Source organism: Homarus americanus, unplaced genomic scaffold, assembly GCF_018991925.1.
Source record: "Homarus americanus isolate GMGI-L3 unplaced genomic scaffold, GMGI_Hamer_2.0 scaffold34065, whole genome shotgun sequence".
NCBI lineage: Eukaryota > Metazoa > Arthropoda > Malacostraca > Decapoda > Nephropidae > Homarus > Homarus americanus.
Genome location: NW_024715832.1, coordinates 68,246 through 212,424, shown reverse-complemented (window position 1 = coordinate 212,424; position 144,179 = coordinate 68,246). Strand labels below are relative to the sequence as shown.

At 44.4% G+C, this 144,179-nt stretch overlaps 2 protein-coding genes across 3 annotated transcripts; both read left to right on the top strand.

Annotated features, from left to right (window-relative positions):
• The first annotated feature begins 55,299 nt into the window (after window positions 1-55,299).
• LOC121857958 (myc proto-oncogene protein-like) lies at window positions 55,300-107,520 on the top strand. 2 transcript variants are annotated; one of them, XM_042354197.1, is made up of 3 exons: window positions 55,300-55,549; window positions 78,809-79,754; window positions 104,187-107,520. In XM_042354197.1, the coding sequence occupies exons 1-3, from the start codon at window positions 55,493-55,495 to the stop codon at window positions 104,813-104,815; spliced, it is 1,632 nt and encodes a 543-aa protein (XP_042210131.1). In that variant the 5' UTR covers window positions 55,300-55,492; the 3' UTR covers window positions 104,816-107,520. The 2 variants fall into 2 exon arrangements, with proteins under 2 accessions (XP_042210131.1, XP_042210132.1); XM_042354198.1 differs by lacking the exon at window positions 55,300-55,549 and adding an exon at window positions 73,541-73,687.
• Window positions 107,521-107,939: 419 nt separating this feature from the next.
• On the top strand, window positions 107,940-120,504 carry LOC121857959 (mucin-5AC-like). Its single transcript, XM_042354199.1, has 6 exons — window positions 107,940-107,961; window positions 108,338-108,464; window positions 116,781-117,225; window positions 117,557-118,022; window positions 118,177-119,534; window positions 119,632-120,504. The coding sequence occupies exons 1-6, from the start codon at window positions 107,940-107,942 to the stop codon at window positions 120,502-120,504; spliced, it is 3,291 nt and encodes a 1,096-aa protein (XP_042210133.1).
• The last annotated feature ends 23,675 nt before the right edge of the window (window positions 120,505-144,179 follow it).

Sequence of the window (144,179 nt, the reverse complement as noted above, 5' to 3'; positions counted from 1 at the left end):
ATTACGTAGGCCTACAGTAATTTAGATTAAGTTCAATACGCAATTACGTGATTGTTTGTTAGTCTTCTGCGTGTCAATAATTTCGATAGAATGGAAAAATATTTAGGGTTTTTATTAAGACGCAGATCCGTAACTAGTTCATGTGGGAATTTTAAACGCTTAGCGGGAGGTGTGTGTCCAGTATTCAGATGACTTGAATGTACTTTTTACTCATCAAAAGTGTCGCTGCTTAACACGTCGTGATTTTTAAGTCATTTTACCAACTCAAGTTATAAAAAAGGTTCGTAATAGTTACTTTATTAAACAGTGTACAGTATATGTTTTGTTTTGGGTTGTGTATTTAATGGGTGTAAAATTTGGAGCGCCGTTGTTGACATTCGGTGATCATTATAATTTTTTTTTATTTATGATCATTATGATTAAAGCGAACCCAGGAATCCCCAGACTGTGATCTAACTTAACCTTCTAACACCCTAACTACCTAACCCATCTGAAACTTAACCTAACCAAGCGACTTGACCATAACAGCCTAACGTAAGCCAAAAACAAATGGTTCTAGTGTGTGAAAAAATCAGGTGTTGGTTTTGTGGATTAGTTTTGCTCCGTTTTAAACCCGACTTTATCAACCTTAGCGGATATAAATGATGTTTTGATGGGTGGCGGGTAGCGTTGAGCTCGCTTTGGACAGGAGGCACAAAAGGGGAGAGTGACGACCGGATGCATGTACCTCCTCCTCCTCCTCTGGTGGGTGACTAAAGCTCTCGTAAGTAATCCTGATGCTAAGCTACGGACTGGCTACTGAAGTCACGTTCATGTGGTTTCTGGGCGTGTGCTTGTGTGTACGTGCCTGTGTGTGTGTGTGCGTGTGATCATTTGTCTTTCTTGGGTAGTCTTGCTTATGTTGTGTGTATTGCATGTTCACATATATCATGGGGGGTTATTTTTAAAGGTTGATTTAATTGAAGCTTCGTGAGCGTATATTTTAAACTTTTATTCCTAACTGCAGGTAATAAAGGTGTACAATTTGTTCATAATGTGAAATGTGACTTCTTTTTAGTTTGGGGTTGATTGCTCAGTGTTGCATTTTGGGTGTTTTGATGTACAGTAGATTACCCTCATTTCCAAATGTTCTTGTGTCAGTAGTATTGTTATTTTCATTATTATTATTATTGGACTAGTATCAGATTATTATTAAAGTTTTACTACTGGGTGAACGTACTCTAGTGGTTTGGGTTAAGAGCAGTGTATACAGTTAATTATTTTGTTCTTTCATACACAGTTACGATATATAAGGTAATGACTTTAGTTAGAGAGAGTGGGGGAGGGGGATCGTTTGTGGTGTGGTGATCACTGGCCAGAGAGGGTACGCACACACACACACACACACACACACACACACACACACACGTAGGTTAGGAATTAAACATTGGCGCCTGGCATCGAGTCTTTTATAAGCCCAATAGTTGACGGCCAGACATGCGCCTCCGTGCCTTACACTATACAGAAGTGTTCATTCATTGGAACAAGAAGGAAAGTCTTTTCATCAGTATTGTGGAAATTTTATAAGATTTTGCCTTTGTGCTTGTGTTTGGGATAAGATTTTGATCTTGATTTCTTTTTTTTATTTGTGCCTCAGCATCAGACCCTTAGGTTAGGAAGATTAATCTTACTTGTGGTGTTGTTAAGACTTTGGGTCCGTAAATAAAACTGTAATTCTGTTTTTTTATGTTGTGCTGAAGTTTTTGGCTGAATTGAATTGTTTCCCTTTACGTCCTCTTGCAGCTTTGGCTGGTGTTGACTTATTACTAGCTGAGGACAGTGGAATACATTTTTGTTAGTATATTTTATAGAAGGTAGGATTACAGTATTATTTTTAATCCTTTGATATAACTCTATTTTGTTAAAGAGGAGGAATAATGAAATATATTTAAAATAAATGTTTATCGGTCGAAAACAGTTTGAAGCTTGACACACGTTTAAGGACTGACTACAGTCTTATTGAGTGGTGTCCTATAGCACGTAATAGTGAAGCGACTCTTACTGGTGTATGTCCATGGGTAAACTGACCTTGTGACTTATACGCCTGATAAACGTGGCCGGGCATTTCCTTTGGTGACCACTGATGGCTTGCGCACCAGGACACTTCACTAAATGCCAGATAGAAGGAATTCTGGAGGAGTGTACGAAATGCGGGATCAAGGCTTTCATGGTTAACCTGCTGTAGCGACTCTTAGCCATTAAATGAATTTTTGTATTAACAGATAAATGGATATTCTTACCACTGGCACTGACGTCATTTCAATCAGTTTACTAAAGGGTTAAATTATTACTATTGGGTAAATGAAGGTTTTGGCCTAGGAACACAGTGCATCTTCGCATAGACGGCAGTTGCAGCGGTCAGTTTAAGTTAATACTATTGTCCCAGCCACTGTAATATGACTCGCACGCACACACACACACACACACACACACACACACACACACACACATGACCGTGTCTGTCAGCACATTTACTACAACAGGGGTCGACTTTGATAGCTGAAACCTATGGCGTCAGATTCTTTTTCTTCCAAATGATCAAAGTGAATATTAAATAGCATTATATCTTCACACCAAACTGTTTTTCGTCCAAATTACCTATGTGAATTTTAAACGGTTAAATCTCGTAAACGCAAAACGATATTGGCAAAAAGGTTTTCGATAGCTTGTTTATCGGATCAGTCTCTTGGGCGCCAATATTTACGTAGCCCCTATCTGATGGTCGAGGGTTCAGTGCAGGCTTGTGTCGCAAAACATAGATACATATTTTCTTTGTGTATCTGAGTAAATATTAGATGAGTGGTTTGTGAAAGTTGCATAATAATGTGTAAACTTGACCCACGGATTAAATGGGTTATTTTTTTTTTAGTTCAGTTTTAGGTTATATGGACATGTAAATACACTATACCTCTATATTTATGGAATAAGTCTTCTTTACATTGTGTATATTGATGCATACAGTAAACATCTGAAGGCTATATAATGCTTTTTTTTCTTGTTTTTATTGTTTTTTTCCACAATTTCTAGCAGTGCCTGTGTTTATACCTCGTCGCTTTTGTGTGTGTGTGTTTTATTAAATTTGGCGAGACTTTAAAATAATTATATATAGATTTAGTTCTTCGTGTTGGGTTATGGAATTACCACAACAACATTACATTTTAATTATCCCTTAGACCCAGTTATAGTCCTACGCATCTGTTAGGTTTGATGCTTACACCTGCATTTTTCCTCGGCCATACACACTTGTTTTTATTTCCCTTTGTCATACACATGTGTTTCCTCTTCATCTAACCATACACACTTGTTATCACTTATCTCTTCACCTAGACATATGCACACCTGTTATCTCTTCACCTAGACATACGCACACCTGTTATCTCTTCACCCATACATACGCACACCTGTTATCTCTTCACCTAAACATACACACACCTGTTATCTCTTCAGCTAGACATACACACACCTGTTATCTCTTCACCTAGATATACACACACCTGTTATCTCTTCACCTAAACATACACACACCTGTTATCTCTTCACCTAAACATACACACACCTGTTATCTCTTCACCTAGACATACACACACCTCTTATCTCGTCACCTAGACATACAAACACCTGTTATCTCTTCACTTAAACATACACACACCTGTTATCTCCACCACCACCTACGCACTCCTATCATATCTTCACACACACACACACACACACACACACACACACACACACACACACACACACACACACACACACACACACACACACACTACCTCCTGGACAGCTCACACACGTCTCTAGATCGCGTCCGGAAACTAGGCTTGCGTGTTTACTAAGAAGGGGAGGCCATATAAGTATCTTTACCTTCCCTCTCTCCCTCCCTTCTCTCCGTACCTCCTTCCCTCCTTCTCTCCCTCGGCTGCAGGTAACACGAGATATCCCCTCTCCTCTCCCTCTTTACTCCCTCCTCTCCCTTTTCCTCCTCTACCCTTTCTCCACTCCCCCTTCCTTCTCTTCCCCTTCCTCCCCCTCACCCTTTTTGCCATCTTTACCTTTTTTATGTTTATAGCATTTCTTTCCCCTCCTTCCTCTTCCCCCTCCCCCCTTCCTCTTTCCTCCCCCTGGCCTTTTAAACCTCCTTTGCTTAGGGTATGAGCGACCTCGGCTTAACTGTATTCAAGGGTTTAGTGACCTCGATTACTTTATTTAATGATTTAATGACCATACGGTTAAACTGTAGCGGTACTGTAGTGTGATTTTAATTCCCAGTTGAGTAGTATTATAATTTCTAGCCTCATTATGCTCTCACACCTTGTCACCTGTCCTTGGTATTAATTAAGGTACTGTACTAGCTAGGTTACCCCCCTTCACCCCAACAGGCACTTAAGTCTATGGAGAACGATTAACTAACAGCACCAAGCGTTCGTCACCTTCCTGATGGTGTAAACATTTGGTGAGACGAATTTTCCCGTAGGTGAGCTCAATTTCTGATAATTCCTGTGTTTTGTCAGCTTATTCACCTATATTTCACGGATTCTTCAGTTTTATTTTGTTTTTAAACGTTCTGCCGTCCTCGTATGATGCGTGCGTGTGAGTGTGCGTGTCTGAGTGCGTGCGCCGGGTTGTAAGTATACGCGTGCGTGCATATATACATGTTCCAAATATATATAATTTCACTGTCTTTCTCTCACCAGTGGCTACTATAATTATCTGATTGTCTTGCCGCAGGATCTTTCAACCGTACTAGTAATGTTTTATCTTAATGACCAGATTTAAGTGATGGATATCGTTGAGGTGGTTGTTATAGCGTGTGAAGGGCGTAGTTGTTAGAGGCGCTTTATAAGTTAATCAAAGAATGTGGCTTATTTGCTTGCAGTTAATACACAAAAATAGATGTTCTCTGTCGGGAGGAGTTAGGTTATCGATCTAGTGTTCCAGGAAGAGTATCTACCGCATATGTAGTAGTGATGCAGGCTGTTACATCAACGAAGGTAAGTTGTGTTGAAATGGCTGCGTCTTGTGGGGGAGGGGAGGAGTGATTTATTCTCGTTAAACTTTACACACGAAGAGGCTTAGACTCGCAAAGCTTCTGGTGCAGCTTAAGGTAACTAAAGCTTTAGGAAATATAATACAGTACCTCGTTGAACTAAAAGTATTAATAGCGCTAAAACACAGAACTATTGTTTAGGTTGTTTAACTAATAGTAACTAACGCTCACGAGAAATCTTTAGCTAGTGTTTATAATTTTCCATTTTGTATCTGTATTTTTTTTCCAGCTAAAATAAACTGTTTCAATATCAATAATGGTAACAACCTAACCTAACCTAACCTAGCGTGACAGAGTGAGAACGAAAGTGCCACAATAAAAAGGGGGTCGTTCATCTGGTTCAAGAACCCCTCCTGGCCCCCTTCCCCCTGTTCTTCCCCCTTTCCCCCATGCCCTCTCCCCTCCTCCCCCTGTGTGGTTTGGGCGAATTCACTCATCTCTTGCCAATTTCTCGCGACTTTCTTAGGACCGTTATTCTCGTAGGCCTATAGCTTTTGTTTTGATTCTGACGTCAGAGGGTGTGTAGGCCTACTTCTCTGACCTTGGTGTGTGGGTGGATGGAAGTGGGTGAGGGAGAGTTGACAGGAGTGGTTTTGGTGTAGGCCTAAGGGGGAGGGGTGGTTTTGTGGTGTGTAGGCCTAGGTACGTACCAATGTTTCTTTGCCTTCGTTGCCTTTTTTTTTCTATTTATTTTTCTATTTTTTCAATGTTTTTTTTTATTTTTTATTTATTTTGGTAAGTGGTTTATTATTATTATTATTATTATTATTATTATTATTATTATTATTATTATTATTATTATTATTATTATTATTATTATTATTATTATTATTATTATTGTTGTAAGTCAAGTAGTATATAATGCCATGAAACAGACTTCAGTTTAGCCACTTGGAAGAGCACCTTGTCCCTCGTACCTCTCTTTTCCTATTCTCATTTTCTACCTCATCTTCGTAGGGAACAAACCTCATTATTGTTCTCTTATTAATCCCCCCCACCCCACCCCACCCTGTCCTCTCTCGTCGCCTCCCCTTCTCAGTTCTCCTTCTTTCTTCCTTATCAGTCGGTTCGCTCATTGCCCCAGCCTTCTCACTAATTCCTCTTTCCTCCCCTCTTCTCCTCCCCCTCTTCTTCCTCCCCTCTTAATCCCCCTTTTCCCCCCTCCTTTCTACTCCTAGGGTGGCTTGTTAACATACCAGTCACTACAAAAGCATACCACTAGCCTGGCTGTTTGACTGACCCACCACCAGGGTCCTAGGAGGCGCCTGTTCGACCTCTGGTGTGTGTAGGTGTCTGTTGGTGGGCCCCTTCCCCCCCCACACCCTCCTCTTTAGTGCGTCGTGTCTGTGTTTGTTTATTGTTTGTTTCTGGTACCCTTGTCGTGTGTGTGTGTATGTGTGTGTGTGTGTGTGCGTATGTATGTATGTATGTGTGTGTGTGTACGTACGTATGTATGTATGTATGTATGTATGTATGTATGTATGTATGTCTGTGTGTGTGTGTGTGTGTGTGTGTGTGTGTGTGTGTGTGTGTGTGTGTGTGTGTGTGTGTGGTTTTGTTTTCCACCTTTAATTAGTATTCGACTTAGGACCTCCACATGTTAAGGTTTGTTGTGGTTACTATGTCAAGCGCCTTTACGTATTAGGCGGTAATGACACACACACATACATACATACATACATACATACATACATTCATACATACATACGTACGTACACACACATATATACATACATACATACGCACACACACACACACACACACACACACGAACAGTTGAATACCTTTTGGAGTTGTGTCTCGTGGTCGTTATAAGAGGTGGTCGTTATACTGTAGGCAGGTGAGGAGCAGCTGATACAGTAAACGACAAGTGAATATCTATCCCCTCCTTTCTCCTTCCTTCCCTTCCTTTCTTATTCCCCTTTCCTTCCTTCCTCTCTGTACCCTTCCTCTTCCTTCCTCCTTCCTCTCTCCCTCCACATTCTTTTCTCCCCCTCTCCTTCCTTTTTCTGCCCTCCCTGTCCTCCTTTCCTTCACCTCCACCTCCTCTTTTCCTCCTATATGCGTCCATCTCTCGTGCTCTTGTTACTGAGATAAAATCGTGGATACTAGTGTTAATGGGTCTGGGGGGGGGAGGGGAGATGGTGGTAGTGGTGATGGAGGTAGTGGTGATGGAGAGATGAATGAAGAAGGGGGAAAGCAGGGGGGGGGTGGAGAGATGAATGAAGAAGGGGGGTACAGGGGGGTGGAGAGATGAATGAAGAAGGGGGTACAGGGGGGGGAGGTGTTGTAGGAAGAGTTGGATGGAAAGGGAGGAAGAGAGGGGGATGGTGGGTGATGAAGACGAGGAAGAGTTGATAGATTGGGGGTGCAATAGGGAGTAGAAGGGTGTATTAGGGTGGGGGAGAGAGGGTGTATTAGGAGTGGGGAGAGAGGGGTATTGATCAGTTAAAATGTGATAATCTTCTTTTTGAACCTCACTATAAGTGCCACTTTTAATATTTTTATTTAGTTAACGTCAGACAGTTTTATTCAGCCTAGAGCCTCTGTACAGAAGGGGGCTAATTTAATTTTTCTCAGTCCCGCTTTCTGGCCAGGTGAGGGTGGTATTAAGCCCCCCCTCCCTCCGTGTGTGTGTGTGTGTGTGTCCTAGCTCATGGTGTAGCTTAATAACCCTTCACGTAAATTATAAATGCTCACTAATGACTCCTGACAACACACAACATCTATCCCTACTGTAAACACTTCATAACCTTGAATTAATAACATTCTACAAAAGTTGCATTCGAGTTATATTGTACACCGTTCTTTAATAACTTGTTCACTCATACAGTTGTAAAAGTTCTCTTATGTACTCAGAACACAACACTGTTATTCACATTTTCTAGACATTATCGCTGAATACTCCGTCCCCTCAGATTATATTCTTAATTTGGGGAATAATTTCACGAGTGGACAGCTTGTTGAACGTGTGAAGGTCTTTACTGTGTGTGGGAGGTGTGGAAAGGACCTGTTGTGGAGCGTGCGCCAATACAGGATCTGGGAGCATATAGAATAGGACTTTCTCTACACATTAACAAGATCTGGGAACATATAGGCTGGACTTTCTCTACACATTAACAGGATCTGGGAACATATAGACTAAACTTTCTCTACACGTAATTCACTGTAGCTTCCTCCACTCTCACCCCTTCCCTTTAAAACCTCTCACTTCCCACTCCTCTCACCTCCCACTCCTCTCACCTCCCACTCCTCTCATCTCACACCTCTCCCCTACCATCTCACACCCCTCCCCCATCTTACCCCACACTCCCATTACACCCCCCCCTACAACCTGGGTAAGGCTTCATACCAAGGCTTCATCGTGTAGGTACGCTAAGTGGGAGCAGGGGTTGGGGGGGGTAAAGGATCATGTGATGGTTTAATTTTGCCACTGGGTTTTAAATACAAATTGTTGAGGTGGTGGATGTGTCTGGGAGGGATGATGGTGTTGACGATGATGATGGTGATGATGGTGTTGATGATGAGATATTGGTATGATAATGATGATGGAAGGAGGTTCGTCTGATTGGGCGTATGTTGAGGTGGTAATGGACGTAAGTTGAGGTGGTAATGGGCGTAAGTTGAGGTGGTAATGGACGTAAGTTGAGGTGGTAATGGTCGTAAGTTGAGGTGGTAATGGTCGTAAGTTGAGGTGATAATGGGCGTAAGTTGAGGTGGTAATGGTCGTAAGTTGAGGTGGTAATGGGCGTAAGTTGAGGTGGTAATGGTCGTAAGTAAAGAACAGAGGAGGTAGCTAGCTCACCTCTTACCCTCAACATTGCCTTTTAATATAATCAACAAACAAAACATGGTGAGCTGTCGTCCAGGTGTTTCAGATTATTACAGTAACTATTTTCCTCCATATATTTAACATGTGTGATTATGAGCATTAATATACTACTGTTATGTCTTAGTAGAAACAAATTGATCTTAAATTAATTACAAGGACCACAGATAGTAAGCATGTCTTCTAATGGAGTAACAACATATTTAACTTGAAGATTATTATAGATTTTGTTCACTATAATTAAATGGCGATTCAATATATAATTTTTATCGTAATTTGGATGAGGTTGTTGACTATTCACATATACTCACTGCTAGCTGAGTTACCATATGAATAACTAACTATTATAATATTCACTCCTTTCTCTCAAATATTACCTCCTACCTCTCAAATATTGCCTCCTCCCTCTCAAATATTACCTCCTACCTCTCAAATATTACCTCCTACCTCTCGGATATTACCTGCTCCCTCAAATATTACCTCCTACCTCTCGGATATTCTCTCCTACCTCTCGGATATTACCTCCTACCTCTCAAATATTACCTCCTACCTCTCGGATATTACCTCCTACCTCTCAAATATTACCTCCTACCTCTCAAATATTACCTCCTACCTCTCAAATATTACCTCCTACCTCTCGGATACTCTCTGGGTGAGTGAAAATATCCACGTTTATTTTTTGTTCTCAGGTATGGTAAGTTATGTAACAACCGCACCATAAGAGAGTTAACGTGACCCCTTGACCTAGTTTAACCCCTTGCCAAACATAAGGTGGTTCGCTGTGATGTACTACCGTTATCGATCCTTAAGAGTTAAACATGGATAACGTGTGGATAATCTGTCCTGGATAATCTGTAATGGATAATCTGTACTGGATAATCAAACACTAAACCAGACTAACTATCAAGACTTAAGATAATTTCTCATCTAAGTGACCCTTGATATAATGAACTTTCATCTCTATATAGTTCGTTAGATTGAGGTTTCTCATCTAACGGACCCTTAATATAACGGACTTTCTTCTCTATATAGTCCGTTAAATAGAGGTTTCACTGTACATACACAAGAACCTTTTACCCTTGTTATAGTCTGAGGAGGACCTAAGCACTCAACAGGTTCAACAAAATTTCCCTTCACGGTATGAGAGATGAGTTGGCGGGGCCATGGCCGTGTGTGGTCCTGGACAACAGTGTCCTCCCTCAGTTTATTACATAATGGTCGCTCTTTTGCTGACCTGGGCACACACAGAGGGGCTCCACACATTCATTACTCATACCTTTTCTGGCTGGCAGGCGAGCTGGTTGGATTGTCTGGCTGGTTGGATTGTCTGGCTGGTTGGACTGTCTGGCTGGTTGACTGGGTGACTGGTTGGTTGGTTGGCTATCTGACTGGTTAACAAAAGTCATATTAAATATTACCTGTATTTTTAATTCCATGTATAACAAATATTCTAATGTATTTGCATTAAAATCACATAAATTTGTCTCTAATAGATTTTCTTTACTAAAATCATTACCTTCCAATTATAAAATAAAATCTCAATTCGACCCTAAATACAGTCCAAACTTCCCCAAGAAACTTCTTTATTTACCGATTTCCTCAGATCTCAGGTGTCAGGCAAAAAAAACTGACCGAGGAATGAGGAAATTTTACCCAGTGTGATAGCTCCTTCAGGCCTGGTATGGTACAGTTCTTCAGCATCTAGGTCCTTCTTCTCTTGTCTACGTCTGTCTCACCCATTGGTAACCTGTCTCACCCACTGGTAACCTCTCTTCTCCCTGTCTCACCCACTGGTAACCTCTCGTCTCCCTGTCTCACCCATTGGTAACCTGTCTCACCCACTGGTAACCTCTCTTCTCCCTGTCTCACCCACTGGTAACCTCTCGTCTCCCTGTCTCACCCACTGGTAACCTCTCGTCTCCCTGTCTCACTCATTGGTAACCTCTCGTCTCCCTGTCTCACCCACTGGTAACATGTCTCACCCACGTAACCTGTCTCACCACTGTAACCTCTCGTCTCCTGTCTCACCCACTGGTAACATGTCTCACCCACTGGTAACATGTCTCACCCACTGGTAACATGTCTCACCCACTGGTAACATGTCTCACCCACTGGTAACATGTCTCACCCACTGGTAACCTGTCTCACCCATTGGTAACCTCTCGTCTCCTGTCTCACCCACTGGTAACATGTCTCACCCACTGGTAACCTGTCTCACCCATTGGTAACCTCTCGTCTCCCTCTCACCCATTAGCCTGTCTCACCCACTGGTAACCTCTCGTCTCCCTGTCTCACCCACTGGTAACATGTCTCACCCACTGGTAACATGTCTCACCCACTGGTAACATGTCTCACCCACTGGTAACCTGTCTCACCCATTGGTAACCTCTCGTCTCCTGTCTCACCCACTGGTAACATGTCTCACCCACTGGTAACCTGTCTCACCCATTGGTAACCTCTCGTCTCCCTGTCTCACCCACTGGTAACCTGTCTCACCCACTGGTAACCTCTCGTCTCCTGTCTCACCCACTGGTATCATCCCTCACCCACTGGTAACATGTCTCACCCACTGGTAACATGTCTCACCCACTGGTAACATGTCTCACCCACTGTAACCTGTCTCACCCATTGGTAACCTCTCGTCTCCCTGTCTCACCCACTGGGCCATGTCTCACCCACTGGTAACCTGTCTCACCCATTGGTAACCTCTCGTCTCCCTGTCTCACCCACTGGTAACCTCTCGTCTCCCTGTCTCACCCACTGGTAATCTAACCTCTCATTATTCTACGTTTTACACCGAAGGTTTTTAAGACCAGTAAATCATTTGGTGTATATCAGCGTTTTATTTTGTTTTAGGTGTAATGGGTTTTAAAGAACACTAGTTTACTTATCGAATGGTTTAATTTATTCGTGTGATTTTTTTTACCTGTAATAAACTAAATTATAACTATATAATAAAATCTAAATTGGAATCGAATGAACGAAATATATGTTCTTTAGTGTCTGATGGGGAGGTGTTAAAAATGTCCTCGTTGGTGACTAAAGTGATATTAAAGGTTAAGTTAAGGAGGAAATTAAATTCGATCGATATATTTCTTTACGCCTGAAGACAATTAATTGGCGAATTACATAAAAGTAGTTTGATCGTTTGTGTTATGTTCATCGTTAATGGATATATAGGCGAGCTGTCTGAAGCACTTTGTTATTGTCTCATCTTTTTACACCTTCCCTCCTCATCTCTTCCTTCCTTCCTTCCTTCCTTCCTTCCTTCCTTCCTTCCTTCCTTCCTTCCTTCCTTCACTCCCTCCCCATCTCTTCCTTATTCTATATCTTAAAGGCGTTTTTTCTTCCTTCTAACAAGTGAAACCTCCATATAACGGATTTCTCTATCCATATAATGTGTTAGGTGGGGGGTTTCATATAACGGACCCTCGCTATAACGGACTTTTCTATAAAGTCCGTTAGATGGAGATTTTACATCGAATGGAACCTCGCTATAACGGACTTTTCTCTATAAAATCCGCTAAATAGAGGTTCTACTTTGGGTTATTAATTAATCCCGTTTTCATTATTTTATCAATTATATTTATTTTTAATTTATTTTGTTCCCCGAAATTTAGTCATATTATTTATTAAGTAATTTTACATATATTTCTTCTTGTTTTTTCAAATAAATTCCTTCCCCAAATTTAGACGACACTTACGTAACTTACGGTCAAGGGACACACACACACACACACACACACACACACACACACACACACACACACACACACACACACACACACACACACACACACACACACACACACTATAATAGCCTCTCAGCCCAGCAAGTTAATGTCTGTGTTGACCTGTTTCTAGTAATTTGAAAGGGACAAAAAAAAAAAAAAAAAAAAATACCGTATATTGGGTTAGAATCTCTTTTTTGTTGTGTTTGGGTGGTTCTCTTTTTTTGTTACAGTGGAGTTTTTTAGTGTTATTTAAATACATACCGAGAGTTGTATTAATTTGGGTATTTTATTGTTATTATTAATATAATTTTCCTAGTCTGACATGTACGTATTTGAAGATAGCTGTTTTTTATTGTTGGTCTCTCTCCTCTCTCTCTCTCTCTCTCTCTCTCTCTCTCTCTCTCTCTCTCTCTCTCTCTCTCTCTCTCTCTCTCTCTGTCTCTCTCTCTCTGTCTCTCTCTCTCTCTCTTTCTCTCTCTCTCTCTCTCTCTCTTCTCTTTCTCTCTCTCTCTCTCTCTCTCTCTCTCTCTCTCTCTCTCTCTCTCTCTCTCTCTCCTCTCTCTCTCTCTCATTCGTGTGTGTGTGTGTGTGTGTGTGTGTAGATACAGACACTTAAAACAGTTACACTTTCTGCAAGAGGCCCCTTTGGAGGAGGTAATAACTGGGGTGGGGGGGGGGGACTAGCCCAAGAGACGGGTTTAATGAGCAGTTAACCGAGGTCTTTAAGGGAAACCAGACGCCAGTAAGGTAATTAACTCTTGGAGGGACACAGACTTAACCTAACTACCCTTGTGATGGTTCGGAGTTTTTTTGTGGTTGGCGAGGGGGTGTGTGTGTGTTGGCGATGGTGATTATGGGGTGAAGTAGATGGTTTATGGGGTGAAGTAGATGGTTTATGGGGTGAAGTAGATGGTTTATGGGGTGAAGTAGATGGTTTATGGGGTGAAGAAGATGGTTTATGGGGAATTGAAGTAGATGGTTTTATGGGGTAGTAGATGGTTTATGGGGTGAAGTAGATGGTTTATGGGGTAGTAGATGGTTTATGGGGAATTAGTAGATGGTTTTATGATTGAAGTAGATGGTTTATGGGGTCAAGTAGATGGTTTATGGGGTGAAGTAGATGGTTTATGGGGAATTGATAGATGGTTTATGGGGTAGTAGATGGTTTATGGAATTGAAGCAGATGGTTTATGGGGGTGGTAGATGGTTTACGGGGTGAAGTAGATGCGTAGTTGCTGGTTTACGAGGGTATGTAAATAAAGGTGGTAGACGGTTTATAGGGGAGAGGAAGGTGAAGGCGGAGGGGTAGATATGTAGATGATGGGTCGATAGGTTATGGGTGTCAGATGGTGAGGGTGAGGTGGGGGGAGGTGAGAGAAGAGGAGGTTTTGTAAGGGGTGTTAGGAGTGAGAGAGGGGGAGGATAAGGGGCAGGGGAGGATGAGACGAAGGTGAGGGGATGAGGTAGGAAGAGGAGAGGGGAGGATGAGACAAAGATGAGGGATGAGAGGGGAGAATGGGGGGAGGGGGGGTGACATCCTACCTGTGGAACTCAGTAATTGGTCGGAAGTGTGTCGTGGGAACTCAACCATTTCTCCCACCTGTTGAGATGCCCCAGGTGGTGAAGGAGGTCTTGTGACGTCATCCGGTGAATATAAACTGGTGACGTCATACTGTGGGCCTAAACCAATGACAGCATACGGTGAATATAAACCAGTGACGTAATCCGGTAAATATAAACCGGTGATGTCATACTGTGGGCTTAAACCGGTGACGTCATCCGCTCGGGCCCTGGCCAATGAGGTTAGGCCTAGGCAGGGGACCGTCAGCTGGTGAAAAGTGATAGTAAAGTATAACGGAGAATGAAACAAAGTGAAAGTATATTAGTGAAAGTAAAACCAACAGACGTAGGCCTGAAAATAGTCAGTGAAAGTAAGAAAATTTAAGGATTTAGAGGAGAGCAAGAGTGAAGAGACAAAGAGTGAAAGAGAAATAAGAAATAGGGAATAAAGGTGATACATATGTGGAAGCAAGAGAAGAGGAATAAAAGTGAAAGTAAATGGAGATTAGATAAGCTGTTCAGTCTGTTTGTTTAACTATACATTATAACATACATACATATACCAACACAATGTATATAATAAGGTGTAATATAAATGGTGGTCAGGCCGTATCTTTTGGACAACCAATTTACTGGGGATACAAAGTGGACCATTCAGATAAGACAGACAGACAGACAGACAACTACCCCAACACAACAGACAGACAGACAGATAGACACACAGACGCACAGACGCCTGATCCGACATGTCATAAACATACAGTGATGAAAACTAGTTATTGGTGTGTGTGTAGGCAACAGGGGGCTATTCTCGGATCTCTCACTAAAAATAACAACTTGTATCATCGTACACGTAGAATGTTGGCTAATTTGTTCACTCCTCCTCATCCCTATCCATAATTCCCTTCACTCTCCCTCATCCTCCTCCATCCCACTAAACTACAGACCGATCTCCCTCCTCGAAGTACTTGGAAAAAATCCTAGAAAACAAATTATCTATAACCATCTGAGAAATCACTTGGAAACAACCAACAGAGATCAATTGCAGACAATTTGGATTCAGGAAAGGAAGTCCACCTCAACAGCGATAGCCCTGGCGTGTGAGAACATCGCCAGAGCCGCAGCGAGAGGTAGCCAATGTAATCTAACTCTCCAGGATGTAGAGAAGGCATTTGACAAAGTCTGGCATGACGGCCTAAAATATAAGACCCCTTCAACTCGGACTTCCCACCAACACTGAAAAGCTGCTGCGTCCTCCATCCTCTCTCTAACCCTCTTCACTCTCCCTATCCTCTATCCCTCCACTCTCCATCCTCACACCCCAACACCCATCCTCACACTCCAACACCCATCCTCACACTCCAACACCCATCGTCACACCCCAACACCCATCGTCACACCCCAACACCCATCCTCACACTCCAACACCCATCCTCACACCCCAACACTCATCCTCACACCCCAACACCCATCCTCACACTCCAACACCCATCCTCACACTCCAACACCCATCCTCACACCCCAACACCCATCCTCACACTCCAACACCCATCCTCACACCCCAACACCCATCCTCACACCCCAACACCCATCCTCACACCCAACACCCACCTCAACTCCCATCCTCACACTCCCAACACTCCATCCTCACACTCAACACCCATTCCCAACACCCATCCTCACACCCCACTCCCATCCTCACACACCCCAACACTCCACTCCACACCCCAACACACCCATCCTCACACCCCAACACCCATCCACACTCCAACACCCATCCACACCCCAACACCCATCCTCACACCCCAACACTCCATCTCACACCCCAACACCCATCCTCACACCCCAACACCCATCCTCACACCCCAACACCCATCCTCACACCCCAACACCCATCCTCACACCCCAACACCCATCCTCACACCCCAACACCCATCCTCACACTCCAACACCCATCCTCACACTCCAACACCCATCCTCACACCCCAACACCCATCCTCACACTCCAACACCCATCCTCTCGATATAACGAACTTTTCTCTATATCGTTCATTAGATTGACAGACCCTCGATATAACGGACTCACTTCCCCATATAGTTCGTTAAATAGAAGCTTCACTGTATCACTTCGTTAGTGGTGGACGGTGGATAAACTAGACATTTATGGAGAATATTAGGGAAGGAGGTAGGTAGGTAGGCAGACCCACAAGGGCATTAATTAGTCTTGACCTCATTAGACTTGATGGAGAGTTAATGTTAGTCTAAAGGTCAGTGTATTTACATGTGTTTTTGTTTATTGTAGATTGATTTATTTGTTTGTTTTTGTTTTTTCTCGAGATTTACTTTTCCTTTGGTGCTTTTTTTTGTTTGGATTTATTTTTATTCATTTATTTTTTATACTTTTAATATTTTTTGTCTGTTTTATTTTTTTCTTGTTTGTGTTTTTTTCAGATCTTGTTTTTTTTATTAGATTTATTTGTTTTTGTTAATATTTAGTTTTTTATTTTATTTATAAATTTATGGGTATATTAATTTTAATATTTGAGAGGAATATATTTTATAAACATTTGTAATTGTTTTTGTTTAGTTTTTCCAAGGAATTTGTTTATTATTCTTTATTATTATTTATTATTATTTACATGAGTCTGTTTGTTGTTCTTATTTTTGTTTTATTATTTGTCCTAGGAATTAATATGTTTGAGTTATGTGGAGACGCCGCCGTGTGGGTGACTTTGCCGTGATGAACCTTTGGGCTTAGTTACTAGTTGAGCAAATAATCCGAGGGAGGGAGAGAGAAGGAGGGAGGGAATGGGTGTGGGTAGGAGGGAGGGAATGAGTGAGTGTGGGAGATTAGGAGGGAGGAAATGAGTGAGTGGGGAGGGGGGGGAGTGGGGGGTTGGGAGAGGAAATGAGGAGTGTGGGAGATTGGAGGGAGGAAATGGTGTGGAGTGGGTGGGGTGGGTGGAGGGGAGATTGGGGGGGAGAAATGAGTGATGGGAGATTGGAGGGAGAATGAGGAGTGTGGGAGATTAGGAGGAGGAAATGAGTGAGTGTGGGAGATTGGGAGGGAGGAAATGAGGAGTGTGGGGTTGGAGGGTGGGGGGAGATTAGGAGGGAGGAAATGAGTGATGGGAGTGGAGGAGGAAATGAGTGAGTGTGGGAGATTAGGAGGGAGGAAATGAGTGAGTGTGGGAGATTAGGAGGGAGGAAATGAGTGAGTGTGGGAGATTGGGAGGGAGGAAATGAGTGAGGAAGTGGATGAAGGAGGTAGGAAATGAGTAAGGGAGAGACTGAGGAGAGAGAGAGAGAGAGACAGCAAATATCTCCAAGCCTTGACCCCCCCGCATTAGTGTGTAACCGCAGTAGTTCAGGCAAGACTTAGCAAAAATAATATACAGCTAATTTGGTAATAGTGTATATCAGTCAGTCTGTGCTGTGGGTAATGTACACAGAGTCCCGTGGTGAAAATTATTAGGAGTTAAGTGTTGAATCTGAGAGTAATATTGTCGAATTATGAGTTCAGAAACGTTATGGGTGTTTATTTAACGGACTCTCTCTATAACGGAATTTCTATATAGTTCGTTAGATGGAGGTTTTTAAATTTAACGGACCCCTGATACAAGGGACTTTTTCTCTCCATATAGTCCGTTAAATAAAGGATTTATTGGATGTATTTTAATATCTCACGAATATATAATTATGTTGGGAATAACGAAATTAGTGAGATATTTTTTTTATATAATAGTTTTTTTCCTCTGTAAGCTGCAACTTCTTTCAGGGTTAAATACAAACTCGTTTATTGGATCACCTGAAGATTAGCTACCCCAGCTTATTTCACCTGAAGATTAAACCAAACTTGCCTTTACGTAACATAAACCTATCCTGTACCTTACCCTACCCTACCCTACTCCCTGCCCTGCCCTGCCCTGCACCCTCACCCTACCCCACCCTGTACCCCACCCTACCCTGTACCCCACCCCACCCGGTACCCCACCCTACCCTACCCCACTCCACTACCCTGTACCCCCACCCTACCCTGTACCCCACCCCACCCCATGACCCCACCTACCCCACCCCTACCCCACCCTACTCTACCCCTACCCTACCCTGTACCCCACCCCACCCTACCGGTACCCACCCTACCCTACTCCACTCTACCCTACCCCCCCCTGTACCTCCCTGTACCCTACCCTACCTCTGTCCCTACCTACCCGGCCTCTACCCTACCCTACTCCACCCTACCCTGTACCCTACCCTACCCTACCCTACCCTACCCTCAAGTGATAAGCTGAGTTACCTAATCTTCAGGTGTTTCAATTAATTTCTATTTAAAACTCCTAAAGTAATTCTTGAAGTATTTATCGACACTAAGTGAGGTATTTAGCCCAAAGGAGTGTTTATTTAGCTCCTGTGAGTCTCTTGAGTTTATTTATGTAGACGTAGATTAAAATTATATTCGTTATCAAGTAATATTTTTAGTCCTTGATATCTGAACTAAATCACTGGGGGAGACGGGAGTGTATGATTTCCAACCGTCTATCTATCTGTCTGTCTGTCTGTCTATCTATCTATCTATCTATCTATCTATCTATCTATCTATCTATCTATAATCATCTGTCGGTCGGTCGGTCGGTCGGTCTGTATCTCCATCTATCTGTCTGTCTGTCGGTCTGTATCTGTTCATCTATCTGTCTGTCGGTCTGTCTGTCTGTGTCTGTTTTTCTGTCTATGTGTCTGTCTGTCTGTCTGTCCAGGAGATATAAGGTGAACAGATAGCAGTGTAACCTAAACTAGTTATGTAGATGTATTACAACAGTATCTCAGAGGAATTAATTTTTTTTGTGACTTGACTTAATGGCCACTTTTGTTAGTCACTTTTATTTACTTTTTTGTTGTTGTTGTTGTCAGTCCTGTCCCAGATTGTTGTTGTTATGTTTTGTTGTTGTTGTGTTTGTTGTTGTTGTTTGTGTTTTAAAGACATTACCATAACTAGCTGTCTTATTGTAAAGGGAACAAATATGAACGTTGCTTGTATTTTTATTTTTTCTGAGAGTAAATAAATTAAAAGGAATATATATATATATCAGAACTTGTCATTAAAAAGAACTGTTTACATAAAAAGAATATGCTGTAAGAGAGAGAGAGAGAGTGTGTGTGTGTGTGTGTGTGTGTGTGTGTGTGTGTGTGTGTGTGTGTGTGTGGGGGGGCTCTATTGTATAAACAGGGACACGGGACGCACACACCAACTAGTCATCTTCCTCGGTCTCTGCTTAGATTCATTGATATTAGCTGGACGCGTGAGGTCTGTCCTTGGGGTGTCGCCTCTCTGCAGGAGTCTGGGTGGGTGTGTGTGTGTGTGTGTGTGTGTGTGTGTGTGTGTGTGTGTATTGTGTGCAGTACTTTGTGTGTATAATTTGCAGTGTATGTATTGTTAGTACTGTGTGTATGTATGTGTGTCTGTCTTTGGTATGTATGTGTGTCTGTGTGTATGTGTGTGAGAATTTTTTGCGTGTGGTTATATGTGTGTATATATACTGTAGGAATAAAATTGTCCTCGGTCACAAACACAGGTTACTTGCATCATCATCATCATCATAGAGGAGCCTTTTGGGTTTAACTATTGTTCCTTATTACTTTAATTAGTAGTTGAACACTTTACCACTTAACAATTCTTGATTTATCTCCTTACACACACACACACACACACACACACAGCTGCTAAGAAAGGATTACTGTGGGCTTTGAAGATTCACTTGTGTACTGCGTATGTAACTAGATGTGTAAATAATTCTACCTGTTGTCTTGATACTTCCTTGTCAACTGTCTTGAAAGAGGAAGATGTGAATATTCCTCCTCGTTGTCTTAATGCGCCTCTTGTCACCATCTACACTTGCACCATTCTGGGATAAAACCTCCCTCCACCTCCCATTCTCCCTCCCATTCTCTCCTCCCTTCCCATTTCTCCTCCCTCCTCCCCCTCCCTCCCATTCCCTCCCATTCTCCCCGTGTTCCTCCATCCCTCCCATGGTTATGGATGGGGGTGAAGATAATAGATAAACACTTAGTAAAAATAATGAATAAAAGAGGAAGTGAGGAATAAGAGACACGTTAATAGATACCGTTTATATTAATGTTTTGGGGAGGATAGGAGTATTGGGGAGATAAGAGAGGTGGTGGAGGAGAGTGTTGGGAAGGTGGCGGGGAGGGGAGTGTTGGGGAGATAAGTGAGAGGTGGTGGGGAGGAGAGTGTTGGGAAGGTGGTGGGAGGTGGGAGGGGGAGATAAGTGAGAGGTGGTGGGGAGGAGAGGTTGGGAAGGTGGCGGGAGAGGGAGTATTGGGGAGATAAGAGAGAGGTGGTGGGGAGGAGAGTGTTGGGGAAGGTGGCGGGAGAGGAGGTTGGGGAGATAAGTGAGAGGTGGTGGGAGGAGAGGAAGGTGGATAAGGGAGAGGTGTGTTGGGGAGATAAGGAGAGGTGGGGAGGAGAGGTTGGGAAGGTGGCGGGAGGAGGGAGGTTGGGGGAGATAAGTGGAGGTGGGGGGAGGAGGGAGGTTGGGGAGGTGAGAGGTGGGGTGTTAGGAAGTGGTAGGAAGGTGGCGGGGAGGAGGGAGTGTAGGGAGATAGGTTGGAGGTGTTGGGGAGGCAGATGGGAATGTTGGGAGGCGAGAGGATGAGGAAGAAGGGGTGATAGAAATGTGGAAGACAGGAGGGAGGTGACAGGGGTGTGGGTAGGGAGAGGGAGGTGACAGGGATATGGTAGTGGGAGGAGGGAGGTGACAGGGTGTGTGTGGAGGAGGGAGGTGACAGGGGTGTGGTAGTGGAGGAGGGAGGTGACAGGGATGTGGTAGTGGAGGAGGGAGGGATAGGGATGTGGTAGGAGGAGGGAGGTGGACAGGGGTGTGGTAGTGGAGGAGGGAGGTGATAGGGAGGTAGACAGGAAGGAGGTGACAGGGGTGTGGTAGACAGGAGGGAGGTGATAGGGAAGTGGTAGACAGGAGGGAGGTGACGGGTAGTGGAGGAGGGAGGTGATAGGATGTGGGTAGGAGGAGGGAGGTGATAGGGATGTGGTGTGGTATGTGGTAGTGGAGGAGGGAGGTGATAGGGATGTGGTAGTGGAGGAGGGAGGTGATAGGGGTGTGGTAGGGGAGGAGAGAGGGTGATAGGGATGTGGTAGTGGAGGAGGGAGGTGATAAGGGTGTGGTAGGGGAGGAGAGAGAGAGAGAGAGAGGAGTCAATGTCCAGCTCACTATATAACTGGTCAAGGACGCGCACCGGGAATTGCGTCACTGTTTATATCATCTGCGTAGTAGTGGAGGGACTAAACACCCCCCCTCCCCCACCTCTCTCTCTCTCTCTCTCTCTCTACCCTGGGATATAAATACTCTCTTTCTCTTTCTCTCTCTTTTCTATACTTTTTTCTTTCTAATTTTCTTTCTTTTTTCCTCTTTCTTTCACTATCCATTCACACACATACACACTCTCACTCACACTCTCTCTCACTCACTCACTCACTCACACACACTTCAGTAAGGAGGGAGGGAGGGAAGAGGGGCACGTCATAAGTTTGGACACTGTCGACCTAAGTTTCAGTTCCTGTCGATTTCACATTAAAGTAGTTAATTATGATGCTAATAATAGAGTGTGTGTGTGTGTGTGTGTGTGTGTGTGTGTGTGTGTGCGGGAAAAGTAGTTCAAACACACAAAAAAAATTAACTTGGGGAAAAATTATATAAGAAAAACATCCAATTAAAGCTTGGTTTAGGTTGTGTTTAGGTTTGGTTTAGGTTAGGTTTGGTTTAGGTTTGATTTGGTTTAGGTTTGGTTTGGTTTAGGTTAGGTTTGATTTGGTTTGGTTTAGGTTAGGTTTGATTTGGTTTAGGTTTGGTTTGGTTTAGGTTTGATTTGGTTTGGTTTAGGTTAGGTTTGATTTGGTTTAGGTTTGGTTTGGTTTAGGTCAGGTTTGATTTGGTTTGGTTTAGGTTAGGTTTGATTTGGTTTAGGTTTGGTTTGGTTTCATCTTAAGGCAAGTTTTTAGAGACTTGGTAGTTTTATAGGTTTAGATTCGGTTTAAGTTTCCTTATGTTTGGAGTTAAGGTGAGATGGAATCAGAAGGCTCTAGAAAAGTCTCCAGAACACAAGTAGCAATATCCACACACCTGACCTGACCTGACCTGACCTATGTAGTGAAGAAGAAAACCAAACGGTGACTAGAAAAGCTACCACGGAGGAGCTATAATACCTGAGATGTATACTTACCTGTAATTAGGCCTTTTATTTTACCTGTCCTCGTGTTCTCAAGCGTTTAATCCATACCCAAAGGTAAGGTCAGGTATGGCACAGGGGTGAGTGTGTGGGAGGGAAGGAGAAAGTGAGTGGGGTGGGTGGGAAGGGTGAGTGGGGTGGGTGGGGAGGGTGAGTGGGGTGGGTGGGGAGGGTGGATGTGTGGTAGTGCTAAAACCCGCCACAACAAATTGAAATACAAATTGAAGGTGATATTTAAATTACTATTATTTTTTTTAATCCATAAATAGTTGTCTGGATTTAGGGTAGAAGCGTGAAGTTTTAGAGGAGCTATAGGTAGAGGATTAATTACATAGGTTAATGGTCAGGCTCCAAGTTATAGGCTCCGTTCGACTGGTAGGCTTGTGGGGATAATGGGTGACGACCAGGACGCGTGATATTAGTAAATAAACGAGTTGAGGCTACACTTAATCCCTTTATTATTTTTTAAATTGACTTTTTTTTTTACGTCGGTCGATTTTTTTTTACGGATTTTTACGGTCGATTTTTTTACGTCGGTCGATTTTTTACGTGATCGATTTTTTTTACGTCGGTCGATTTTTTTTTTTACGTCGGTCGATTTTACTGAACAGAGAGGCGGGACCAGAACACAAAGCAGTAGTTTTATTTTCTCTTAAATTCGTTGAATGGCTAATCACTCTAAAGGTTCTTGGAATTGATAATATTTGTGTCAATGTAATAGTATACAAACTTAACAAACATGAAGTTACAGTATTATTATTTTAATCCAATTAGACTCCATGTATAGATTGGGCTAATCACCTAATCACGCCACTGGTTGTGAGGGAAGTTTGTGTCAGGGATACAGTACAGTAAATAATTAAACACATCAGAAAAAAAAAACATTGCTCTTATCTCTTGAGTTCGAATGTGTGTTAATTGGACTAATCACAAGGATCCTTAATTGGTTAGGTTAAGGTAGATTAGGAGTTTATAATTAGATCGTAACCAGATTGGAAGTTGAAAACAAAATAATTATAGGGACTTTTATTTTTTATTTATATATTTATTTGTTTATTTTTTTGAGCAGAGAACAAATACTTGAAACACACGAAATTATTGTTTTATTTGTACGAATCTGCGAACGACATTGATAAGATTTATTTGTCGAGAGATTAAGGACGTGACCGTAATTTGGTATTGGTTGACAAGACTACGTACGTGACCGTAATTTGGTATTGGTTGACAAGACTACGTACGTGACCGTAATTTGGTATACAGTATATATTCGCTAGTAGATGACAGATATAACCAATAATCAGATCAATACTTATAGATTAGAGCAGAACCAGACCTGACCCCGAAACTACCTAGAATTACTTTACATAACTAATCATGGACATAAGGAGGAGGGGGAGGAGAAGAAGAATAAGGAGGAGGGGGAGGAGAAGAAGAATAAGGAGGAGGGGGAGGAGAAGAAGAATAAGGAGGAGGAGGAGGAGGAGAGGGGTTTCGACTTGATACTAACCTGATAATTCTATAATACGCTACAGAGATACATTTACGAAGCCACATTAAGCTACGAACTTTTATATACCGTGTGGGGTAGGGGGGGCAGGGGGGGGGGGTCTAATATCAGGGTGACTTAAGAGTTGTGTATGCAAGTGTAACCTTTGTGGTAGGTAGTGAGTTAATGTTATCTGGTGGTGGTTGATTGGTCGATACTCGTGATTTGTTGCTTTATTAATTGATTTTGATCTTTTGAGTGAGTGAGTGAGAAAGGTGGTGAGTGGCAGAGTAAGTGAGTGATTGACTTAGTGAGAAAGAGTGGGTGAATGAGTGAGTGAGTGAGTGAGTGAGTGACCGATTGGTGTATAAAATTAAGACAACTCTAATCGACAAAGAGCATAATGGAAGTTATATTTTTTCTCTCAAAGTATACATATATATATCTCATACCTGTTTACAAATACAAACAAATTTAAAATTACAGTGATTTATATGTTAACATTACATATACATTGTTATAGAGAGATGTATATTAGTTCATTATTATCTTATACACTAAGTTTTAAAAGCACATTTCTTATCATGCATTTGGTGTCGGGTCAAATTTACATCAACCTGACATGACCCCGATCATTTGACCTCCGTTCTAAATGGTCCCAGTCCCAATTATTATGTTAGGGACCATTGGGACTGAGAGTCATTTAACTTACAGCTATAAAAGTGAACTATTAAGTATATTCAATAGCCCACTAGCAGTTATAGAAGGAACCTTTTTTTAAGAACCCGTATTTCTGTTTGGTGGGATTTCCCGGAATTATTGAATTAAACATACAGCAATTATGATAATCACCGCCACGATTTATACAGGTAGTAAACGAGTGTCCAGAGGCAGGTGACCCTTTAAAGCTCCCGTGAGTGAGATTTGACTCCCGGAATCAGTGGCCGTAACAGAGAGGAGACAGTAATTTACTAATGAAGGATCACATACCGTCTGAAGAGCCTGTAATATGTAGTCATCACTTTAGTTCATGGCATTTACTGAAACTCCTTCCCTCTCTGCAGGTTAGTTCATGGCATTTACTGAAACTCCTTCCCTCTCTGCAGGTTAGTTCATGGCATTTGACTGAAACTCCTTCCCTCTCTGCAGGTTAGTTCATGGCATTAAACTGAAACTCCTTCCCTCTCTGCAGGTTAGTTCATGGCATTAAACTGAAACTCCTTCCCACTCTGTAGTTCCAATCTGGTAGCCTCAGTAGCCTATAGTAGCAAGATTGAAGTACTATGGGTCTCACCTTTGGTACTTGAATAGCCAGGAAATTTATGAAAAGGGGGATTTATGAGGAAATTCGAAAACCCCCCGGAAATTGCTGTTTGGTGCGTGAAAAGGTTGTTGTCTATTTATGTAAGGATCGCGGCCAGTGACGGTAGCTGCAAAATGTAATAGTCGCCAGCGTGAAATGCCAAGCTCAGGAGGTTGTTTATATTTTGTCTATAAAGGTGTATAATTCCTCTCTCTGTTTACCTTGTTTATTTAACCGTGCCTGTGTGTCGGTGTTGGTTTTGAGGATCACATGAAGATTAGCCCACCTCCTAGCTTATTTCATCCTATTAAAACACCCTATTTCTACCTAGGGGGAAGAGGGATTTGGTTAAGTTAGGTTAGGTTAGATAATGTTATGTAACGTAAGGTTGGGTTAACTTTAAGGTTTGCTTAAGTTGGGTTGGGTCAGGTCAGGTTAGCTTTAGGTTAGGTTGTGTTAACTTTAGAGATATTTAATATTAAGTGGAGTAAGCTAGGGGAATTAATTTTTATATAACCCCACATTGATTCTGGCAACATTTCATTTATACCTGAAAAAAATTAAAATTGGGGAGAGTGAGAAAAAAAAAACGATTTGGCGGAGGTGACTACGAAGACTGATTCTATATAGACATGTCAACAAGTATCAGCTAAGGACGGTGTTAAGCGGCTTGGTGAGAATGTTCTAAACAGCCCCCTTACTTTACACAGGGATTTACCACGAGCTTAAAAGTCACAATAATCATTTTGGAGGCTACCGTTCAGGAGCTTATGGCCACACACACACACACACACACACACACACACACACACACACACAACACTAATACACACACACACACACACTCACTCACCACTCACTCACATCCGTCTTATGATTACTGTATAGTGGTTAATGTTGGTTTAAGCTTCCGTATAGTAGATCCAGTTAGCCGTAAACATCCGCTTCTATGGTCTTACTCCCGGAGCAAAAGAGCGCCGCCGCGGTGTTTGTTTTAGTAACCAGTGGAGGTGGATAGTGTGTGTGTGTGTGTGTTTGTGTGTGTGTGTGTATATGTGTGTGTGTGTGTGTGTGTGTGGTGTGTGTGTGTGTGTGTGTGCAAGTAAACAACCCTTCCTCCGTCCATCTCCTCCTCCCAACCCCTTTCCCCTATCCCTTCCTTCCCTCCCCTATCCCCTTCCTTCCCCCCTATACCTTTCCCTTCCCTCCCTATACCTTTCCTTCCCTCCCTATCCCTCTTCCTTCCCTCCCTATCCCCTTTCCTTCCCTCCCTTTTCTATCCCCTTCCTTCCCTCCATATCCCCTTCCTTCCCTCCCTATCCCTTTCCTTTCCTCCCCCTTTCCTTCCCTCCCCCTTCCTTCCCTCTTCCTTCCTTCCCTCCTCCTTCCTTCCCTTCCACCTTCCTTCCCTTCCCTCCCTTCTCCCCTCCCCCAACGTAACCTATCCTAACCTTTGTCTAGTCTAACCTGACCTAACCTAACTTAACCCAATCTATCCCTAATTTAACCTAACCTAATCATAACTTAACCTATTACTATTATTGATGTTGTTTACAGTATTACCATATCAGTAATTCCTCCTCAATGACTTAAAGTTTTTCAAAGGCAATTATCAGAGGTTAATGGAAGACAGGTAACAGGTGATTAGTCTGAGCTCACCTGTCTGAACTCACTTGTCTGGGCTCACCTGTCCGGGTAATTAATTGTTTAGGCCTCTCGGATATGTATGTTATAAAGCTTAATTGACGGTGTGTCCTCTCTTTCTCTCTGTCTCTTCTCTTTTCTCTCTCTCTCTCTCTCTCTCTCTCTCTCTCTCTCTCTCTCTCTCTCTCTCTCTCTCTCTCTCTCTCTCTCTCTCTCTCTCTCTCTCTCTCTCTCTCTCTCTCTCTCTCTCTCTCTCTCTCTCTCTCTCTCTCTCTCTCCTCCCTTTCCCCTACCCTTATGACTAAACACAATAGCCTATTTTCTTTTGTTTGCAAGAGTATAGATGACTGGAGGCATTGTGTGTGTGTGTGTTTTAATGTTAAAGACCACAATTACTCTATCAAAATCTGTCCAACACAAATAAAACAGAATAATGTTTATCGTCATTGCACTTTTCTCCTGTGAGTATTGAATCAGTCAATATGGATGGTGAGTGTTGAGTCAGTCAGTGTGGACGGTAGGCAAGAGTCGAGTCAGTCACTGTGGACGGTAGGTAAGAGTCGAGTCAGTCACTGTGGACGGTAGGTAAGGGTCGAGTCAGTCACTGGACGGTAGGTAAGAGTCAATATTTGTTAGACCTGTATAATTAAGGTGAGGTGTGTATAGGAGAGATACCGAAGTAAATTAACGTTGTGTGTGTAATAATAATAATAATAATAATAATAATAATAATAATAAACGGTTTATTGATAGAGTTGCAGCCGGTGGCTGAAAATATACAGATTTACATTTGATTTAGACATAATGATATAATATGCATTGAATACATTTACAGGGCTGTACAGTACATAAATCAGGAGTTTTTTTATTATTTTAACAATAGATGGGATGGTGCTATTCTTATATCTGTCGGTGCAGGCTCTTATGGGCTGAATTTTGTTGTAGTGGCGGACTGCACGAGGTGGATGGGGGGCTGCCGGTGGCAGGAGGTGGCGATGACGAGGGTGGTCCAATAGTTGGCTGCCAAACCTTTCCAGTGCTTGGTGGTGGAGGTCACTGAGGGATGGCATTTCCAGGGTGGAGAGAGCGTTGGTGTAGCCGGAGTAATCTGCGCCGAGCATTATTCTGCAGGCCCTTTTCTGTACCTTCTCTAGCTGACGTTGTTGGGTGGAGTTGAGAGAAGACGACCAGGCTGGTGACGCATACGTTAGTTTGGGGAGAATAAAGGCGTTGTAGATGGTCCTCAGCTCTGGCGTGGGTGTCCCAAGTGACCAAAGTCATCGTAGCATGTAGAGACGGTACGAGGCTGCCTTGACTGTGTTATTTACATGGGCCTTCCAGTCAAGTTTGTTGTCTATAGTTACACCCAGGAGTTTGGCAGACTGCACCAGCTGGAGAGGATGGGCACCCACTGTGATTGCTGGGGCTTGCACTGGAGTGGTGGCGGTATTGAAGTGCGGTTTTGGTGTGGTTGATGGTGACCTTGTTCTCCGTAGTCCATGCCTGTAGCCTGTCCAGGGTGCCTTGTAGCGATGAGTAGTCTGGTGCGGTGTTGTCCACTGAAACCCCCACAGTGCAGTCATCCACGTACTTCCACCTGTGAGGAGTGTCCGATAGAGCGTCATTGATCAGGATGAGGAAGCACAGTGGTCCCATCTTGGTCCCCTGGGGAACACCGCAGGTGAGGTGTTGGAATGTGGAGACCAAGCCCTGATACCTCACTGCCTGGTGACGTCCACTCAAGAAATCAGTGAGCCATGAGACCAGGTTGGTGGGCAGCCCTAGTACAATAGCCTTGTTGATAACAGTGCAGTGATCAACAAGGTCAGAGGCCTTCCTGAAGTCAACAAGGGCAACGGCCAGTGATGTCTTACGTTTCTGCAAGTTTTTGTGCAGAAAATCCAGAAAGCTCACCAAGCAGTGTGATGTAGAGGAGGTCCTCATATTGCCAAATTGCTGTGGATCAATTGACTGATAGATTCTGGCAAATGCCCACTCAAAAACAAAGTCCTCACAAAGTAGACTGGCCTGAGGTCGATTCTGGCAAATGCCCACTCAAAAACAAAGTCCTCACAAAGTAGACTGGCCTGAGGTCGTTAGGGGACTGTGGGGTGGTGACCTTGGGGATGGGGGTGACAAATGCGGTTTTCCATTCATTAGGGCATTTGCTTTGTCTGAGGGATGCATTAATAATAGAACAGAGGGGGGTGGCAAGTTCGACTGCAAACTCCTTGTATATTTTGATTGAGAGGTCAATTGGGGTCGCGTGTGTGTGTGTGTGTGTGTGTGTGTGTGTGTGTGTGGGGATGCATGCTTCGTCACGCTGTAGTGTTTGTCGTCTGGTAGGTAGCAGTGGCATATTAGGTCAGTGTAGTGGTTGGTTTAAGTGGAGTCATTATATGCCAGGTCAGTGTGGGTAGTGAGTCAGTGCCACCCACACCACCCACCACCCCACCACCACACACACACACACACACACACACACACACACACCATTGCTGCAATAGTTAGTACCTTCTATCCTGTCGGGGTTTTCAATTTATGCTTTGATTTTAAAGTTGATCATCACCGTCTGTATGCTGCGTCACGAGTCCCTATAGAGGAGAGGCGGGATGGGGAGACACGAGGAGGAGGGGGGAGGGGGTGGGAAGGTGTCGTGGGTGGTGGATGGGCGTGAGCGGTCATTGCTTCGTAAAGTGAAGATGCCATTAAGTGTAGTCGGGCGCTGCTCCTTTATAAGCTTAAGATAGGGTAAGGGTACACTGTACTTTGTCTCTTGTGGTCTGGTCTTGGCGGCGTTTGTGTGTTTCTTTTCCTGTTATTCCGTTTGTAGTGGAGATGTTTTAAGTAGTCTCTCTCTCTCTCTCTCTCTCTCTCTCTCTCTCTCTCTCTCTCTCTCTCTCTCTCTCTCTCTCTCTCTCTCTCTCTCTCTCTCTCAGCTCGCTCTCTCTCTCTCTCTCTCTCTCTCTCCTCTCTCTCTCTCTCTCTCTCTCTCTCTCTCTCTCTCTCTCTCTCTCTCTCTCTCAAAACACACAATATAATTTAATTCGTTTAATTTTTACTCCTTACAGCGGCTATTTTATTGTGCATCCCATACTCATCCTGAGAGCTGTACTAGTTGCAAAAGGATTACAGTCAAGGTAACTAGTTTTTATAAGTAACGTTCCTTCCTTCCTTCCTCCCTCCCTCCTTGCCTCAGTTCCAGGTCACGTTATCAAGCTCAATGACATCTGATTCTAAGCTTAACTCCTTTACTGTTGTGAGGTATGGTGGGTCAGTGAGTTAAGCTGCCCATAAATTTATCCTAATTATGAGTTAGGACTTAGCAAATTTCACTGCCGTTTTGTGTAATGACTCGGTATATTACCCTTACCGTTGTTGAGCTGTAGGGAATTTCTTAGTGAATTTATCTCCTGTTGTGAGTTCGTCCTTAACAAATTCCTCTTGTTGTGAGTCAGTCTCCTGTTGTGAGTTCGTCCTTAGCTAATTCCTGTTACGAATCATGGTGCAACAGACTTAATTTTGTAAACTACTATTGTGACTGGTGATTTCTCTTCTGGTATGAGAACAAAATGATAAAAGTGGAAGAAAGGAGAAATGAAAACAAATTGATAAGAGGAAGAAGAAATAAATAATAATAATAATAATTTTTTTTTTATTGTTAGAGAATTTAACATTAAAAGATATACAAATATTTTTCTCCCCAATGCGCTGCTAATGTTAGAGTAGCGACGTATGTTATTCATGGTCGAGTGTAACAGGCATCCGGTAACACTGTGATGATGACATTGGTAATTATCTGCTTAGGGTACAAGGTCTCTTTGATGATAATATGACAGGGTGGTGACAGTATTGACAGGGTTATTGACTGACAGTATGATAGGTTAAATAACGTACAGTAGTGGTTGTGGCGCACGTGTTCTTTATCTTAGCGTTGAGGGATGATTGAGATACCTTCCTCCCTTCCCCTTTCCCTTACCTCCCTTACCTACCACCTCCTCCATCTCCCCCACCGCCCTCACCTCCGTCCCACCCCTCATCCCCATCCTCCACCCTCCCGCCTGCTTCACACCCATCATGTAAACGCCCACATAAGAATCACTTACACGGCGCGCTTATCACCACGTAAACGCTGGCAAGGAGTAATTTTCACCACGATGGAGTGCACTGGAGTCAACGGGATTGGTGGCGCGTGGACGTGTTAGTGGAGACGGCAGTGGTGGTCAGCTGGGATGGTTGGTTACACTTTGTCAGGCGGTGTGGGATATACTTGGAGGGCTGTACTAAATAGCTAAAAACCCGGAAGTTGATTCGAGTTTTTATGCTAAGATCGTGGGTTTTGGGATGGGTGATTCGAGTTATCATGCTAAGATCGTGGGTTTTGGGATGGGTGATTCGAGTTATCATGCTAAGATCGTGGGTTTTGGGATGGGTGATTCGAGTTATCATGCTAAGATCGTGGGTTTTGGGATGGGTGATTCGAGTTATCATGCTAAGATCGTGGGTTTTGGGATGGGTGATTCGAGTTTATGCTAAGATCGTGGGTTTTGGGATGGGTGATTCGAGAGTTATCATGCTAAGATCGTGGGTTTTGGGATGGGTGATTCGAGTTTTTATGCTAAGATCGTGGGTTTTGGGATGGGTGATTCGAGTTATCATGCTTAGATCGTGGGTCTGGGCTTGTGTTGTATAATATAGAGACAAGTTACGGAACCGAACTCATTGCGATATATTCATCGTTTGTCGTATTTCCATAGGTAACTCACGCTCTACATATAAATAACAATTATTTCCCTTTACACTATAAACTTATACATGACTACGAAAACGACGTGAGATTCTTGACACCATAATAATCACATCGAGATTTAGAAATTATGTGAAAATCTGCCGGCGACTTTGGGCCAATTGCAGGCTGCGAAATTGCCGGCTGGGTCGCCAACTGGAAAAGGAAACGGCGCTGTCTACAAGATATTTAGGTTACGTCAGGTTAGTTTAAGTCAGGCCAGGTCATGTTAGGTTAGGTTAGGCGTTGAAGTGATCACCGGGCAGTAAAGGAGTCGTATATGGTCGGGGTTGGCAGTGAGTTAAACTTGGATCCAGACAATAGGACGCTTGGTAGGACTGCAGAGTGGGGTAGGGAGGGAGTCCTTGGTAGCTATTGTGGTAAAGAGTATTTCTTGGGGTAATGAGTGTCGTATCCTTGTATGTGAGAGAGAGGGGTGTGTGAGAGAGTGTGAGAGAGAGGGAGGGGGTGTGGAGGGGGTGTGAGAGAGGGGGGTGTGAGAGAGAGGGGGGTGTGAGAGAGAGGGAGGGTGTGTGTGAGAGAGGGGTCAGGAGTGTTAATATGAATGAATAAGAGTATGAGTCAGTGAGGGTAAGAATGTGTGTGCCTGAAAGAGAAAGGGAGAGAGTGAGAATCTGTTAGTATAAATTTGTGTGTGTGTATGAGGGTGGAGGTATGAGGGTGGGGTGAGAGGGTAGGAGTCTGTTGATATGAATGCAGGTGAGAGAGAATACAGGTGTGAATATATAATGAAGTGACTGAGGGTTTTAGTATTGCCAGGACATCATCGTCAGGAGTCACTCAGGTGGTGGGTGGACGACCTCCCGTACTCAGGTGTGGGAAGACGTCACTTGGTGTTTATTGTTCAACATTGAATTTGAATTTTTTACCCCCGGGCAGCTAGTTTATTGTGCACCCCATACTCGACCTGTGAGCGGTAACGCAAAAAAGGATTACAGAGTAGAGGTCACAAAGGGTGTATATAACAGCCCCTAGTGCAAGTCAGGAGAGAAACCGGATACCAGATGAACAACGATGTTATAGAAAAATCCGACTGCGAGAAAGATTCAGTAATGATAAGTAGGAATCTTAAGCCAAGTAAACAATGTGTATTTGCTCGAAACAAGGCTAATAAAGTACTTGGGTTCAAACAAAGGAGTGTTAGTTACAGACTAGCGAGGTCATCATAAAACTATATCTTGCGCTTGTGAGACCTCACTTGGATTACGCAGTTCAATTCTGGTCACCGTATTACAGAATAGATATAGAATCCCTAGAAAGAATTCAGAGGAGAATGGCAAGACTAATCCCGGGCATTAGGAACCTTGAGTACAGAGACAGGTTAAAGCATCTTGATTTGCACTCCCTCGAGAGACGTAGAGCGAGGGGCGACCTGATAGAGGTGTATAAGTGGAAGTCAGGGTTAAACAAAGGGGACATTACAAAGGTACTCAAACTATCCAACCAGGAGCGAACTCGTAACAGTGGTTTTAAATTAGACAAATTTAGATTTATGCGCGATATAGGTAAACACTGGTTTGGAAATAAAGTAGTGAACGAGTGGAACAAGTTACCAAATATCATCATTAACTCGAATGCGCTGGATAGTTTCAAACATAGGTTGGATATATGAGCAATAGGGATTGGGTGTAAATGGGACTGCCCTGTATGGGCCAATAAGCCAGCTGCAGTTTCCTCCATTCTTATGTTCTTATGTAGGACATGTGGCGTTGAGTGTTACAGAGTGTTCCCAGTACATTGCTTGTTTAGTTCTCTACCTGACAGTTGACTTATTAACACTTACGTGAGGTTCATACTGTCAGTGTGAAGCCGTATGTTTGATCACACACTTTAAATTTAATGTTATTCACATCTGCATGAGAAACATTCAAGTATATTGTGTGTTTAGTTCCGTATGCAGGAACTCGCTTAGCTACTAGGTGTAAAAAATGCAGTCTTAATATATCAGAGATAAAGAGCTGTGCCATTTCACAGTGAGCTTGGCCCTATCACTGAAAGGTTCTGTTTTCCCACAGTGTAGCTAGGACGTAGTGTTGGAGTGTGTGGCCACATGTCTGGCCACACACTACACATCTTAGTTTTGTTCTCATCTGCCTGAGGGGCATACCTTAGTCTAGCTGTTACAACATCTAGTGATCTTGTTACTTGCCTCATATATACTGTATGTTTTATTTGATGCATCTCACCATGGTAAACAGTGCAGTTACTATTGTTTGTTTCCACTTGTCTTCATACTTCAAATTCATCATCAGGTATTTTTTCCTAAATATAGTTAAGGGTTCCCTTTGACAGTCCTAGATTATATTCAACAGTGTCTTTGTTGGATGCGAGTTTAACTAAGGCATCCACTCATGTTCTTTGAGGCCTAGTGAGAGGGGATCCACAACAATTTGACCTTGACACCCCTGTCAACAAGGTACGCATATTTGTGTCTGGCTTCAGCGACACGCGCGTGACAACTTGAGGGTGAGAGTTGAGGGTGTCAAGGGCAAGTAATGAGGATAGAGAATCAGCGATGAAGAGACATTCTGTGGTATTAACTTCAACCAGTTGTATAGCTGTGAGTCTGGCAACTAATTCAGTCTGTAGAGTGGATGCCCAGTTGTTGATTCTAACTCTTTTCTCTGTTGTATTACCGTTAGGTTGAGTCACAACGACAGCCCTCCCACAGGCGGTGTTACGAGATCCATCAGTGTGATGTTATCAGTCTGTAGATTGTTTGTGTGTATGGGCTCTCACTTTAGCGGTGTGTTCAAAATAAGGAGTGTGTGTGTGTGGTCAGTCGTTGGGTTGATACCTGTAGGTACTGTGATACCGAAGATAATTGTCCGCCAGGGTGGTAGGAAAGCGCTATTGTGCCTCAATTTTGTAAAGTTGTGTGTGTGAGAAAGAGACCATCGCCGCCTAGGGCTGGAGACGGTAGTGTGGGGTTGTGTACCCAGGTGTAATAGGGCCATTTAGGGGATGGTGTTCCGTTCACAAGTGGGCAGTGAGCACACAGGCGCTCGCAGCTGGGCCACGTATGCAAATGAGATGGTGGGCGCAAGATGATCACATCAGCCCTTTAACTGCCATCTCCTGTGAGTAACGATTAAGGGTGTAAGGGGTTCTGGAACTACTGTAGGAGGTGTAAGGGGTTCTGGAATTACTGTATGGGGTATAAGGGGATTAAAGGGTTCTGGAACTACTCTCAGGGGTGTAAGGAGGAATTGAAACTAGTATCAGGGGTATGAGTGGAATTCAGAATGTTAGTAACCAGCCGCTGTTACCCTCAGCAAGAACGAAAGTAAAATATGCATTGACACTTATATGCTCCTATGCTCATAAATACAAAGACGACTGTATGCGTGTCATGTCCTATCGATTGGTATGGAAATAAAGGTTCAGTATTGTAATAAGTACAAGTATTGCTCTCAGCGAAATGGTTAGGCGACATCTCATCAGGGACCAAGTTAACCCAAGCCCCCAATATGAAATCAATGGGAAATTACATAGAAGTACTTGAGATTCTTTTGTATTTCACCTAATGTAAACCTAACCTAACCTAATCATAACCTAACCTAACCTAACCAAGTCCTAGTATAATGAAACTACTGTATGTTGATACCTAGTGTAGTATAATATTAACCACTCCTTTAGATCGAAAACCAACCTAACCTAACCAAACCTAACCAGCTCTAATAATGCTGTGGCTCACTGTGTATCTGTATTATTCTTGCTAAATAAACAATTCCAGAGTATTTGGGAAGAAGCCGCCGATGACGTCAAGAGAGGGGGGGGGGGGTTATCGAGGTGAGGATTACAATAGGTGAGAATGGGGACACAGGTGAGGGGAGACTCGTGAAACTTGGCAGGACAGGACAGTGTTTCTTGACCCCCGGCAGACTAGAGTTGAGTAGTCCTGACGCATTGTTTGGTACGACTATTGATATGCACGACACTACGACGAGACACGACCAGGGTAATGCTCCGTGAGTGTGTGTGTGTGTGTGTGTGTTTAGTACTGACGGTGGTGGTGGTGGTAGCGGTGCAACAGTTTGTCTCTGTCACAGCTCACTGCCCGCTGCCCGCCCTCTAGTCCACACACGTGATGAATGGACAGTCATACCCTCCCGTTGTGTCCACCTTCTCGCAGCTGCTGATTTGTATTAATGGTGGTAGTCGAGACGAACTGCTGACTCGACTTAAGAGGAGGAGTGGAACTGCGATGTTACTGGATAGAAGAGTTGCTTGTGTTAATTAATGTTTGAATATAATATCAGTGTGTGTGTGTGTGTGTGTGTGTGTCAAAATAACCATGTGTACTCATTACATCATACTGGCTAGGAGGTTGGCAAGGGGTGAATATTTTTTCTAGGAATACTTGCACAACTCGGCAGTCTCTTCGGCCTCCCTCTTCCCTCCCTCCTCCTTCGGCCTCTTTCCTCCCTTGGCCTCCTTCCTTCCTTGGCCTCCTTCCTTCCTTGGCCTCCTTCCTTCGACCTCCCTCCCCATGGTAGTCCATTGTCCCCTCCTCTCTCGCCCCCCTCCTCCCCCCCCCCACCCCTCCTCCCCCACCCCTCCCCCCCTCCACACCATCATAGTTCATTTACAATAATTAAAGGGATATAAACCAAGATTAGATCAGTTACGATGTTCACCGTGTTTTCGCGTGGCTTTTATTTCACGGACAGTACAAGTATAGTGCATCGCCCTCTGTTTCATACCAGCTGAAACTGAAACACCTTAACTGGTTTCATATTATAAGATCAGTCCCTTGTAGATATGAAAGTGGCTTTGTTTATTTTGTTTCAGAGGTTAAAGGTTGATCAGAGGTTAAAGTTTTTTCAGGGGTCAAATGCTGTTTCGGGGGTCAAAGGCTGTTTCAGAGGTCAACTGCTGTTTCAGAGGTCGGGCATATCTGGGTTATAGTCTGGATTTTGGGTACTATTATCACTTGTGCCGAGAGTTTAAATTGGTCATGTGCTTTATTTTAATCACATGAAGATTAGCCCCTACCAGCCTATTTCACCTTTAGATTAACCTAACCCAACCCACTAGGCCACCAGATAGCGTTAGGGCATATAATCAAGTCAGGTAAAACAGGGGTGCTTGTCTTTAAGTGATCCGATATTATATTTTATTTTTAAGAATATTACTTTCTAAGTTATCAACAGTTCTGTATAATAAAATATTTGGCCTCAGGTGACTAATTAGCTTGGGGTTGCAGGTAATGAACTAAAATATCGTCTTATTGTTCAATGATATTAAAAAAGTAAAGCGGAAAAATGGAAATCCTGTTGAGATTCTATTTTCTTTTTTCTTTTTTTTTAGGAAATTTAAAGTAGCGAATCATATAGGTATTTTTGAAGGCCGTCTAGGTAGGGAGTGTTCAATGTTTGGGTTAGGTTAGGTTAGGTTAAAATATATTTATAATTTTGAGGGTTTGTGTCGTAGCTGCGTTTATAATCGAGGAAAAAAAACTGAATATCCAAATTAATGAATATATCAAATCCTTAAACTGTACTTAGAACAATTGGCTTCTCACACACACACACACACACACACACACATACACACACTATGTATATTCTGGATAACTTGGTATGTATTGTAAAGTGAAACGCATTGAGAGTTACGTTAACCATATAGCAGAACGAGGTAATTATCGTGGTAGTTGAAGGCCCCACACACACACACACACACACACACACACACACACACACACACACACACACACACACACACACACTAAAAAAAAAAAAAAAAAAATAATAATAATAATAATAGTGGCGAACATATGCAAACCAACACACGAATCCCGTAACACATGATTAACACGCCACTTGTTGATTATGCCTGAAAGACTTGTTGATAAAGGCCACACGACTTTTAGTTTTTATTACCAAGGCTTATAATTAGGTTAAGAGGAGACTATTGTCCGAACAACATGTATAATAATGCTTAATGACCGCTTCTGTCCATTGGCTTAACTACCTATCTCTCTCCCACCAGCTGCAACTCGTTCCTTGGGACTAAACAAACGTGTCAGATATCAAGGTCTTTCTAGTCTACTCGATGTAAGGTGCATAATTAGGGAGTACATTTGCGTTAACAAGCGTATATACGGATTTTTGTTTAGTGAATATAAGAGTGGGGTCGGGGCTAATGTCTTGGTGTGTGTACTGCTGTTGAGAAGGATGAGTTTGGTTTATTTTTTATTATTATTATTATTATTATTATTATTATTATTATTATTATTATTGTTGTTGTTGTTGTTGTTATTAGTAGTACAGTAGTAGTAGTAGTACAGTAGTAGTATTGGTGTTCGTAATAGTATTGTTATTGTTACAGTATTGTTCTTATCGATGTTCTTGTTTATGGACATATATTTATTTACGTCGTTTTACAATAGTCTTCCCGGTTATCCTGTCTGGGATATAGTTGACCCCCTTGAGTACGATAGCCCCCCTTGAATACGATACCCCCTTGACTACGATGCCCCCTTTAAGTACGATGCCCCTCTTGAGTACGCTGCCCCCCTTAACTCAGTGATTACAACGTCTTATATTCTTGACCTTAGGGACGCTACCCCTTAAATACGATGATTTAACCCTTAGAATACAATGACCAGTTCCTTGCGTCAGATGACAATATTGTACTCAAGAGGTTTAAGTCATTGTACTCAAGAGGTTTAAGTCATTGTACTCATCAAGTTTAAGTCATTGTACTTAAGAGGTTTAAGTCATTGTACTCATGAAGTTTAAGTCATTGTACTCTAGAGGTTAAATCACCGTACTCAAGAGGATAATTAAGGTTGACTGGGTTTGCTTGTCTAGCCCGTACTCACGATTTTAAAGTCATTGTACTCAATAGGTCAAGTCATCGTACTCAAGAGGTTAAAATCATCGTACTCAAGAAAGTAGGTTAGGTTGACTGGATTTGCTTGTCTCTGGCCCGTACTCACGATTTTAACATCATTGTACTCAATAGGCCAAGTCATCGTACTCAAGAGGTTAAAGTCATCGTACTCAAGAAATTAGGCTAGGATAACTGGATCTGCTTGTTTCTGGCCCGTACTTAAAGGCCAAACACTGAGTTAAGGAATCAGCATTTTAATCACCTGGTCTAGTTCGTACTGGCGATATTGAAAGGTCAGCCCTCCAGATGTTATTAACAGCTGGTAACTCCTCCTATAGGTGAGACCAGCCTCTAGCCCGTATAAGGTGGAGGGGCTTCTATATCAACTAGCGTTTCTATTGCAGAGATTTTTAGAGTTGAGTAATAGCAGAGAAGGAGTTGACTGTATCACTGACCATTAACTTACTATGGAAATTATCCCTCAGTCTCAAGTAGTTTTAAGTACATAATTAGTTAGGGATTTATAAATACTGTATTTTTTAACCATTACTAAAATATATTAGAATTTCAACAATGAAACAGGAGATGGTGGGGAGGAGGAGGGAGAGGAGAAACGAAGGGGGGGGGCAGGAGACAGAAAAGGAGGAAGAGGGCAGGACAGAGGAGGAGGGGGGCAAGTAGATAGGGAAGGAGGAAGAGAAAAATGGGAAAAGCAGAAGGGGGAGAATGAGAAGGAAAAGCAGAGAAGGAGAAAGACAAGAAGCGAAAGAAGGAAGAAGAGAAACAGGAGGTTGATCTTGGCACCAGGTGGACCTACAAGGGGTGGGGGTGGAGGGGGACGGATGTGTGTGTGTGGGGGGGGGGGTGATATTAGCATATACTGTAGGAAAACTCGATACAATAGTGAGACTTGACAACTGGGGAAGAGCCCGTCAAGGTGTTCCTCAAGGCGACACGTGTTGTGCATTGTCAAGTAGCTGGTATTAGGGTGAGAGAAAGACCCTCTCCCCTCCCCTCTCCTCTCCTCTCCTCAGTAGTCCTATATACTTTTGTCCTCGGTATTTTCCTTTCAAATACTTTATCTCCCCCCTCAATTACTTTCCCCTTCCATCTCGGGTACTTTCCTCTTCTCAGATACTTTCCTCTTCAGGTACTCTCCCCTCCTTCGCAAGTACAGTATTTTCCTTTCCCTTTTTAAAGTACTTTTCCTTTCAAGTACTTTCCCTTTCTCCTCTCGTGTACTGTACTTTCTCTTCTCTCAAGTACTTTCCCCCTTCTCAAGTATTTTCCCTCCCTTCTCGACTACTATACTTTCTCTTCCTCTCAATTACTTTCCGTCCCTCTCGGGTACTGTACTTTCCCTCCCTTCTCAAGTACTTTCCCCCCCGCCTTCTCAAGTAGTAGATGCTGTAACTAAGAGTACTGTATGTTAGTAATGGACACCGACCATCTTCAGTCCTTTATACTCACACAGACTAACACTTAGCTGTACATTGACGTGAAGACAACTAATTCCTCCCGCTCTGTAAACTGTACATTGACGTGAAGACACAACTAAACCCCCCCCCCCTTTGTAAACTATACATGACGTGAAGACACAACTAATTCCTCCTTGTCTTTAAAACTTCTCAATTATTTCTTGTTTTGTTATTTACTTAAAATTAACTAACTCTTCTGAATTATTATTTTTTTCGTTAACCCCCAAAAAATAATAATTCCTATATATACAAATTATATTTTTAACTTAATTTGGCAGTAACAAAAAAATATTAAAATTATTCACTCCTCTTGTACAGGTAAATTATACTTTAATTATTCACACACACACACACACACACACACACACACACACACACACACACACACACACACACACACACACACACACACACACACACACACACACACACACACACACACACACACACACACACACACACACACACACACACACACACACACACACACAATTTCCCAGATTTACACATACTAATTTAAACCATACTGTACATTCATACCAGGTTATTTATTCATATGGAAATGAATATATTTTTTAACTATTTAATATACAAGTAAAAAATTGGGTTTATTCATTCTTATACAAGTGAACAATAATGTTTCCTATATAGAACGATGCATTAAGAAAAAAATATAATAGAAATCTTCCAATTTATCAGTATTTTCAAACCTTCTCCCAAATACCTGAAGTTTTTGAAAGAGTTTTACCTCGATATCAAAATTCATGATGGAAATCCACTGTCGTATTCAAATCACCAAAATTTTTTCCCGTTTTCCTGATGGATTTTTACTATTATTTTTTCCCCCTTGGTTATGAAATTTGTGCGATTTTCCTGCCCAGGTTGTGAATGGCCTGAGTATTTATTAATTTTTTTCGGTTTTGGTATTTTTAGTCTCATTTGCATATTTAAATTATTCATAACGGCATTTTGCGGCGGGAGAAGTGTGTGTGTTGGTCCCACCTTTGTTGAGGGTGTCGGCCCAGGGCTCAAGATTACCTTTTGTGTAATGTAAATGAACGGAGGTTTGGGGGGCAACTCTTGGGGGTAGGGGGGGGGGTTGGAAACTAGTGTGTGTGTGTGTGTGTGTGTGTGTAGTGTAGTGTAGTGTAGTGTAGTGTAGTGTAGTGTCTACTCATACATTCACGGCCCTTCCTCACAGGCCACAATTTCCCACTCGCCCTCATTCTCCTCCCACTTACTCCCTCTCGCCCTCACTTTCCTAACACTCACTCCCTCTCACCTCATCCTTTCTCACACGCCCTCCATCCTCCTACTCCCTCCTTCCATCCTGCCATGTCCTCCCTCACCCCCATCATCCACACAACACGTCTCTCCCCACTCCAATTTCTCCTCATTCTCCTCACATTGTGCCATCTCCTCCTTCCCCCATCTCCTCCTCCACTACCTTCTATTTCCTTTCCTATTTTTCCTCCTCCCTGTCCCCTCCCCTTCTCTTTGTTCTCAGATTTCCCCTTCTCTTATTTTTCCGACCTCCCCATCTTCCTCTTCTTCCTCCTCCCTCTTCCTTGTAACAAATAAACTGCTTTTATATGTATCTCTAGATTTTAATGTACCAACTTACTCTTATATTGTCCTTATTATTCTTTATGTTTATTTATGTATTTATTTCTTTTACTTATACTCATGAGTTTTTTTTTTTTTTTAGTTTAACAAATTTATTGGCAGAGCTTGTGATACAGTTTGCCTATTCTGAGTAATTCAGTCAGGTCTTGACACTGAGGGTGGTATCACTTCTCATGAGAGGTGGAGAGAGTGAGGGAGGTAGTGAAGGTAATTGTTTACGTTTGAGGAGGGGCTGTGAGGGGAGGGGCTGTGAGGGAAGGGGGTACAGGACTAACGGTTTGTGGTTAGGCTAGAAAGGCCTACACCAAGGGAGACTCGGGGACTCCGGTTATGGGGACTAAGATATCAATACTTCACAGAGAAACATAGGATATATATATATATATATATATATATATATATATATATATATATATATATATATATATATATATATATATGCAAATAAATCACTGTAGGTGCGTGTGATCAGGTATATGCTGATAACTACAAGGAAAAGAAGAAAACAGTGATTTACTTTGCATATATATATATATATATATATATATATATATATATATATATATATATATATATATATATATATATATATATATGTAACCGGTATTAGTGCATAATACCAAAGACATGCATGACAATGTTTTAGTTCTACACACACACACACACACACACACACACACACACACACACACACACACACACACACACACACACTATACTATTACTTTACTGTCACTCGGAATCGAGTATGACGATCATCCAGCTATGATACAATGATATGAATTATTAACTTTGTCACCTAGGCTGGTGAGTTGTGAGGTGACTAAAGAGGCCGATACGGGTTCCTCAGGGTCGTCCACATTCGTTACACATGTGGAGGGCTGCATCTAGTGCGGGAGGGACGGTGGTAGAAGAGGAAGGGACAGGTGGTAGAGTGGGAGAGACAGGTGGTAGGTTAGGGGTTTTAATCATCGGATGAAATAAACTAAGGTGCCTAATCTTCACCTCATTTAAAATTTCTAAACAAACTTTCGACCTTCAGGAAAAGTAATAATTTATTTGACTCCTTCCAACTCAGCCAAAAACAACGCCATTCTCTTATCATTCATCCCTACTCCTTATCATTCACCCGTCTACTTTGTAATGTGTTTAGCTTGAGTATTGGATCCGTGTGTGTGTGTGTGTGTGTGTGTGTGTCAGGAATGTAATTACTCATAAGGGAGAGCCACTGACCCTGTTTAATTACGCATGACTTGGTCTGCACTGCCCAATTATAATGACGCTTGCCCAGTGCGTCCATCAGGACACTGCGTTATTGGAACGTGATGGCTCCTAGGTTATGCGTAATGCGTCATTTGAACGTGGTTGGCGGCTCTGGTTATGCCTGATGCGTCATCTGAACGTGGTTGGTGGTTTGGATTGTTGGTGGTGGTATTTGGTTGTTGACGTAGTTGTAGTTGGTTGATATTGTTGTAGTAGATTGGTTGTGGTTGATTATTGATGCTGTTATAGGCGGTGGTGATTGGTTGTAGATGTGGTAGGTAGCGGTAGTGATTAGATGTGATTGTAAGTCGTGGTGATTTGACTTGATGTGACTGTAGACGTGGTTGTTGGTTGTGTTTGGGCGTTGATGTGATTTGATGGTGGTTAGTTGTGGCTATAGTAGTGGTTGGTTGTGATGGTTATGAGTTGGTTGTGATTGTAGACCCTGATGGTTGTTTCATGAGAAAACTATTTTACACACACATACACACACACACACACATACACACACACACACACACACACACACACACACATACACACACACACACACACACACACACACACACACACACACACACACACACACACACACACACACACACACACACACATACATACATACACACACACACACACACACACACACACACACACACACACACACACACACACACACACACACACACACACACACACACACACACACATACACACAGGGCCGGCGCTACCCACTAGGCGAATTAGGTGATCGCCTAGGGCGCCAACATCTGAGGGCGCCACAAATTCAGGGCAAACTTGGATAAAATTAAAAATGAAGGGAAAACTGTGGTGGACACTGTGGTGGAGCCGTGGAGGGTCGGAGCAGGATGTTAGAAGTGTGGGGGGTCGGAGGGAGGCGAGGGTAGGTAGACGGTAGCCGACTGTGTTTTCTTTTTTAATATTATTCGTTAACCCCCCGGAGGGACTAACCCGGGTCCTGATCTTTGGTGGCCTGGAGAACTGTCGAGCAGTGACCTGAAGGCTGACATCTGAGGAACCCTTCTCCCAACCCCACCATCCCCTCCCCTCCCTTACTGCCAGGGCGGCTGAGCCGCCCCTTCCATGTCTTTGTCGGGATAAGGCAAGGTTACCTGACCTCTGAAGTTTACGTCAAGAATTTATTGACTTTATGTAATAACAATAATTGGTTATTTGCATGGGTGAAGTAATAAAGCCACAAGATGAAAACAATGTAGTCATGGGTTACTGTACCTACATTAGCTTTTCAAAACTTTCAAGGGGGCGCACATCTAAAGGCTTGCCTAGGGCGCCAAATCATCTTGCACCGGCCCTGCATACACAAGGTTAACAGGTCCCATTGCCACACCTTTCAGCCGTGATAAAGACGATGAGAACTCTAGGAAAAAATGCCAACCAAAATTTAAATAAAAAAAAATCAGTTATCAGTTTTTGTTAAGAATAAACATATATATTCTCATTAGATCTCAAGATTATTAAATAACTCACACTCTTAAGATAACGTAGCAACAAGTAGGAAAAATTTGTGAGGTATTGAAGTTGAGAAATGTGAATGAATTCTTTTGTATACTCGAAGCGCTCGGCAGATAAAATAACATACGTGAGGTTTTTACGGAATTTACACCATAAGAAGTGAGACAATTTCGGAGATATGTATTTATTTATTTATTTTTGTCTCTACATGGATAAATTAATTTCTTATGATTGAAGTTGACACAAATAATATAACTAATCGGGTTTAATCTTACACAATTATAAACTGTGGGAAATTTAATGATATTTCAGGAATTATTTGGATTTAAACCTGACAGCCTTATTGTTATTAGAACTAAGATGAATATTAGACGAGTTTCATAGATTCTAATTAAATTTATCGAACTTAGAAAGAATTTGAGTTAAAAGATTCAGTTTTATTTGTGTTTGTTAAGATAAAACTAGTTAATCCTTGGGGCGCTAACATACGCACGTTACATTATATTTAACAAAACTTCAGGCAATTAACACTTAAGAAAAATCTCACTTTTTTGTTTTTATTTACAGTAATTCTAGTTGATACCCCTAAGACAACCTCCATTCACCCCCCCTCTCCCCTTTCACCCCTCACCTCCCTCATCAAAAAAAAAGGTTATTAAGATTCATTAGATTCTATTAAGAACAATGAAATCGTTTTAAATCTCGTTAATATTTAATAGACCCATCGTAGGAAGAGCTGACGGAATATTGGCCGGGAATTTAAAGCGGTAGGAATCTCAAAATATTCTGTTTTTAATAATAATTCAACAATAATAATAATAATAGTAACAGCAATATTTCCGAGTTTGATTCATATTCACCAAATAATTTTTTTAAAAGGTAAAGTAATTGACACCTTGACATCATGCCCCCCTGACGACACTAGTACTTGACATCACACCCTGACGACACTAGTACTTGACATCACACCCTGACGACACTAGTACTTGACACCACACCCTGACGACACTAGTACTTGACATCAATAATTCGACGACACTAGCATTTCTGATTAATTACACTTCTGACGACACTAGTACTTGGATTAATTCATTAATTCTGGACGACAATAGTACTTGATTACCACAATTCTGACGACACTAGTACTTGACACCACAATTCTGACGACACTAGTACTTGACATCACACCTGACGACACTAGCATTTGACAATTACACCCTGACGATTATTCAGTACTTGACATCACACCCTGACGACATAATTAGTACTTGACACTCACACCCTGACGACACTAGTACTTGACACCACACCCTGACGACACTAGTAAGTACTTCTGGATAATTCACACCCTGACGACACTAGTACTTCGATACACCACACCCTGACGACACTAGTACTTGACACCACACCCCTGACGACAATAGTAATTCTTGACACCACAATTCTGACGACACTAGTAATTTTTGACATCACACCCTGACGACACTAGTACTTGACATCACACCTGACGACACTAGTACTTGACAATTATTGTTCTGACGACACTAGTATTTGACATCACACTCCTGACGACACTAGTACTTGACATCACACCCTGACGACACTAGTACTTGACATCACACTTGACGACACCAGTACTTGACATCACAATTCTGACGACACTAGTACTTGCGATACCCCACAATCTCTGACGACACTAGTAATTTGACACCACACCCCTGACGACACTAGTAATTCTTGACATCACAATCTTGACACTTACTACTTGACACTATTAATTCTGACACACTTGCCTGACACCACACCCTGACACTTATTACTTGGACACCACACCCTGACACTATTACTTGGACAACACACCCTGACACTATTTCTTGGACACCACACCCTGACACTATTACTTGGACACCACACCCTGACACTATTACTTGGACATCACACCCTGACGACACTATTACTTGGACATCACACCCTGACTACTAGTACTTTACAATAACCCAGAATTCCGGTGTGTGTGTGTGTGTGTCAAAAATACGCCTGACCTTGCGTTTTCAGCACTTGGGGTCATATCATGGAGTTTGTTCAATTACCATACCAAGCACTACTTCACATGATGATCAAGGATCTGGGTTCACAATATAAAAATTCGAGTATGTAAATAGTGTTAATAAATGACCATTGAAATAATTATAGATATTTAGAATATTTATAAAAGTCAATTACGCAATGACACCCCCTACCTAGACTCTACTCCACCCCACCCCACCCCACCCCACCCCACCCCACCCCCACTCCCCACTCCCACCCCACCCCACCCCTGCTCCCACCCCCCACTCACCCAACGCCCAGGCTCCACACCACACCACCCCATCTCTCCACTCAAGATTTACTCCCACCCTGACTGCCCCCACTTCAACTTTAACCCCTCCCTCCACCCCACCCCCACAATTATTTCCCCACCACGTATTGTCCTCAATGTCCTGTTTCTTCTTGCGTCACCTGACTGGTTTAAAGAGAGAGAGAGAGAGAGAGAGAGAGAGGGGGGGAGCATAAACAGGTTACTTGTAAACAGGTTACTTGTGGGAATTTAGTGTGGCGTAACACAGTCTGCAAGCCACGTCGAACATTCAGGGAACGTATCAAGATGTCGTCACATTATTTTGGCAAGGGAACAGTGGTGATTGCTTACTCAGAATCGATACAATATATGTTCGGTCTCTTGTCTTAATATATCGTTCAGAGTAAAAAAAATATGAAAAACTGTCTGTCTGTCTGTCTGTCTGTTTGGGTTGGGATTTACTGGATTTAGCTCGTTCGTTTGTCTCTGTCTGTCTGTTACATATGTGACTCGTTTTCTTGCAAGGTTAAGAGTATAAACAGCCGATGTTAATTACCTAACAACCATCACAACTACTGTACGTTCACTCACAACAAATATCTATCGCTTATTACCACCATCCACCCAACAACTATACCATCCCTATCACAACTACTACTCACTATCACCCACAACCTATCAGCACCAACCATCACCATTATGTCTTACAACAGCAACAATCATCCACCTACAACCGCAACCATCATCCACCTACAACCGCAACCATCATCCACCTACAACCGCAACCATCATCCACCTACAACCGCAACCATCACTATCTCTCTCACCACCACTCTGTAGCCAGCAACGCCCACTCACCACCCACTCACCACCACCCAGCGCACCACCCACCACTACCACCCAGCACCGCCCACCACCACTCAGCCAGCACCGCCCACCACCACCCACTACCACCCAGCACCGCCCACCACCACTCCACTACACCCAGCACCACCCACCACTACCACCCAGCACCGCCCACCACCAGCACCGCCCACCACCACCACCCACTCACCACCAGCATCGCCCACCACCACCACCCACTACCACCCAGCACCGCCCACCACCACCACCCACTACCACCCAGCATCGCCCACCACCACCACCACTACCACCCAGCACCGCCCACCACCACTCCACTACCACCCAGCACCGCCCACCACCACCACCACTACCACCCAGCATCGCCCACCACCACCACACCCACCACCACCCAGCACCGCCCACTCACCACCCACTACTACCCAGCACCACCCACCACCACCAGCATAGCAGCGGAGGTTGCCGCACTGCCTTGCTTCCGGGCGGTGGAGTTACTCTCACCTTGTAACCGCAGCGGAGGTATTTCCGGTCGCTTGGTGACTTCTCGAGGACAGAAAATAAGAGCAGCGTACAGAAGCTGCATCAGGGGGGATTTATGAGTTTTTAATGGCCGCAAAATGAGATGAATGATCTATGTTAATCCTCGGTGATTGCGGGTTTAACGTGATTGATATTTGACAAATGTGCTAAACTATCATGTGGATATAATGCGTGTGATGAATGATAAATAACACGAGCGTAAATCCACCGTCGATTTAGTCTCGTGGATATTTGACATTACTTGTTGATCCACCTTGGGGGAGAGAAGGGGATCGGGGAGTTAAACAGAGGGGAGCTTATAACATACGGGAATTGGTTTCATTATAATAGTAATCTTAAGAGATCATTACATCGCTGTTTATTGCCTTCACCCCCGTCGTTTCCATCCATCTATCTACCCATTCATCTATCTACCCATTCATCCATCTATCCCATCCATCCATCCATCCATCCATCTATCCATCCATCTATCCATCCGTCCATCCATCTATCCATCCACCCAGCCATCTATCCATCCATCCATCCATCCATCTATCTATCTACCCATTCATCTATCTACCCATTCATCCATCTATCCCATCCATCCATCCATCCATCCATCCATCTATCCATCCACCCATCCATCTATCCATGCACCCAGCCATCCATCCACCCACCCATCCATCCACCCACCCATCAATCTATCCATCCATTAGAATGTTCAGTAATATTCCCTAATGACTGTAATACATGCAATTGAAGATTTTAAAATGATGTTACGTTTAATATTAAATTTTTATCTTCAGGAAAATTCATTCAGAGTTTCCGGTTCTCGTAACATCTTAACACAGTTGTCATTGGCTTGTTCATAACTCGATCTAGTTTGTACTGCCACTCATGTGCATGTCGGGGTGAGAGAATGGCTGTATAACATAGGTTCACATTTGACACACGGTATGTAAACAACTATAGATTCACATTTGACACACGGTATGTAAACAACTATAGATTCACATTTGACACACGGTATGTAAACAACTATAGATTCACATTTGACACACGGTATGTAAACAACTATAGATTCACATTTGACACACGGTATGTAAACAACTATAGATTCACATTTGACACACGGTATATAAACAACTATAGATTAACATTTGACACACGGTATGTAAACAACTATAGATTCACATTTGACACACGGTATGTAAACAACTATAGATTCACATTTGACACACGGTATGTAAACAACTATAGATTCACATTTGACACACGGTATGTAAACAACTATAGATTCACATTTGACACACGGTATATAAACAACTATAGATTCACATTTGACACCGGTTAAATAAACATCTGTTCATTCATAACTTTGCACTCACCTGTTTTACACCCTCTTGTATAACCTACACGAGGCGAAATACAAAGTGCTTCATTCATAACCTCTCGCTCCTGCGGTCTTATTCAACCTTCATATTTTAACCCGAGGTGAATAAAGCATCGGTTCATTCATAAATTTGCACGAGTCGTACTTCGGAACACATCAACATGGTATAAGGATTAAACATAGCAGCAGCTGGTGGTGGTGGTGGTGGCTGCAAGTTCATTCATAAACAATTGTATGAGACTTGTGTATGGTGTTGGTAAATAGTGTGTGTGTGTTGTAGTTTGAAATGAGTCGGATTGAAATTCTTGTGTTGGGGGTATCTGTGTCGTTTTGTTGTGTTGGGGGTTGTGTCATATTTGAGAGTTGGGGTCGTTTTGTTAGAGTTGGGGTCGTTTTCTTGATGTTGGGGGTGGGGTGGGGGGGTTGTTGTGTTGGGGAGAGAAGATAGTTATGTGGGAGGGGGATCGTTGTGTTGGAGGTGGGGGTCGTTGTGTTGGAGGTGGGGATCGTTGTGTTGGAGGTGGGGGTCGTTGTGTCTTGATCATCATAACCTGTTCAGAAGGAAATTACTCCTAACCACAAATATGTACATGTATTTTTTATTTGATTTAACCAGCTAGCTTACAGTAATATAGGGAGGAGTGTTACGACCCATGATGTATGTAGTGGAGATGTACAGTACCGCGGCTATGTATCGTATACTTGAGAAGGTCTAACCTATCGTCACTGCACTCAAATGGGATTAGAATTACCGTAGAGTTTAATGATTGAGTATCTTTTGAAACGTAAGGACAACATCAGTAGGTATGTTAGCCTTTACTAACCTTAACCTAACCTAATCCTTACGAACCTAACCTAACCTATATTTAAAACTCCCAAATGAATTCGACTTGATGATGATGTTTGGTAACTTCTACACCTCATCCCTAGTTCATTTCCTCACTGATGTTTGCCTAATTCCTCCCTCACACCTACCCACCTTCATTCACACCCACCTACCACCCCTCCCTCCCTCACTCACACCCACCCACCACCCCTCCCTCACTCACACCCACCCACCCCTCCCTCCCCTCCACACCCACCCACCCACACCCACCCACCCACCCACATAATCACAACAGTAATCGCAATAACACCATGCTAACTACACCCCGCCCCCTCCCCTCGAGGTGCAAGCGACGCGGCCCCAGTGAATGCTATTGTACTCACAGGGGATTTGTCTCCTAGGTTCGATACCTTTGTCGGGGGGATTAATACGCATGTGACGGTGGCGGCGATTACTTCTGGGGGAGGGGTTATGTGTGTGAAGGGGTGTACAACATTCTTAAATATAGGGGGTTTGTGGGGCAGATTAGTTAAGGATTAATACTAGGGAATTAATTGTGTTTATGTAGTAGTAGTAGTAGTAGGGGGGGTGGTAGTAGTAGTAGTAGGTGGTGGTGGAAGAGGATTACGGTCTTACTGTCTGGTGAAGGTCGTCCTCAGTGGCAGGTTGAGAGAGCGAGGAAGGAAGGTGTTGGGGGCAGCACCACCAGCTTACTGCACCTTTGTTGACACTTTTCATCCTTCTCTTCCTCTACTTCTTCTTTTTCTTCCTCCTCCACCTCTTCCTCTTCCTCTTCCTCCTCCTCTCCTCACACAGGTAATAATGAGTGCCTGAGGAGTTTTAGGTTGGTCTAAGATAATTCAGAATGTATTAGTTGGTAGTCTAAACGAGAGCTCTCACTTGTGGAATAACTTAGCTCTGTGTTGAAGGTTTTTAATCATCAACTGACATAAGCTTGGGGGGGGCTAATCTTCATGTCTTACCGGGAAAAAAATCAATGATGAAACACACGAGGAGCAGTTAGATTGACAGGTTAGGTTAGGTTAGGTTAGGTTAGGTTAGGTTAAGTTAAGTTAAGTTAAGTTAGGTTAGGTAGAATCAAAGGTAGATTGTCGTCGCATCTAACATCTTATAACTTTGTATTCAAAATCCCAAACCTGAATCACATGAAGTTTAGTCCTGCAGTTTAGTTCACGAGATGATTAAACACCTTAACTCTACCTGGGGAGGGGAGAATGGTTCAGGGATGGGGGTAAGGAATGGGTCAGGGGTGGGAGGGTATGGGGTATGGGAGTAAGGAATGGGTCAGGGGTGGGAGGGTATAGGGTATGGGAGTAAGGAATGGGTCAGGGGTGGGAGGGTATGGGGTATGGGAGTAAGGAATGGGTCAGGGGTGGGAGGGTATAGGGTATGGGAGTAAGGAATGGGTCAGGGATGGGGTGAGGGGTGGTCATCGTGTTGAAGTCCTTACTAATTGAAGGATTATAGCTGGGTAGGTGACCTGTATTATCTCTGGCCATGACCCAGAGTGACCTGGTGTAGGGTTATGTTGTGATAATGAGAGGTCAGGAAGTCAGTACCCTTAACCCCCCTCCCCTCCCCTTCCTGGTCTTCCTCCCCTCCCTCCTAGTCTTCCTCCCCCACCCCCCTCTCCTCCCGTCTTCTAACCAATGTAATCCAATTTTTAATAACTAACCAAATTTTATCAAGAATTTTAACAACCAACCAAGCGAGATGGTTATTATTTCACAACCAAATTGGATCAAATTCTACCTATATTTATCAACACGAAACATTTCATCCTCTCTCTCTCTCTCTCTCTCTCTCTCTCTCTCTCTCACATGACTTTGAGAATCTCTTTAGAGTGATGGTGTCAGGGAAGGAGGATGGCGTCAGCACTTATCAGAGGTCACCAGATAACCAGGCTCAGGTCGAGGGTCATTGCTGTTCAAGGCGATAACGGAGAAGGGGTGGCTGGTGGCGATAAGGCAGGCGGTGGGGGGGAGGTTAGGTTAGGTTAGGTTAGGTTTGGTTTGGTTTGGTTGGTTAGGTTTGGTTGGTTAGGTTAGGTTAGGTTGGTTAGGTTAGGTTGCCGTTCTAAAGTTGTGTGATCATGTATGGAATGTTTGTTATTGGTTGTTATGGCTTGTTGTTGTTGTTGTTGTTGTTGTTGTTGTGTTAATGGTGAGATTGATAGTGATTGTTTATCTGGTTAGAATTTCGTAAACATATTGATATTTTTTACTATTCATAAATAAGATTTCATGAGTACCCAAATGCTGACGTGACCTGACCTGACCTAATCTAACCTGACCTGACCATCCCATTTAACATTAGGGTGGTTAATTTTCATGTGAAATAAGCTGGTGGGGGGGTTGTTCCTAAGCTTAATGTGGTTCCTTTCGTTTTAATATTAATACCTACCGTCATTATAATTTAACGATAATGATGACTTACAATGATTTAACTTGATAATAATGATATAGTTCACCTTTTGTTTTGATCACGATGGTTAAGGTAGAGTGAAGGATATCTCACTTGTTAAACATGAAACGGAACACTTGACTGATAACTTAACACAGACACTTTATCACCAAGCCGTATGTCGCAAATATACTAATCACCACCAGGTCATCTTCACCATTTGTTCTCACGCTGTAGTACAAGTTGTTTGGTTGGGTTCGGTTAGGTTAAGTTTTGTTTTGTTGGGCTAGGTTGTTAGGTTGGTTAGGTTAAGTTAGGTTTGGTTGGGTTAGGTTAAGTTAGGTTTGGTTGGGTTCGGTTAGGTTTGGTTAGGTTAAGTTAGGTTTGGTTGGGTTCGGTTAGGTTAAGTTAGGTTTGGTTGGGTTAGGTTAAGTTAGGTTTGGTTGGGTTAGGTTAAGTTAGGTTTGGTTATGTGAATGATTAATCATAAAGGGGTTTAGCAGTGATAAGTTGTCCGGTAATACTTTAACGTGAAAACGGACACTTCGATGTTAACTGAATGTACTAAGCGAAGATTAACGTGTGTTAGGGAGTTGTGTGAAACTTCTCGCCTCTAAACTATAAAATGACTTGACCTGACCTGACTTAAGCTGACCTGGATACGCCCAGTTTAATTATACTTGACCCCTCCCATTCTCCCTCTTATTTTGAATTGACCTGACGCTAGTGACCCATCTTAGGTCACTTCTAGGTCAGGTTAGATTTACGCTGAGTTGAGTTAGTCTAGATTTACGTTGGGGTAAGTTAGGTTAGCTTTGCGCTGTGTTAGGTTAACTTTGCGCTGTGTTAGGTTAGCTTTGCGCTGTGTTAGGTTAGCTTTGCGCTGTGTTAGGTTAGCTTTGCGCTGTGTTAGGTTAGCTTTGCGCTGTGTTAGGTTAGATTTACGTTAGGGAGGTCAGTCTTCTGGTGCAGTTGGCTGGGGGAGAGAGGGAGGGAACATCTATACCCTAAAGTAACAATATGAATAATAACTAACCGAAGATAACAGAAAGCATCAACCCATAAGTTAACCTAACCCAAAGACTGTTCCCTTAAAAAAAAAAAAGTAACTACCACCAAGATACATAACAAACCAACAAAAACACTGAATCTAACATGAGTAAGAAGTAGTCAAGAAAGTTTGGGTGTTAAGGCGTATTTTGTTTATGCTCTTTACCCCCGTCTACTGCTACATGCGCGTGATCTAAAAATAACTCCGGATTTTCGCGCTAAAAATAACCTTGACATTTTGCATAGTGGTTGGTAGTGGCCGATTTTTGGGAGGACCATTGACTATATTCTGATGTTTGGTTATGTTGGCTAGGGTGAAGGGAGGGGAGGGGGGGGGTGGTGCCATATATTTTAGCTTTTGTGTTTTGAGTAATTTGTATAAGTAAGTTTCTTGGGGGTGTTTTTTTAATAGTTGAAGATATTTTTTTCCTCTCCTTTTTATCATTGATAGATTGTAGTACACTTATATTATTTTCTCGTTGTGGAATTTATATACATATTCCATAAGTTTCATCGTTTAACATTATCTGAACATATGTTAAGCTTGCACGATTTACCCATGAATCCTACATTGTCGGGTTGATAAATGGGTAATATAAAGTCAAATTACAACCTACAATTGTCAGCTGAATGTGTCCGATTGCAGTGGCAGGTTTGCAGGTAAACTCAGGAGGTATTAGAGAGTGGCTGCCGCCTGGGTCGCTGGCCCGACCAACACCCCCACGCGCGCTCTTTTCCGACACTCAATATTGTTAGGTTTATAAGGTTCTATAGGCGCTTATCACCGTCTCAGTGGTCCATTTTGGTTTGGAATAATTTACGTGTATTATTATTTTTTCCCCCTAGAATACTATAAGAATTAATGAAATTTTAGCTTGAGGGGAGAAAGAATTGTTACTGTTATTTGAGAGATATTTGATGATCACCAAGTTGGCAACACGCGTGCCTGACGGGCCGCGCCACCTTACATAACAGTCTACCAGTCGTCGGATTATTTCTTCTTTGCTCTTGTACAAAACACAATAATGTATGAATGTATTCTCAGAGAATGATGCCATTGATTTGCTAGTATTGTATAAAATGTATAAAATGAACAAGAATAGTAATGCGCAAGTTTGTTAATTTATTGACTAGGCATCGAGAGCAGCCGGGTAGTTCCCTCCACACGCACTAGATGGCACTAGTCTGGCCAGCGCCCAAATGTCCGATTCGCTATTGTGGCACTGCCTTCGACACCTGGATTGGAGTGATGTCTGGGTTTATTTTATTTTGTACAGATAAAGGACATCTTAGGTCTTTCATAAAGGTAGATGTAAATGTTATCTGCACTTTGCTAGTTCGATATTTAGTACAAAAAATATATTATTAGATAATATTAAACCACACTATCAACTGTCCGAAGACTTCAGAGACGGGTTTTGGCGCGAATGCGACAATGCTGTAACAGACTGTTTTGGCGGGAAACCAGTGTTGGCGGGCGCGTGAAGCAGACGAAGCCTGTCACATTCCCGCGCTACGATTTGGCGCGAAAAGGCGTGTATAGTGTTTGCCGTAGGTGTCGCGCATAGATGTGAACTGACGGAAGGCGACTCATAGGTTTTGAAGTTGAGGAACATTGGGGTGACCTGTAGAAGGCTACCAACACAACTGGCAGTGTGCATCTACCGAATCAATAATGCCCATCCCACCTACAAGTGACAGACAGACACTTGTCAAGCATTGCAACGCACAGGTAAGTACTAGCTTGTATTAAGAATACTGTGGATGTCATTTTAAGCAAGTTATCGTTTAATTACAGTGGCTACATTTACATTTAGTGGTTATTTATTTATTATTTTTTTACAAACTTCAATTATGACCATTATCGATAAATTACCGTATGTGGATAAATTGATGCGAGGCAGTGTTACCACCCCAAAAAGTACTGTTTGCAGCCATTAAGTCGACTATTATATTTCATATTTATGTGGTAATCATCTATAATACTACAGTGATAATCACGAGAAAATGTCTTATCTAGTGCGATAGAGATAAGTTTTATTATCCAGCATCCAATAACATTAGTAACCTCTGTGATAACTGAAAGTGATAGTTATAGTGTTTGATTGAGAACTACCTTACATGTATCATCATATGTCTAAGTTTGATGTGACAGGATTCACCTAAAAACGGTTCGTGTATAAGAGAGCAACATTTAGGGGGGCGTTTGGCGGGTAGATAAGCGCCCGAGTGGCAGGTACCTCCTCGTAGCTCTGGGGTCTACTCACTTCCACCCAAGTTGCGCAATGTTGGCGACGTGTCTCCCTCAAACTCATATATACGCCGGGCTCGTGTTGCTCGTCAAGTTCGGTCTGTCATGTCGCATTTCTTTATTCAATGGGTAGCCTTCGTCTGAGTTGTATGGGAAACTGAACGGACATCGGAATTTAAATGTCTAGTCAACATTTTTTAGACCAGTTTTGCCCCGCAGCTAAACCTGTTATCCTGCCTGGCTGAGGCGGGCTGTCTGGGACCGACCGCATCACGCCGGTCGTCCGCCCGAGAAAGTAGTTCGGTGACCCGGCATTCGTCACATTTTTCTCTTTTACTGTGATAATACGCATTGATAGTTCATGTTATGGGTATCATAATGTTTAGTTAAGTGGATTCTACCTAATTTCATACCAAATATACTTCAGAAGACCTAATTTTCAGAGAAAACTTGCAAAATATGGCCGTGGCCCATCCCTAATCTGCAGTGCAATGCCGCAGTAAAACTTCCCGAAAGGCCAAATGCGATATATTATTCACTCGTCCGCACTGTTAAACAATGTAGGACAACACATCCGACCTGAAATGTGTTATTCCGCAGATGTTGCTCGACGTGGAAGAAGAGCGAGTACATGTGTAATTTTCACATGGGGCGGTACTCAAGGCCGGGCGCTAAATGGTATCAGGCGTACCAACCGCTACTACAGTCTCTCTCCCTCCTTCCTTCCCTGGCTCTCTCTCACGTGGGGGGAGGGGGACGTCTAGAAGATAAACCGGCTGTTGCATCATAGACATTATGTACTAGCGCTAGGTAACTCTCATGGAGCTATAGAAGGTACATAAAGGCGCGTGTGTAATTTATCTCATATATTTATTTTATTTCTTGAGAGCGGAAGACGCTTCTTGGAGAATTTTAATTAATCGCTAAGTTTAAATGCGGTATTTTGCCATTAGGGACACTGTTATTTTAGGAATATTAAGGTAGGATTTTTTAATTGCTGTGCCAGATTACTTTAGAATAATAAGATACACATTAAAGGACTTATTGAAACATTAAATTGGGTTTGATTAATACTCATTAAGTGTTTATGAGAGCTGCAGTAATTAATATTTAGTGGGAATAACTGTAGTTTTTATATGATAGTTGACTGGATTGTTGTTTCGGTGTCAAGTACAAAATGCTTGGTAATGCCGCCTTGTTTTGCACACCATAATAGTTGAAAATTTTTTTTACCTGTAGTTGTGATAGATTTATTGAATTCGTTGTAATGCATTTATTGAATTAGTTGCGGTGCATTTATTGTTTTTTTATTTCGATATTTATCCATTTAATTTGGAATATGGATGCATTTAGTTAACCCTCTCAGATTTCACGATCGTAGCAAATTCCGGTTATCGTATCCTCAAGCGACAAGTAATTTGGGATCACATTATTCCCAGCATGTATCACCTGATGATTAAATATCCTAACACTACCAGGAGGGGTTAGGTTAGAGTGTTTAATCCTCACGTAAAATAACAGGGCTGATATTCAGGTGAACAGTATTTTGAGATTTTATCCATAATGAAGAATATGCCATGTGTTGGATCGAGAGTAGTGTGTGTGGGGGGGAGGGGGGGGTGATTAATGGAAGTCTTGGGTACATAACATAAGAAAATAAGGAGTCTGCAATAGGCCAGTTGGTCTGTGCATGGCAGCTCCTGTCGAGAGTTACTACCACTCTCTATCATCCATGAATCTATCCAGCCTCCTTTTGAAACTTTCCAGAGTTCCAGCACTTACTACAAAGTTGCTAAGCTTGTTCCACTCGTCCACCACCCTATTTGTGAACCAGTTTCTTCCTATCTCCCTCCTAAACCTAAACTTATCCAACTTAAATCCGTTGCTCAGAGTCCTATCCTGCTCGGATATTATAAGAACGATTCCTTTCACCCACTTAAATACTTCTATCATATCTCCCCGCACTCTTCGTCTTTCTAGGGAATGCAAGTTTAGTTTCTTTAACCAATCCTGATATGAAAGGTTTCTGAGTCTCGGAATCATTTTCGTCATTCTTCGCTGCACCGACTCAAGTGAATTGATATCCATTCTATAATAAGGGCACCAGAACTGAACCGCATAATCGAGGTGCGGCCTGACTAGCGCAAGATATAGTTGCAATAAGACCTCTGCACTCTTATTACTTACACTTCTAGATATAAAACCCAATACTCTGTTTGCCTTATTTCGAACATTAATGCACTGTTTTCTAGGCCGTAGGTCCGGGCTTACAAGTAGCCCTAGGTCTCTTTCACAACTGAGTGACTAAAGGGTTATATGTACAGCATTTAAGTCGTATAATTCGTAATAGGAAGATGGCTTATTGACCTTATTTCGCATTTTAGTTATAGTGAATCATTTGCTCAACGCCAGCCAACTACGAGGGACAGTAAATTGATGCAGACGTGGTGGGTATGGTTGTAGTGTGAGGGTGGGTAGTGATGGGTATAGATGTGAAGCAGGAGCAGTAATGGATAGGTGTAGGTGCGTAAGGATTGGTTTGCATAGGCTAAAGGACTGTTGCAGTTTACTTGGATAACAGTGACGTGAATGAGCCGTGTGTGTGTGATGTGTTTTATCTACACCAGTGATCCTCCCTCAGGCAGGTGATGTGTTTGATATTTAGTGTTGACTGGCTCAAGACTCCACTTGATGGTGTAGTTTGTGTTGCATTGTTGAGTCCCTGTGTCATCTGTTGTGCCAATGTACCGTCTACATATTTTGATGTACCATAAAAGACCGCCTCCACCAGCAGAAGGCAGGAGAAAGGTCGTGTCTTCACTATGTGGACGGGAACGCCAGACGCTGTTAATTGCTCACGTTGGCACTGTTTTTATATGACGGCCGGTGGACCAGCCAACGTATCACAGTCTTTGGAGAGCGCGGTATGAACATTACCTTGTACTTTCAGGAACAGATATCACTTGCCAGAGTCGCTCTCCACTTATACGTAGATATTCCAAGTTCCCATTTATAACTGTGGTATGTACTATCTGCCTTACCATCCTGCGTCAGTAATGATGGCGGCTTGAATGTGCAGTCATCCGCAGAACGGGACGCTGTTGGCGGCAGCTACAGTATCAACTTGACGGAGAACTAGAGAGCTCAAGTTAGATCTCTGATAAAGACATTCCATAAGATTGAACCCAAGGAGTGATCCCTCCTAAAGGTACACACACACCCTGCAGCTGGAGTGTCTGGTGTTGCATGCACGACGGCGGCAGCGGTGCGGAGTGTGTTTCCATGTTTGTGACCAAGCAGAACGGTGTTAGTCAGCTTGGCTTCCATTACCTTGTAGAATTTGGATTTTCCTTGGGCATTTAGGGTCCTAGGGTTTCCTTTTGGGTTCTCGAGGAGCCTTTAGGGTGAAATACCTTGGGGATTTTTACATGTATTCCTTGTCCTTCCATCTTGACGCACGAACGTGATGTGTCGTGGTAGGACCCAAGGTTTATCCTGGTAGCACCTATAAGGAATAGTATATAATTCTCGTTAAGTTCTAAAACAGCTCGACTCTCTTCTGTAGTGCTTTATATTTTCTTTAAGAGTCCTTTAGAGAAGCCGAAAGTCCGTCTAGTCATCCACGGTCGAAGGATCCTGTCATGTTTAGAGTCATCACCTGGATGTTCATTCTCCTGTACAGTGCTTCCTGCCAGGCATGTAGACAGTGGCTGCAGGATATCTGTGACCATCTTGACACCCAGAATACAAACTGGCTGTTGCAAGATTATACCAGTCTTAACTCCGTATTAACTGTTATCTGTAGATGCTACTCTTAAAAAAATTCTGATTATAGGTGAAAGTGTTTTGGGTACAGATAAAAGTATTAAAGGTGCACATAAAAACGTTAACGGTTTGTTATAATGGGTTTGTGTGTGTGTGTGTGTGTGTGTGTTTTATAAATACTCTGGGATACTTTTAGATTTTTTCTCTTTGTGACAGTTCAGCCCCACATCTCGACCCTGTCTTATTCCTTCCACTTTAATTGGTCATTTGCATGTAGTATCTGCGACTATTGATGTCACTACAAATCAGAGAAGAATCCCGGGGAGTACTGATAGATGAGTCGTCAGATTATATACACTTCGGTAGACACTCCATATTTGGTTGTACAGGATGTGTGTTGTAGTCCCGTCAGGAGGGATAAAGATTCCTACGTAAGGACATTCTTGACACCCAAGGAGCAGGAGCAGCAGCAGGGACGGGGCTGAGGAGTTGCAAGACAAGTGGCGGTTTTTTGTCAAGACCAGGATCAAGATTCACCAGGAATCTATACGTTAGTGTTGTCTGGTAACGTGCTTACTAAACTACTGTATCTCGTTAAGGTGGATGGCCTTAGTGTAATTAGGTTCAGTTTCACATTTTTAATCTCGTGGTTTTACTTAATTCAATCTTATATCTTTATCATAAGGACATTTCAACGCACGAAATTTGAACATTCTTGCCATGAGCGCGGGACTGGTGGGGGAGGCGGAGGGGGAGGTTCCAGGAATCGAGGCGTACCATGGGCAGGGCCTGAGGGTGTATATCGCGCCGGGGACCTGGAGTGTAGCTCAAGTCGGTCAGGGTCATAGACACTGGGACGCCGGGTCATTGTGGCGGCGATGGTGGCGTTTTGAGCAGCTGGATGGCACATTCTCGCCACCAGTGCTGCAAAACATGTGGTTATCAGCCTCTCCTCTCCCCCCTTCACCGTAGTTGGCGAGGGTGTAAAATCCCCTTCACTAGTGCGTTTACAGGGGCTCGTCATATAAACATTCCAAAAAGCATTACATTAAGATAATTGTTTTACTTTGATTCCATAGTGTTTACTATTGCGAGTTTCCTTCTGTCGATTGTAAACAAACGCAGGGCTGCCGCACTGCACAAAATCTGACGGATCCCTGTAAACGCACTAGTGAAGGGGAGTGTTCAAGTGGGTTCCCTTAACCATACGTTCGTTTAAGTGTCATTTCTGAGCCATAACTTAAGACTATCAAGTGGATTAATAAAATTTAGTATATATATTAACTTACTAACGATGGTTAAAGCATCTTAATTTGCACTCCCTCGAGAGACGTAGAGTGAGGGGCGACATGATAGAGGTGTATAAGTGGAAGTCAGGGCTAAACAAAGGGGGCATTACAAAGGTACTCAAACTATCCAATCAGGAGCGAACTCGTAACAATGGTTTTAAATAAGACAAATTTAGATTTAGGCGCGAAATATGTAAACATTGGTTTGGAAATAGAGTAGTGGACTACTGGAAAAAGTTTGCAAATATCGTCATTAACTCGAATATGCTGGATAGCTTCAAACTTAGGTTGGATGGATATATGAGCAATAGTGGCTGGGTGTAAAGGGGACTGCCCTGTATGGGCCATTAAGCCCGCTGCAGTTTCCTCTATTCTTATGTTCTTATGTTATTAACACAAGGGAAAAGTCTTATATGCTGTACACAGTTCTCCTAGTGTTCGTTCAGGGTGGGAAGGGGCGTACGGGAGCTGGGTGACGAAGTTCTCTCTCTCTCTCTCACGGCCTTCTTAGTTTCTGAATTATTGTTTTTTCTCAAGTGATAAGAACATAAGAAAATGAGTCTGCAATAGGCCGGTTGGCCTGTGCATGGCAGCTCGTGTCGAGAGTTACTACCACTCTCTATCATCCATGAATTTATCCAGCCTCCTTTTAAAACTTTCCAGCGTTCCAGCACTTACTATAAAGTTGCTAAGCTTGTTCCACTCGTCCATCACCCTATTTGTGAACCAGTTCCTTCCTATCTCCCTCCTAAACCTAAACTTATCCAACTTATAATCCGTTGCTACGAGTCCTATCCTGCTCGGATATTGTAAGAACTTTATATCTACTTTATTGATTCCTTTCACCCACTTAAATACTTCTATCATATCTCCCTGCACTCTTCGTCTGTCTAGGTGCGGGACTACCACACCCTGGCCTGAATGTGGACGTTAGGTTAGGTTAGTGGGGGGGAGGGTTGGCTGTATTTGGTTTAATTGGAGACCTCACAATCATGTATGGTTGAGAGTTGTTCCACCATCAAATTATGACCATGAGTTTGTTCCAGAGTTGGGTAGACGTCGCTGTATGTATGTGTGTATACTGTATGTACGCTCGGGTAACTTATCTCTTAATACTCCATAGGGCTCCACTCGACCACATCTCCTACTCCTCCTCCCCTTTCTTTTCCTCCTCCTCCTCGCTCCTCCAAGACTTCTGGGGTTGGGGTTAAAAAGAAGAAAAAGAACATGGATGGGTGAAGGCGGCACCAGTCACCTAACCTAACCTCCACAACTCTCCCTCTAGACTCCAACACATTACAGAATACCGGCCGAGGGGGGTGAGTGAAGGGTCAGTTGCCGCCCACCTAGACCACCTCCATTCAACAACAATGAGTAATTTGATCAACCCCTCCTCTCCTTCCTTCCTTCTCCTTTTCCACCTCATCCCCTGCCTTCTCTTTTTCCTCTTCATCCCCCTCTTTTGCTATACACACACCTATCTTATTCCTTTCCTTCTATCGTGTGTGTGTGTGTAGGGAGGAATTGTAAAGGAGTGTGGAGAGATAGTGAACATGTGCGATAGAGAAATATAGAGCACTAGGATAGAGGTAGCTAGGGCTTGGTTGGAACCTGTTAGGACGGTGAACGGAAATAGTCACATGACTTGTACACATTGACAACACAATATATATATATGATGGCATTGCACTTAGGTTAGGTTAGGTTTTTTCCGTGACTTTTTTTCCCTGGATTCATCAAGACTGGGGCTCGTTTAGGTAACCATCATAGGAAATAAAGCGAACCTCGGGAGCTAAAAGGACAAACACACACACACACACACACACACACCTCCCAACGGAGAATATAAATGTTCTGACACGTTCCTCAGAGTAGAAGCCAAGCCCTCGAATTCCCCAAGTTTCTCGGGGAAGAAGTGAAGCCAGTTTTAAAGTTCTCCGTTCAATATGGTCGGTAAGGGTAGCCGAGTGTGTGAGAGAGAAAGGTTCGATAAATAATCAATATTTTCCATCTTTCTCCGCCTTAGTGTTGTGGTGAGGACCGTACAGTACTAAACCATCGATTACCTGGTTAATTATAACTTATGTCATAATATAATTTATATCTTGTAGAGAAAACGATATGGATCAGTATTTCACCTGCCCTTTAAACACCTTATCCCTGCTTGGGGGGCGGGGGGGAGGGATTAGATTAGTTTAGGTTACATTATATCAGGTTAACGTTAGGGTGGTTAATGTGAAAGTTGGGGTGTTAATCTTCATGTAGTTCAGTGACGTCATGACCCCTATTGAAGGTAGGTTGGTGGTTATGAGCGGCGGTAAGGAGGGGGCACCGCGTACAGGTGTGAGGCAACGGTCCCGACAGGTGTTGAGGCAGGTGTTGACATAGTCCTGATGAGTCACGGGGACGGTGTGGGTTATGCCTAACGCCTGTCTGGCTCTCCCTGACTCAAGAAAATAAGGAGTCTGCAATAGGCCGATTGGCCTGTGCATGACAGCTCCTGTCGAGTTACTACCACTCTCTATCATCCATGAATCTATCTAGCCTCCTTTTAAACTTTCCAGCACTTACTACAAAGTTGCTAAGTTTGTTCCACTCATCCACCACCCTATTTGTGAACCAGTTTCTTCCTATCTCCTTCCTAAACCTAAACTTATCCAACTAAAATCCGTTGCTACGAGTCCTATCCTGCTCGGATATTATAAGAACTTTATCTATATCCCCTTTATTTCTTCTATCATATCTCCCCGCACTCTTCGTCTTTCTAGGGAATGCAAGTTTAGTTTCTTTAACCTATCTTGATATGGAAGGTTTCTAAGTCCCGGGATCAGTTTCGTCATTCTTCGCTGCACCGAATCCTTCTACCAATCTCCCCCCTATCCTCCTCCCTGGCCCCTTTCCTCCCTGTCTTCCTTACTCCCTACCTGTCCTCCCTACCCTTCATCCTCCCCGACTCACTCCCTTGGCACTGGCGACTATTTCAACATACAACCCCTCCACGTGATGCTGCTTAGTTCTATAGGGAGATGCCTCCTTCTGACACACGTACACACTCATTTAGTTTTACACACATACAGTATATACACACAAAGTTTATTTATAAATACATATACATACAAAATTAACTATACACATAATACATAAGCAATTAATAAAAACACATAGGTTACGCATGTGTGTGAGGTAGTTGAAGTGTAAACAGGACTGCCTAGTATGGGGTAAAAGGGTGGCTGTGGTTCTCCTCATTATTCTTATAAGTGACACAGACTAAACAATAGATCTACGACCACTTAAGATAGCTGACAGTATTGCCCTTTGAATCACTCACTGTTGTCTCCGTGTTTATCTGCCCAAGGACGGCTAGTGGGGGTGAGGGATATCTTGATGCGTACTTTGAGCATTCGAACTTAGATCATTGATTCATGTGTGTGTGTGTGTGTGGTCGTTGTTGCGAAAGATGACCTGACTTCGTTTCTCCCCGCGTGACCTGACCTGGAGTTACGATAGGGTCATGTCACCTACCTGCTATTACCACTCCCACTCTTGACCTGAAGGGGGAGGGGGAAGGGACAGGTGCTAAAGCTCAGTCTCTGGTTACAGGTCACTCTTGGGAGAGGGGGGAGGTATCAGACAGCACCTGGGGTCATAGGGTCATTACTTGGATTGGGGGGGGGGGGTCAGGTTCATTTCTGGATTGAAGGCGTTGCCGGTTATTATATTTTCTCTTATTTAATGTGAAGGAATGTTTTGGATCACCTGAAGATTAACCACCCTAACTCTAACCTAACTTCCCCAATTGTATCGTTAGGGTGGGTCTCATTATATGGAATAAGATGGGGTTGTCTCATCTTCTGGTGATTTAACATTTTACCCAGCTTAAGTAGGACCTAGTGACGTAATAAGCTGTATAGATGTCGCCAGTCGATTAATCTGAATCACCTCCCGGGTAGCGTTGGAGTGTTTAATAAAGTGAGATAAACTGACGTAAACAAAATTTTTTTTGCTCTGTCGGTCAGGATGAATATGGGGTAAACAATAAACTAACTTTGTGTGTAGGGGGGGGGTGTTTGTGATAGGACACACACACACACGCCGTATCAAGATAGGTTAAAGAAACTTAACTTGCATTTCCTTGAAAGGCGAAGAGTGCGGGGAGATATGATAGAAGTATTTAAGTGGGTGAAAAGAATCAATAAAGGAGATATAGATAAAGTTCTTAAAATATCCGAGCAGGATAGGACTCGTAGCAACGGGTTTAAGTTGGATAAGTTTAGGTTTAGGTTTAGGAGGGAGATAGGAACTAACTGGTTCACAAATAGGGTGGTGGACGAGTGGAACAAGCTTAGCAACTTTGTAGTAAGTGCTGGAACTCTGGAAAGTTTTAAAAGGAGGCTGGATAGATTCATGGATGATAGAGAGTGGTAGTAACTCTCGACAGGAGCTGCCATGCACAGGCCTATTGCAGACTCCTTATTTTCTTATGTTTTTATAATCAAGAACTGTTCCCAAGTTTGCTAGTCATTAATCGTCATCAGACAGATAAAACACAATACTGCGTCTATCACTCGGGTTGTAATCTGTTAAGAGATGACCTAGAAGGTATATATAGTCACCGTGTATTTTGCCGGGCTGTAGATAAGATGAATACTGTCTGTCTGTCTACTGAGTGTTAAGTCAGCAGATAAAACACCTAAACCTATGTTCCAGCAGAATACCGAGGGTAGAACTGTGTTTGTCTTAGGCATATACCCCTCTCTCTCCCCACTTATCTTTCCCCTCTCCCTCCCTTAACCTATTGATAACACTCGTCTGAACTTGTGATCTGGCAAGTTCGGAGCGCTGACCTATCGTGGGAAGTGCACACTCATCCAAGCCAAGGCCTATTATCACCCGCCCATCATGAAAACGTTGTGTGTGTGTGTGTGTGTGTGTGTGTAGTCCTTGACCATCGTGCTTCCACTGACCTGGGGGCAACTGACGTCTCGCACTGATATAGTTCTTGAGAGAGTACCGTGGTAATTTCCCTTCTATCAAGGTCAAACGTGTGAGTGAGTGGGGGAGAATGATAGCAGCTGACTTGTCTTTTTATCTTTCCTCTGTGGTTGTTGTTTTGTCATCCTGAGATAGACTCCCGACGACACCTCACAGGCTACACATGACGCCTACTACAGACTTCCCCCACATACCCACGACCTACAAATGCTGGGTATGTTTGGGTTTATAATAACCATAGTAGATAGGTAGGCAGTTTATTCTAACGACCTGACTTGAGTTTGACCTACCTCTGGGGACCTGACTTGGATGGTAAGGTGAAGGAAATTGACTAACCAACACGTGATGTAATGTGATAGGTTGGGAAACATTTAAGCTCCTCCCACTCTCTTGTCACATTGACCAATCATACCCCTCGGTCAGTCTAGATCCTTGAAAGACTCAACTTCGTCTTATCAGTTGTCAGTAAGGTTTGCTCTCCTACACTGTGCTGTTCTTGTGCGAGGATTAATCAACTCTCGTGGTACATATAGTATGGACATCTCCCGACTCGGTTCCAACTCTCGGAAAATTGTGTGGACACTTTATTTTCAGTCACGCCGGGATCTCCTAGTGCTTGGGAGGCCGAGCTCTCCTAGTGCTTGGGAGGCCGAGCTCTCCTAGTGCTTGGGAGGCCGAGCTCTCCTAGTGCTTGGGAGGCCGAGCTCTCCCAGGACCTTGTGTTTTAAGGGCCGAGTTCACCTGTTATATGACTACACAAGATGGTAAGGCCCCCGGCTCACACGCATTATCAAACAACATCTGTGGGTGTAGATTGTCAGACTTATAAATGTTCTTTCTGTCTAAATCTACAGTTTTAATTTAACGGTGTAGTAGAATCACCCAAAGATTATCCCCGAACTTATTTCACGCTAACCTAACCTAACCCGGTAACGTTTTATTTTTTATTTTATTTTTAATCATCAGGTGAAAGGGCGTTATTAACATCATCTTCATTTATGTGTCAAAGTTTATTCTTCGAAACTTATGGGAATTGTGGCTCCTGTTAGCTGTTTTAACCTGATCTGTGTGTGAGTATATCGGCGTTTGTGTTTCTATATTATGTAGGTAGGTAGGTAGGGAGGGAGGGACAGATAGAGGAGCGATATGGGTGTTAACGGGCCCCCCTTGCAGTTATCCTTCGTTCTTATGTTCACATGTAAATACATCGCTGTTGGTACGCGTGATCCATGTATGTATTTACGCGTTCCATTGTGTATGTATGGAGGGAGAGGGGGATAGCTTAGGTGGGGTTTTAAAGTAGGGAGTGTGTGTCCGTGGGTAAGGGGGGGGGGCAGAGGGAGAGGATCAGGAGGGTAAGATGCGGAGGAAGGGAAGGTGAAGCTGCATCAGGGTTGGTAGACAGGCCACGCCGCATCCTCTGCTCACTAACGCGTCGAGACATGTTAAGGTAGAGAAGGTTAAGTCGCATCTCTCTCTCTCTCGGCCTTACGTAATTAAGGTAAGGGACAGGGAGCGTCTCTCATAATAAGATGCTTATTACAGCAGTGAAGTTGTCTTTGGCTTGTTTAAAATTATTCATGTTTAATTTATTTACCCCAAAATAGCAGAATGTTAAAAAATTACACAATTTTATTTTAATTTCTAGTAGTGAGCCACCATAAATTTCTGTTACACACACAGTAGATGAGATAAACAGGAGAGAGCGAGCGAGAACAGCGCGGCATGGCCTAGGTTGGGACAGGCCAAGGTTGGGACAGCAGAAGAGCGTCCTTCTCTTTACGTTATTTGAGCGTCCGCTAAGCGCAGGGCGACAAACACGCACACAGCTGGCCAGCCAACCAAACTGACAGCTAGCTAACCAACCCAATTGTATAGTCAACCACACAGCTGGCTAACTAACTAGCTGACCAATCGACCACATTCCTGACTAGCCTACCAATCTACCGCAGACAGCTGGCTGCCCAACCAACCAGTCAGCCAAGCCTCGGATCTGTAGTAGAAAACCGTCCCCCGAGCGTCTGGCCTGTCTAACCCCCTCATGCTACCCTACCCAGCACTGCCCTTCGCTATTTTTAGACCCACGCGGCCCACAATCTTGCCCAAGTACCTACTCCTCCCCCTCCTCCCTATTTACTACTACTTTTACTCCTCCCCATCTACTACTACTACTACTACTACTCCTCCCTATCTTCTACTTTTTTATAACGTGGCCTCCAGCCTCCCCCAATAGCCACACCTTCGCCACCATTTATTTACCTTAATATTAAATATCCTAATACATAAGAAACTATCCTATCTGTGTTAAATTAGTTGAGCCGCAGATCCATGCGGCATTCAGTGACTGTAGCCTCATAGTCGATATCTGCAGCTATTCCTCCTCCCTATCTTCTACTATTCCTCCTCCCTATCTTCTACTATTCCTCCTCCCTATCTTCTACTATTCCTCCTCCCTATCTTCTACTATTCCTCCTCCCTATCTTCTACTATTCCTCCTCCCTATCTTCTACTACTCCTCCCTATCTTCTAACCTAACCTAACCACCACCAGTACTACCAACTAACTATCCCATACTTTATAACTACCTTTACCCCCCTTACCTTGTTTATACTGTAACTACCTTAGCTAACTCCTAACTACATCACCTTTTTGTATTCTTAATGGTGTGATGTTGTTCATGTTATCATTGTACGTGTGTGTGTGTGTCTGTGTCTGTGTGTCTGTCTGTTTACAAATTCCCCGTCCTCTGTTGTGTGAATGTTGGTGTGAGAGAGGAAAAGTTATCGGCTTACTTTAGTAATAAGATGAGCCTCTTCACACATGATTAGCTCTCGAGGCTCCTGTCACACACACACACACACACACACACACACACTCACTCACTCACATGCTTTCACCCACCCTTCATTCACCCCTATCCAGTGTTTCTTTTATTGTGCAAACTCTTAGCCTGTGAGAGAGAAAGAGAGTCCTCCAGTGACTAGGTTAAGGAAGACCAATGCAGTATACTGGTAGTGGTTAGGCACACACACACACACACACACACACACACACACACACACATCCGCACACACACACACACACCCTGCGGCACCTTCCATTAACACTCCTATGCCGACACCACCTGCCACCCGTCCACACCACACCTTGCCTGACCCTCTCGTAATGGTTCCCACTAGAAGTCCTCAACATTCATACGCTTTCCAGAGCACAGAAGTTTGGACGAGACATCTTATACTCTTTTATTGAGAGCGTTGATGTACTGTAGGTATTAGTATTACAGCATTCTAGTTCTTGATTATGCCTGAATCTGTAGCCAAAATGTTGTGATTTTATTGGATTTTAATAGTAAGCCACTGCTCCGCCTTCAGAATACAGCCACGGTGGAATTTATGTACAGTCTCCGTCACTAGTGAGTTTACAGGGGCTTGTCATATAAACATTCCACAAATCATTACATTGAGATATTTGTTTTCATATTGTTTTACTTTGATTCCATAATATGTTTACTATTGCGAGTTTCCTTCTGTCGAATGTAACCAAACACATGGCTGCCACACTGCACAAAACCTGACGAGCCCCTCTAATCGCCCCTGACTACATCTTAAAGGTGGTATAGTTTAATTAGCCAGAAGTAAGCAAAGTGAACAGCAACACTATTGACATAAGAACCTAGTGAGTGTTAAGGCACCTGATGAATACTGTACAGTTATTTTTTATTGTAATTTAAATCTAAAGTTCATGAAGATTAGTAACCCAAAATTAGTTCGCCTGGGGATGAAACACCCCAATACTAACCTAATCACAGTATTTATAAGGTGCCACTAAAATAATTTTGATGAACATTCAATATCTGCATCCACGAGGAGTGTTTTTGGACTTACTTGACGCAGCCATGTTATTGTTTACATTGTATCTATTGTTCCTGGCTGAATAAACTACTTCAATTATCAATAACATTTCCAGTATCATCAATCTGCTCAGAGTATTCCGTAGAGCCTCAGCGGGTATCGTTAATTGGCTGTTACTGATACATTAATTCGAGAGTGGTATTGGTATTACTGAATGAATACTCAATCTCGTACCCATTGGAGGAGGAGGGTGGGGGTGGGGGGGGGCGTTGTCGTAAGGTTATCCCCCTCCTCTTCCTCCCCCTTAGGCTAGAAGGGTAGTTTTGGTGGGAAGACTAGGACGGGTTAGGTAGCGTGTGAGGCGTATGGGAGGTAAGAAGTAGGGGGAGATGGTTTTGGGGGGGAGGGAGTGGTGGGGAGACATGGAGGACAATAACAAGTGTGTTTATACGACGTGGTACTCGGTAACGGGGACGCCACAGACACATACACACGTAATACCACAATTAAAAGCCCAAAAGCGACAAAATCTCGGCATCTACTTTCCTGGTGGTGTAAACGCTTACGGCCGGCTCGAGGGCGGCAGCTGCATCAACAGGTTACCACCCAACGCTCCCTCCCTCCCTTCCTCCCCCTCCCTCTCTCCAGTGTTACGTCGTCCCCACATCCTCCCTCCCTTTCCCCCACTCGTCTGGGGTGTAGACTGGCGCAGGTGTTATGTGTACCGTACGTATGGTGATGTATATCGACCCCATCCAATCCCCAGCGTAAGACTGTGATTAGGGGGCTCCTGTATCTTGGTCTCGGTTGCTCTTTAAACTCGTTAACGATTATATAGATTAAGTTGTTTCCTTGTTAAAAGTTTGCACACGAGTTAAAGTTAGAATAATTACGTGAACTTTTTTCGTGTAATATTAATAAGAACTTTCAAGAGTATTAATATTGCTGGATGTAGTGGGGGAGGGGGGTTGTAGGTAGTGGTGGGTGTTGTGGTAGTGGTGGGTGTTGTAATAATGACAGTAACCCTCATAGGATGTGGGGTAATGGTGGTGGTGTTAGTCATAGTATCTGTTATGGTGGTAGACGATTTAAGTGGTGGATGGTTATAAGTATTCGGCAGGCGGTGTAGTAGTTGTGGTGGTAGTAGTAGTTGTGGTTGGCGGGTTACAGCGACCCGAGATAAGGAAGACGGGTAATGTTGGTGGCTGCAGCGGTGAGCCCAACTGATCAAGACACCATCATAACAAACCTGCCTCGTCTCGACCCTACCAAGAGGCACCAGGAACCACACCTTTTATGTATCTGTAAACTGTCGCTGGTGCCTAGAAACCCTCCTGTAAATGGGTGTGTTTGGGGCAGCAAGGCCACCCCACCTGCTTCCCTACCCCGTAAATGGGTGTGTTGGGGGCAGCAAGGCCACCCCACCTGCTTCCCTACCCCGTAAATGGGTGTGTTGGGGGCAGCAAGGCCACCCCACCTGCTTCCCTACCCCGTAAATGGGTGTGTTGGGGGCAGCAAGGCCACCCCACCTGCTTCCCTACCCCGTTAAATGGGTGTGTTGGGGGCAGCAAGGCCACCCCACCTGCTTCCCTACCCCGTAAACGGGTGTGTTGGGGGCAGCAAGGCCACCCCACCTGCTTCCCTACCCCGTAAATGGGTGTGTTGGGGGCAGCAAGGCCACCCCACCTGCTTCCCTACCCCGTAAACGGGTGTGTTTGGGGCAGCAAGGCCACCCCACCTGTTTCCCTGTCTCGATGGGAAAGTTAAGGGTGGGGGGAGATGTTGGTGAAGATAAGGCTCCCGTTTGCCCATCTCCCTACAGTACATACATGTGTTTGTTTTATTGGAGATCTTATATGAGATAGGTCATGGGTCTCTCTCTCTCTCTCTCTCTCTCTCTCTCTCTCTCTCTCTCTCTCTCTCTCTCTCTCTCTCTCAAAAGAGCGATATTGAAGGCACGCGTAAGTTAGAGGAACAAATATGGCACAGGGGAACGATTTTGGTGCGCGTATCAGTGTAGTGGGGCAGGTTAAAGGTGCATGGCAGCTTTAAAGAGTAGGTCAGAAGTGCGTGGTGCCATGGGAGACTGGGTTAGAGGTGTCAATAGTAGGTAAAGGTTGGAGGCGTGTGTTGTACTATTGGGAGAGTAGGTTAGAGGCACTTACCTGGCAACAGTAGCAGTAGGTTAAAGGCGCTTATGTGGCAACGGTAGGTTAGAGGCGCTTATATGGCAACAATTAAATTGAATTGAAACAGTTTATTTAGCCAGAAAAACACAAATACAGAGTGAATGATAATAATAATATTAACATGGCTGAACCAGTTGAGAACCTGAGCTCTCTTTAGAGTTAGAGATGAATATATATATATATATATATATATATATATATATATATATATATATATATATATATATATATATATATATATATCTCAGAAGAGAGTTGGAGGTGTAAACAGGATGCGGCAACAGTGTAACTTTAGGTAAATGATAATTCATGGTATGTGGTCACAAAATACATGTCAACGAAGTCACATGTATAGAGTATGTATTGAGAGTAATTTCACACATACAAGTCACATATTTGGTTTAGTACATAACGAGATACAAAAGTACTTAACAAGCACTTAGACGAGAGGCAGGAATGGGAGGATTATAAGAATGTTGCGTGGCAGAACGTGTCTCCAAGATTTTCATTATCCTTGGTAATTCCCAGCCAACCAGTATCTGTGAGAGTCTACCAGCTGTTGGGGGGGGGGGGACTATAAGAACGCTCATTGGCTGGCTGTTTTACACACACACAAACACACACACACACACACACACACAAACACACCAGAGAAAAAGAAAGTTAGGAAATTATAGAAAGTAGCAGTATGGCGGGCTCAGTTTCCTCTCAAGTAGTGGTACCCGAGTTTCCTTTGGTGAGGTTAATGGGTAGTTGAGTATTTATAGCTGTAGTTGTGATAGTTTGACGATGGTGGTGGGTTGTTACAATGATAAAGATAATACTGGTAATAATAGCTGGACCAATAATAATACTCCAGGTAGTAATTGTAAGAGTGGTTTTAATGTGGTGGCGGTGGTAGTAGTAGTAGTTCTTGTACTATCAAAATGACAGGTGCATAGAGTATTGCCACCTGTAACAGTCCATACGTAGCCGGGACATCTCATTTATTCAGCCGTCATGCGGAGTTCACGTGGGCACTATTGGAGTCTTGTGGTAGTATTGTAGTACTACTACTAGTAGTAGTGGTGGTGGTGGTGGTAGTTGTAGTAATACTTGAGGCATTTAAAGCGTGAGATGCCATGTGCATGATTTTTCACACATCTTAAAAATATATCTTAGTTTTAGTCGGCGACCTTTGAGTATGGGTGAGGTGAAGTTGTGTGTGTTGTTATTGCGTGTGTGGGTAATGCGGGTTATTTGAGGGAGTCATGAGGTAAAAAGGGAGGCAAACGTAAAATGATTTCGAGAGTAAAAACTTCGTGTGTGACAGGGATGTTCATTCATCGTGGAGCGGCGTCTGGCGGGGTTGGCAGGCCTGAGCGGAGTAATACTCACTCCAATGGATTCTGCTCATCAGTCTTAGCGTAGACCGGGTGAAGGGAACACGTGTGTCACTGGTGTCTTGCGTACGGCATTCTCATATACGCTCGTTCTCCCTTATTTCGTCTGGAGTTTTTTGAATTTGGACATCTTACATCACCGTCCTTCAAGGTAAGAGCCGTGTGCTAAAATAAATAAGTATTGTTAAACGAAGAATCTTTAAAGGTCTAATTATATTTTTGGGCCTATTTCAAGTTTCTGGGAAGTAATTGGGTATTTTAAGATGATATACAATATTGTTGAGATGCTTCTGGATACCCAAGTGAAGATTGAAGGTTCCTACACATTTTACAAGCTCTTCCTAAGCTTATATCAATTTTACTTGTGTTGTAAGTTGGTGAATCAAGCCAACAGCTGTAAAGAATGTTGAGATTTTATTTCTTGAAAATTACGATTGATGGGACTTTGAAGAGAAAATTAATTAATATGTTTGACAGAGTAATTTCAAACATGAAGAAATGGGTGTTTAACTTTATTGCAGACAAAATAGAAACCCGTTTGGTTTAGAGTTAATTTTATCAACCGTATTCGGCTTGAGAATATTTTATTAATAAATGGAAAAGTTATACTGTAAAATAAGATTTGGTCGTGTGATGAATTAGTTAATAATGATTTTAATGTCAGTGATCAATGCAGATATGGTACTTAATTTTAATATAAAGCCAATCAATCTCTGCATGCTGGCTGGGACACGAGTAAGCAAGTGTTTGTGTACGTAGTTGTGCAGGTGTGTGTGTGCGCGTGCGGGGCAAGGCGTGGGAGGAGGTGGTGGTGGCAAGTGTACGGGACACGTGGGCTGGCAGGTAGGAACCACTTGGCCACACACACACACAGTTAATAGGTTTTGCTGGTAGTCGAGTGTCTCATAAATAGTATTCTGACCCGGCTACCCACTCGACGTCACCAACAACGTGTTAACTTATTGTTACACAATACAGATTTTACTCTTAGTTAATTACTGCCATTTAAAAGTTGAACGTTTTTTCTCCTGCCCCCCAGTGAAGGGGTAGAGAAAGAGATCACGTGAAAATTATCCCCCCTTCCCCCACCCCCTCCCTCCAACCTGTTACACCCGATGATTAAATACCCTAGTTGGTGGGTTAGCGTTACATTGGTTAAATACAGCTAATAGAAGCTGGGTGGCTGATCTCGTGATTCCAAGATGCCCCCCCCCCCACAGGTGGTTCACGCGTAATGAACGACGGAGCGTACCCGGGTGCGTTGACTTATGGTATGTTCGTAGTTCAGAAGACAGCTGGTGTCCCTACTTCAGGAGACAGCTGGTGTCCTTACTTCAGGAGACAGCTGGTATCCCTACTTCAGGAGACAACTGGTGTCCCTACATCAGGAGACAGCTGGTGTCCTTACTTCAGGAGACAGCTGGTGTCCCTACTTCAGGAGACAGCTGGTGTCCTTACTTCAGGAGACAGCTGGTATCCCTACTTCAGGAGACAACTGGTGTCCCTACTTCAGGAGACAGCTGGTGTCCTTACTTCAGGAGACAGCTGGTGTCCCTACTTCAGGAGACAACTGGTGTCCCTACTTCAGGAGACAACTGGTGTCCCTACATCAGGAGACAGCTGGTGTCCCTACTTCAGGAGACAGCTGGTGTCCCTACTTCAGGAGACAGCTGGTGTCCCTACTTCAGGAGACAGCTGGTGTCCCTCGTTTAGAAGACAGCTGGTAGTCTATGCATGATAGACCGGACTTGATGGTATTGACCGCTGGCATGCCAAGCACGAACGACCCTGAAATTTACAAGCATGCCGATTTAGTTTTTGTGCATGCTAGAGCGAGCCAGGAAGCCACAAGCTTTAAGATTGCTAGGAAACTGTCTCGATACAATTATAAGTTTCACCGTGAAGGTACTACTTATCCCCAGTTTTCTTTAAGAAGTGCGCGAATTCTCGGAAAAGTGTCACGTGATAAGGTGAAAGGTTTCTGCTGGTTAGAGCGGCCGATACGGTGTAGGTTCAAGATGCCCGTATTATGGTAAAAGCGAGCCAGGAATACACACATCACCCACACACACATGAACATCGTTGGTGGGAGGTGTTTAGCCTGAGATGAGGAGGCGGCGGCACTGACACATATTTCCCAGAAGGTTCGGCAGCAGTTGTGTTGTGCGCTCAGCTTTGCACTGACTGTCACTCCCTGCAGTTTTGTTGTTGTGATGTCCTAGCGTTGTTGGGGGTGGGTGGTACTCTAAAGTGGCACTGGCTTGTTCCAGGAATAAGAGTTTTTGTACTTTTGATTATGTTGCGTCTACTCATGGGCTGATCGAATGTTTGTGCAGGATGTGTGATCTTTACACGGAGTTGACCCTTTGGCTCCTGAGTGCTTCCCAGAACCAAATAAAACCGTCTGGTTGTAGCCAGCAACAATCGGCGGGAAAGGTTTGAGTAACAACGATGAAATTTTTTTAGATCTTGGACGTAAATGGATATTGGGCACAGACGATGAGTGACGACAACAAGTGTGTTTGGGGGGTGGGGGTAGTGGGGGTGGCGTGAATTGTTGACACCACGTTACACAGTGTCCTTGGGACCCTGTGTAGTGTGCGGCTCCAGTCTGGCTGTTCGTTTATCCTCACGGTTTAAAGGTCTTCGCCCTACCTGAATTCCTTTACCTTCGTGGGTAAACACGTCAACTTAACCCACCCACCCCAGGTAGCGTTAGTCATTAAGGTGAAATAATTCGGGGTGCTTAATTTTCAGGTGATCCCCTTCTAGTTAGTATTTTTTTCTAGTGTTTGATGTTAATAGACGGCAATGTCCGAGTGTAAGTTTCCACATGTTATGAGAGAAGGTATCCATGGTTGTGAATCATCGTGATGGTCATGCATTGGAGGCATCCACTGGGGGCCCCGCGGGGTGGGGGTGCTTATGCTCGTGATTGTTAGTCGCTTCTTTTATGGTGTTCTGTGACGTCATCTACCCAGCCATACACACGACATGTCAAGGCTCTTCTTACTGAACAGGTGTCCTTGATATTAAAAGATAGTAAATTAATGTTGTCTCTCAGATGAAGTGAGATAAGAGAGGCGTTACATAACAGTGTGTAAGTCTAATTATTGTCATGGGTTCATACAGGTAGTGTAAGAGTGTGTTTTCCAGGTGGGAGGGATAAGTGACTCGGAAATACTGGCGTGTGGGTATTTGCTCAAGGTGACAAGGAAACGTGATCCAGAACACTGTCTCAGGAGTAGGCGGTGAGTGGGCTTGTATTCCTGGTGACTCAGAACACAACGCTAAGAGCAGGTATTGAGAGCACGACGTGTGATATGTATATAAACATCGACCGTAAATGAGGCGGTGAATGAACATGTGCACATGATGATACATGAGTGAGGGGGCGGTGTGTGATAGCGTGTGTGCACGAGAAGGGGGAGGTGGGGTGTTGAAGGTCAGAGCGGTGAGTGCCACGTTAGCGGCAACGTGAGGCAGCCAGCGGCCGCCACCATCGATCCCACCAGACCCCGCCCAGGTGCCACCCAACCCCAGCCTTCCCGCCAAAACCTACGAGTTCCCGCCAAATTCTCTAGCCTCTCACCAGCAGGCAGAGCCCCTCCCTCTCCCCCCAGCGATGCATTGAAACTTTTATTTTGTCGCAGTAAATTGGTATGTTTATATAAATGTTTCATTGTGTGGGGGTTTCTTCTCGTCCGTCAGTCTGCTTATTGCATGGTTGCATAATGATAATTGTAAATCAAAATCTATCTTTTAATTACAAAAAAAGAAAGTTGGCATCAAGTTTGGCATCTGTACGGTGTTCTGCAAGTCTTGTAATTACGTTTTATATCATTATGTTGACAAAAAGTTAGCGTCTGGCTTTGTTGTGTTATCTTTCTTGGGATTCCCTCCGCCTCGCTGTGTTCATACAAAAACAGATAAAGACGACTGTTATAGGAAACACGTGACCGCCACTTGGATTGAGATAGGCTTACTTGAGGTCATGTTGTGTACACGAATTTATGAACGTGGACCTGTGTACTGGTGAATCTCAGGTGCATCTACAATGTGTGTGTGAAGGAATTTAGACATCGTTTGTACTCCTTAAGAGTATGTGTACGTAGAATTATTATTCGCACCTGTGTGGTTAACCATCGTGTGTAATTCAGGTAATAGTTCAAAATAAACAATGATGGTTTGAGGTAGGGGGGCGGATGGGGGCGAATAGTGCTTGACATGGTGATGATAATAGTCGTGGTCAAGATTGCATCATATGTGTATGCAACAATTATTGCAAAAGGCGTGTTAGATGTTAATACTAAACACTACAAGCTGTCGTAACTCACCTGTGTTGATTCTCGTGGACTCGAACAAGGTGCCGCCAAGGACGGCATTACCAGAAAACAAGAACAAAATGTAACGCAGTCTGATGGTAAGACAGTGTTATTAAGGTACGGGGGAGGGGGGGAGATTTCACCATGTTGAGCAGTGGTCACGGTGAGGGAGCACAGAATGATTTAAGGGGGGGGGGTGGGGGTGCCTTGGTGGTGAACATTTAAACGCGGCTATTGTGGTGTATCCTTAGAGCATGTTTACCTTCACAATGTCACTATATGATGAAATTTCATATTTTTGGTCTTAATGGAGTTTATCGATCATCGTCTGTGACTGAACTGTTCCTCATACCCCAGTCTCATCATCCACCTGTATGTTGCTGTACTAGGTTCGCATACTAATCCGTGTGAGTTTGCATGTGATCTTGACTAGTTAATTCAGGCTAAATCGCTAGTAGCAAAGGCGATGCGACTAATTTGGTGTAGTTAGGTTAGTACAGGAGGGAGGGCAGGTGCACACCGGGGAGGTCCTGAGCCTGGCCTTAGCCCATGTGATGCAAGGCTCCGGTATCGATTCCTTGCGTCCACTTGGTGGCCTCTGCAGCGTCCGCGGGAGTCTTTGCATAGTGGGACCGTCTGGGGCTGAACGCACGCAAATTGTGGATGAGTTTTGAGGGGATAGAGGACTACCTTACTGAAGGTGATGGTACGGCAGTAAAAGATGGTTTTGAACATCCAGACAGCTTGTGTCCAATTAATGAAGACTGGGGCGAGCTTATGTTAGGGTTTTTATGACCGTGAAAGATAGTAGACTTTAGTACGTGGTGTTTAAAGCTATAAGTCAGGCATAATGATTTAGCACTGTCTAATGATCTCATGATTTCAGAGAAGACTTAAGATTGACCGTGTGGTGAAAACTGACGAGTCTTGTGTTTTTTGTGTTTCAGGATCGACTTTGGTTGAGCCCAAACACAATGCTGGAGTTGGACCCGGATGCAGAGTGGTCCCAAGAGGGGCCCTCACTCTCTAACGACATCTGGAAGAAGTTCGAGCTGATCCTGACACCGCCCCGCTCTCCCCTGAGAGAGACAGACATCGACCTCCTGTCGCCCTTCCCTGGTAAAGACATGTTCAACCTGAAGACAGAAGGTATGGATTTCGACATAGACTTCGGCAACACCCTAGAGATGCCGCTACTGGAGGAAGATGATCTCTACTTCGACCTCGACTCTATAGATCTGGATAACAACCTGCCATATGACCTTCCAGGAGGTGGGCCAGTTGGCTTGCCCTGCACCCATGGGCTAGGACGAGGCACATGCACCAGCTGTACACAGTTGGCGCTAGCTGGCTCTGAGTTGCGACACGACTGCATGTGGGTAGGGACTTGTACTGCCGAGGCCCACAACCACAGTCACTACCGCCGCCCCCGCATACACAAGGACTCCGGTTCACAGATCACAGAGCTCCTAATGGAGTGCTCGTCAACAGTGCTGGAGGGCGCGGCGGGGTTCACACACATCACAGACCTAGACTGTACAGACTCGGGGGACTCACATTTGGACGTCGCGGAGACGAGTCTTCACCAACAGTTCTCCGGCAACCACATCGCGCGGCCAGATACACCGTCCGAGTCTTCAGAAACAGACACCGACGAGGATATTGACCACTACGACGACGACGACGACGAGTGTCCAAGAGGGGAGGAGCTGTACGGCGTATGTCACGAAGAAGAAGTTTACACTAGCGAAACGCCCACGTCATCAGGCATCGTGCACGTCGACCACAGCTACCACTGCGTAAGAATACCCTCGCCCACCCCCACAGCATCGTCATCAACTTCGCCCTCTCATTACAACCGCTCGTCACTCCTACATACGCCGTCAGATTCTGGTGAGTAACTGTCATGACTCGTAATTCTCGCCCCATCTTCGGTGTCACTACACTTGAGTCATGGTCGGGATCAGATTATGTAGCACGACTCACTCCAGAGCGTGAGTCAGGGTAGAGCCCTTGCTTAACTTCTATTTTCAACAGTGTCATAGTGACATTTTTCCAAGGTGTAAACACAGGAAGCTGAGGCGAGGATGTACAACCGTATCTCCGTGGCATGCGTGTTGATCTCTAAAACATTTTGTTGAAGTTTTTTGTTTGACTAATTTTCATCCGTAACTTGGCAAGTATTCTACCCTCGGCAAGTAAGTGTGAGGATGAACTGTAGTTTGTAATTTAAGAAACTTTTTTTGTTACGAGATACATGTACAGTATTCCCCTGCGGCCAATTGACCATCTAGGAACACTAGCACAAGGTCGCCCCCACCGACCAGACGCTATGCTGTAGATCGATGGTGAATCTACCTCTCCCAGGGTCTGGAGGTCGGGTGTCGCCTTCCACATACGCACTAGTGTAGAGGCTATAGTTGCTTAACGGGGGGGGGGGGGATATACACCCTAATTTCACCGACGTTGGTCACGCATTATCGAGTAGACCTTAGGGGGTGACTGACTATCGATTGTCTAAATGAATGTATATGATTTACCTTCAGAGAATCATAAGTTATACTTACAGGAACATTCTTCAGGTTGTAGCTTCTCTTGTGCTGGGTTGTGCAGTGGTAGAAATTTTCATAAACTCAACGTGGTTGCAAATAAAAAAAAAACCCCGAGGTAGATTTAGCCATTTTTTGTCAGTTATCTTGGTTATCTCTCTGAATATCTTGTTATTGTTGAGAGGTAGAAGGACATCTGTCTAGTGGGGGCGTTGGTGAGGAGGAGTGAGGTATGAGGAGTGTTTCCGGGGGGTTGCATGTGCCAGAGGCGACCGCGTCTGTCTGGCGCCCAATGTTGCGTCATTGGGGGAACTACCAGCTGTGCTCTTTTGCTTTCTACTAATCTTTCTACTGCTCTACATCCTTCTACTGCTTCTATCCTTTCTCTTCTCCAATTCCATCACTTCTTCCACTGTCCTCCCTTCTACTAAACTGTTTCTCTTACCTTCCACATTGCCTCTCCCCCACTCCCACGGCAATCTTTCCCTCCCCTCACAGCTCTGTTAACCTATCTCCCTCCCCCTCTCCCTCACCCCTTCCCTTCGTCATGTCTCTCCCTCACCCCTTCCCTTCATCATGTCTCTCCCTCACCCCTTCCCTTCGTCATGTCTCTCTTTCACCCCTTTTCTCCATCATGTCTCCCTTACCCCTTCTCTCCATATCTCCTCTTCATCTGTCTCCTCATTCTTACAGCTTCCTCTCCTCTCCTATAACAACCATCATTAATCACGATCTCATTATCTGGTCATTGGATTAGACAATTGTTAGGTATAATTAAGGTGCTTAGTTACCTAGAGACGGCTATGGAGTGTTTAGTGTTAACTAGAGACAGATGTTTGGTGTTACCTAGAGACAAAAGATGCTTGGTGTTACCTAGAGACATAGCAGATATTTGATGTTACCTAGAGACAGTTATGAGGTGTTGGTGTTACCGAGAGACATGTTTGGTGTTACCGAGAGACAGTAATGGGGTGATTAGTGTTAGCTAGAGACGGTTATGAGGTGTTTGGTGTTACCTAGCGACAGTTTGGTGTTACCTAGAGATCATTATGAAGTGTTTAGTGTTACCTAGAGAGAGAGAGAGATAAGCTGTTTGGCGTTACCTAGAGACAGTTAAAATGTGCCCGTTGCTGCTGCTACACATACTAACTCACACTACGCCTTCATAATACATACAGATCCTAGGGCTTCCTAGAGGAGCCACCTTTTCACTTGTCATCTCTAATAAGATAGCAGTTTTACGAGTTGAGGCTATATTTACTCCCTCCCTCCCTCCTAGTACACCCCACCCTCCGCCTCCTGCTAGTACTCCCTCCTCTGCCGCGTCTTGAACCATAAATACAGCTGGTGATGGTCGTGTGGCTTCGGTCTGGCTCGTGGAGATACGGATGTCTACGGGTTCCACACTTCCGAATTCAGTTTCATGTTCTTGTATTCAGGGGTTTTGTTGGCAGCTGTCTCACGAGTTATGATTTTTTTTCATGGGTGTATATCCCCCTCGATGGATATTGTTATTTTTTAAAGGCAATGTTTGCTTTACGGTTTGCCAAGTTAGTTTGTTTAGTTCTCTAGCGTGTGGAGAAGTGTGGTGATATGGTTAGCTTTATAGAACGGTGAAATGGTTAGCTTTCTGTGGCGAGATGGTAAGCTTTTTGTTGTGAAATGGTTAGCTTTATAGAGTAGTAAAGGTAGTACTAGTGTCTAAGAGTCATAAATAAGAATCATTATCCTCTGGTGTGAGTTTTATTCTAACCGGCCAGGCACTTCTGAGGTTAACATTGATAGTTTTGTGGGATTTACTGGTGGGGGGGGGGGGTCCTTCAGGCAGGGGCGAACGACCGCCTTGGGTGGGTTTTCAGAAGTAGTGGTGTCTCGTGGGTTGAACACCTGCTGCAGGAAGGTACGTCTCCGTCAGAAGTGAGAGGGCGTCTCTTTACCCTAACAACCACTCTTAGGATCTACAAGTGAGGGGTGAGATGGGTAAAATGGGGGCGGGGAGAGTTGGTAATGGGATAAGTAGAAGTAATTGGAGTAGGTATTTGGGTAGAGAAAATTTTACTAAATGTGAATTAGTTATGATCCACTTATTAGGTACAAGTGTGGAGCGCTGTGAATAAGATACGCCACACACTTGTAATATTATTTTAATTTATTCGAAAAAAATGTACAGTATAAAGATTATGAGCACGGCTTGAGGCTTTGAGAGATGTAACGTTACTTGAAAAGCCCGCATCATACACAGCTTTTTTCACGTGTAGATCATCGTTTTGAGCTGAAGCGACGCGGAGGAACTTACAAATTTACGATCATGATTTGGGTGTCAGAAGAGGTATCGTGGCTGTCGGGGAGGTGTTGGTCCCTGGCGAGGTCCTGCAGTCTTCACTCTTTAACATCCAGGCGCGTCAAAAATCGCCACGTGACATTAAGAGGCAGCAGGAGGCGTCGTGAGCCACTGATTTAGACTCAGGGTCATCCAAACCTCTTGCACTTGTTCATTGGACTCGAACGGTTCTCCTCACCTGACCCCGAAAAGCTCGAACGTGGAATTGAACGGCCACCAAAACAGGTTGTACCTTTAATTTTTTTATTCACACATATCACAACTTTGGAGTGGGGCTTGTAATCGAATTCACTAGCGGGCAGTTCGGACTTTGGACTCTTAATCCATCTTCGAATGCTCAGACTTGGCCCAGAAACTATATGTGGAGTGGGGGAGAAAGGAGGGTGGGTGGGTGGGTCCAGGTGGAATGAGGTGGCAGGCACGCTCGGGTGGAGTGTTAAAATCCCCAGCCAACACAATCAAGACTGCGCATTTTCAGGAGTCACGGTGGCGGAGGTTTTGACCGGGAGGAACCTTGGAGAGAGAGAGAGACGGTGGAGTGTTCCAGGCCACTGTGTCTGCTGCACCGAGACTTAGTGATTTTTTACCGCTTTTGTAGAATCAATGAAGGTCGGGATGAGAGAGACTTGTTTATTGGGTGTGATCAATACATTAATGATTTGATGTGGCGTAAAGGTATTTTATATTCCCCGCCCCCCATTTAATACGAGTGGGGTTTAATCAATGAACTTTTGAGATGGTTCGCCTTGGTATGGCTAAAGAAAGATAATGCACTAGGTTTTTTAAAGGGAAAATTTGATAGATGAAACTTGAATTTCACGAGTGGGAATGAAGAGGTTGGCAAACTGTCGGAGAGGCTATTGAATGAATGAACCCAGAAACTTGGGCGGGTTTAATTTAATGTTAAAGGCCATTTTTGTACAGGTGGCTAATGGGGGTGTCTAATATTTTTATATGAAAGCTTCATTTTTAAAATGTTAAGTCGTAGGATTAGTCTTGTCAAAGAAGTTGTTTCAAGTTTATTTATTTTTTTACTCGCGTGCATTGAATGCAGGAATTTTGCGGTCGACTTCGCCTGGAGTTCATTCACCTGTGTCATTCAGTTTCAAGAAGATTCCCCACTTGTGTTATAACGCTGGTAGTCACTAGACGGGCCATTTATTACACTCTACGGGTTATTTAATATCGTGGGTGTGTTTAGTTTAGTTAAGACTCCATTATGAGTTTTACTGTGACCGAGTCGGTAAGATCGTTAGCTGTGTGTGTGTTGACATTATGGATGGCAAGCTCAGGTGTGTCGAGGAAAGTGTGGTAGGTTGTCGCTGGTCATGCTTGTTTATGTACATGTGTGTCTATGTTATCCATTAAACATATAATTCACTGTCGAGACATCCCCTTGAACGTGGCAGTGACTTTTTGCGTTTAGTTCAGGCGACGTATGGCATGATGACGCGTGTGTCGTTGACGGAGAATAATACCTGCAATTCACAGGTGTTGGTCAGGTCTTTGCACTCACTGAGACAACAAGCAGACAGATTCCCGACGGTGTAACCCAAAACCGCTGTGACCTTGGTAGGTGTCGTTGCTCGCAAGCCTGGGGGACGGGGAGGCAGGTAGGTGGGCTGGTAGGGATGGGAGGTGGGGAGGCGTGTGGGGAGGGGAGGTGAGGAGGCGTGTGGGGAGGGGAGATAGGATAGTGCGTGGGAGGGAAGGAGGAGGAAGAATAAGAGGAAGTCAATAATTTAAAGTAGAATAGGAAGAGCAGCAGCAAGTAGTAGTATTGCTAGAGAAGGGAGGGAGTACTCGTGTGTGCGTATACAGTATGGGTAAGCCATATGTGTGTTAGGGGGGACATCCCAGTGTAAACTTCCTTGGGGAGTTTATATACACTTGCTGCCGGAACTAGAGTCTCGGGGGGGGGGGGTCATTGGTCGTTTTGGGGTGTGATAGTAATTAGGTCGAGTTACTTGATCGACAGTGACTATTGTGGGTCGAGTTACCTGATCGATAGTGACTATTGTGGGTCGAGATATTCACTTGATCGACAACAATAGTCACTGCTGGGACTTAACGTGGGATGGTTTTATCTAACAGTCACGGCTCTTTGTGTCTTGTCAACAGGATGAGTCATGCTGCTGCTTTGATCATTTCTCGTCTTAGAGCTGTTACTAAAATTCTCTCTCGAGCAAAAGTTACGTGTACTCTTTCAGTAATTGAATTTATACACAAACCAACTTCCACAAACATGAATGTATGGGATCTAAATGACACCGTGTACCTGATATTTTCGCACACGTGCCAGATAGGTGTGTGTGTGTGTGTGTGTGTGATGCGGGCAGGTGAGGTTTAAATGCCCCTGGACGGACGGCGAGTGATGGTTTGGTGTTGCCCGCCCGTCGACACTTACTTAAGCCACACTCAGGTATGTGACCTCGCCGCCGGGAGCCACTTGCGCCTACCTCCTCATCCTCCACTGCGACCGACCGACCCCTCCTGCTGGTGGGCGAGACGGAGACAGTTATACAGAGGGAGGCAAGCAGACAAACAGAAAAAGGGGAGGAGCACAAATAGACAGAAAGGCATATTCACAAACATACAGACGGAACCGGATTATTCAACATGATCTATGCCCCCGGATTCACCAGTTTCGAAAGCACAAGAATTTAAGTTTGGGTTGATTTTTTTCTGCGTTAAATCCGGTTCCCAGTCGGGTTCTTATACTTCGCTTTTGACACAAGTTATAAATATTTATATTTCCCTTAATGTGTGTGTGCGCGCGCTTAGAGAAGAGTTGATCTTAGCATACATAACAATCAATATCCCCAAAACAAAAAGTAAATTGCTCTGGTTTGATCACCATCTTCCAACACACACACACACAGCCCAAGAGGAGCCCTCTAAAACTCGCCAATTACCGAAAAAATAACCCTATAACACATCTTCAGTACTCACAGGTCACACATTACCCATTTATAACGAGCATTAACTCCATTACCCCCCTCCCCCCTCCTTCAGGCACTAGGCTAATGGCCTGTTCTGTGTATTTTCGCGCCGCGTCGCCGACAGGCATTACTGTGAGTGATGGTGGTCCCCGGGAGAGAAAATGCAGCGAGGAGATGAAGATTGGAAATGGTATGTGGGAGGGGAGATGTTTCATGTTCATTCTGCCTCTCATTCTCACCATCTTTCATCATCCCTATGCTTCCTCCTCCTCTTTCGTCGTCTACCCTCTAACTTCCTTTTCCTTCCTCATCCCACTTAACTTCCCCTTCCTCCCCCTCCTCCACCATCCCACTTAACGTCCTCTTCTTTCTCTTCCTCCTCTTCCTAGTCTACTCTCCGCGGTTAGCAGAACTGGTATACCCTTCGTGGAGGTCTTCAGCTTGCTTAAATTATCGTGCACACCGCCCTAGAAGTGTCATATACGGCAGCAGTTCGTTTATCGCTTTATATTTCCTACCTCTACCAGTATTAGTCTTTTCAAGTAGAATATGACTCCAATGTATGTGAACCACTGACGTATTTATACTACTAATGAATATGATGTATTTCTTTCTTTGTGCACGAACCTCTGTCCTGCATGGCAGTGAAGAGTGACTACCCACATGAATCTGACCTATATATAGGGTCAATGAATATGATGCATCTCTTTGTGTATGAACCTCTGCCCTGCGTAGCAGTGAGAAGTGATACCACCCTCAGTGTCAAGACCTGACTGAATTACTCAGAATAGGCAAACTGTACTACAAGCTTTGCCAATAAATTTGTTAAACTAAACTACCAGTAATACTCGATTGAACGTTTATTATCATTATCGTTATTTCTGTTAATATTCCGCTTCCTCCCCCCACTAGTGTTGAAGGAACAGGTGGGTGGAGAGTGGTATTGATTGACCTAATATGTTGTTTACCGTCTAGGACTGTCCCCTGCTGTCAATTACCCGGTCAGGTAGTCCCGCCCCCACAAGGTGATTATATTGGAGTAGGGGGGGGGGGCTAGTAGTCTGCCATACTTAACCCCCCATCCCCCCACCCGTGTCACTGTAGCTTGTCATCCTCCTCCCCCACATCGCCGTAATAATTCGCTTCAAGTCTTGGCTTAATCATGAAGGAGGAGGGGGGGTCAAGGGATAGAGAGAAGGGTCAGGTATAGGGAGGGGGCTTGTAGTGGTGGTCATGTCGTCAGAGGCCGTCCATTGGAGGAGAAAACAGAAGGGAATGTTGATTGTTTTTGGCAAGTCTTAAGAAGAATGACGTGAGCAGTACTTTATTGTCGGTTTTTGTAGTAGTGGATGTATTCGGAGAAGCACGACACGAGGAATTTGATCACGTTAAGTTTGTAGAGCAGTATTAATGGCAAAGGTTAGTAATTAACCCATAAGATCTTATTTAATCACAGGTAAGATATTGGAGACAGGTAAAGCCTCGACCCAACAATGTTACTCGCACATAACAAGACTTCTTACTTTTATGCTTATGGTTAAAATGAATCTGTTGTGATATCGTCTCACTGGCAAGTACCGTGACGTTTTGTAGTAGGACACCTGACTGGTACATAAAGAGGTTGCGCCACTTGCCTACTTTTTCTACGTGGAAGTTAAATATACAGTATGTTTATAACCACTCAACGTGTTGGCACTGCTTCTTCACCTCTGTGGGGTCTAATCATCGCAGTGGACGGTCTGTGTAGTCTGAATATGTTGGGAAGGAAGTGGGGGGGGGGAAGATGGACTATGTAGAATATACTTCGTCGGGATAATGGGTGTTACATCTGTCTGGGAGGTGAGGAGGTCAGTCAGTGGTGCCTATATCAGCCTATGGAGTGACAAGGGGAGGGGTAGGTTGTATCATTCATCCTCTTGACCAGGCCCGTCCTTTAGGGGGGGGGGGGCGACCGCCCGGGGCCCCGTGCGTGTGACCCAGTGACCAGTGACACAACCGTGACCTTACCATCCATAGAGATAGTCCCATGGGGGTTGGTGGGGGTGGGTTCCTCTGGCCGCATAATCTGGGGCCCCGCAGTGGCTGAGTTGCCCCGGGCCCCGCACCCTCCTAGGGACGGCCTTGCTCTTGACTTTGGAGAGATGTATCTCTTAATCACCCAAAAGGTCGTCATATCACCCTCCCTCGCTGCCGTCAAGTGGCTAGTGAGTGTTTTTTCCCCATCTCTTTTAGGCTGTTTTGATCGACTATCTCTCCTGTCTTAAGCTGCTGTAGTCAGCTATCTTTCCTCTTAAGCTGCTGTAGTCAGTTATCTCTCCTGTCTTAAGCTGCTGTAGTCAGTTATCTCTCCTGTCTTAAGCTGCTGTAGTCAGTTATCTCTCCTGTCTTAAGCTGCTGTAGTCAGTTATCTCTCCTGTCTTAAGCTCAGTTATCTCCTGTCTTAAGCTGCTGTAGTCAGTTATCTCTCCTGTCTTAAGCTGCTGTAGTCAGTTATCTCTCCTGTCTTGCTGCTGTAGTCAGCTGTCTTAGTCAGCTAAGTCCTGTAGTCAATCTCTCCTGTCTTAAGCTGCTGTAGTCAGCTATCTTTCTTAAGCTCTGTCTTAAGCTGCTGTAGTCAGCTATCTCTCCTGTCTTAAGCTGCTGTAGTCAGCTATCTTTCCTCTTAAGCTGCTGTAGTCAGCTGTCTCCTGTCTTAAGCTGCTGTAGTCAGCTATCTCCTGTCTTAAGCTGCTGTAGTCAGCTATCTCCTGTCTCTAGCTGCTGATGTCAGCTATCTCTCCTCTCTTAAGCTGCTGTAGTCAGCTATCTCCCCTGTCTTAAGCTGCTGTAGTCAGCTATCTCCCCTGTCTTAAGCTGCTGTAGTCAGCATCTTTCCTCTCTTAAGCCGCTGTAGTCAAAATGTTGTAATTTTGAAAATGAATTGTTATAATAGTACCATAGATTATGAAGTTTTGAAAATTAATTACGCTAATTGATAAGAGGAAATTTGATATACCAAAAGTAATTAGCAAGTTTTCTACATCGACCTCTGATACTTAAACTGCTGCAGTCGATTAAGTGATGTGTGTGTTGTTCACGTCTTCCTTTCACTTTCAGTCAGCCTTTGCATTATAGTCGTGTCATAGCGAGGAAACTATTGAAAGACGAAGAAAATTGCAATATAATTTTACAGTACCTTGTGTTAGTACGTATTATAATATTGGTGGCATTCTTGAAACCTGGGTAAATTTATTGGTAAAAAAAAAGATAACTGGCACCAAAAGGATCACGTGGGTCTGCATCAGCATCCTAAGTCAGGGAGAGGGAGAGGGAGAACGCGCTTTAAGCCTGGCGTAAAAGAGAGGTAGAGTGGGAGATGTGAGAGAGTATGTGGTGGTGATAGTGTTATCATAGATCGTCTAGCTGTGCCTTATCTGTTGATTGGCTGCTGTTACTGCTGATAGGTTTAAAACTGGAGATGAGTGTGAGGCACCGAGAGGGGGAGAATGAATGAGAGTTATGGAGATGGAGGAGTGTCTGTGTGGGGGGGGGGGGGTTAACACGGTTGGCACTAGTGGCTTGGAAGGTTACCAGCACGACGTACCTGGGCGCCTAAAGGTGGCGTGTAGGTCCACGTGTCGGTAGCATATCTTGGCTTCCCGCACCACTTGTCCACCTTGTAGTCAGCTGCGTATAATTCGCGGGTTGGATGGAGAGTGGCTGGCCAAGTCCCCCGGCTTATCCTATCACACGTCTGTCTTAACCTCTCCAGCCAGTTTTATCCCCAGTTAACACTTTTTGCTCGTTCTCTCAATAGAAACAGCGACTGGTTCTAACAAAAATTTCGTGATATATGTCCTCTTAACTAAAGGTGTTTATAGCGCACCAAACTGACTCATTTGGGCAGAAGCGCCTTAATAACGTCACAATTGGCAAGAAAACCCGTGTTGAGACCTTACACACACACACACACACACACACACACACACACACACACGAGGGATAAGACGTCCGCTGCTTTCATTCACTGAACACTGAGGTGACAAATTGACAACATCAGTAAGCGATGGTGTGATGCTCCCGTGGACGGGGGCAGGGGGGGGGGAGATATATATCAAGTAGAAGGCTCAGATCCTGCTCCCCTTGGCCAGTGACAGCTAAAATTGGGCCATCGTGATATAACACACACACACTTACATAACATTGCCACTAATAATAATAATAATAATAATAATTGACTGCTTATTGAAAAAGTTCTGCAGCCCGAAGGCTGAAAATATACATTGGACATAAATGACTTATTACATACATTGGTGGTTTAACAAAAGCCTTCATTAGAGAAAGGTAAAGGAACATACAGTGAACATACAGATTATTGTAGGTGTTGAACAGCAAAAACGTAGTGTAGTAACTCTCTCCCAGATGGTGTTAGGAGGGACCTCACGTGGTGTAGTAGTTCCCTCACAGATGGTGTTATGAGGGGCCTCACGTGGTGTAGTAATTCCCTCACAGATGGTGTTATGAGGGGCCTCACGTGGTGTAGTAATTCCCTCACAGATGGTGTTATGAGGGGCCTCACGTGGTGTAGTAACTCCTTCACATATGGTGTTATGAGGGGCCTCACGTGGTGTAGTAATTCCCTCACAGATGGTGTTATATGAGTGAGGTGTGGTTCCAGGCCTTCCTATCGTAGACGGATTAACACATCGCTGGTTGTTGGGTCTCACGGGCCGTTATCACTGGGTACCTGGGACCTCACTGTGTGAAGGTTAACTTGGGTACGACTTTTACTGTTGAGTTGTTCTCACTGACTTAAGCACTGTTCACCACTGTTCACCTCTGTTTAACACTGGTTCCATTCCTTTCCTAAATGAAATAGTAACTTCTGGCGAGAACATGTTGATATTCCGGTGGGGAGGAGGGTTCAGGGGAGGGAGTTGGTATGGGCCAACATAACAGTTGACCTGGCTGCTCCGAGAGGAGCGCCAGGTACGTCTAAACTCTATTACGGGCCATAAATTACTCTTATACTTGGTGCTGTTGGTGACATTATTTTATTTATAGACACCTAGAGGCATTGACCGTCATTAATAACAGCTACAGTTAACAGGAGCCGGAGAGAGGAGAGACTCGTGTCATGAAGAGCGGTGGTGTGTGTGTGTGTGGAGAGAGAGAGAGAGGGAGGGGGGGATCCATCTCCTGCTTGTTAGTGTTGGTGATGCCGTGTGCTTCTGGGTTGTGTTGTGGGTCGACGTTAGTGCCGAGGGTGTTGTTGACTGTTGTGACTTATTTTTTTTTATAAACTATTGTGGTGTGTGGTTGAAGCTATGCGGGAGAAGGGAGGAGGTGGTGGGGTTAATGGCGTAGTACAAGTGTGTCGCCATCATCGAAGTGAGACGGTGGAATGGTAATCCTCGGAATGTGTGTGGCACTGTAACACAAGCCTCTCCCGTGGTCGGTGCCTCCTGTGTGGAATGCGTAGTGGGGACCTTAGATATGGACGCGGGGGTAGGGTAGTGGTTGAAGGTGTTGAGGGGGGTATCGATGCAAGGTGTGTGTGTGTGTGTGTTGGGTCTCAAGTGTTGAGTGATTGTGGTGATAATAAAGTAATTAAGTAGGACGTGGGAGGCAATGGAGCTGATGGATAAGCTTAGAAGGAAAACATTCTTCAGCTCTGCCGCCGCCGCCACTAGGTCTAGAGGCGTTACGTAACTGACGCGGTCGGCCCTGTCACAGCCCCCCCTTTGTAGAGAAAGGAGAGGTGAAAGAAGATTAGAGGTGGGGGAAGGAAGTTATAGTTCGGAAATAGAAGAAATTTGGGAGGAGGTAAGAGAGGGCGACCGCCTAGCTAAGCTAATAGTGTGTTAGGGTTGTGTCATGGGTTAGTTATTGTCTGACGGTACAGGCACTAGACATCTTATGGGTGTTTTAAGGGCCTTATTTCAGATTCCGCCGACCCTACTGGCGGATGCTGGTCTAGAGAGGTTGTCTATTGCCTGGCCGTGTAGATCGGGGGTGGTAATGGACCTGAGGAATTGACCAAGGCGCCCCCCCCCCCCAAGATGATGTGTGTGGTTCTTATGTTTTTAAAGGTTATTACGGGTATTTCATACTGCTGTGATTTAGTGATAACGGAGGTCTGGTATAAGGCCTGCCTAAGTTATCATGGAGGTGTTTGTGTGTGGGTAGTGGGCGGTTCGTTTGTATGGGCCAACTCAAGGGGAGTCAAGGTTAAGGGTGTGTTGCTACGCTCTACACTTCTTCCTGCCCTCCTTCTCTAACCCAACACATTCTCACCATGTGTACATTAGTCAGCTGCTGCCACCGGCTGTCTCTTATAAATAACACCAGCAAGTGTTTAGTATAATGACTGGTGATCATTTAGGAAGTAGATGGGTAGGTAGGGTTACCTGAGCCGAGAGACAGACGGCGGGTGTCGTCTGAGTGTCGGCACCACGCTGATGACAAGGTGAACCAGTCCCAATTCTTGCCCTACCAAGTCTACCCAGCCAACAGCCAGCTACCACTAGAATCAAGACAACATGGTGAAGGTAGTAGCTTACGGTACAGCCTGAAAACCTTATAATCGTGTGTTGTGGTTTACTGTGGATGTGGCACTGGTGTGTCGGTTTGAAAGTTCAGCCTTGTATGTGTTCCCTCAACAGCGCCATCTTTAACTTAGTCGTTAGTGAACCAATATTCATGTCACACAATTTGTAGCTTTTGGTCGAAAAGTTAGAATTGTTTGTGCTGGAATTATAACCCTATTGTAAATATTTTACCTAGATTTTTTTTAATGGCGATACGTGGTTCCATTTGCATACTTGTTTTAATTGCCGAGGTCAAGAATCTATGTATTGAAATCTTGTTGGTCTTATGATCCAATAGTGATTAGAACTGCGACACCGTTTTGGCCCTGACTATGATGATGTGTTTTAGCACTTCAGTTCGTCAAGTTTACTGGGATTTATGATATCACTGAACTAATACATAATCAATGAAGTTATACGCTATATTCTGTAAGCTGGGGTGTGTTCCGTGACTCGCAACGTCCCTGTACGTATACTGTATACATATATGGACAGACAGACTTAACCCAGCACAAGAACACCTACCCTCGGCGCCGCTAATTAAGAAAACCTAATTATCTTTTGGGTTCCTAGGAGACAACAATCTAGCTGTTACATGGTTGCTGCTTAACATGAGAGCTCATCATTACCGAGGTGGTGCAGCAGTGGGAGGTAGAGTGGAAGTTCATTTAGCCACTGCCATAAAAAGTTGGGCTTTTTTTTTAATAGACCCGGTTGGGGGCTGAGACAGTCCTGTGTAGTGAGTGGTTCGAGGGGGACGTCTATAGGTGGATGTGGTACTTGGGATTCCTTACCTCGCGTTGTTACCTCCTGGGTTGTGACAAAGTATTAGTCAATGAAATGAACATACGGGCTCTGATGAAGTTGTGTGTGTGTATATGTTGATGCAAGTCGTTAGCGGTGGGGCTATCAGCATCGTGTGTGTAGTAAGACAAGTCCACTGGATAAGGAAAACTAGTTTCTCTGGGTTTAAATTAAAGCAAATGAGTTGCATATTCCAGGGGCGGTGGTGACGGTCGGTGTTGCTGTGAGCGATGTCTTCCACCACAGGGTATGAGCCCCCTTCCCTCCCTGGATTAAGATACTACGTCCCCCCCTGCCCCTGGTTTGTCCCATTTACTCGCAGTGTGGAGTCCCCCCCCCCTTCTTAGAATGCGATGCCCTCATACATGTGATACTATCCCCCCCTCCTGCGGATGATAGTAGCAACAGCCGCGGGGCTGCTAGTGTAGACGTGGGGGGGTAGGGTAGGGTAGTGGTGGTGGTGAAGGATGCGAGTGCCAATGCTTATTATATCGATGGTCGGGGAGGCATTTTTTTTTGTCCTAAATCTTAATTGACGGTAGCCTCTCAGTGGTGGTGGTAGTGGTTGCGTTGGCTATAGCATAGATGGTGGATTATGGTCGTAGGGGTCTCGGTGGAACACGATGGTGGTAGTAGTGGCGGCCCCGGACGCGGCACTCATCGTAATGATGGTCGCGGCTGGGCTCTAAACCCCCCCCCCCCACTCACCACCACAATAAACACAGCCTACAATTGGTTCATCGTCATCACCAAACACCTTAGCCACCACCAACTAACACCACGCAAGTAATTCGCCCAACCCCAACGTCACCACTTCCCTTCATGAACACTAACACCATTCCTTACCGTTAACACCACCACCCACAGCTATCTCCACTTGACCATCTCTTAGCACCACGGTCTCGGTCACTTTAACTCCCTCAACCCGTCGACGGCATCACAACGAACTGACCCACATCTTGATGTGACACCCACCCACCCACCCTACACCACCGCAGCAACAACAACCCCCTCTCTCCCCTCCCCTACCCCTTTATGGACACGACCAATAATAGCAGTTTACACTTCTACACTAACAACCTAACACAACCACTACCATAATAACGGTGAGAATTGGATTGGTGATACTTCGGGGGGTTGTGGTGGTCAGGTAGGATGGTTGGGTCCCGTCGGCTCCGATTTGATGGCACGCCGACGACCCGACCCAACCAGCCCATACCTACCCGGACACTCCCACTTAATGCCGGGTAGTAATTATGTCCTTCACATATACCCGAGTACGGTGATACGTGTCCGTGTAGAAATAGCTTTATAAATTCTCTATTTTTTTTCCTTCTGAATATAGGATGAGCTGGTGGTAGTTTTAGTGTCGGTGTGGTTTGGGAAAAGTGATGGCCGGAAGTGTTTTGGAGTGTGAACAGAAGAGTGTTGAGAGTGATGGGGTTTGGAGTGTGTGTGTATTTGTGTGTGCGCGAGTGTGTTGAGTGTGCGGTAGGTGGTGTGGGCGTGGTGGGCGGGGGTTGTGGCCGGGGCCGGAAGTGTGGTGGCCAGTGAGTCCCCCCGCCAGATGGTGAGAAACGTCGTGTGAAATCCACACACACACACACACACACACACACACACACACACACTATATTCTGCCTTCTAATTCATCCACCTTCACATGTCTAACACCCCCTGTTGTGTGTGTGTTTGGGACCCACATGATAACATGATATAAGAACTGACATCAAGCTAAAAATTCCCAAGGTTCGATATCTCTCTCTCTCTCTACCCCACCTATTTTCTTCCCCATCTCTCCCACACCCCCAACCCCGAGGAGTATCTATATAAACGAGAACTTGGGAGGGAGAGGGACGACGCCTGATTCAAGCTGTGGAATAAATATTACCCGTGTCGTTCTCACCATGATGCCGCCATTGCTTCAAGACGTGATCTGGTTGTTGCTCCGTGTGTGTGTGGGAAGGAAAAAGGAACGAGAGGGGTGTGTATTATAGAGCAAAGGAGATGGTATCGGAAAAGGAGAGAGTGGAAAAGGGGGAGGACTTGGATAGAAGGAAGCGTGTGTGTTGTGAAGAAGGAAAGAGGAAGCTGATAATATTTTATAGACTAAAAAGAATTAGCTTCTGAATAGAGGGAAGTGTGTGTGTGTGTGTCTGATGCAGGAAAATTGTGGTGTTAGGGTCGTAGTAGTGTAGGGAGGGAAAGTTATTGGAAAGTGGTGTGTGTGTGTATTGGCAGTGACGTCTTGAGGGTGGATGTAGGTTTGAGGAAGGGGTGGGGGGGGGGGTTAACTTGTGTCTGTCATTTCATGGTATTACGTCAGGCCAATCCGCCCGTCTGTTCGTCCGATGGGAAGAGAGGTGTATAAAGGGTAATGGATCACTTAAAGATTAAACACCCCTGTTTATTTCACCTGAAGATCAACCATCTTAGCGCTAACCTTCGCAGTTAGCATAAGGGTGGTTAATCTTTACCTGAAATAAATAGGAGGTTTATAAAGATACAGCGGCACGCAGTAGAAGACCTGCTAATGGAAGGGTGTAGGAGTATTGGCAGAGGATGATTGTGGGAAGTGTGCGGTGGTGGTTCCAGTGGAGGAGGAGGAAGACCAGTGTCAGGGGCGTCAGCAGTGGTGGTCACGGTGAAGAATTAACAGCAGCAGGAGCGACAGCGGCTGGCGGTCACGACAGAGGAACAGGATATAACAACAGCAGTAGTACCGTCTGGCACCTTGCGTCACGCTCTGGAGCCCGAGAGTCAAGGACAGCCCACCGCCGCCACTGCAGCCGTCATCGTCCTCACCCCCCTCATCCCTTCTGCTGTTTCAAGCTTTTGGGATCCTCTTCCTATTTCTCTGTGCCAACTTTCTCCCTCCTTTCTCTATCCTCCAATCTTTTTCTTGCACTTTTCTTCGTTTTTATCCACCCTTTCTTTATTCTTTGGCTTCTCTTTTCAGTTTACGTCCTCCACTTCCTCTTTTTTCACCTACCTTGTTACTTCTATCGACAGTAGTCGCAAGACGGTCAGCTCTCCATCTGCTACCTCCTACCCCTAAATCTCCTCAATATCCGAACTATTAAAACCCTTCCCCCCTACTTTAACCATCTTTCACCCCCCCCCCTCTTTCTCTGCTACTACTACTTCTAAAAAGAGCCACGAGTACTCCCCTAAACCGTCACCTAACTGAAGCCTCGTTGATTTCATTCATAGTCCGTATTTTCGTCTTATAACCCATGATAATTCTCTGTTTATGTCTGCGAAGGGGAGGAGGGTGGGTACAGTATCAAGGGTTGAGTCACCTCGTACATGTAGTACACCTTGTGACTCAGGTGTCGCGGTGTGGACTGTCTGACAAGTGGGTGTTAGCACACCTCCCTGAGCGTAGGTGTAAAGTAACCGGAAATGTAGGTAAGGAGGCGTGGCCGGTCTTGGTTGTAGAGATTATCCGCTTCACTCATGAGCCACTCACGCTAATTATTCATTCTCTCTCGGCGTTGATCGTTTTAAGGCCGGGCTACCGAGATCCGCTCGGGTAATTTTGTCGCGAATGGTATGATGCTCCGCAAATCTTGTTCCTTGATTAAAGGTAACAGCAAAATGTGTTTACACAGGTTGGCGGGGCGCCTTTTATTTACGGAGATGGGTGAGGCATAGTGTTAAGAGAGGTCAGTGTTATTGTTAAAATGTAATGACTGCAATTCAACAGCCAAGATCTTTAAGCGCGTAACTAGGTCAGTAATTGCACTATTCCATCAACAATTAAAAATTATACGTGGCAGAACTATTTTAGATTATAAGAGAATAATTAACGTGTTTTTTTTATGCCGAGCTCTTGTTGTGATTGTAATAGAGAGGTATTTGTACCTTAAGCGACCACCTTTGCATACCGTCACACCTCTGTTGACGGCCGAACAATCCTCAGTAACGGTCGGGGATATATTACTAGAATAGACCGTTGAGTGTAAGGTTACTTTAGGTTACCGCGAGAGAAAGTGATCGTTATGTATACAAGCTTGGCGGGGGATAGATATTGTACAGCTTGTTAATACGGTATATATTAGTCTGTCTCACTGATAGAAGCCACTCATTATCCCTCCTTTGTATTCGTATAGGCCAGTGGTGGGGGCTGACACCATTCCCCTCTTACGCCTTAATCTAATCTTCGCCTCCCGTACCAACCCATCCACCCTACTCTCTGCCCCCTTCCTCCTCCCTCGTCACCTCTTTTCCCTCACCACACTCTCACCCTCCCCTCCTTCCCCCGCATCTACCCCCATTTCACCCGCCCTACATTACTCACTGTACTTCCATATTCCTCTCTCCCTTCCCTACTACCTATCTCCGCCCCCTACCCCCTTTCCTTTCCAGGTCTAGCTTGCCTCTCTCTTTCCCTCCTACATCTCCTTCCCTTTAACCTTACCCCGATTTCTCTTCCTCTTCCACTACCGCCGCTACTGAAGTCTGGCCCTACACCTTTAATGCTGCGTTCCGGCGTCTATCCCGCGTCTCGCCAATTCCATACACGAGGGGCCCCAGAGTAGAGAGTGAGTGAGTGAGAGAAAACGGGCGTTATGGGAGAGGTGGGTGGGTTTGTAGGGAGTGAGAGAGTTAGGGGGTCTCACTTGTCCCTCCCTCTCTCTCTCTCGTCGGGCATCCCCTTGCCTCAACTCTTACTGAAAAGATTTACCTACCTAACCAGTCTCTCTTTACGTTCCCTTACCTACCACTACCTCTCGGCCTCCTCCTCTTTCGTCTACTGTCTACGTCCTGACTCACTCCCTCTCTCTCTCTCACACACACACACACACACCTCCCTAGGGTTATGTAACATTTCGTACTGTCTGTCTGGCCGGTGATGTACTTTAAGCGTAGCGGGGGTCGATGAGAGGAAGAAGGGGGCATAGAAGCAGGACAGACCCAGACATTCACCCACCTGCCCCCCTTCCTAGTAGGCTTTGGTCTATGATGATGGTGGAGGAAGGGGAAATGTAGGGGGGGGGGTTCTCCCGTACTAGGAATGTTAAGAAAAATGTAAGGAAAGCAAAGAGAGACTATGAAGTCAAAATAGCAAGAGAATCCAAGGCGAATCCCAAGGGATTTTTCCAGGTATATAGAACAAAAGTCAAGGACAAAGTTGGGCCTTTAAAGTTAGGGAGGGGAGAAGTGATAAATGGCAGTGAAGGAATAAGCAAAGCATTGAACAACTACTTATCAGTTTTCACAGAAGAAGTTCACGAGGAAATTCCAGAGATGGAACTGATATTTAGGGGAAAGGAAGAAGAGAAATTAAAGAATATCACTTGTCAGAAAAGAGGATGTTCTTAAGAAGATAAATAAACTAAAGAAGACAAAATCCCCAGGGCCGGATGAAATTTTCCCTCGAGTCCTGAAAGAGTATAGGGAACAGATTAGCGGACCCCTTGTAAATTTATTTACAAAATCATTAGACACTGGAGTTGTGCCAGACTTGAGGAAACAGGCAAATGTAGTACCCATATTCAAAAAGGGAGACAGAGCATCAGCGTCAAATTACCGGCCGATCAGTTTGACGTCAGTAGTGGGGAACTTTCTAGAATCAATTATAGCAGATAGCATCCGATCGCATCTGGAGAAAAGCAAATTAATCTACGACTCGCAACATGGGTTTACAAAAGGAAAATCTTGTCTAACAAATCTGCTGACTTTTTTAGGAAAGTCTTCGAGGTAGTAGATAATGACGAAAATTACGATGTTATTTACTTAGACTTTAGCAAAGCATTTGACAGAGTACCGCATCAGAGGCTTCTGAGAAAAATTAAGGCTCATGGTATCGAGGGGAAAGTTTTAAATTGGATAAAATCATGGCTCACCGATAGAACGCAGTGGGTCAGCGTAGATGGTGTTAAATCCGAGTGGGGCCGTGTAACCAGTGGGGTTCCCCAGGGGTCAGTACTAGGCCCACTCTTGTTCATAATCTACATAAACGATCTAGATACTGGGATCAGCAGTGACATAAACAAGTTTGCGGATGACACCAAAATAGGGCGGCAGATTAATTCAGGGCAGGATCCAAATGCATTACAGGAGGATCTAAATAAACTGCAGGGGTGGTCAGAAAAATGGCAAATGAAATTCAACACCAGCAAGTGCAGCGCACTTAATATTGGAAGAACAAATACTTATAATGTATACAGCCTTAACAACATCAACCTAGAGAAGTCGACTTGTGAAAGAGACCTAGGGGTACTTATAAGCCCGGACCTACGGCCTAGAAAACAGTGCGTTAATGTTCGAAATAAGGCAAACAGAGTATTGGGTTTTATATCTAGAAGTGTAAGTAATAAGAGTGCAGAGGTCTTATTGCAACTATATCTTGCGCTAGTCAGGCCGCACCTCGATTATGCGGTTCAGTTCTGGTGCCCTTATTATAGAATGGATATCAATTCACTTGAGTCGGTGCAGCGAAGAATGACGAAAATGATTCCGGAACTTAGAAACCTTCCATGTCAGGATAGGTTAAAGAAACTTAACTTGCATTCCCTAGAAAGACGAAGAGTGCGGGGAGATATGATAGAAGTATTTAAGTGGGTGAAAAGAATCAATAAAGGGGATATAGATAAAGTTCTTATAATATCCGAGCAGGATAGGACTCGGAGCAACGGATTTAAGTTGGATAAGTTTAGGTTTAGGAGGGAGATAGGAAGAAACTGGTTCACAAATAGGGTGGTGGACGAGTGGAACAAGCTTAGCAACTTTGTAGTAAGTGCTGGAACTCTGGAAAGTTTCAAAAGGAGGCTAGATAGATTCATGGATGATAGAGAGTGGTAGTAACTCTCGACAGGAGCTGCCATGCACAGGCCAACTGGCCTATTGCAGACTCCTTATTTTCTTATGTTCTTATGTACTCTCGGAGAGGGAAGGTGTTTGTTTTTGTCGGGGAATATCAGTGTTGGTTCCAAGACGTCATTACTGGAGACTAGGTAGGCCGAGTGAAGGCAACGTGCTTAGATCTTCAATAACTACCATAAGAACGTTACAACTACACATCTAATCTTTTTCATCACCATGACAACCAGTCATATTCGCTTCCTCCTAGCTGGTCACACACACTACACCATTACTTAGCTCATTATGAGTGACCCTAGTAATGGTTGCACCCTTCATTACTCCCTCCCACGTCGTGCCCTTCCTCTTACTCTGTTTTATCCCTTTCTCACCATTCTTGTTTTTACATGTTTACGTTCATGTCCTCTTTATTCTCTTTTTTTGTGGGGGGGGGGGTGCTTCCACTTTTATTACTTACGTCTTTCCCCTTTCTTCCCAATTCAATTTAGTCTCCCTTCGCTATTTTCTTGTTCTTTCCCCTCTTCTCATTTCCCTTGCACCCCCTTCCCCACATTTTACTCACCTTCCTTATCATGTCACCCACATTTTCCATACCATTCTTCACCCCATCCCCTTACCTTTTCTTACTTATCCCCCATACTCTCCTATGCCTTCGTCTCCTCGTTGCCCTCCTCCCCTTCCATTGGCCTTCCATACCCCACCATAACAAGCGAATCAATATTACGTGTTGTCTCCCTAACTGGGATGGAAATCTTAGGTACAGACAGACCTGTGAGAATCTGGCAGCTGTCTTGTATGTTATGATAGAGGACCTCTTGTCCCTTGAGCCTCACAGTCTGCTAGGGTGGGGGGTGGGGGGGTGTCGACGACCTCTCCCGCCCCGGCAACACAGGGTACACTTGAAGCCTACCCAGACTTCTTTACCTGCCTGCTGGAATGTTATGTTTTCAGAAATTCTTTTACATAACAGGAATCGTTACGAGGCGTAGAGGGTCATTACATTTTGCATGCTGAATACAAATAGCTATTCTGTTTGCGTATGTGTGTGTGATAGTGGAGGGGGGGGGGTTATATTTTGCTTAAAGTGTAGTTTTGGCTTGGTTTAAGGAGATGGGTGCGTCTCAAGGTCACACAAGGACACGGTAAGGCTGTCTGGGTGTTTGTGTGTGTGTGCTTGGGTCCGACACGGTCCGTCGCTAGGTGAGGAAGGTGATGGGTACGTGTAGTGTCTGGTACGGTGGCGGCCTAGGGGTCACGGTAAGGCAAGAGTTTTTGTGCGTTTCGTTCGGGATTGAGGAAGAGCATTCCATGGTGTTCAGTAGTCATGTACTGGGCGTCATTGTTTTATGACTGGATTTAGGGTTCAGAGGCAGGTAAAATAAAATTACATATTGACACACAGGGAAAGAAGTAATGGACACGCGTGTGGGAACATAAGGTAACATTGCACGGTGGAGACGGGGGTAGGGTACAGCGTAAGGTAAGCCGGGTATAAAGTGAAGGACTTCTCATTGATCGCCAGCCGGGCTAGGGGGTGGGGTGGCAGTTGCTTGCCACAAGACTCCCCTGACCTTGGATTGCTGAGCAGCGGGAGGTGTGGTAGTCACGGAGCAACAAGATGGGTGGGTGCCATGGAGCAACAATGGGGGGGGGGGACTAGAATCAGTTAAAGGCTGTAATTCTCGTCTCTATAGTGTTTGGTTTGGTTAAGTACGGTCACAACTGCAAATTAGGTCAGGAAGCAAGTAGTGTCAGATAGGTAACAAAACTCAATATTTACCAATTACACTTTGTAAATTAGATGATCTCCCACCAATTACATTTCAGGATGCTATCATCCTGCCAAATAATGAAATAAATGTTAGGCCTCTCACCATTTCCTACAAAATGTCCTGGAAATCACACATCCTTAATATAGGTAATCTTTAATATAGGTAAAGCTGCCTCCCGAAAGTTGGGAATGCTGTACAGCTGCCGTAGCTACTTGACTCCTGAGCAGTTGCTCCAATTATACAAGGGATTCATTCGTCACTAACTTGGGGGTACTGCTCTCATATCTGGGGTGGCTCTTCTTCTGTCCAGCTGTTAGATAGGGTGGAATCAAAGGCATTTCGTCATATTAACTGTCCTCCTTTAGTCGACAATCTCTCTTCTCTTTCTCTTCGCCGCAATGTTGCTTTACTCTCTTTCACAGGTACTTTAACGGGCAATGTTCGGTGGATTTGGCATCCTGTGTACCGCCGGCAAGCCCGTGGGCTCGTAACACATGTCTTGCCCGCGGTTTCTCTGTGAATGTCGGTCACACTAGAATAACCCGTTATAGTACCTCCTTCTTTCCTCACACAGCCAAACTGTTGAATGCTCTGCCTTCTTCTGTGTTTCCATACTTATACAATGTCTCACTTTAAAAAGCTGGTTTTCCGACATCTTCGTGGTGTAAATTAACACACTATAACCTTTTTCTTCTCTATTTTCAATTTCTTTCCCCCAGGCCCCGTTGTGGGTCGTTTGACCTGTGCCCGGGTGGGCTAATTCCCGTAAAAAAAAGAAAAAAAAGGTCACATTGAGTGTGACGGGTCACGTCAAAGGTCAAATATCAGATTTTTTCAGAACTTAAAACAAAACTTATGATTTGGGAGGCATCGCATTATACGTCTGCTTCTCGCAAGTCCTTTTAGATTCAGCGAGTCTCAGCAGGTGGCAGGGGTATTCCTATCACGTGCAGGCCGGCAATCGGGAGGCCTAATCACAAGTCTTCCGTGAGCGAGCAGCTAGACTGACAACGAGCACTAACAAGCCTATTTTATCTTGGTGGTTGTGTAGAGGTGGAACAATGCAAGTGGAAGAGTGGTGCAAGGTAGCAAGGGAAGGGCTACTGTGGCTTATGTATTTAGGCATCAGGATGCCTCTGACGTATATAACACTTTCTTTGTCGTTCATAGTTGTGTCAAGGTTACGTGATGCGCTGGTGCTGTACAGGACACATCCCGCCCGCACCCATTCCTCTCACTTTCATCTGCTTTCTTTCCTGCCATTTCTTTCCATTGACCTATTCTTTTATTATCTAGTCTATAGTATTGATCTTTGCTCTCGTTCTCTCCCAGCGGCATCTAAACACCTTCCTTCTTCCCTCCTTTACGCCATGTTCTCGTCTCTTCCCTGTTCCCCTTCTTGACCTTCCTTTTATGTTGGGGTTTCTTATCTTTACTTCTTGTATCGCTTCTCCCCTCGATGTGAAGCGTTTGTCCCTCCCTCTCACCACTACCCCCTTCCATCAGCAGCAGTGGAAGGGCGTTGTCTGGAGTACTAGAAATTGGGAGGGAGTCGTGGGGGAGGGGGAGGAAGGAGGTCGTACGCTCCAGCTCGCTTCCAGTCTCACACAATCGATACAGCGCGTCTGGCTGCCCTCAAAACCTCTGCTAGGGAAAGAAGAGAGCGAGAGAGAGGAATGAGGCGAGGAACGAGAAGGTCGGAGAGGTACTTTTATTCCCTTTCCGCGTCCCCCTCCCCTTCTCCCTCCTTCGTAGCAATGAATACCGCATGTGCCTACTGTCGACCTGCAGGTCACGCATAGTTATATGCTTCCACAAAATAGGCATATACGTAATGGCATGCCGTATAAACCTTTTATTAATGTAAATTGAATTGAAACAGTTTATTTAGCCAGAAAAACACAGATATAGAGTGGATAATAATAACAATATTAACAAGGCTGAGCCAGTTGAGAACCTGAGTTCTCTTTGAGGCACCTGATATATACTATACATTTATCTCAAGGAAGTATTATGTAACATTTAGTATCATCTGGAATAGTACAATAGCATGGTAGTAATAAGTACATCTCATAGTGTTACCATTATGTATATTTCAATGGTAATTGCTTATTTATTTACATGATAATTTCCGATAAAACGGTTTTGATGGTACAATAAAAGTAGGTACTGTAAATATAGTAAGTGTTACAAGTATTAATACTTCGACAATAGATATTTTTTTAGAGATGATTTAAAGGAAGGGAGCGTAGTCTTTGCTCGGGTGTGTCGGGGTAAGTTGTTCCACACCTTCACAGTTGAGCACATTCTAGTGTTTTATTAAAGTTTGATTTTTTTCATTTGTTCTACTGTACATTGTGATTTTTTTCGTAAAAGTATCCGTTAAGCATGTATTAAATTCTCGTTTTTTTTACTTTTCTCTGTTACTTTAATATGAATAAGATTTAAATAGGCGAGTATTGAAATTATTAATTGTTGCAGTATTGTTGGCATTAACCAAATTTTTTTTTCCTTCAACAGAAGACGAAATCGATGTGGTGAGTGTTAAGAGTCCAGACCGTGCCCACACGGGCACTTCGAGAAGCACGAGCAAGAGGTACGGCGACACCACCTTCATTGCTACTACTACCAGCGGCGGCATGAAGAAGATCGTAAAGGTACGCACTGGAACGCTCCCTGCCAAGCCCTCCCGGCGGATGAGGAAGCAACTGCAGCAGGCTATGGCAGCGGGAGTCAAAAGACGGACTAATGGTGCCTCAGGTCACAACAGCGTTGTGCTTCTCCGGAAGGCTGGCGTTTCTACTTCATCCCTTAAGACACCCAAGCGACTTCAGAGAAGCTTAGGGTCACGGAAACGCAGGGCCCCTAAGTCAGACTCTGACGATCCCGAAAAGCGACAGATGCACAATTCACTGGAGCGCATGAGGAGAGTGGATCTCCGTAATGCCTTTGAATATCTACGGGTGTTAGTTCCAGAGTTGAGTGATCGCGAGAAAGCCCCCAAAGTGGAAATCCTGAAGAAAGCATCTGACCACTGTCACGGTGTTTCTGTAAAAGAGCAGACTCTTATGCACGAGAAGGAACGGCATAAGCGGTACCACAATGACCTAAGGAAACGGTTACTTGCGTTACAGAGACAACTACGCTAATTAAATTGGTTTTAAACTTTTTATTGTTAGTCAAATTAGATGGAGGTGGGGCAAGCCTGAGGGTATACCCCCAGACCACAGTGGTGCCTGCATAAGGCTTTGGTCGCACTGGTGGTCTCCCTTAAGTTGAAATGTAGAGTAATACGGTATGTAATGTGTGTGTATTTGCGTAAGCTCGGGGCGGCTTCTCGCTTCTGGAGTGTTTACGTTACAGTTTATATATTTTTTGAGTTGAGGGAGGGCATCAGTGTGCTCTAGGCCTTTAGCTTAATATTTTTTTAGAAGGGGTTTAGTGTTCAAAACTAGGCCTCAGACAAGCTTGTTATGTCCAAGGACGAGTGTAAACGTATTAGCAGCAGCACAGCCCAATGCAGCTTGACCTGACTTCTTTTCATTTTATGAAAATAGTTATGAAGGATCTAAAGGGTTTAGCGACGTCTTACCCAGCAGCTGTAGTTCAATTTTTTTGTGGACTTGTTATTATGGACTTCGGGGATGTACATGTGTACATAAGAGATAGGCTTAGTAGTCTAATGTGTAAATCAAATGTGTGTACACAAGTTGAATATTAATTATTCTATTTAGTATTTAGGGTTTGGTCACGGACGTACCTTTCTTCAGCAATCTGTGTGTGTTGTACGTGCAGGGAGCTTGTACAGTATAGATTACCTACCAATTATTTTGTGATATATGTATGATACACTGTATATCTTGTAGTGGCAGGGTAGGGCAGGGCAGGGCCTGGCCGAGGGAGTTATCTGGCTCAGGTGTAGTGAGGCGGTGTATATGCGCACGTCTGTGGGTACTGTCACTCTCCGTGGGTGCTGTCGCCCACACAATGGTGTCTAGAAGAAATTCATTCTTGGGTGATATATTTATAGGTCATGGAGATATGTTGTCTTGTGTAAATATTTTTGTTTTATTGATTTGCTACAATTTATATATTCATGTTTTGTTCTAATTTGATCACACTTAACTGGTTAATGTTGGTAAGTTATAATAATTGGTTTCAAACCGAGTTACTGATTAGCTCTATACTTGCGCTATTTTTAATATATAATGTAGTTACTATGTGTGCATTTAAATACATAATTTATGCATTTTCCTTGATGTCCACGTCATGATCATATTGACCCCATAACAAATATGTTAAGTTTAATGTAAATTCCACTAAAATAAACTTCCGGGTATCATATAGCTTAGTATGTAAAATGCTATTTTTTTTTATTATTGTTGTTATATGTCCATTATTTTAAAAGGGCATGTATATGTTGCCATTTTGTGTAGGAGAGGGTTGCATTGCCATGTAGGCAAGAACTACATACCACTCGGTCTACCCTTTGTGTTGCCATGACTAGAATTAAGGAGAGGTAACTTGCACCGTATCCTCCACCACCAACACACCTTCCGGATATATCACACCTCAGACATTACGTCCATTTAAGGAGTCCCCGTTTGTTGCCAGTTTTTTTAACCCCCTGCCCTTCTCCATTGATAATCATCATCAAATCCTTTATACATCATCCCTCGCATAATCATTATTTATCTCCATGCCATACATTTACAGTATATCATCATCATCACTATCGCCATTTCATGTGTCTTTGTCGTTGTTACCATGTGTAAAGTTATCGCGTGTGTTATGTGTTCTCATTCATCTGACTTACACACTTTTCATTCATTGTTGTTACATTCATTCTCATTTTCATCATTCTTTATAGTATATTTTCCCTTTTCTTCCTCCTCCTCCCTGTCACTTAAAAAGACGCAGTGGATGTTCCTCATATTTACATCCACTCCCACCATCATTCCTCGCATTGAAAGTTAGTTAATCAAGCCCACAGCTCCAAACTGTCCTAATTATTAACCAAGAGCCAGTAGTTGAGAAGTTTGCAACGTGAATGTATCATTATGTTTCGTCTCACCAAAGGGTTAGAGAATATCCCGAGTTTTGTTTATAATCTGGGGGGCAAGTGTGATCTTGCTGCACGAAAGGGCATTATACCTTTTGTTAAGCTGTAGTACATCATTAGTTAAATGAACGACCTTTTTATTTTTCAGTCTCGGTAGATCACGTATTTGTTTTTGTGTACGAGGCTGTCTTTTAAATGCCTTTTCAATTTTATTTGCCATTGAAATTGTTTATCACTGGTAAATGTATACATTTCATGTATTGTATATTTGGTATTTAGATGTTTTATTTGACTTTTTTTACCACTAGTTATTATGTATAGTATACAATGTACAGCAGATGTGTTGTGAGGAATATGGGCCGGGCACTGTCAAAGATTTTGTTGCTGTACCTTTAGGAATAAAAGTACTCAAAACAGTGGTAGATAGATAGATAAATGCTTTACACCACCGTCCCCAACTCTCCCTTCTCAGGCACTGGCTCTCTCACTTGCTTCGTCAAGAGCAGGAGTATAATCATCACTGTTTTTGCTATTTGCTCTTCAGTATGCCATATTAAGTATTCGTGTGAGCAAGTACCAGAGCATAATTCAGAATTTGTTCCGTTCCTTTCACTAACCGTTTTTTAGGTACAGTAAGCGTGACTTGCATTTAATTTATCGTGAATGGACACCAGCAAAATTGTAAATATCTCTTAATATTTTAAATTGAAAAGTGTAAGGTCAAAGCTACTGCATCTGATGAGTTAATTGAGTCGACCAAATCCTAATCAAGGAGCCAGTGGCTATAAATCACCCCCCCAAGTTTATTAATGCTGTGCGACTGTCCCCCCCCTCATTCACGTTCCCAATTATCATTTGACCCAAAGTTTATATTTATATATATATATATATATATATATATATATATATATATATATATATATATATATATATATATATATATATATATATATATATATATATATATATATATATATATATATATATATATATATATATATATACACACACACACACACACACACAATACGTATGCCTCCCTCAGTTTCTGATAGGGAGAAAACTCACATTTTTTACATGTTAACTACCACCCTAGGTCTTAAGGAAATAATAATAATTACTGCTCAATTTTTTCTCAACCCAGCATTATTTTTGTATGAAAATGTTTCAAAAAATATCTAAAAATATTTATACGGCATAACTTTTTCGAGATGTGCCACCCACCCAAGCAAAGTATGTTATGTCCCATCAAGTTAGTTATGGAGAGATAGCGAGAGAAAGAGTTCTGCCTTGTTTAATATAGGATATTTTCTACAGCCATTTGTCTTATTACAGTTCAGAAATAAATAGGCAAATTTTTTATCTTGTGTTAATTTTCTAATGCATATAAGTAGAAACCATTTTATTTAGTTTAATCATATGGGACGATAATTATCAACGAGCTCAGGTTTGTAATCCTTTACCGAGTTCTTTATTAAAGATTTATTATAAAATGTGTTTTATATCCCTCCAGTATATATATATATGTTCACCATGGTAGAATTATGTCGTATCAATTGATGTACGGACATTCATGAATTTTTTTAGTGAAAACTGTGCAACTCCACAGGGGGATCCATAACTTTACAGAGGAACATCGTCATCTATAGTGACAACTTTACACTGACCCCAGCTATTGGTGCTAATCAGAATTTCATAGTGCAATCTCTGGGTGCAATTCACAAGCATTGTGCAATGCAAGTCAGAACTTGATACAACGCATCTATGGATGTGATTAACAGACTCCACAGTCCCTCCATGGGAAAGTAGATTATCGACTTTTCGTGGAAGTAGATTTTCGACTTTTGGGAAATATTAACACATTTCCAAAGTAGATTATCATAGAAAACGGGAAATTTGTATCACAGAAAATGTGAAATATTTCTACTTTCTGGGAAAGTTGGTTATCTACTTATCATAAAAAACGGAAAATTTGTATCATAGAAAATGGGAAATATCTACTTTCCGGGAAAGTTGGTTATCTACTTTCCCGAAAAGTAGATTATCTACTTTTCTGGAAAGTAGATTATCGACGTTTCATGGAAGTAGATTATCGACTTTTGGGGAAATATTACCATATTTTCCAAAGCAGATTATCATAGAAAACGGGAAATTTGTATCACAGAAAATGTGAAATATTTCTACTTTCTGGGAAAGTTGGTTATCTACTTATCATAAAAAACGGGAAATTTGTATCATAGAAAATGGGAAATATCTACTTTCCGGGAAAGTTGGTTATCTACTTTCCCGAAAAGTAGATTATCTACTTTTCTGGAAAGTAGATTATCGACTTTTCATGGAAGTAGATTATCGACTTTTGGGAAATATTAACATTTTCCAAAGTAGATTATCATAGAAAACGGGAAATTTGTATCACAGAAAATGTGAAATATTTCTACTTTCTGGGAAAGTTGGTTATCTACTTATCATAAGAAAACGGGAAATTTGTATCATAGAAAATGGGAAATATCTACTTTCCGGGAAAGTTGGTTATCTACTTTCCCGAAAAGTAGATTATCTACTTTCCCGAAAAGTAGATTATCGACTTTTCGTGGAAGCAGATTATCGACTTTGAAGAGATTATCGACTTTTGGGAAATATTACATATTTTCCAAAGTAGATTATCATAGAAAACGGGAAATTTGTATCACAGAAAATGTGAAATATTTCTACTTTCTGGGAAAGTTGGTTATCTACTTATCATAGAAAACGGGAAATTTGTATCATAGAAAATGGGAAATATCTACTTTCCGGGAAAGTTGGTTATCTACTTTCCCGAAAAGTAGATTATCTACTTTTCGGAAAGTAGATTATCGACTTTTCGTGGAAGTAGATTATCGACTTTTGGGGAAATATTAACATATTTTCCAAAGTAGATTATCATAGAAAACGGGAAATTTGTATCACAGAAAATGTGAAATATTTCTACTTTCTGGGAAAGTTGGTTATCTACTTATCATAAAAAACGGGAAATTTGTATCATAGAAAATGGGAAATATCTACTTTCCGGGAAAGTTGGTTATCTACTTTCCCGAAAAGTAGATTATCTACTTTTCTGGAAAGTAGATTATCGACTTTTCATGGAAGTAGATTATCGACTTTTGGGGAAATATTAACATATTTTCCAAAGTAGATTATCATAGAAAACGGAAAATTTGTATCACAGAAAATGGGAAATATCTACTTTCCGGGAAAGTTGGTTATCTACTTTCCCGAAAAGTAGATTATCTACTTTTCTGGAAAGTAGATTATCGACTTTTCATGGAAGTAGATGATCGACTTTTGGGGAAATATTACCATATTTTCCAAAGTAGATTATCATAGAAAACGGGAAATTTGTATCACAAAAAATGTGAAATATTTCTACTTTCTGGGAAAGTTGGTTATCTACTTATCATAAAAAACGGGAAATTTATATCATAGAAAATGGGAAATATCTACTTTCCGGGAAAGTTGGTTATCTACTTTCCCGAAAAGTAGATTATCTACTTTTCGGAAAGTAGATTATCGACTTTTCGTGGAAGTAGATTATCGACTTTTGGGGAAATATTAACATTTTCCAAAGTAGATTATCATAGAAAACGGGAAATTTGTATCACAGAAAATGTGAAATATTTCTACTTTCTGGGAAAGTTGGTTATCTACTTATCAAAAAACGGGAAATTTGTATCATAGAAAATGGGAAATATCTACTTTCCGGGAAAGTTGGTTATCTACTTTCCCGAAAAGTAGATTATCTACTTTTCTGGAAAGTAGATTATCGACTTTTCATGGAAGTAGATGATCGACTTTTGGGGAAATATTACCATATTTTCCAAAGTAGATTATCATAGAAAACGGGAAATTTGTATCACAGAAAATGTGAAATATTTCTACTTTCTGGGAAAGTTGGTTATCTACTTATAAAAAACGGGAAATTTGTATCATAGAAAATGGGAAATATCTACTTTCCGGGAAAGTTGGTTATCTACTTTCCCGAAAAGTAGATTATCTACTTTTCTGGAAAGTAGATTATCGACTTTTCATGGAAGTAGATTATCGACTTTTGGGGAAATATTACCATATTTTCCAAAGTAGATTATCATAGAAAACGGGAAATTTGTAGCACAGAAAATGTGAAATATTTCTACTTTCTGGGAAAGTTGGTTATTATAAAAAACGGGAAATTTGTATCATAGAAAATGGGAAATATCTACTTTCCGGGAAAGTTGGTTATCTACTTTCCCGAAAAGTAGATTATCTACTTTTCGGGAAAGTAGATTATCGACTTTTCATGGAAGTAGATAATCGACTTTTGGGGAAATATTAACATTTTCCAAAGTAGATTATCATAGAAAACGGGAAATTTGTATCACAGAAAATGTGAAATATTTCTACTTTCTGGGAAAGTTGGTTATCTACTTATCATAAAAAACGGGAAATTTGTATCATAGAAAATGGGAAATATCTACTTTCCGGGAAAGTTGGTTATCTACTTTTCCGAAAAGTAGATTATTTTCTTTTCTGGAAAGTAGATTATCGACGTTTCATGGAAGTAGATTATCGACTTTTGGGGAAATATTGCCATATTTTCCAAAGTAGATTATCATAGAAAACGGGAAATTTGTATCACAGAAAATGTGAAATATTTCTACTTTCTGGGAAAGTTGGTTATCTTCTTATCATAAAAAATGGGAAATTTGTATCATAGAAAATGCGAAATATCTACTTTCCGGGAAAGTTGGTTATCTACTTTCCTAAAAAGTAGATTATCTACTTTTCGGGAAGTAGATTATCGACTTTTCGTGGAAGTAGATTATCGAGTTTTGGGAAATATTAACATATTTTCCAAAGTAGATTATCATAAAAAACGTGAAATTTGTATCACAGAAAATGTGAAATATCTACTTTCCGGGAAAGTTGGTTATCTACTTTTCTTGAAAGTAGATTATCGACTTTTCATGGAAGTAGATTATCGACTTTTGGGGAAATATTAACATATTTTCCAAAGTAGATTATCATAGAAAACGGGAAATTTGTATCACAGAAAATGTGAAATATTTCTACTTTCTGGGAAAGTTGGTTATCTACTTATCATAAAAAACGGGAAATTTGTATCATAGAAAATGGGAAATATCTACTTTCCGAGAAAGTTGGTTATCTACTTTCCCTAAAAGAAGATTATCTACTTTTCTGGAAAGTAGAATATCGACTTTTCGTGGAAGTAGATTATCGACTTTTGGGGAAATATTTCACATTTTCTGTGATACAAATTTCCCGTTTTCTATGATAATCTACTTTGGAAAATATGGTAATATTTCCACAAAAGTCGATCATCTACTTCCATGAAAAGTCGATAATCTACTTTCCAGAAAAGTAGATAATCTACTTTTCGGGAAAGTAGATAACCAACTTTCCCGGAAAGTAGATATTTCCCATTTTCTATGATACAAATTTCCCGTTTTTTATGATAAGTAGATAACCAACTTTCCCAGAAAGTAGAAATATTTCACATTTTCTGTGATACAAATTTCCCGTTTTCTATGATAATCTACTTTGGAAAATATGGTAATATTTCCCCAAAAGTCGATAATCTACTTCCATGAAAAGTCGATAATCTACTTTCCAGAAAAGTAGATAACCAACTTTCCCGGAAAGTAGATATTTCACATTTTCTGTGATACAAATTTCCCGTTTTTTATGATAATCTACTTTGGAAAATATGGTAATATTTCCCCAAAAGTCGATAATCTACTTCCATGAACAGTCGATAATCTACTTTCCAGAAAAGTAGATAATCTACTTTTCGGGAAAGTAGATAACCAACTTTCCCGGAAAGCAGATATTTCCCATTTTCTATGATACAAATTTCCCGTTTTTTATGAAAAGTAGATAACCAACTTTCCCAGAAAGTAGAAATATTTCACATTTTCTGTGATACAAATTTCCCGTTTTCTATGATAATCTACTTTGGAAAATATGGTAATATTTCCCCAAAAGTCGATAATCTACTTCCATGAAAAGTCGATAATCTACTTTCCAGAAAAGTAGATAACCAACTTTCCCGGAAAGTAGATATTTCACATTTTCTGTGATACAAATTTCCCGTTTTTTATGATAATCTACTTTGGAAAATATGTTAATATTTCCCAAAACTCGATAATCTACTTCCACGAAAAGTCGATAATCTACTTCCCGAAAAGTAGATAATCTACTTTTCAGGAAAGTAGATAACCAACTTTCCCGGAAAGTAGATATTTCGCATTTTCTATGATACAAATTTCCCATTTTTTATGATAAGAAGATAACCAACTTTCCCAGAAAGTAGAAATATTTCACATTTTCTGTGATACAAATTTCCCGTTTTCTATGATAATCTACTTTGGAAAATATGGCAATATTTCCCCAAAAGTCGATAATCTACTTCCATGAAACGTCGATAATCTACTTTCGAGAAAAGTAGATAATCTACTTTTCGGAAAAGTAGATAACCAACTTTCCCGGAAAGTAGATATTTCCCATTTTCTATGATACAAATTTCCCGTTTTTTATGATAAGTAGATAACCAACTTTCCCAGAAAGTAGAAATATTTCACATTTTCTGTGATACAAATTTCCCGTTTTCTATGATAATCTACTTTGGAAAATATGGTAATATTTCCCCAAAAGTCGATAATCTACTTCCATGAAAAGTCGATAATCTACTTTCCAGAAAAGTAGATAATCTACTTTTCGGGAAAGTAGATAACCAACTTTCCCGGAAAGTAGATATTTCCCATTTTCTATGATACAAATTTCCCGTTTTTTATGATAAGTAGATAACCAACTTTCCCAGAAAATAGAAATATTTCACATTTTCTGTGATACAAATTTCCCCTTTTCTATGATAATCTACTTTGGAAAATATGTTAATATTTCCCCAAAAGTCGATAATCTACTTCCATGAAAAGTCGATAATCTACTTTCCAGAAAAGTAGATAATCTACTTTTCGGGAAAGTAGATAACCAACTTTCCCGGAAAGTAGATATTTCCCATTTTCTATGATACAAATTTCCCGTTTTTTATGATAACCAACTTTCCCAGAAAGTAGAAATATTTCACATTTTCTGTGATAAAAATTTCCCGTTTTCTATGATAATCTACTTTGGAAAATGTTAATATTTCCCCAAAAGTCGATAATCTACTTCCACGAAAAGTCGATAATCTACTTTCCAGAAAAGTAGATAATCTACTTTTAGGGAAAGTAGATAACCAACTTTCCCGGAAAGTAGATATTTCCCATTTTCTATGATATAAATTTCCCGTTTTTTATGATAAGTAGATAACCAACTTTCCCAGAAAGTAGAAATATTTCACATTTTCTGTGATACAAATTTCCCGTTTTCTATGATAATCTACTTTGGAAAATATGGTAATATTTCCCCAAAAGTCGATCATCTACTTCCATGAAAAGTCGATAATCTACTTTCCAGAAAAGTAGATAATCTACTTTTCGGGAAAGTAGATAACCAACTTTCCCGGAAAGTAGATATTTCCCATTTTCTATGATACAAATTTCCCGTTTTTTATGATAAGTAGATAACCAACTTTCCCAGAAAGTAGAAATATTTCACATTTTCTGTGATACAAATTTCCCGTTTTCTATGATAATCTACTTTGGAAAATATGGTAATATTTCCCCAAAAGTCGATAATCTACTTCCATGAAAAGTCGATAATCTACTTTCCAGAAAAGTAGATAACCAACTTTCCCGGAAAGTAGATATTTCACATTTTCTGTGATACAAATTTCCCGTTTTTTATGATAATCTACTTTGGAAAATATGTTAATATTTCCCAAAACTCGATAATCTACTTCCACGAACAGTCGATAATCTACTTCCCGAAAAGTAGATAATCTACTTTTCAGGAAAGTAGATAACCAACTTTCCCGGAAAGTAGATATTTCGCATTTTCTATGATACAAATTTCCCATTTTTTATGATAAGAAGATAACCAACTTTCCCAGAAAGTAGAAATATTTCACATTTTCTGAGATACAAATTTCCCGTTTTCTATGATAATCTACTTTGGAAAATATGGCAATATTTCCCCAAAAGTCGATAATCTACTTCCATGAAACGTCGATAATCTACTTTCCAGAAAAGTAAATAATCTACTTTTCGGAAAAGTAGATAACCAACTTTCCCGGAAAGTAGATATTTCCCATTTTCTATGATACAAATTTCCCGTTTTTTATGATAACCAACTTTCCCAGAAAGTAGAAATATTTCACATTTTCTGTGATACAAATTTCCCGTTTTCTATGATAATCTACTTTGGAAAATATGGTAATATTTCCCCAAAAGTCGATAATCTACTTCCATGAAAAGTCGATAATCTACATTCCAGAAAAGTAGATAATCTACTTTTCGGGAAAGTAGATAACCAACTTTCCCGGAAAGTAGATATTTCCCATTTTCTATGATACAAATTTCCCGTTTTTTATGATAAGTAGATAACCAACTTTCCCAGAAAGTAGAAATATTTCACATTTTCTGTGATACAAATTTCCCGTTTTCTATGATAATCTACTTTGGAAAATATGGTAATATTTCCCCAAAAGTCGATCATCTACTTCCATGAAAAGTCGATAATCTACTTTCCAGAAAAGTAGATAATCTACTTTTCGGGAAAGTAGATAACCAACTTTCCCGGAAAGTAGATATTTCCCATTTTCTATGATACAAATTTCCCGTTTTTTGATAAGTAGATAACCAACTTTCCCAGAAAGTAGAAATATTTCCCATTTTCTGTGATACAAATTTCCCGTTTTCTATGATAATCTACTTTGGAAAATATGGTAATATTTCCCCAAAAGTCGATCATCTACTTCCATGAAAAGTCGATAATCTACTTTCCAGAAAAGTAGATAATCTACTTTTCGGGAAAGTAGATATTTCACATTTTCTGATACAAATTTCCTGTTTATGATAATCTACTTGGAAAATATATATTTCAAACTCGATACACTTCCTAGAAAAGTCGATAATCTACTCTTGAAAAGTAGATAACCCATTTTCAGGAAAGTAGATAACCAACTTTCCCGGAAAGTAGATATTTCGCATTTTGATACAAATTTCCATTTTATGATAAGTAGATAACCAACTTCTAGAAAGTAGAAATATTTCACATTTTCTGTGATACAAATTCGTTTTCTATGATAATCTACTTTGGAAAATATGGCAATATTTCAAAAGTCGATAATCTACTTCCATGAAACGTCGATAATCTACTTTCCAGAAGTAGATAATCTACTTTTGAAAAAGTAGATAACCAACTTTCCCGAAAGTAGATATTTCCCATTTTCTATGATACAAATTTCCGTTTTTTATGATATAGATAACCAACTTTCCCAGAAAGTAGAAATATTTCACATTTTATACAAATTTCCGTTTTCTATGATAATCTACTTTGGAAAAATGTTAATATTTCAAAAGTCGATAATCTACTTCCACGATATCTACTTCCAGAAAGTAGATAACTTTGATATTTCATTTATGACAAATTTCCATATTTATGATAAGTAGATAACAACTTTCCCAGAAAGTAGAAATATTTCACATTTTCTGTGATACAATTTTCCTTTGATAATCTACTTTGAAAATATGGTAAATTTCTGAAAGTCGATCATCTACTTCCATGATAATTCAGTTTCCAGAAAGTAGATAATCTACTTGAGGTAGATAACCAACTTTCCGGAAAGTAGATATTTCCCATTTTCTATGATACAAATTTCCCTGTTTTTATGATAAGTAGATAACCAACTTTCCCAGAAAGTAGAAATATTTCACATTTTCTGTGATACAAATTTCCGTTTTGATAATCTACTTAAAATATGTTAATATTTCCAAAAGTCGATAATCTACTCCATGAAAAGTCGATAATCTACTTTCCAGTAGATAACCAACTTTCCGGAAAGTAGATATTTCACATTTTCTGATACAAATTCCTTCATGATAATCTACTTTGGAAAATATATTTCCCCAACTAAGGTGCGTGGTAACTGGTTCTGGTGTGGTTCACAAAGTCTCCATATCCTCTACATCATCTCCAGTCCCTCCACACAGTCTCCAGTCCCTGCACACCGTCTCCAGTCCCTCCACACTGTCTCCAGTCCGTCCACACAGTCTCCAGTACCTCCACACCGTCTCCAGTCCCTCCACACTGTCTCCAGTCCGTCCACACAGTCTCCAGTACCTCCACACAATCTCCAATCTCCACACATTCTCCAGTCCCTCCACACAGTCTCCATTCCCTCCACAGAGTCTCCAGTCCCTCCAAACAGTCTCCAGTCCCTCCACACAGTCTCTAGACCCCACAGTCTCCAGTCCTCCACACAGTCCCAGTACCTCCACACAGTTTGCAGTCCCTCCACACAGTCTCCAGTCCTCCACACCGTCTCCAGTCCCTCCACACTGTCTCCAGTCCCTCCACAGAGTCCCAGTCCTCCACACCGTCTCCAGTCCCTCCACATAGCCCAGTCCCTCCACACAGTCTCCAGTCCCTCCACACTGTCTCCAGTCCTCCACACCGTTCCAGTCCATCCACACCGTCCCAGTCCTCCACATAGTCTCCAGTCCCTCCACACCGTCTCCAGTCCGTCCACACTGTCTCCAGTCCTCCACACGTCTCCAGTCCCTCCACACAATCTCCAATCCCACAAACAGTCCCAGTCCCTCCACACAATCTCTCCAGTCCCTCCACACCGTCCCCAGTCCATTCACACCGTCTCCAGTCCCTCCACACAGTCTCCAGTCCCTCCACATAGTCTCCAGTCCCGCCACACCGTCTCCAGTCCCTCCACACTGTCTCCAGTCCTCCATCGTCACCAAACCCTCTACACAGTCTCCAGTTCCTCCACACCGTCTCCAGTCCATCCACACCGTCTCCAATCTCCTCCACACTGCCTCCAGTCCCTCCACATCGTCACCAATCCTCTACAGCCCAGTCCCGCCACACCGTCTCCAGTCCCAGTCCCTCCACACTCTTTAGTCCCTCCACACAGTCTCGAGTCCCTCCACATAGTCTCCAGTCCCGCCACACCGGCTCCAGTCCCTCCACACTGTCTCCAGTCCCTCCACAACGTCACCAATCCCCACAGTCTCCAGTCCCACACCGTCTCCAGTCCCTCCACACCGTCTCCAGTCCCTCCACACTGTCTCCAGTCTCTCCACATCGTCACCAATCCCCCACACAGTCTCCAGTCCCGCACACCGTCTCCAGTCCCTCCACACGTCTCCAGTCCCTCCACACTGTCTCCAGTCCCTCCACATCGTCACCAACCTCTACACAGTTTCCAGTCCCGCCACACCGTCTCCTGTCCCTCCACACCGTCTCCAGTCCCTCCACACTGTCTCCAGTCCCACATCGTCACCAATCCCCACACAGTTTCCAGTCCCGCCACACCGTCTCCAGTCCCTCCCCACATCACCAACCCTCACACAGTCTCCAGTCCCGCCACACCGTCTCCAGTCCCGCCACACCGTCTCCAGTCCCTCCACATCGTCACCAATCCCTCCACAGTCTCCAGTCCTGCCACACTGTCTCCAGTCCGTCCACACAGTCTAGTCACTCCACACCGTCTCCAGTCACCCAACACTGTCTCCGGTCCGTCCACACTGTCTCCAGTCCTCCCATTCGTCACATCCCCACACAGTCTCCAGTCCTGCCACACCCCCAGTCCCTCCACACCGTCTCCAGTCCTCCACACTGTCTCCAGTCCCTCCACACGTCACCAATCTCTAAACAGTCTCCAGTCCCGCCACACCGTCTCCAGTTCCGCCACTGCTCAGTCCCGCCACACCGTCTCCAGTCCCTCCACATCGTCACTCCCCCACACAGTCTCCAGTCCTGCCACACTGTCTCCAGTCCGTCCACACAGTCTCCAGCACCTCCACACTGGTTCCACACTGTCTCGGTCCGTCCACACTGTCCAGTCCTTCCACACCAATCCCCTACAGTCTCAGTCCCACACACCGTCTCCAGTCCCTCCACACTGTCTTCAGTCCCTCCACACACTGAGTCCTCCACATCGTCACCAACCCCCACACAGTCTCCAGTCCCACACCGTCTCCAGTCCCGCCACACCGTCTCCAGTCCCTCCAGTCCTCCACACGTCTTCCAGTCCGTCCACACAGTCTCCAGTCCTTCACACGTCTCAGTCGCTCCACACTGTCTCCAGTCCGTCCACACACTCCAGTACCTCCACACCGTCTCCAGTCCTCCACACTGTCTCCAGTCCCTCCACACAGTCTCCAGATCCTCCACACCCTCCAAACCCCCACACAGTCTCCAGATCCTGCACACAATCTCCATTCCCCACACCGTCTCCAGTCCCTCCACACCGTCTCCAGTCCTCTACACAACTCCAGTCTCCACATAGCTCCAGTCCCTCCACACTGTCCCAGTCCCTCTACACAATTTCAGTCCCTCCACATAGTCTCCAGTCCTCCACCCGTCTCAATCCCTCCACACAGTCTCCAGTCCCCACACAATCTCCAGTCCCTCTACACAATCTCCAGTCCTCCACACAGTCTCCAGTCCTTCTACACAATTCCAGTCCCTCCACCCCGTCTCCAGTCCATCCACACCGTCTCCAGTCCCACACGATGTTTCCAGTCCCTGCACACAGTCTCCACATCTCCACACCGTCCCAGTCCTCCACACACTGTCTCCAGTCCGTCCACACCGTCCCAGTCCCCTCACACAATCTCCAGTCCCTCCACACCGTCTCCAGTCCATCCACCGTCTCCAGTCCCCTCTACACACCCAGTCCCTCCACATAGTCTCCAGTCCCTCCACACCGTCTCCATTCCCCACACAATCTCCAATCTCTCCAAACAGTCTCCAGTTCTCCACACAGTCTCCAGTCCATCCACACAGTCTCCAGTGCCTCCACAAAGTCTCCAAACCTCCATATCGTCTCAGTTCCTCCACACGTCTCCACCTCCCACCGTCTCAAACCCTCCAACCGTTCCAGTCCCTGCACACAGCCGCCAGTCCTCTACACAATCTCCAATCTCTCAAACAGTTCCAGTCCCTCCACACAGCTCCAGTCCCTCCACACAGCCGCCAGTCTCTCCACACAGTCTCCAGTCCCCTACACAATCTCCAATCTCTTCTCCAGTCCCTCCACACCGTCTCCAGTCCCTCCACACAGCCGCCAGTCCCTCCACACAGCAGGCCAGTCCCTCCACACGACCACCAGTTCCTCCACACAGCGCCAGTTCTCTCCACATAGCCAGGCCCTCCACACCGTCTCCAGTCCTCCACACAGTCTCACAAACAGCCACCAGTCCTCCACGTAGCCACCAGTCCCACCACACCGTCCCAGTTCCTCCACACAGCCACCAGTCTCACACAGCCACCAGTCCTCCACACCGTCTCCAGTCTTCACACCGTCTCCAGTCCCTTCACACCGTCTCCAGTCCCTCCTCCGTCTCCAGTCCCTCCACCGTCTCCAGTCCTCCACACCGTCTCCAGTCCTCCACACCGTCTCCAGTCCTCCAACTGTCTCCAGTCCCTGCACTCCGGCTCCAGTCCCTCCACACTGTCTTTAGCCCCTCCACCCGTCTCCAGTCCTCCATACCTGTCTCCAGTCCCTCCACACAGCCACCAGTCCCTCCACCCCGTCTCCAGTCCCTCCCCAACAGCCAGCAGTTCCTCCACTCCGTCTCCAGTTCCTCCACACCTCCAGTCCCTCCACACCGTCGCTAATCCCTCCACACAACCTCCAGTCCTCCACAAAGCCACCAGTCCCTCCACACCGTCTTCAATCCCTTCCAACAGTCTCAGTCCTCCACACAGCGCTAGTCCTTCCACACCGTTCCAGTCCCTCCACACAGCCACCAGTCCCTCCACAATCTCCAGTCCTCCACACAACCACCGTCCTCCACACCGTCTCCAATCCTCCAGTCCCTCCACACTGTCTCCAGTCCCTCCACACCGTCTTCCATCCCTTCAAACAGTCTCCAGTCCCTCCACACAGCAGCCAGTCCCTCCACACCGTCTCCAGTCCCTCCACACAGCCACCAGTCCCTCCACACACCCAGTCCTCCACACAACCACCAGTTCCTCCACACACCTCCAGTCCCTCCACACAGCCACAGTTCCTCACACCGTCTCCAATCCCTCCAGTCCTCGACTCCGTCTCCAGTCCCTCCACAAAGCCACCAGCCCTCCACACCGTCTCCAGTCCTCCACAGCCACCAGTCCTCCACACCGTCTCCAGTCCTCCACACAGCCTCCAGTCCCTCCACACCGTCTCCAGTCCCTCCACACAGCCAAGTCCTCCACACCGTCTCCAGTCCCTCCACAGCCACCAGTCCCTCCACACCGTCTCCAGGCCCTCCACACAGCCACCAGTCCTCCCACACCGTCTCCAGTCCCTCCACACCGTCTCCAGTCCCTCCACACCGTCTCCAGTCCCTCCACACCGTCCCAGTCCTACCACACTGTCACCAGTCCCTCCACACAGTCTCAAAACAGCCACCAGTTTCTCCACACACAGCCAGTCCTCCACACAGCCGCCAGATCCTCCACATAGCCGCAGCCCTCCACATAGTCTGCACTCCTCCACACGATCTGCACTCCTCCACAGTCTGCACTCCTCTACAATCTGCATCCTCCACACAGTCTGCACTTCCTCCACATAGTCTCCAGCCCCTCCACACAGTCTGCACTCTCCACACAGTCTGCACTCCTCTCCACACACTCCAGCCCCTCCACACCTGCACTCCTCCACACAGTCTGCACTCCCTCCACACAGTCTGCACTCTCTCCACATAGTCTCCAGCCCCTCCACACGATCTGCACTCCCTCCACACAGTCTGCACTCTCCACATATTCTGCAGGCCCTCCACACAGTCTGCACTCCTCCACATAGTCTCCAGCCCCTCCACAGCCCTGCACTCCCTCCGCACAGTCTGCACTTCCTCCACATAGTCTCCAGCCCCTCCACAGATACACTCCCTCTCACAATATGCACTCTCCACACAGTCTGCACTCCTCCACACAGTTTACACTCCCATCTACCCTGTACTCCTCCGCACTGTCTGCACTTCCTCCACACAGTCGCACTCCTCCACACAGTCTGCACTCTCCACACATTCTGCACTCCCTCCACATAGTCTCCAGCCTCCTCACACAGTCTGCACTCCTCCACACACCTGCACTCCTCCACACCCTGCATCCCTCCACACAGTCTGCACTCCCTCCACACAGTCTGCACTTACCTACAGAAGGGACACCTGTTGGGGGAGACACACACCTGTGAGGGAGAGACACACACCTGTGGGGGGAGGAGACACCTGTTAGGGAGAGACACACACCTGGAGGGGGAGAGACACACACCTGTGAGGGAGAGACACACACACCTGTGAGGGAGACACACACCTGTGAGGAGAGACACACACCTGTGAGGGGAGAGAGAAACCTGTGAGGGAGAGACACACCTATGAGGGGGAAACACACACCTGTTAGGGGAGAGAGACACCTGCGGAGGGGGGAGAGACACCTGCGAGGGGGAGACACACCTGTTAGGGGGAGAGACACCGGATGTGGGGAGAGAGACACCTGTTAGGGAGAGACACCTGTTAGGGGAGAGAGACACCTTGGAGAGGGAGAGAGACACCTTTAGGGGGAGAGAGACACCTGTGAGGGGAGATACCTTTGAGGGGAGAGAGACCTGTGAGGGGGAGATACACTGTGAGGGGGGGAGAGAGAGACACCTGTTAGGGGGAGAGAGACACCCAGTAGGGGGGAGAGACACTGTGAGGGGGAGAGAGACACCTGTGAGGGGGGGAGAGAGGCACCTGGAGGGGGAGAGAGACACCTTTGAGGGGAGAGACACCTGGGGGGAGAGACACCTGTTAGGGGGGAGAGACACCTGTGAGGGGGAGAGAGACAGCTGTTAGGGGGAGAGAGACACCTGTGAGGGGAGAGAGACACCTGTGAGGGGGAGAGACACCTGTGAGGGGAGAGAGACACCTGTGAGGGGGGAGAGAGACACCTGTTAGGGAGAGAGACACCTGAGGGGGAGATACACCTTGAGGGGGAGAGACACCTGTGGGGGGGGAGAGAGACACCTGTGAGGGGGGAGATACACCTGTGAGGGGGAGAGAGACACCTGTGAGGGGGAGATACACCCTTGAGGAGGGAGAGACACTGTGAGGGGAGAGACACCTGTGAGGGGGGGGACACCTGTGAGGGGGGAGATACACCTTGAGGAGGAGAGACACCTGTGGGAGGGGGAGGGGGGAGAGAGACACCTGTGAGGGGGAGATACACCTTGAGAGGGAGAGAGACACCTGAGGGGGGGAGACACACCCTGGGGGAGGAGACACCTGTGAGGGGGAGATACACCTGAGGGGAGAGAGACACCTGTGTGGGGGAGAGAGACACCTGAGGGGGAGAGAGGACACCTGTGTGGGGGAGAGAGACCTGTGGGGGAGATACACCTGGAGGGGGGAGAGGGCACCTTTGAGGGGAGAGAACCTGGGGGAGATACACCTTGAGAGGAGAGACACCTGTGAGGGGAAGAGACACCTGTGAGGGGGGAGACACCTGTGGGGGAGAGGACACCTGTGTGGGGGAGAGAGACACCTGTGGAGGGGAGAGAGACACCTGTGGGGAGAGAGACACCTGTGAGGGGGGAGATACACCTGAGGGGGGAGATACACCTTGTGAGGGAGAGAGACACCTGTGAGGGGAGATACACCTGTGAGGGGGGAGAGATAACCTGTGAGGGGGAGATACACCTGTGAGGGGAGACACTGTGAGGGGGGAGATACACCTGTGAGGGGGAGAGAGACACCTGTGTGGGGGAGAGAGACACCTGTGTGGGGGAGAGAGACACCTGTGTGGGGGGAGAGAGACACCTGTGGGGGGGAGATACACCTTGAGGGGGGAGAGAGACACCGTGTGGGGAGAGAGACACCTGTGTGGGGAGAGATACACCTGTGAGGGGAGATACACCTTTGAGGGGGAGAGACACCTGTGGGGGAGAGAGACACCTGTGAGGGGGAGATACACCTTTGAGGGGGGGAGAGAGACACCTGTGTGGGGGAGAGAGACACCTGTGTGGGGAGGAGGCACCTTTGAGGGGGAGAGGACACCTGTGTGGGGGAGAGAGACACCTGTGGGGGGAGAGAGACACCTGTGAGGGGGGAGATGCACCTTGAGGGGGGAGGAGAGACACCTGTGTGGGGGAGAGAGACACCTGTGTGGGGAGAGATAACCTGTGAGGGGGAGATACACCTGTGAGGGGGGAGAGACACCTGTGTGGGGGAGAGAGACACCTGTGAGGGGGGAGATACACCTTTGAGGGGGAGAGAGACACCTGTGTGGGAGAAGAGATCACCTGTGAGGGAGGAGACACCTGTGAGGGAGACACCTGTGGGGGAGAGAACACCTGTGGGGGAGACACCTGTGGGGAGAGAGACACCTGTGGGGAGGCACCTTTGAGGGGGGCACTGTGGGGAGACACCTGTGAGGGGGAGACACCTGTGGGGAGAGAGACTGTGAGGGAGAGCACCTGTGAGGGAGACACCTGTTGGGGAGAGAGACACCTGTGAGGGGGAGATACACCTTTGAGGGAGAGACACCTGTGGGAGAGGGTACTGTGGAGACACCTGTGAGGGGAGATACACCTGTGAGGGGAGATGCACACCTGTGAGATGCACGAGGAGAGACACCTGTGACGGGGAGAGACACCTGTGGGGAGATACACCTGAGGGGGTCACCTGTGGGGAGAGAGACACCTGTGAGGGGAGATGCACCTTTGGGGGAGAGAGACTGCCTGTGTGGGAGAGAGACACCTGTTGGGGAGAGAGACACCTGTGAGATACACCTTTGAGAGAGAGACACCTGTGAGGGAGAGGGAGACACCTGTGAGGGGAGATACACCTGTGAGGGGGAGATTCACCTGTGAGGGGAGACACCTGTGAGGGGAGATACACCTTTGAGGAGGGACACCTGTGAGGAGAGGAACACCTGTTGGGGATACACACCTGTGGGGGAGACACACACCTGTGGGGAGACACACACCTGTGAGGGGAGAAACACACCTGTTGGGGAGAGAGACACCTGTTAGGTTAGGTTACTTAGGTTGGAGGTTTGGTTAAATTAGGTGAACAGAGAGAGTTGTCCGTCTCTCCCGACAGACAGGCTTCAAGTTTTGCTGACACCGACCCGCTACAAGGTCCCTCAAGGCGTATCACCGCACCTTTACGGTCTAGACGCCTCTAATTATAGGTGTTCGTGAACCTGTAACCGATTATATGATTAGTCCTAGCTGGGATTATGCCTCCATGGTCCTAGATGGGATTATACGCCTCCATGGTCCTAGCTGGGATTATATGCCTCCATGGTCCTAGATGGGATTATACGCCTCCATGGTCCTAGCTGGGATTATATGCCTCCATGGTCCTAGATGGGGTTATACGCCTCCATGGTCCTAGCTGGGATTATATGCGTCCATTGTGCTAGCTGGCATTATATGCCACCATGATCCTAGCTGGGATTACATGCCTCCATGATCCTAGCTGGGGATACATGCCTCCATGATCCTAGCTGGGATTACACGCCTCCATGGTCTAGCTGGGATTACATGCCTCCATGGTGGAGGGTAGTGGGAGGGGGTAGTGGAGGAGGGAGTGGAGGTAGTGGAGAGGGAGGTGAGTGGAGGAGGGTAGTGGAGGAGAGGAGTGGAGGAGGTGGAGGAGGTAGTGGAGGAGAGGTGGTGGAGAGAGGTAGTGGAGAGAGGATAGTGGAGAGGGGGTGGTGGAGAGGGAGGGAGGAGGGTAGTGGAGGGGGTAGTGGAGGGGGTGAGTGGAGAGGGGGTGAGTGGAGAGAGGGGTGGAGGGGGTGAGTGGAGAGAGGGGGTGAGTGGAGAGAGGGGGTAGTGGAGAGGGTAGTAGAGGAGGCGGGTAGTGGTGGAAGGCAGGCACCGCACCACCACACCACCACTAGCTACCATACACCACCACCAGCCACCATACACCACCATACCACCACACCAGCTACCATACACCACCACCAGCCACCATACACCACCACCAGCCACCATACACCACCACCAGCTACCATACACCACCACCAGCCACCATACACCACCACTGTACCATACACCACCACCAGCCACCATACACCACCACCAGCCACCACCATACACCACCACGCTACCACCAGCCATACACACCACCATCAGCCACCATACACCACCACCAGCCACCATACACCACACCATACACCACCACCAGCACCACCACCACCAGCCACCATACACACCACCAGCTACCATTCACCTACCAGCTCCACACACCACCACCATACACCACCACACACACCACCAGCTACAATACACCACCACCACCAGCCACCACCACCAGCCACCCTCCCACATACACCACCACCAGCCACCACCACCACCACCCCACCACACCACCACCAGCCACCCACACCACCACCAGCCACCACCACCAGCCACCATACACCACCACCAGCCACCACCACCACCACCACCAGCCACCATACATCACCAGCTACCATACACCACCACCACCAGCCACCATACACCCACCACCAGCCACCATACCAGCCACATACACCACCAAACACCACCACCACATACACCACCACCAACCACCATCACCACCACCACCAGCCACCGTACACCACCAGCCAAAATACACCACCACCAGCCACCATACACCACCACCAGCCACCACCAACCACCATACACCACCACCCCTAGCCACCATACACCATCAGCCACCATACACCACCACCAACCACCATACACCACCAGCCACCTACACCACCACCAGCCACCATACACCACCACCAGCCACCATACACCACCACCAGCCACCATACACCACCACCAGCCACCACACCACCACCAGCCACCATACACCACCACCAGCCTTACACCACCACCAGCCACCACCACCACCACCAGCCACCATACACCACCACCAGCCACCACCACCAGCCACCATACCACCAGCTACCATACACCACCACCAGCCACCATACACCACCACAGCCACCATACACCACCACCAGCCACCATACACCACCACCAGCCACATACACCACCACCAGCTACCATACACCACCACCAGCCACCATACACCACCACCATCCACCATACACCAGCCACCATACACCACCACCAGCCACCATACACCACCACCAGCCACCATACACCACCACCAACCCGCTGAGAAAAAGTTATCTATTTCCTGAGCCCAACAACCCAGGGTGGTGTAACTTGCTGCTTCCACGAAAACTACACACGACATGCCCGCCCGACCACTGCTGAGGACGGTGAGCTGAGGATGATGAGGTGGTGAAGGTGTGCTGAGGATGATGAGGTGGTGAAGGTGTGCTGAGGATGATGAGGTGGTGAAGGTGTGCTGAGGATGATGGTGGTGAAGGTGCTGAGGATGATGAGGTGGTGAAGGTGCTGAGGATGATGAGGTGGTGAAGGTGGCTGAGGATGATGAGGTGGTGAAGGTGTGCTGAGGATGATGAGGTGGTGAAGGTGTGCTGAGGATGATGAGGTGGTGAGAGTGTGCTGAGGATGATGAGTTAAAGAACCAAAACTCTTGAACAAAATCAGAACTACACGACCACAGGAACAAAACATTTGAACCCTCTACAGAAAACACTAAATGAGCCGAACCTGAACCTTTTAACCCCCCCATCCCAGGAGTGTCCGCTGGGTGGGCGTGAACCTGGCAGGAAGGAGGGATGACGAAGGGATCCTGAAACCCAGTTAAGCGTAGAGTTAACCAGTCGAAGTTTACTCAGCTGCCCCCCTCCCCACCCCCACACACACACTCTCTTCCACCCAACACCTGTGATACCCCCCCCTCCCTAAGGTTCAAGGTAGGTGAGGTAAGGTAAGATTCAATTATGTAAGGTAATAATATAGAGAGTTCCATTGTATCCAAGTTCGACTACTCAAGGTTCACGATGAGGCAAAAGTTCGATCATTTAAAGGTTCAAAACAGGTAAGTTCGACCACCTATAGATTCAAGACAGGATTAAAATAGCTTAAAGGACGCGTTCTATAATAAAGAAAAAAGTGTTCGGGTACCCCTTTTTAAAGACGTACAATACGTACCCGAACATACCTGAACACCCAAGTGACAAGTAACCCGAACAGTTCAAACGTTCACTATTCGGACGGACAGACAGACAGACAGATAGACATTAAAACAAGTATTATTTTTTCAACATTTTACTCAGTCGACCGTGACGCGTTAAACCAAGCGAGCAAAAAAAAAAACTCCAGGGGTGAAATAAAAAAATAAAAAATGAACTAAGAAAGAAATACAAAATAAAAGCGAAATCTATTGAATATCACATTTAAATACAGACGTCATCGTTTAATTATTCATCTAATATCGTTTTGTTGTTTTTTTATCGATATACAAACACTCATTACCTGGTTCAAGGTAATTAATGAGACCTAATCACCATGGATACGGCCCACACTTTCATTTGTCTTCGTTGTTTATTGTTTACGTGACGTGTAGACAAAGTAAACAATAGCTGCCTGTTTACGTTTTAGTGTCCTCCATCACTCGAGGTGCAGCCATTGTGTCTGAAGGTTGGCGACCACGGCCCTCCACCTCATAATATTTTCAAAACGTCATTTGTCACTTACCAATTCCCTCTCTCTCACTTGGGATCGCAGTTTTTTACTTTCATTCATCCATCCTAGTCTCTACCTTCCCCTGGCCCTCCTATCATTAATTTTTACCCTATCTCTAGCATCATCATCATTACCCCCTCATCATCATCATCATCATCCCGTCATCATCGTCAACCTAACTCAATGACCGAAAGTCTCATTAAGTAAACTAAACGTACACAAACTGTGCCGCCGAGAGATAGACAAAGACAAACAACCAGACACTCACCATATTACGATTCACCAATATTCTCCATACTATGCAACTTACTTCAAAGGGTTCACAGTAGTTGTTGTTGAGGAGTTTACAAGAGGGTGTTGAAGAGAGCTCGGGTGTGCGGTGAGGTGACTAACTTTGAGCTAAGATAAAGTTTCCGGGTGAGAATTTCCCCGCCTTGAAAATAACAACAGAGGGCAATGTTACAATTCTATCGCAAAGTAAAACAATGAGAGTGCACACCCTTACGACTTTCCTTTGACGTGGAAGACTCTTTTTAAAAGTGTTACAGACTCGCATGAAAATAAAGAAACTGTCCCGGACTGGTTGGGTTAGCATGCGGTGAAGGCTCCTGCGTGCTGCCGCCCCTCGCCCCACCAGCAGCCACTTAGATAAACTTGGTAGTCAGATTAATAATATTTCGTCGTTTCTAATAAATATTATCTGATAAATGTCTAAACAGTTCCAGTTTTTCTCACCTTGGTGGCTGGCGGTGACGGCGCAACACAAGATGGCATTGGTGCTTACAGTGATGACGCTATAAAGACGTCCATACAATACCAAATGTTAATTGGTCCTCGCGCTGATGACGTAGACTTCTCGATATGACACAAGCAGCCTCTTATAACAATGACGTATAAAAACGAAAGATTGCCACATAACAATAGCCGTGACTGGTTCCTTAAAATGATGACGTTGTAGATATGTCTACAAAAAATAATCAGCCGCTGGGAGGATCATGTGTCAGGTGCTCAAATAACTCGAGCTTTCACTGGCTTTTGCTTCGATGACGTAGTGAATATGTGCCAAGAGAAGCGCAGTCATTGGTTCTCAAAGTGATGACGGAGTAAACACGTCCAGAGAACAAGGGCTCTTATTGGTCAGTGGAGTTATAAAGGCTTTAAAAACCATGACAACTCAAGTGGTTGTGCCATGACAGGTATGGACTCTCACCTGTCTGTAAACAGTAGCAAATTCTCTCCTGTTTATAAACAAAATGAGTGAGCGGAACACGAGAAAGGAGGAGAGAGAAGAGGCGGAATATGAAGAGGAAGAAATGAAAGGGAGAGAGACAGGAGGAAGTGAGAAGGGGAGAGAGGCGGAAAGAGAAGACGATTAAGAAATGGAGGGAAGAGAGAGACAGGAGGAGGAGGAGAGGGAAAGGACCTGCCACTAATTCTTTCACTATTCAGTTTCGCAATGCTCAGTGGATCAAGGGTGGCTAGCTCAAGGGCCACCTAGGCGTGAATTTGTTTAAGGTGTAGAAGCTGTCGCCAACACAACAACCAAACCCTGAGTTAACGAGTTGCATGACCCAGTGTCAAGGAATTGTCCGAGAAGACCTAACCATTACCCCAGAACACGATCCGCAAATCGATTAACATCCAGGTTCTTAACTACTGCTGGGTAAACAGAGGCAAATGGCGTAAAGAAACTTGAGTAGACACACACACACATACGCACACATATACACAGACACACACGTCTGCTGATGTGTACAAGTGACTGTCAAGGCATTAACCTGTCCTTAGTTATTATCGCTGAAGGTTAAGGTAACGAACACCATTTTATTTCCTATTATTTTTCGATGGGAAGTTTATGATTTTTTTCCCTTTAATTTACAGAATTTAACTTATGAGGTAAATGGAAAAACGAAAAATAGCTTAAAACGGAAACATACAAAAGACTTGCACAGCGTCAAAGTCTCTTCAGCACACACGTCATAGGGAAGGCTTCTGGTCTGACCCGTTAATGATGACAGAATAAACCTAACCTAACCTATCCTAACCCCCCCCCAGGTAACATTAGGGTGTTTAATCACATGAAATAACCTGGTGGCCTAATCCTCAGGTGATCTAAATCCCGTGATATAAAAAAAGACTTTGTTGTCACGAAAAATAATGCATAAAACCTTCCCAGAATTTCAACGTGATGATAAATTCCACACCGTGACTGGCCTGCCGTCCTCACACCTTGACTGCTTGGCCAGCTGCTAATGGGATGAGGGACCAACCTACCCCTACCCCACCCCCTCCCCACTCAGAGACTATACTGTATACGAAAAATAAGAAAGCGACTATCCTTACCATTAAAACAGATGTGCGGTCTAAATCCACGACAGCACCATCTTTTGAGCTGGCGCATAGACAATACGGAGCATCATGTTAACGGTTGCGAACGTGTCAATTTTTCATATGAAATATGCTTAAGATATTTTAATATAACCAATTTTATATTTTCTCCATATAATACACATAAGATGTATAAATTAGTCGTTCACTTTGCTATGTTATAATAAGTTGGTGGAAGAATTGTTACTCCCTTTAATTTTTATTTACGCTTGGAACATATTTTTGCATATTTTATACGCGAATCATATAAACATCCTATTCATTTAAGTCAACTGAATGCCAACTCATTTTCTATGCTTTAGAATATAAAATATTACATTGTTTTTAGTAACAGTCAATATTTTGGGGGTGGAGGATATACATAAAGTTTTATGGTTTATTTTCCACAAAAATATATAAATATATAAATGTGGATCATCAAATAAAGTCTATAGACATATACATGTGCAAACATATTTATTTACAATATTTGATATTTGACACACTGTACATATTATTATACAAACGCAGGTTAATATCTGGACATGCATTTTTACAAAGCCTAGAAGTTGCCTTCTCTGCAGTGTTGCCTTCGGAAAAATGATGGCTGCATAACCTGGTGCTTTTTCTTATAATTTCTGGGCTCTTTCCTTTAAGTTTCTCAAGCCCCATTGCAAGCACCTGTAAATAATATTTAAAAACCAGATTATTTTTTGCCTGCAGGAGTTTTCACAGTGTTGGTAAAAATAATGATAAATAAACCTGTCATATCATATGTATGTAATTCAAAACTGTGCTCCTACCTTTCTTTATCCTTTGGGAATGAATTGTATACAAATTGGAGATGATCGTTCTTGGTTCTGCGGCGTAACACGCACGGGTGTCCTCTTGCTGCCGTTTTGACAGTAAATGAATTTCGCGGTCGTGACATAAACAAACTATAGTCTTTGCACACGACACGAGTTGCACACTGGCGCCATCTACTGTTTTTGCTCAGCACTTTTTAGGACCCAATTCGCACAACATATCGGTCCGCTTTCCTATCTTTCGTATATAGTCTTTGCTCCCCCTCACCTAAACAAACGTGCATCTGCCCCTATTGCTACCACGAACGAGCTTGAACCAGGTAGTTACGGGTCGTTAATGATGTGAGGAGGTTGCTAAGGCTGTATACGTATATATTGACTTATAAATAATATATAATAAGTAAAGTGACTTATTGCTCATATATAAGACGTAAAGTGATTTAAAAGTGATATATTAAACACACACAGAGCTGGAGGTGTGGGTGGAGGTGCAATGTGGGAGGTGGGGTGGAGGACTGGAGGTACTATGTGGGAAGTGTGGTGGAGGTGTGGGTGGAGGTGCTATGTGGGAGGTGGGGTGGAGGTGCAATGTGGGAGGTGGGGGTGATGGAGGTGCAATGTGGGAGGTGGGGTGGAGGCAATGTGGGAGGTGGGGTGATGGAGGTGCAATGTGGGAGGTGGGGTGGAGGTGCAATGTGGGAGGTGGGGTGGAGGGGCAATGTGGGAGGTGGGTGGAGGCATTGTAGGAGGTGGGGTAGGAGGTGGGGAGGTGGGGTGGTGGAGGTGCAATGTGGAGGTGGTGGAGTGCATGGGGGGGTGGTGGAGGTGCAATGTGGGGGTGGTGGAGGTGCAATGTGGGGTGGTGAAGGTGCAATGGGAGGTGGGAATATGAGGTACAGTGTGGGTATAGAGTGGGAGGTGTGGATGGAAGTGATGGAAGCTAAATTAGACACAAAAATTATCAAGAAGACTCAGAATTTTATCACACACACACACACACACGTGAAAGCAAGCACTGGTATAACGGCCAAGTGACAGTGACAAGCAGAGAGCAAGCAAGCAAGCAAGCAATCAAGTGAGCTCAGAGGGGTCCTACCGTTCTTGCTTCAGGTACAGCTGGTGAAAGGATAGGTGAATGTGGGGGTGTACAGCTGACGAACAAACAAACGTACGTGAGAGAGAGAAATATACAGACAGTTAGACAGGAAGAGACAGACAGATATACGACAAACTGACGGAGATATATAGACTGAGGGGGAGGGAAGAGAGTGAAGGAGAGAGTGGGGGAGAGGGGATGAGAGAAGAGAAGGAGGAGGTGAGGGAGAGAAGGAGAGAGGAAAGGGGAGAGGGTGGTAAGAGAGGGAGGGAAGAGAGTGAAGGAAAAGGGGAGGGAGAGAGGGAGGGAAGAGGGGAAAGAAAGAGAGGGAGGGAGGGAAGAGAGGGAGGGAGGTAGGGGAAGGAAACGAGTGAAGGAGAGAAGGAAGGGGAAAGGGGGAGGGAAGAGAATGAAGGAGAGGGGAGGGAGAGAGGGTGATAAGAGAGGGAGGGAATAGAGGGGGAGGGAGAGAGAGAAGGAGAAGTGGGCAGGAGAGAGAGAGGGAGGGAGGAAAGAGAAGGAAGGAGAGAGGGAGGGAAAAGAAGGAAAGAGAGAGGGAAGAGAGGGAGGGAAGTGAGGGAGGGAGGCATGTGAGGAAACTTGGAAGAAACAGGTTGAGAGAAGTGACGTACAGGTGATTTTAGAAAGCGGCACCGTAACCCACCTCATGCTTGCGGTGGTGATGGTGGTGGTGATGGTGGTGGTGGTGGTGATTGTGGTGGTGGTAATGGTGGTGGTGGATGTAGTGGTGGTTATAGTGATTGTGGTGGTGGTGGTGGCAGTGGTTGTGGTGATGGTGGTAGTGGTGGTTGTGGTAGTGGTTGTAATGGTGGTGGTGGTGGTTGTGGTTGTAATGATGGTTATAGTGATGGTTGTGGTTCCAGTTGTGGTTGTAGTGACTGTGGTATTGTGGTTATAGTGGTGATGGTGATTTATTTACTTATGATAGCGATTGTGGTAGAAGAGACATTATCAGTTATTCTTCACACACACACACACACACACACACACACACACACACACACACACACACACACACACACACAATAAGGAGGGGGAAGGATGAGGAAGAGGGGTAGGATGAGAGGGAGTGGGAGAAGGAGAGGGAGTGGGAGGAGGTAAAGTGGTGTAAGAATCTATATGTTACTAGATCACGATGAGAGGGGAAGGTGATAGATAGATAGATAGATAGATAGATAGATAGATAGATTAAATAGATAGATAGATTAAATAGATAGATAGATTAAATAGATAGATAGATAGATAGATAGATTAAATAGATAGATAGATTAAATAGATAGATAGATAGATAGATAGATAGATAGATAGATAGACAGATAGACAGATAGATAGATAGAAAGATAGATACTAGGAGAAGCGCAATAGAGGAGTATGACATAAAGTGGCGCAATCTATTAAGTGAATACAAAGCTGGGGAGGAGGACGGGAGGGAGGGAGGTAGAGAGCGGGAGGAAGAGGGGAGAGAGAGGAAGGGGGGTGGGGGATTAGAATCTAGGAAAAAAGGCAGTTAATAGAATGTGAAAATAGAAGGCTCTCTCCCTTCTCACCCCTCCACTCCCTACCCTCTCTTCACTCCCTCCCTCCTTTCCCTCCCTCCACTCCTCTTACCCTCCCTCCCTCCCCTCCCTCCACTCCCTACCCTCCCATCACTCCCCCACCCTCCTTCCTCCATACCTTTCTCAATCCCTGCTTCCTCCACTCCCCTACCCTTAGTCAGTCCCAACCCCCTCCACTCCTTTCCCTCCCTCCACTCCCACCCTCCCTTCACTCCTACGTTTCCTCAATCCCTGCCCTTCCTCCACTCCCCACCCTCCCTCCACTCCCTACCCTTCCTCAATCCCTACTCCCTCCACTCCCCCCTCCCTCCCTCCCCCATACCCTCTCTCCACTCCTTTCCCTCCCTCCTCCACCCTTTCCCTCCAGAGAGAGAGATACAGACAGAGGAGACAGGAAGACACAGACAGACAGACAGACAGACAGACAGACAGAAGCAATCACCTTCAGAAGCCAGATGGTTGACCTACCCTCACCTCATTAACGGTCAAACACACAAACCGCCTCAGCGTCGATCCGTTCAAAAAACTTTAAAATAAAAAAACACCCAACGGTCGCTAACCGCCACACGCACACACACACACACACACACATATACACGCAGACGGACGGACAGACAGACAGACACACAGACAGACACAAACACACAAAGACAGAGGCAGAGATACACACAACACACACCCCCACACACAATCAGCCCCTCACATACACACACACACACACACGCACAAACACCTCCAACCCCCACAAACAGACACCCCCACCACACACACACAAACACCCTCCACCACCCCACACAACCACCCCCCACACACAAACACCCCAACCCCACAAACTGACACCCCCACCCACACACACAAACACCTCCACCACCCCACACAACCCCCCACAAACAAGCACAAACCTCCCACCTCTACACGCACATAGAAACACCCCACCCCACACACAAACACCCCAACCCCACAAACACAGACACCTCCACCAAACACCCCCACCCCCCAAAACACAGACACCCCACACATCTATATAAATACTCGTTAGTGATATCGCTGTCACAAGCAGAACGTTTAATTAATTCTAGGTAAAATAAATGAAATGTTCCTCCAGCGGATGATAGATAGATAGATAGATAGATAGATAGATGAATTATGTATCATTCCAATAAGAAACAGTCGGGAAAATAGAGATGAGATACATCACATCATCGTGCGGGGCAAGACAAAGGGGTAAACGTGATATTATATACTGAACCTTGAAGACACTGGACGATCTCTCTCTCTCTCTCTCGCCACCTCTTTTCTTTCTCTCTATCTCTCTTTTTTTCTCTACCACTCTTCTTTCTCTCTCTACCTCTCTCCATTCTTTCACGTGTCTTTTTCTCTCTACCTCTCTTCTTTCTCTCTCTGCCTCTCTTTCTGTACTTCTTTTTCTCTCCCTACCTGTATCTCTCTCTCTACCTCTCTTTACCTTCTGCTCTCTCTCACCTCTCTTCTTTCTCTCGCTCTCTCTCTCCTCTCTTTTCCCTCTACCTCTCTTCTCCCTTCCTCTCTTTTTCTCTACCACTCATTTTCTCTACCTCTCATCTCTCTTTTTCTCTACCACTCTTCTCTCTCCCTCTCTTTTTCTCTCACCTCTCTTCTCTCTCCCTCTCTTTTTCTCTCACCTCTCTTCTCTCTCCCTCTCTTCAATTATGATAATCATCACCTTGTTCCGGGAAACGATGAAGGACTGGACAATGAAATGTAGACAAGAGGGGAACGAGAGAAAGACCCGTGGGTAACTGTGGGTAAGTGTGGGTAAGGATAGTCATGGGTAAGTGTGGATAAGGAGAGTTGTGGGTAAGTGTGGGTGAGTATGGACAAGTGTGGGTAAGTTTGGACAAGTGTGGGTAAGTATAAGTAAGTGTGGGCAAGTGGGGGTAGGTGTGGGTGAGTGTAGGTAAGGATCGTGGGAAAGTGAAGGTAAGACAACACAACCTGAGACACTGTACTGCTGGTGGTGGAGACGACGAACTCGAGACTTCCTTTGCAGGCTATCGGATGACCCTTATCTCCTGTCTGTGTCGCAGTGAGAGAGATATTCTAAAATTTGGGTAGGTTAGGTTAGGTTTGGTTTGGTTAGTTTTAGATTATATTAGAATATATTAGATTAGATTTAGTTTAGGTAAGTTTTAGGTCAGATTAGATTACGTTAGATCAAGTTGGGGGTGGTGAAATAAGCTGGGGGGCTAATCTTCACGTGGTCCAGAAGACGTCATGTTCTCTGTGTGTAGCTCTGGTGGGTGTTCGTGTGTACAGCTCTGTGTCCTCATGCCGTACCTATTACTTAAACAAGAAGCTGTAGTCACTGGTGATGGCACAAGACCAATACAGGCCTCAACACGGCCCACGTCTGTACGTAAATAATAACATTCTTCTCCTTTTATGGGAAAAATTGTCGCCGTATTCCTCCTAAACGACAATATCTTGGTTGAGGCGACGATGAACATCCAAGTCCGTCAGGCTCTTCTCACGACTTCATTCATTCTCCCAAGAGGTTTCCGGCGCGACACCTCTCACACAATGAAGCTGATGATGAAAGAAAAAAATTAAAGAAAGAAAGATGAATAACAGCCCCAAAAGAGAAGACTGAAATAACATTTGATGAGCGCTGCCTCACGAGCGGGGCTGAGGAGGACGTTGACCCCGAGCGGCGTTCTTGTCTTCCACCGCCACCAGCTGACCAGAGGAAACGGAACTGTTTACAAAATGTCGTATCGAGAAATGGAAACCAATCCACCCAAAATCGTATTAACAACAGAATTTATTACAGTTTTCGAAATAATACGATCTGTGCCGTATTTTTTAACGCGTAAAATCCGATGGTTATTAGGAATTGAACGATTAAGACAAAACTGTGATGTAGTTTTTAGGGAAATCTTCTCTGACGCGGAAACCGAATTGCATGTTTTATCTTTATGACTGAAGGGGATTAACTGTACCGTGTAGGCTTTTATTTTGACCCGTATTCAAACTGATGACGGACACTCCTTAACTTAATATATCTTAGAGAGAGAGAGAGAGAGAGAGCTAGAGAGAGAGAGCAGTTACCTTTGAGTTCACTTTTCTCTCTCTTCTCTTTATCTGTAGCTTAGATAATGGTCAGTTGATGGTGGTAGTAGAATTATAGTAGTAGTAGTAGTAGTATGAAAAAGAAGAACGATAAACCGTAGAAACAAGTTGATGAAAGAGAGGCAAGAAGAAAAAGTCGAAGAAGAAATAAAAGAAGAAAAAACATGACAACAAAGAAAAAAGTAACGAAGGATAAACCATAAAAGCGGCTGTAAAAAAAAAGAACTAAAAAAAGAAAGCAGGAATGAGATACAAAATAAATAACAAAAGAGACAAAGAAGAAAAAACCCCGCTACTTCTCGTCTGATTTGCATATTATATTTTCTTTTATTGTTCATTAAGAAGTATCTCCCCTTTGTTATTCGAATTTATATGTTCATTATCCTCCTGTGTGTGTGTGTGTGTGTGTGTGTGTGTGTGTGTGTATGTGTATGTGTGTGTGTGTGTGTGTGTGTGTGCGTGTGTGTGTATGTGTGTGTGTGTGTGTTTATATTAACCTCTATATATCCTTCCAATTTTATACGAATATATAAATTTAATTATACCGAAGCCATTGTTTATTTGGTTAATTAATTATTTACTATAAGCTTATCGATTAATTACATTCATTCATTACTTGTTTATTTGTTTATTTATTTATTTATGGAACAAGACTATTATTTGCTAGTAGTACGAGTGTGAGGTATTACTAGCCACTCGAGGTTAGAGGTGTAACTTGAAACACTGACAAGTTAAAGAGTATTATGATAACCTTATGAACATTATGAAAGTGTCTGTTGAACGGTTATTATACCTGTAATGAACACTGAACTTCCTCCTCTCCCCCACCCTTCCTCCCCCTCCTCTCCCTCCCTACCCTTCTACCCTCCCCCTCCTCTCCCTCCCCCCTACCCCTTCCACCCCTCCCCCTCCTCTCCCTCCCCTACCCTACCCTCTCCAGAAATTTCAGAACCAGGCCAAGGTGTTCAAAGTCACGACTCCTCACATCTGTTCATCGTGTGCAACCCCCCCCTCCCCTCAAAAAAAACCGAAGTAAAAAACGAAGAAAAGATGAAAACGTATATATTGAACTGACATTGTCTTCCGCTATCATGGAGACAATTATTACAGAGAGAAGTCATGGCCGGTGAGTCTCTTGCATTCTCATACGATATTGGATCAATCTTGACCTTTTGTAAGTGGCACGAGAGAAAGAGAGAAAGAAAGAAAGAAAGAAAGAAAGAGAGAGAGAGAGAGAGAGAGGAGAGAGAGAGAGAGAGAGAGAGAGAGAGAGAGAGAGAGAGAGAGAGAGAGCTAATTTAGAACTTTAAATATTCCATTTGATTTTGTCTTTCATATTTCACCTTCTATCAATGTAATAAAACTACATCATAATTTCTTAGTACAGATTATAAGTCAATAATAATTTGATTTTTTTTGTATTATATGAGTCCTAGTTCACTGCGTTAGTCATCTCTATGGATGCTTAACCACTCCCTACAACATTCCCATACACACACACACACACCTCATAATCCCACACACACTCCCTCACACTCCCCTGCTCCACACACACCCCCCCACATACCCCCACCACCCTCCCCACCCCCACACACACACACCCCACACCCCCCACACACCACCCCACACACTCCCTCCCACCCCCCACACACACACACCCCTACACCCCCACACACACACCCCACACCCCCACACACTCACCCCACCCACCCCACACATACACCCCTACACCCCCCACACACACCACCCCACACACCCCTTCCACCCCCCCCCACACACACACTCCCCACACCCCCACACACACCCCCACACCCCACACACACTCCCCACACTCCCCACACACTCATTCCCACCCCCCACACACACACACACACCTCCCACACCCCCACACACACTCCCTGCACCCCCCCAACCGGCCCAGAACCTTTCCTTTATTTCTCGTTATTTTCCTTTCATCTCTTTCAATCCATCCGCTTCCTAATTCTCTTGACTTATGCAAATTATCTCCCCAGCACACGTCAGCATGAGCCACTTCAGTATCACTGGGCTGTCATGTCGCCTGGCTCTCTCACCAGCTAGCACTGCTGCCTCTCTCACCAGCACCACCATACCTCGGAGGCTCTCTCACCAGCACCACTATAATTCCTCGGAGGCTCTCTCACCAGCACCAGGCTCTCACCAGCACCACACCATACCTCGGAGGCTCTCTCACCAGCACCACTCATACCTCCTCGGAGGCTCCCTCCCCCACCAGCACCACTGAGCACCTCGGAGGCTTCACTCATAATCAGGCCTCTCCCCACCAGCACCACTCATACCTCGGGAGGCTCTCTCACCAGCACCACTATACCTCAGGCTCTCATCAGCACCACACCCTCAGGCTCTCAGGCAGGCTCTCACCAGCACCACTATACCTCGGAGGCTCTCTCACCAGCACCACTATACCCTCAGGAGGCTCTCCTCACCAGCACTATACCTCAGGCTCTCTCACCCAGCACCACCCCGGAGGCTCTCTCACCAGCACCACTATACCCTCAGAGGCTCTCCCATCAGCACCACTATACCCTGGAGGCTCTCTCACCAGCACCACCTACCCAGGCCTCCTCCCACCAGCACCACTCTCGGAGGCTCTCTCTACCAGCACCACTATACCCTTGGAGGCTCTCTCACCCAGCACCACTATACCAGGGCTCTCTCTTGGCTATACCCCGGAGGCTCTCACCCAGCACCACCTCCTCAGGCTCTCTCACCAGCACCACTATACCTCGGAGGCTCTCTCACCAGCACCACTATACCTCGGAGGCTCTCTCACCAGCACCACTATACCTCGGAGGCTCTCTCACCAGCACCACTATACCTCAGAGGCTCTCTCACCAGCACCACTATACCTCGGAGGCTCTCTCACCAGCACCACTATACCTCAGAGGCTCTCTCACCAGCACCACTATACCTCAGAGGCTCTCTCATCAGCACCACTATACCTCGGAGGCTCTCTCACCAGCACCACTATACCTCAGAGGCTCTCTCACCAGCACCACTATACCTCGGAGGCTCTCTCACCAGCACCACTATACCTCAGGAGGCTATCTTACCAGCACCACTATACCTCGGAGGCTCTCCACCAGCACCACTATACCTCGGAGGCTCTCTCACCAGCACCACTATACCTCGAGAGGCTCTCTCACCAGCACCACTATACCCTCAGAGGCTCTCACCAGCACCACTATACCTCGGAGGCTCTCTCACCAGCACCACTATACCTGGAGGCTCTCTCACCAGCACCACTATACCTCAGGCTCTCTCACCAGCACCACTATACCTCGGAGGCTCTCTCACCAGCACCACTATACCTCAGAGGCTCTCTCACCAGCACCACTATACCTCGGAGGCTCTCTCACCAGCACCACTATACCTCGGAGGCTCTCTCACCAGCACCACTATACCTCGGAGGCTCTCTCACCAGCACCACTATACCTCAGAGGCTCTCTCACCAGCACCACTATACCTCGGAGGCTCTCTCACCAGCACCACTATACCTCAGAGGCTCTCTCACCAGCACCACTATACCTCAGAGGCTCTCTCATCAGCACCACTATACCTCGGAGGCTCTCTCACCAGCACCACTATACCTCAGAGGCTCTCTCACCAGCACCACTATACCTCGGAGGCTCTCTCACCAGCACCACTATACCTCGTTGGTCTCATTCAAACGCCAGGGTGAAGTGTTCCGTGGCGGGGTTTTATACAGTATAGCGTAAAGTAACTCCCCCTCGTAGTGACAATGAGAAGGACTAATGTAGTTTTGTGTCCACTGTAGAGAGGTAATGTTGTTGTTTTTGTCTGTCTGTTTGTCTTTGTTTCTGTTTGTTTATCTGTCTGTATATCTTTGATCTCTGTCTGCGTGTTTGTAGTCAGTCACTCTTTCTCTTTATTTAACTCTCTCTCTCTCTCTCTCTCTCATTGCCATGCTTTCATTCAGAGAGAAAGTAGAGGTGTGTGTGTGTGTGTGTGTGTGTGTGTGTGTGTGATAGGGTTATTTGGTTATGTTATTTACCCGTAAGGAAGAGACTATTATAAGTCTATGTAAATGTTGGGTCCATATATGTTTGAGTATGCAAATGAGGGTGTTCACCAGGTGTAAGTTGTGATCTTGAAACTTAACCTAACCTAACCTAACCTAACCTAACCTAACCTAACCTAACCTAACCATCAAGAATAGGTCCCAATCTTTTCAGTTTGATTAGGTTGTTGGGTTTCAGGACTGGGGTTGACGGCGGTAAGGGGAGCGGGAGGGAGGGGAGGTACCAGTAGACCAATGGGGTGCCCGCGTGTGGTGGTGCTGCAAGCTGTCTGTGTGTGTATGTGAGAGGTATTTCCTGTCTTTCGGGAGTGAGGTAGGAGGCAGGACGGACGCTGTCACCTACAGTAGTACATAGAGTGTTGGAGGAGGAGGAGGAGGAGGAGGAGCCAAGGGAATGATTACTGTTTCTTTCTTCTCCGTCCGTTTGTGTATCTGTGTGTTTGTCTGTCTATTTCTTGTGTGTTTATGACTGTTTGTGTGTATGTGTAAAGCTGGTTCTCTTTCTGTCTGTCTGTCTCTCTGTCCGTCTGTCTGTCTCTCTCCCCGTCTGTCTGTCTCTTCTCCCCTGTCTGTCTGTCCGTCTCTCCCCGTCTGTCTGTCCGTCTCTCCCCTCGTCTGTCTGTCTCTCTCCCCTGTCTGTCTGTCTGTCTCTCTCCCCGTCTGTCTGTCTCTCTCCCCGTCTGTCTGTCTCTCTCCCCGTCTGTCTGTATATAGTTAAGGCGCCACTACAAGAACACCATTACCTTCTACCTCAACTAACGCTTGTACAGGTAAAGTTCTTCCCTAAACCTGGCGCAATTAATAAGTGGAGCCAGGTGGTGGGGGTTAATGAGGCCAGGTAGGGTGGCACGGGGGGTCACCTGGCCAGAGACAACAATGACCTCGTAAGGAGTGATCCGGACAGGTGAGAACGACTAGATGCCCCATGTAGGTACCGCCGCTAGAAGGGGTCAAAAGAGGGCATCATTCTTCTATGTTGTAATGGTGAGTCATAACTAAGAGGATCCTACGTCAATTCTTTCTTGGTGAGGTGAGGTGAGGTGACGAATCAAGAAAGATATGTTACAGGAAAAAAGGTGACTGAGAAAAATCACCAAACATAAACTATCTTGGTAGGAGGAACTGTCTATTCGGCGGGACAAGACAGTGCAGGTGGAGGACCCCAGACCTAGTGCTCCTCCCCGCCACAAAGGTCATCACACAACCAATACACAACCAAACTCCAACGTAAATTTTGCTCAATCTCTTTTCACGGTCTAAAACGATGAATTGTATATTTATTATTTTATTTTATTTTTATTTTCTGAGTAAAAGTTGTTTTAATTTATCTACGTCATCTTGAACACGAGTAATAATAATAATAAAAATAATAATAAAGATAATTCGTTATTTCAATAGTAACACACTCTCTCTTTATTTCCCTTTTTTTACTTTCCCCTCCTCTCTCTCTCTTTCTCTCCCTCTTTTTTTACCCTCCCCTCCTCTCTCTCTCTCTCTCTTTTTCTCTCTCCTTCTTTTTCTCCCTCTCTTTCCTCTCTCCCTCCTCCTCTCCCTCTCTTTCTTTCTCTCCCTCTTTTTTTATTCTCCCCCTCTCTTTCCTCTCTCCTTTCTTTCTCTCCCTCTTTTTTACTCTCCCCCTCCTCTCCGTCTCTTTCTTTCTCTCCCTCTTTTTTTACTCATCCTCCTCCTCTCCCTCTCTTTCCTCTCTCCTTTCTTTCTCTCCTTCTTCTTCTTCCTCTCTTTCTCTCCCTCTCTCTCTATTCCCTTAATTTTTGGTCATGTTCCATCATTGCTTTCACATTATCTCTAATCTGACCTGTCTGACCTGCCGACCCCCCCCCCGGCTGATGCTCTTTCCTAGCCCGGCCATCCTCCATCTTCCTAGCCCAGCCATCCTCCATCCTCCTAGCCCAGCCATCCTCTCCATCCTCTAGGCCCGGCCATCCTCCATCTTCCTAGCCCGGCCATCCTCCATCCTCCTAGCCCAACGATCCTATAAGCCAGAAAGTTGGTCGCAAGATACGAAGATAGAAACCAATATGGTATCAAAGGTGTGCTGTGACTCTACCTGTACTCTACCTCCTCACCTACCTGTACTCTACCTCCTCACCTACCTGTACTCTACCTCCTCACCTACCTGTACTCTACCTCCCACCTACCTGCTCTACCTCCTCACCTGTACTCTACCTCCTCACCTACCTGTACTCTACCTCCTCACCTACCCGTACTCTACCTCCTCACCTACCTGTACTCTACCTCCTCACCTACCTGTACTCTACCTCCCACCTACCTGTACTCTACCTCCTCACCTACCTGTACTCTACCTCCTCACCTACCCGTACTCTACCTCCTCACCTACCTGTACTCTACCTCCTCACCTACCTGTACTCTACCTCCCACCTACCTGTACTCTACCACCTCACCTACCTGTACTCTACCTCCTCACTTACCTGTACTCTCCTACACCTGGTTACGAGGAGATGATGAAAATAAAGAAGTACCTGTAGGTTTTGGCTGCCACATCACACCACTACCTGGGACAGAGAATAATAATGATGTTGATAATAATAACAATAATATTGACAATAATAATAATAATAATAATGATAATAATAAATAAAATAAAATACCACAACAACAACTACTACTACTATCACCACAACTACTACTACTATTACTAAAAGTATAA

What these genes read in the sequence shown, in the direction of transcription:
- LOC121857958 (XM_042354197.1), top strand. Translation starts at nt 55,493, where the DNA reads ATGCCCATCCCACCTACAAGTGACAGACAGACACTTGTCAAGCATTGC. An exon ending in TCAAGCATTGCAACGCACAG is followed by an intron (nt 55,550 to 78,808) that starts GTAAGTACTAGC and finishes TTTGTGTTTCAG; the next exon opens with GATCGACTTTGGTTGAGCCC. An exon ending in ACATACGCCGTCAGATTCTG is followed by an intron (nt 79,755 to 104,186) that starts GTGAGTAACTGT and finishes TTCCTTCAACAG; the next exon opens with AAGACGAAATCGATGTGGTG.
- LOC121857959 (XM_042354199.1), top strand. Translation starts at nt 107,940, where the DNA reads ATGTGCCACCCACCCAAGCAAA. An exon ending in GTGCCACCCACCCAAGCAAA is followed by an intron (nt 107,962 to 108,337) that starts GTATGTTATGTC and finishes GCAACTCCACAG; the next exon opens with GGGGATCCATAACTTTACAG. An exon ending in CGTCTCCAGTCCCTCCACAC is followed by an intron (nt 118,023 to 118,176) that starts GTCTCCAGTCCC and finishes ATCCCCACACAG; the next exon opens with TTTCCAGTCCCGCCACACCG.